Here is a 144,179-nt window from a genome sequence, read left to right on the forward strand (position 1 = left end):
ATGTTCTGCTCTCCACGGGTACCAAAAGTCTATTTCCACCGTCATAAGTCCGAAGACACACCGCTGTACCACTGGGTGTGAAATTAAAAAGTAATATTTATCATTGTTTTTTACTTTTAAAATCAGCTAAACGTAGCGTTTGTTTTTCTTTTGTAGCAACAGTGAATATATTATTTCACCATTTTTATAAAAAAACATCTATTTTTTATTTATGCTATACTGGTATTTCTTTTTATTATCCCCCAACGGCATAGTGGTGTGTCTGCGGACTCAAACCGTTAGCAACCGAGTTTCGATACCGGTGGTGGACAGAGCACAGATAGCTCAGCGTGAAGCTTTGTGTTTAATTCGAAACAAACAAATTTCTTTTATTGCTCTTTAAATTACGAACCTATTAATTCAATTTCACTATTTAAAATAATAAAACTATATTTAATTTTATAGAATTTACCTGCGGCTTTGTTGTTGTATTTTAAAATTATTTATCCATCTATTTTATATTATTTACTTGCAGGGATCCTCAGTCACCAGTTAATGCTCCAACTTAACTTGATTACTGTATTGAGAAACCTATAACGGATGATAAATTCGACAAATGAGGCAACATCTGATGGAGAAAATCGTTCGTCATGATAGTAATAACAATTGGGTGTGGACAGCAAACGGAAATAGGAATTTTGTTGGATACGTTTTTATTAAATTACAATATAATATTCTGTTAGTCAGATGAAATATTGAGTAAAGATAAAACAACAAGAAAGTGAATGAAACTGGAACTTTTTAAAACGTCTTTCATTAGATTACAGAGTATTACATTAATAGAGATGAAATATATCGAGTTTGGGTCATACCACTTGCTTTACATACCATTACAGCCTTATGACACTAAGCTTTATTGAATTCAAACTAGTGTGTATTTAATCATTACGAACAATATAAAATAACAATGACTTATGCACAATTTTCATTTATTAATGATACATTTTGAAAATCAATTAATATTATTGTTTTGTATATTTCAAAACTCAGAGTCATAGTTAAGAATGTTTCCTATAAAAAAAATGTTTCTCACTAAAATGCACATTTTTGCCTTAACAGTGTACATAAATAAAACTTCCAATTAGTATTTGTTTGTTTGTTTTGGTTTTTATTAAATATAAAGTGAGTAGTATTTTATTATTGTGCCTTGTAATACTTGTTAAATACTTTAGTCATAAAATCCCTTCAACCCAGTAATCTTTATCATCTTACTAGACGTTTTTACTTGCGACATTCAGATTAATCGAAATAATAAAAATGAATTATGTTAGGATACTCAATTTTCAATAAATTAAGGCAACAAACATTAGAAAATTCCTGAAAACTAATAAGGTTTTTATTATTTTACGAGCATAAGATATTGATTAGTATAATGGAACGGGCTTTAATACTCTTGCATTGGAATCATTTACCCGACAAACGTACTCAGGTGTTCGAAAACATGGTGTTGAAGATTTAGTCATTTAACTGGTTCAAGCATTAATTAAATGTTTGTTTTGCTTTTGAATTTCGTGCAAAGCTAGAGGGCGATCTGCGCTAACCGTCCCTAATTTAGCAGTTTAAGACAAGAAGGAAGGCAGCTAGTCATCACCACCCACCACCAACTCTTAAATTATTTTTTTCCCAAAGAATAGTAGGATTGACCGTCACATTATTACACCCCCATAGCTGAAAGGGTGATCATGTTTGGTGTGACAGGAATTCGAACCTGTAACTCCCGGATTACGAGTCGAGCGCCCTAACCACCTGGCCATGTCGGGCCCTTATTAAATAAATCCTTGGTTTCAAGTTCAGCTTGGTCTCTATTTTTTTACTTTATTTAACCAATTATTAGTTGTTGTTATGTGTGAAAATCCCGTACGGCTTGCGTAACATTTTTAAGAAATCAATATTAATACAATAAGAAGCTTGCATAATATTGATACTAATCTGTGATATCTTGTTTTTTTTTATTTTGGAGTGATAATGAAACAACTATTTTACCACAGTTACAAAATCAAAAGTGAGTCTAATAGCTACGTTTCTGACGAGTTACATTAATTTTCTGCGCAAATAGTATCTATATGATTAAAAGAATAATGTGTGTCAGTTAGTCAGCCCCTGCGTGAGTGTATGCGTGATTGCTAACATGGAAATTCAGTGTTCCTATTGGCTAATTATACAGTGGTACTTTTATATTTTTACAAGTGCAAAACTACAATTGTTATAATATTAATTTTAAAGCCAATAACTTCAGTAGCAAAAACAAACACGAAGAAACATATTAAGTTATTCCCTAACCTTTCCGTGGCTTGTAAATAACAATACCATTATTTCTCAATACCAATCCAACAGATACCTAAAAGTCGACAATCACTCCTAAAATTCAAATACGCCTTGTATGCCTAGCACGAGTTTACTCACTATATGATATACGTCAGTTAGCCTTAACAGTCACTACCGGAACTTCATTCATTTTCAATATTCTACAGCTAATACGTCGCGCGAAGGGAAATTATTACAGGTTTCAGATGATATACAAATATGATTAAGACACATATACATACAAAAACCTGACTACAGTTGATACTTACACTTCTTGATATCATTATTTTTAAAAAATTCACTATTTTATAACTATTATACGTTTACAATTATTTCAGTACATATGCCTCAAAATCGACAATTAGGCCTAACGAATTAGCGGCAGGAGACCTGAAACTTTGTTAATACTTTAGGGACGAATTTTTTAAAAAAAACGTTGATACCATTATAACAAGAAAAGGAAAAAGAAGTGAAACAGCAACGAACAAGACAATTTATTTTTATACTTTTTGATATTATAATTTAAAACATTCACTATCTTATAACATTGCTTTATCGAGAGAAAATAATAATAATGTTCCACGTCTGGAAAAAATCTTTGAGTTTTGGTTAATACTGTGCACCACACACTTCGTATGCAGGAGATAGATCTCACTTATGTTCGTTTTTGTAGGGTTTGTTTTTTTCTGAAATATTTCATTATTTGAACAGTTTTAGTACATACATCGTTGGCGAAATGTGAGTTTATTCCCTAGTCTTTATTAACATGTTATCAATGTTAATGCTATACAAAAGTTTTCACAAAAATTACCTTCCACTTCAACTTCCTAACGGAGGCCAAAATAATAACCTTTTCAGTTTAGCCAAACTTAGGACATTAACTCACTCAAACTGCAGATAAAAATATTACTAAGCTATCCATAACTGAAGTTCAGAAGCAAAAAGTCAATCACTTCTTACTTCAAGACAAGTGTTCAAAATTATAAAGCCAGTAATAAGACCTATTGATATTATTTAATATTGTTTCAAACTATCAAAATTTTGGAAAGACGAACCGTGTTTTCAGTAGTATATTTGAAGCTGATAAAGATAGTCTCCTGCATGTCATAGTAACAGAAGAAAATAAAATAATTACTTAATTACGTAAACGTTGGCCCGGCATGGCCAGGTGGGTTAAGGCATTCTACTCGCAATCCAAGGGTCGCGTGTTCGAATCCCCGTCACACCAAACATGCTCGCCCTTTCAGCCGTGGGAGCGTTATAATGTGACGATCAATCCCCCTATTCGTTAGTAAAGGAGTAGCCAAAGAGTTGGCGGTGGGTGGTGATGACTAGCTGGCTTCCCTCTAGTCTTACCCTGCTAAATTAGGGACGGCTAGCGCAAATAGCCCTCGTGTAGCTTTGTGTGAAATTCAAAACAAACGTAAACGTTATCTGAAGAATATCTGTTTTCAACAATTTTTGTGTGAGTTTCTAATATTCTATGTTACATCCATCTTCATTTGTTTTCTATTTCTACCAATTAACGCGGCTATCATCAATAACCTGGGTGTAAAAATTTTAATTTCGGTTGATTTTTAGTGATTGTTGATGTTTTAATCCATATAATTTTATTATTTTAAATAATTTTATAACCACTGTGTATATCTGACTGTTTTCTTTCAGTTTGAATTTGTGATACCATATCCTATTCGTACATATAGTTAATTTCCCTATGTTGTCCAGCCTAATACGCCCATATCCACATATCGTTGAATTTTTCGACATGATTCGCTACATAAAGGGCCTGGTATGGCCAAGTGGCTAATGTGCTCGACTGGTGATCTGAGGGTCGCGAGTTCGAATCCTCGTCATGCCAAACATTCTCGCCTTTTCAGTCGTGGGGGCATTATAATGTACGGTCAGTCCCGCTATTTGTTGGTAAAAGAATAGCCCAAGAGTTGGCGGTGGTTGGTGATGACTAATTGCCTTCTCTCGAGTTTTACACTACAAAATTAGGGACTGCGATCGCATATAGCCCTTATGTAGCTTTGTGCGAAATTCAAAAACAAACAAACAAACTACATAAAGTCGAAAGATTTTCGTGGTTCTTGATGTTGTAGTTTGATATTTTCGTAATCCGTTAAAGTTTATAAATATTTCAAGGCTTAATAAATGTGTGAAAACCAGACGTTATTAAAATTTTCGAGAGCCTTGTTACATATAGTTGATAAATCAGTCAATATGAATCAAACCTGTACATCTATTATTTCCCATTCAATTGGAACAAAAGCTTTTCGCCATAAATATTAAGGTTTTGTTTTCATGTTGTACAATGAAAGTTATGTTTCACCGCTATTTAATTGCTTCTTACATAAAGATGTGGAAACTTTAGATATCGCGATGAATTATGGATGGATTTGGCCAGAAAAAACAAAGGGGAGCTACGTTCACGTTCGATTTTTTTTTTTTTTCACAGTAAGCTAAATACAGCATGTAATGAGCTTAGAGAAATTTTTATTTTACCATACCCAGTATACAGCGCAACAAAAGTATTCTGTCTGTTCACAACTGAATGAATTATATTTCATTTTCAATAGATTTTATTTCTTCAACAATATATTCCGCTATTTTGTAAATAAACATCCGAAAAAAAAGTCTGAGCAAATTCGACCATGCCTACAGTTCTGGGTGGTGTAAATCGAACTACTCGACGAAAACATTGATGATGGCGAAATATAACGAGTGGACTATTTGGGTTATGAACTATCCATTTCATTTCAAAAATACATGCATTCGTATGGTTTAACTCGAGAACTTGATGAATAAAGAAACTAAAAAATGATTGCTTGTATCAAGGTTCTCAGGAAGAAGGTTGCTAACAGTTGTTAAAGTCATTTTAAAATGTCTAACAAGTTGATTAGCTTATGGTTCGTTATTTCATCCACTAAATCTGGAATTGATTTCAAATTCAGCCTGATACGTTTTTCACATTATCATTTAACCATAACTCATTATTTGGTTGTTTTCTTACTCAAATAATGGTGTTATATTAGCCAGCTAAATCCTAAAATTGGATTTGGTGGTAACATAGCTAGAGTACTCCAAGTAGGCCCTGCAATCGTAACTAGTGATAATAGATGTATTCCAAACATATTATTCTATTTCATATTTTTAGCAGTTGATGTTTCAAGTTGAAACTCTTGAGCTAACGTAGAAAGAGATGTAGCTAGTCTAATCGTTGCTTTTAATAATTCGTGTTTTAAAACATTTCATTATGTCATGGATATTTCTTCTGTCTTTATTTTCTTCATAAATTTTGTCAATTCATGATCTTTTAGGGCACTGTCTCTTTCTAGTTGTTCTTCTTTCCATTGTTTTATCATGTCTGGCAAGTTTTCTATCTTGTTTTGTGCGTTTATTGTCATCTTCAACAAACGCTAAAGTTTAATTAAAGTTCTATTTTATTTTCGCAAAAATAATCACACTTTTGATACTAATGGTATAGTTTTGTTCTTTCAGTGATGGGTTATTTATGATTACTTGGTAAAAATAATTCTAAGTCCAGTCCATGTTATGATGACAAATTAATTTATTTCTTCTTTAATGTTTCTAGAAGGTTTCCTTTGCAGTGATTTGTACCTGTTGGAGTCTTCTATAAAGTCAGACACTTGGCTGACCTCTAATCTCTCACTGGTATATTACAAAGATGATCATTGGTTTAGAACGTCTACTTCTCTGGATTCTGAGCCTTGCAATTAAGCTTAGTTGTCTTCAATGCCTTATGTTTACATCCTTGTTATCATTAAAAGTCCAGTCTCTAGTGGTATAATCGACGTTTAGTGTGCAGAGATTTTTTGTCACAAACTACGAAACTATTCAAAGTTAGCTTAAAGTCAGATCTATATTTTAATTAATGTATGTTTACAGTATATACTCTTCCTTAGTGCCAATAACCATATATCATCTCATACAGAGAAAATTCACTATGAGAGGGTGACTTATAATTTGATTTTTACTAGAACTTTATTATTACCTGTTGTATGCATCAATCAACCTTCTTGCTTCATCTCCATAAGAAAGTTTCTGGCTATCATAAGCAAATCAGATCAATGAATGGTAGTTATAGAATAAGAATCAATTAAAAATGTTCAGGGCTACCCATATACTGACTCATAAACTGATTTTCTTTAAGTAATGCACTTCTTACCTAACTCTGAAGTAGGTGGAGAGATTCGCCTACCACATATGATATCATTGGTTTATTTTCAAAGGTTAATTCATCACAGTATTTGACGTAATATTCATGTTTTCTACATTTATATCAGTTCACTTTTTCTGTCTTCCTTTGAAAGTAATTTGTAGTTTCTAATGTCTTTTATGTTCAACTTCTGGCAATATGCCGTTTTAAGTTCCAACTGAAACACCTCCTGTCCTGTGGTTTACTTCTTTCCTCCTGAATTCAGTAGTTGTCTATTCTATTCTTTCACAGAAAGCTGATGTTTTCACACAGTATTAGCTGTCAACTCCATAATTTTTGTGACACCCTAAATTTGTTTATTAAGATAACTTCTAATGTTTGGTAATTGCTAAATCTCTCTTTTGGAAGATTGTTTAGTATTGTTACAACTGAATTTTTGTATGCTACTCCATACATTAGGCTTAGAAAGTGTTTCAAAATATGTCTGATATAGCTGTAATGCAGTGGTTCCCAACCTTTTTTATGCCCCGCACCCCTAAAAAATTTAATATGTTTTCGCACCCCTCACAGTAATTATTTATTTAAGAATAAAGGTGAAGGTGGCCAAGACAAATGTTATCGCGCACCCACTGGAACGCTATCTCGCACCCCTAAGGGGTGCGAGCATCCCTGGTTGGGAACCACTGCTCTAATGGTACTTTATCATCATAACCTGCTCGTTTATCGATTGGGTAACGTTGTTAAATTGGCCTGTTAGATTTCATAACATAATGAAGCAGTTGTGGTTTGGAAAGGTATTTCAGTCATAAGGAGCAGAATAATAGTAACCGGTATAGACCAGATGAGTTCTTTTATTCGATATAGTTAATTTTATTTGGGATTCAAATGTAAATAGAGGTGTGGCTTGGTTATATCCTCGCATAGTTAGTACTTAATCCTAGTGTTGATGTTATTTTTATAATTTTTCTGGTCTTGTTATTTTATCGTACTCCAATGATGTAATTTTGTAATTATTTAGTTCTGTTGTAATTTTTCTTTATATTTACTATGACTTTGTCCATCATGTCTTGGAAGAGGCTGATCTTTTTCCGTAAATTTTATGTCTCGTTTTTGTAATTACTTTTATATATTTTCTTCTTTTTCTTTTTATAAATTTATTTCCTCCTTCTACTGTTTCCTCACTCACAGCGAGTTTTCAATCTCACTTTGAAAACTACCGTCTTCTTAAAAGCCAGTCTTGGTTTATTTACCAAAATAATCCCACTCATGAAACAAGTAGTGTCGGCAGATTTCTCTTGAAGGATTCAGTAAAAAAAGAAAAATAATGTGAAGTCCAGTTTACTTATATAATAAAAGCATTTTATTACTTCATTCGTCTACACTTTATACAACTTCTGCAGCTTTACTTTTTTATAACCGCATTGAATGTTCACAGAGCAATAAACCTGACTTCACGGTATAAGGTTAAACAGTCATTTACTTACTAATTTGTTCTCGTACACGTTTTGTATCATCAGTATTTCGTTGAAACTCAAAACTAACATTTATATAACTCAACTAATTAACTGTCTAACAATCATAAATAAAATCGATACTATAGACTCACAAATGATTCAGTATGAACTCTAGCATTACTCAGGTGTTACGTCACTTAAACTATTTTCTAAACTTTCAAGAAAATTCCAGACTTTAAACCACGAGTTCATTACATGATTTCAAAATTCCTTCTTTAGCCAAAAAGCGTGAACAATCTAAACATCTAAGTTAGAAAACAAATATAGCCTTTGACAATATGTGTATGAACATGCACATATGCTGCAAAAATTCTGTATTTGACTGAGAAATCAATATCACCACTGTGGTCCCTCAAGCCGAGTACAACACATTGTCGTGCAGCTTTTCCTCTTTTTGAGCACCAAACTCCGGTTCGTGTTAGTTCGAAACATCATACCACTATTGCCCCAGCATCGTTATTCAAAGTCACTCGAACACAAGTTTCTTTTTGGTTCTTAGCCTCTACACTTCTGTCATCATTATGAGAGACAGAAAAAGTCAGTTTGGCGAACACTGTTCACCCAATGCCGCTCATTTCTACTGTTTTCATTGGATCCATTCATGCTAAGAATTCAGTAGCACTGATTACTGGTGTTCGTGTCTCACTGTAAAAACTCTCCCAAAGCCACAGTTCCTGAACCATGATCAGGAATCTAATTTCGATTATTTTATTTTTTTTGGCCAGTGTCTTTGAACTTAGTTAATTTGTACGAGGGTAACTGACATTAACAAAGGTGATGAATACACCAGACTGCGATTGAATCTCCTCAATGGGAAGGATAAGTGTGAAACTGTGAAACGCATGTTGAAGAGAGGAAAAATAATTTAATAGAAGACTTCAACAAGTCATTTAGATGTCCATTAGTTGAATCTACAGGAAATCTCTCCTCCAATCAGAAACAGTGATAATCCAACCAATCATAACACGCTCTCCACAATCCACCAGGGCAATATAAAAGACCGACAGCACCTACACACACTCTGACATTTTGGGATTCTGGAAGGATATTATTTGTCTCACAAAAGAGTGGCCCAAGAGTTGGCGGTGGGTGGTGATGACTAGCTGCCTTCCCTCTAGTCTTACACTACTAAATTAGGGATGGCTCGGTGCAGTGGGCTAACTAACTCCTCACTTAAATGCCTGTTGAAGAATCCGCAAGCAATTGCAGCCCTATGTTCCTTGATGGAATCTAATGGTGATAACTGACTAATTGTCGATATTACACACTTCCATAATGTGATTTTTTTGTTATGAGTGTAATTACTAGTAATGAAGGCATTAATTAAAATTAATTGCCCATAACAAAGTTTTCATTTCAAGGTTCACAAAGAGCATTTATCAGTTTTCACATTTTATAATTATTAAGTAAAACTATGGTGTTAAAACAGTTTACGTAATGTATTTCTTTGTCGCTGTCAAATAATGATGCAAATAACATATGACTGAAAGTGTACTTTCAAAGATAGCGACATTATACTTTTGTTTTGTGCTATACTTGAAGTTTACTAGAAGTAATGAATAATGCTTCCTCAGAATATAAATTTACCCAATTTTAAGGGTTAGTGTTACCTTCCGAAAACATGGCTCACATGATTAGCAAAAGTAAAAGATAACAGATTAAAACATAGATAAAATGTCAAGAGCAAGTTTTGGTTGCTGTTAGGCCAAAATATAATCTGCTCTTTCTTCAAAGAAAGAAAAAAAAGATGCCAAAATTGTACTTACTATTCACTTTCTCCGTAGCCGATCAAACAGAAAAATGAAGCACAAGAATTCAGAAATAATTCTTGATGTTTGTTTCTTTGTTTTGAATCTCGCACAAAGCTACTCGAGGGCTATCTGTGCTAGCTATCCCTAATTTAGTAGTGTAAGACTAGAGGGAAGGCAGCTAGTCATCACCACCCACCGCCAACTCTTGGGCTACTCTTTTACCAACGAATTATGGGATTGACTGTAACATTATAACGCCCCCACGGCTGAAAGGGCGAGCATGTTTGGTGCGACTGGGATTCGAATCCGCAACCCTTGGATTACGAGTCGAACGCCTTAACACACTTGGCCATGCCAGGCCGTAATTCTTGATGACGAGAAACTCACTTGAAATAAAAATGTATCTCAGAACGGTTGGTATGAGTATTAACACTTTTATTGACTCTATTTTATTGATTTTTATTTCAAATTCTTTCTTTCTTAACCTGAAGATGACCTAGGAAGGTCGAAACGTTGTTCTCTCCTTGTCAATAAAAGTGTTAATACCCATAACAGCCGTTCTGAGATACAGAGTTCGGAAGTTTTTTTTGGTTTTTTTTATTTCGCGCAAAGCTACTCAAGGGCTATCTGCGCTAGCCGTCCCTAATTTAGCAGTGTAAGACTAGAGGGAGGGCAGCTAGTCATCACCACCCACCGCCAACTCTTGGGCCACTCTTTTACCAACGAATAGTGGGATTAACCGTCAGATTATAACGCCCCCACGGCTGGGAGGGCGAGCATGTGTGGCGCGACGCGCGCGCGAACCCGCGACCCTCGGATCATGAGTCGCACGCCTTACGCGCTTGGCCATGCCAGGTTCGGAAGTATTTTACGTGACAGCCATAAATCAATCGTTTGTGGCACATTCAGCTAAAACTAGGTTAACCGTTAAGTAATAAATTAGGCTTGTTTATTAACGCTAAGTATAACAAGATATTTAATACAAAGTAGTAATAAGTACTGAACAAATGAGTTTGTGAGAATGAAATAACGATTGTACACAGTGTAAAATAGAGATAAACTATTTTTATTAATTGACAAATACAAGCATGTTGCGTATACTTGTTGTAAGACACTAAATAATCACTTCTTCTGGATCAAGAAACTTCCTTTAAAAACTGATGAGGCCAATATCATCTACCACACTCTTTAATATCAAAGCTTCTTACTTCAAAAATAACGTCATATTTACTCAGAAATACATCACTAATAACGTCACAGGTAATTTTCATTCAAACGTGGGGAAGATCATAACCTCAAAATATTACCTGCATTACCACTGGAGGGCACTGTTGTCTAGATTCATGCATGATGTGCACTATTACATTCACTTCCACTTCCTTGGAAAAACCTCAGTGACCTCAGTAGAATGACAAGAAACAAAGACAATGAGAATTGTTTCAACTTAACGATTTTCTAGGTCAAATGGTATATAAAACTTGCACATACTCAGAAATGACTGATAAATTCTGAATAAATATTATATTAATACAAGGACATTGTAAGAAGTATATCAATATACCGCACTTTCACACACAATATAAAAACAGGATACACCACAGCTATTTCCTGAAACAGAAAATAAGTTTCTTCATCAGCTTTGCTTCAGAATAAATTTAGCAGCTGATTGAAATCATATTCAACATGTTCTGAAACAAAACTTACAATTGATACTTGAAACAGTTAGTACTTGATGAAACTCCATAATTATTTAATTGAGAATAAACATGATAATTGTGCGGTTCACAGATACCTGTGCCTGATATGCAATTCATTGGCGAAACCATAATCGCAATAAATGATGTATTTGTATAACGCAGAACTTACATTTTTCCATGGAAAATATATATTCTATAAGAGATTAGTGTATGTTTTAGTTGCACAATACAATCTTCTGTATTTTAGCTCAGTGACGTTGAAATGAAACAATCTAAAACAACTTGTAACTAGCACTACAGCAAGTTAGCCATATTTCACAACTATTTTCTTTCATGTTATGTTCCATATGAAAATGCTCATCTCTCTAAAAGTACAAATTGCGTTTGTTTGTAGTCAAACACAAAGCTGCACAATAAGCTACATGTGCTGTGGCCATCACGGTATTGAAACCCTATTTTTTTAGCGTTATGGATCCATAGACCTATTTCTGAGCCACTGGCGGCAACCTAAAAAGAAATAAAAAATTATAAGTTTCACACACTACTATTTCAAATAATATAACATTAAAAGACAGCAAGAGACCTTTTGGTCCATTTATATTGCCATATTCACTAAATTAAACTACCTTAAAGAAAAATAAAATAAATTAGAAGGCAGCCTTTATCATTCAAATATTTATAAAGCTTACCTTTACGCTCCCTTAATTTAATTGCATGTACCCCATCAAAGAGCAACCAATTTAAGAGATTGACCATCTTGTTAGAAAAATAAAGCTATCTTAGCTGAAGATGACTTTTTCACTGCCACAACATACATCTATGTCCCATAAAGTTACCATTCTCACCATTAAGTACGAAACAGAAGATGCGTCAATTCCCTTAACGATATAATTTCTTCTAATTCTTCTCTTCAAGAGCAAACAAGTTCAGAAATTTTAACCTGTCTTCATTTGGTAACCTTTCCATCCCAGTTACCATCTCAGTAGCCCTCCTATGAACTTTTTCTAGCATTTCAATATCATTTTTTGAGGTAAGGACCCCAAGCCTGAACACGATGCTCTGAGCGTGACCTAACCATTACAGCAGTCAAATCGAACAGAGTATCGTCAGAAAGTTTCTACCTCACAGGACACTTGCAATGACTTTAAAGCACGTTTGTGATAGGCTATTTTTTATTTTTTTGTTGCTTATTCTTTTAGCTCAAAATCATATGACCGTTTATCTGCGTTCCCAATTGATTTTAGTTTAGTAAGTCCGTCAACTTCTCTCTGATCTACCGAAAATCAAAAATGTATCTCAGAACGGCTGGTGTGGGTATTAACACTTTTATTGATAAGCAAAGAACAACGTTTTGACCTTCCTAGGTCATCTTCAGGTTAACAAAGAGGTTAAAAACTACCGAAGAACAGTTTGTTTGTTTGTTTTTTATTTCGTGGAAAGCTACACGAGGGCTATCTACGCTGACCGTCCCTAATTAAGCAGTGTAAGACTAGTGGGAAGCCAGCTAGTCATCACCATCCATCGCCAATTCTCTACTCTTTTACCAACTAATAGTGGGATTTATCGTACATTATAACACGAACATGTATGATATGATGGGGAATCGAACCCACAACCCACGGATTACGAGCATCCTAGCCACCTGGCCATGACGGAGAATTGTTGTGAAAGAAAGTATTCGATAATTTACTGTCTAAAAATTAGCTATCCCCTGTAAGTGTGATAATTTATAGCGAAATTTTATAATTTTAAATATGTATATGATTATTATTGATATTATTAAGATTGTTACTGAAATAGATTAAATGTAACACATATTTTTTATTTATGATTATAATATGTAAGAATTATAAATATAGCTTATTATTAGGAATTTTGCAACGAAATAAATAAAATTTAGTAAATTATATTTATTAATATTTAATAGATGAATATTTGTATTTAACAGATAATAAAATGAGACTAAAGAAGATCTAACAGTACTGGTGTTTGCATGAATTCTTCCATTTAGTTTGTTGGTAGGGGTAATATGTAGTGTGGGATGTTAGCGTTTTTTTTATTTTGTGCAATGGATATTTCTACAGCATATCAATTTTGGGAATGTCAAGTTAAATGTACAAATCCAACACTGAAGAAAACTTTAAAAGACCAACATTCTCATAAAATTGGGTTAGTCTGTGTTTACGGTACGACAGTTATTGTGAATAGGATTAACAGTTATTGATTTAACACTAATTTGTAAGTTGCAACAATTTGTTTATATGCTGTTGTACTATAACTATCATAGTAATAATTTATCACAGTAAAAAGTAACGATATACAGTTCTGAACATACTCTAATAAATTGGTAATGGTAGAGGATTTATCGATCATACTTTATTCTAGAATTTGCAGTTTATCGTGTCTTATTAACTGTGTAAGGGTGACCTTTTCCAATACAAACTTCCAACAGATGACACTGCAGAGCAGAATATATCGTACAAGTTCCAAAGACTAATTTAGTAATTGATGTAATTTTTAGGATTCCTTTTAAATGTAAATCTTTTCTTTAATAACAGCATAGTACAGAGTCTGATTTATTCAAGTAATTTTAAATTTAAATTTTTTGTTACGTAAAACAAAAGATTTTGGAGACTAAATGCAACACAGACACAAATAATATAATTAATTTAGGCCAAGTAGAAAAAAAAAGGTATAGGATCTTGAGTTTTCAAAAGAAAAACTAAGAAAACTCAATTTGGTTTTTATTGACCTCTTAGAAAGAAAGATTGCATCATTTTTTCACTGTTGCTGCTTGTTTTCAAAGAGTCCATGCCAAACAAAAGTCTTTCTTGTTTCATTTTTTTCATCAAAACAATACAGAACATACAACAAGTAAAGAAAAAAAGACAAAATCAACTGTTATCTCACTTTTTTCATTTGAAGTCTTCATTTCTTTGAATAATCAAAAGGTAACTCTTAAAAGAAAAAAATTGCCAAAAATGTAGCAGGGACAGCTATAAAAAATAAAGTGGATGGGGTTGCTGAACATGTAATTTTTACTTGGCCTTAAGTATGAATCTATACTTCATTAATAAATAATAAAAATAACTGTAGAAAATGTCATTGTGTTTTCTGATTTCTTTGATACCAAAAATACAATACTAGCATTTTTATCTTGTATGTGAAGGTATTTTGCATACTTGAAATGTTATAATTTTACCTAGAAACTTTCAAGTGTTAAGTAACTTTTTGTGATATTTATTTATCTGTGGGTGTATGAAGTTAAATTTTTATGTTTTTTTCAACAAGCAATCTTTGACACAATGGCAAAAAATGTAAATATTTTGATATGTAATGGGGTATTCCCTGAGAACTAGAAGCATAAGAGTGTAGGACAAGGATCATTTTACTGTACTGCCTTCCCTGATCCAGGTATTAATTACTGCATTTTTATCTTACCAAAATGGATCACCCACCCGCTATGATTATGCCATTTTGGTATTCCTTTCTCCTCTTATCATTGTAATACTCTTGCATTTTACTTGGAAGACGTCTATGTATTCTTCATTCTGTATCCACTCTCGAATCATTCTTCTGCCCTTATTGCCAGATGAGAGTAAGGTGTCGGATGCGTCCACGAATTTGCCATTACTCTGTACAGGGTTCTTGATAACACCACTACCACTACCAAATATTTTTTGGCTTCTCTTGCATCCAATGTTTTAAGCAGTTGGTATACCATCATGATCACATCCACACCTGCTATGCTTGTACTATTTCAAACACTTTGCTCCAGCAGGTTAGCTTTGAATCTGACCTTAGTTCAGTCTGAACATGAACAAACACTTGTAGATTCTGACCCATTGTCTCAGCAGTTCTTCACAGGTTCCATAAAATATTTTGGAGTGATGAGTATTTCCCATAGATAACATGCTACAACCATCACCTGAATTAGGATAAAAAAAAAAAGTGACCCAACTCCAGCAGCCTACTCTCACTGTCTTTGCTGTTTAGTTTTTTTCACCTTTTTTTTCCATATCACTCAATTGTTTTGTTAGAATGTTGTGTTTTGGCATGACAACACCATCAAAACAAAGCTAATATATCCAGTGAATTATTTTCACTTTCACGTTGTAAATGCAACAAGAACAACTAAAAGTCAGTCTATTTTTAGAACAGAAAATCTAGCAAACTCAGAGGTGTGTGCTGATGAAGTGATAATTTAGCACTGACCACCTTACTGGGCTGCCAAGTAATACTGGTAGTTGGTCAGGCCAGAAGACTGGCCTTTTGGGTATATACACCTCTCCATTAGGCTGGTTTTCCAGCTTGTAGGGTTTAAAGGATTAACTTTTAGAATGGTTTCTTCCATAACTAGATATATGTGCTGAAATTTAGAAAAAAATAAAAATTTAATATTTATATTGGATGCTTTTGTCTAAGTAATATAAATAACCTGAAGAATATCAGTGTGTTTTGTAATTTGTTTGCTTTGATACTAGTAGTATGATAGTGTTATCTTGTATATATGTGAAAATATTCAGCATATCTGAAACTTTTATTTTATCTACAGACAATCACATGGTAACTTCAGAAGTGTTTTAAAGAGTTAAGCCATGGAGAATCTTTATTTCTTTAATATAGCCAAGCTTTTAAATATATAACTAATATAACAAATAACAAGGGACCATTTGGTCATTCAAAGCTGTTGTTGCAAATCTACCCTAAAAAAAAAAGCTAGTTTAAACTTGCCCTTAATATATCAAGAAATGTTTAATTATTTGAGTTTCAGCATCTACTATTTTTAATAGTAACTCATTTCACAAGTTAATCACCCTGTTATAAAACTGCCTTAACTGAAGATTATGCTGAATATTCAACTTGATTTCTTTTGTCCTGTTGTATTTAAAATACATCACAAAGAAAATGAAGGTCTTTATTCTATCAGCCCCTCATATATTATTTTAATCTGTAGACAACAAAGGAGTATTTGGTCCATCAAAACTGTCCATACACATCCATCCTTAGGAGAAGTAAAAAATTAAATCCACACTTTTGATAATATAACTAGTTCCTCTTTAATTCTTGCAACATGCTAACTTCTACTACTGTAAGTGGCAACCCCTGTCATAAGTCAACTACCATTTTGAAAAAAATATAATTTAATTAATTGGAGCCTAATTTGTCTCTTCCAAATTTTTAAATCTGTGTCATTTCATCTTGTTATCTTCAGAATATTGTGCAAAGAAATAAGAGGCCTTTAGTTTTTTATCCCAAAATATCTTATGAACTTCAATAAGATTGATTTCCATAACATCTAGCCTATTCTTGTATGATAACCATTTAATTACTAGAATTATTTTTGTAGTGGTTCTGTGAAGCATATACAATAATATAGTGTCCTTTCTTAGATAAGGAGACCAAAACTATATTAATAATAACTTTAAAAGTTTCCTACTTATATTTTGTACAGTCGTCTTGTCTAAGATTAAATTATAGTGTCTAATGTAACTCAACAGTCACATGCTTCAAACAAGGTGTCTTCTGTTGATTGACTTGTAGCACTGTTCGTTAATCATTTCAGACTGACATCAACATATACTGTGTACATTATTTAAATACATCACAGTAAGTAGGTGAGGAGTTTGGAGTTGCATTAATATCACTTTTGCAGGCATTATAACAAAGATTTTAATCTTTCAGTGTTTGACTGGATTCACTACTCAACATGTTATCTGGTGTTTATGTATTGTCTTTTACAACATGTATTTGCATATTAATAATTTTAAACCAGTAAATGGTTGTACATTTTGCTATTGATTTGACATGTATTTCAAAACAAATGACGACACTTCCTGGAACTCCTGGTCTGTTTGTATAAGGTCAGTAAGAACAAGCTTTGGATTAGTTCTCAGCCAAAAAGACAAATATTATCATATTCTGTCCTTATCTGGTATGTAAAACAATATTTCAGCTAGATGCTTGAGTTAATAAAAAGTCCTCTATGTTATTGAATTGTATCATTATTGGACGAGTTCAGTGTGCTAGTCGTGTTTTATTGTTACAGAGAAAAACCATAACAAAGTGTAAACATGTGAAAGGTTTAGAATGCTATATTTAAACATTAAGCAGTTCCAAAAATATAAATTCTCTACAGCATTTCAGGATATTATTTATTTAAATTATATTTCTATAGATATGCATAAGTTTGGAGAGTGATCCATAAACTTCTCCAAATGCTTTTTGAATTCTAAATGCAAAATGCTGTAGAGTTCAGTGTGCTAGTCGTGTTTTATTGTTACAGCGAAAAACCATAACAAAGTGTAAACATGTGAAAGGTTTAGAATGCTATATTTAAACAGTAAGCAGTTCCAAAAATATAAATTCTCTACAGCATTTCAGGATATTATTTATTTAAATTATATTTTTATAGATATGCATAAGTTTGGAGAGTGATCCATAAACTTCTCCAAATGCTTTTTGAATTCTAAATGCAAAATGCTGTTATTGAATAATTGTAACTAGAAGGATATTTTCTTTAACATTGTTTATTACATATATTATTAGTATTGAAAAAGTTTATAAAATATAATTTGTGAGTATAAATGGATGATATTTTGAGTTGAAATGAGTCTACAAAGAATAATTAGACCTGTTTAGTAAGAAAGCTCAAACATATCTTCTTAGTGTAACAGATGTTAATACTGTTTGATACAGAACACGTAAAAAGGCTAATGCACATATGTTATGTGGTAAAAACTGCAGAACACAAAATTAGATGATGTTTTGAATGTAATTATGATACCTGATATAAAGACTTCAATGATAACAATGAGATCTTTATAGGAATTGATGAGTGTGAGTAACAAAGTTTTTTAATAATTTGTGTTTGTTAATTTTCTGAAAGGATTTGTATCATTTAGACTTAGAATGTTTTGTTGGATAGATTAATGTGTGACAAATTTTAAAATAAATCTTCTTAATGCGTTTTATCTGTGTGTATGTTTATTATTATTTGAAACATCATAAAAGGAAAAGAAACTGGAAAATATTTAACAATTAGCAATTCACTAAACAAATATTTTACTCTAAGTCAGAAAAAGTGTGTATATAAAGCTAATGTTTCACCTGATACAGAAAAGTGAGTCATTATAGTTAATAATTAGATTTATACAATTATGTAAGTGTATACTGATTAATGTTAGGTTGACAGTTTACTAAAGAGAATGGGAAAGTACCACAGAGGCCTTACCACACCAGTAGCTTTAAAGAGATTACATGATGATATGAAAAATGAATTAGAGAGATGGAAGGTAAGATTTTTTTTTTTAATATTTAAAATGTCAACCTCTAATAATTTTTCTATCATTGGACCCTACAGAAAAAGTAAATTCACATAATAATACTACGTAAGGAATAGTTTAAAAATCTATTGTGTGTGATATATCTTTGCCTGCATATCTACTTGGTTAGTTTTTATTTTCTATTGATATTTAATGAAGTTCTGAGTGTTATGTAACCTATATCCTAAATATAATGTTATGTGAGTCTTACATACTTTACTCAATTTTTGTTGTTATATAATGCTGTGATTTTGGATGTTATTTTGATATGCAGTTAAAAATACTGGTGAATTGGTGGTTTCTATTTTTTATTGGTATGGAATAAGCTTTAATATTCAGTCTTCTGTGTGGAAGCTTTATGGATTGAGATTGTTTTTATTCTTGTACAAGAATACAGTTACTGCCATACACTAATAAAACGTGTGTGTATACTAAAAAAGTTAACTTATCACTACTGTCTGGTACTGTCTGTAAAGCTGACCACATGTAGTCACAGATATAAAGTTTATGCACATTTAAAAAAAAATTATTTGTATGTATAAAGTTCTCAGAAAATAGAGAAAAATTATTTTTTGGTCAGTGGTGTTATGCAATTGATAAAATGTTTCATTGAAATTTGCTCATGAGTGTTACATTTTAAATTGGGTTTGACTTTTTTGGACAATAACTTAGATGGCTGATATAAGTACTGTTCAAACTACTGCTGTCTTTGTTGTGTTCCAAACAGCCTGATTAACTCTGGATTGAGAAAAATGTATTGTTGGCAATGGAAATGGCAAACCTAGCATGGCTCAAATAAACTAGATAAAGAATGTAATGTTGTAAAGTATGATAGGCCTAATACAAGTGTCGTATGACAAGTATAATTAATTATGTTACAGAAGTGATTGTCATTGATTACCCAGTACCCAGCCCAATATGCATTTTATACAAATATTGTTTTTCTCAAGTTTAATTTTATTTGAATATTTAGTATGGGTTGTTTTATTTAAGTTACATGTGCAAAATAATTTACTGTATGAAAATAACTTAATATAAATTGAGTATTAATATTTATAAGGTTAATGTTTTATTTAAATGTCAACAGTCTTCAAATTATCACAGTGAATAATCCATTTTATTCCTAAAAAGAAAAAGACTGTAAAAATTACTTTTAAATCACTATGTGTATCTTGACCTGGATTTTAAAATAGTATAAACTTGGAATTAAAAACAGACAAAACATAAGATGTTGTAATGTCTGTTTATCACATCAGGCTGATATTGATTACAACTGATTTCAGACTTTTTTGGCCCATATTTTCAAAAATGGAAATGTATATTTGATTCATTAAACATGAATATGTTTCTAAAGCTGTAATAGTTTGAAGGTTGCTTAAGTATATGTTTCAGGTAGTCACCTTTTTTAGTTTAAAATTTCATATTTTAATCAATATTTCTTACGTATTCTAATTTGGTTACAATTTTTTGAAAGTTTTTACTGAATTATTGTATGTTTTCTTTTTTTTTTGTAAACAAACACTAGTTATTAAATTCTGTACGTAAAAGTAATTCATTGCTATTTGATTAATTCTTTTGTTAAATTCTAACACACTCATTAAAATAAATATTTTGTAGTAATGGCTTAGTGTATGGATTTAAGACTAACCTAAATATCCTAAGCTGGCCAAACCTCACGAGACATATTTGGTTCATGGCCAAAAATATTTTTAACAGCAAGGGTATTCTGATTTTTATAATTAATAATGTAAGAAGAGTATATATAATTAACTATAACTGTTATGTTAATTTTCAGTTTTACAGTGAATGTGTAGCTTCTCTGTTGGAATTCCATATTGATTAACTTGTTCAATTGTGTTTATGACTTTTCTTCCCCATTTTAATAAAAACTGAGTCTATTGGCTAAGATTATCAATTGTAAGTTGTAAAACTTAGGTTGACTGGTTAAAGTGATTTACTTGCAAGGTTTAAAAATCTGATAAGAGCAATGTGCTGTGTTTCTTTGAATGATAATATAAGTATTTAAATTTAAGCCACTAATATGTAAGCTAAAAGCTAGCTAATTGTCAGATAGGTTAATATCCAGCAAGTGAATGTAACAATAAAATTGATACGGAAGAAACTAATTTTATTGTTTTTAACAGTAACATGTCTGCTTATTTGATTGTAAAATAGTTTCATGTTGTAACTGCTATAATTTAGGAATAAGATCTTTTTCTTTTCCAGCATCAATGTACAAGTAAACAAGGGCTAATAAAGTGGTTGATTGATGCTTATCATCATACATCTGCTTATTCAACGTTTCGTTGGCCTAGTGCTGTACTTCTTACTTTTGGGGCTATAGTATTTTTGGTGTGTTATGGACTAAGTGGCACAACAAGGTATGACACTTTAGACATTAACTGTACATTATATTTTAAATTTATTTTTTATAAGAAATATTAGGGCCTATTTGTCTGTTTAACTTTCTTAACTATTGATAAATATAAATTATTGATACTTATCAGTATGCCTCTTTTAGAGGAACAGTTAGGTTGCAAAGAGTGTTTACTGCCCAGCTGGGTGCATCCGACCAGGGCAGGTTGTACCGTTGAAGTAAAGTACTGACAGAAACTGAACCTATAATTGTTGTCTCACATATGTTTTTTAATACTTAACAGTTGAATTTGCTTAATAAAAAAATTGATTCTGACTTGATTTAAGCAAACTCTGAAAAAAAAAGTCTTTTTGAATTTCTAGGATTTTTCTTTAACAAAATATGGTATTCAAGATCTCGTACAGGGAAATCAAAATGGTTTTGAACAATATAGTGCTAATTTAGTACTTATAACTTCAATACAAGTGTAGTTTATCACCATTTCTTAACCTCAGTGTTCATAGTGTGATGTAATTGCCTATATTTCAGCTTTAAGAAGTCAGTCTAGTGATCTAAATTGTATTGTAAGCTCTTTTGTTGTTATTTTAATGTATATAAGCCAATGCAACTTGAACTTTAGCAGATGTAAGACTGGAATAAAGTGATAAAAGCTTATTCTGATGATGTGTTGATAGAATAAAAAGTACTTTTGAATAACTTCTACTACAGTTATAGTCCTCTTTTGTTTTTAAAGCTAGAAATAATTTTGCATTATTACTTTGTCCTTCAGTAAAATTATAAAGCTGCAATATCTTAAGAAAATAAATGTTTTTTTTTTGTGAAACAATATGATATAAGCAATAGCTACATCATTTAACACTACCCTTTCATTTCATTTGTTTGATAAGGCTTAATAAAGAGAGACCTTGTCAGTCTAACTGCTTCAATAAAAAAAGAAACTACTGCTAAAAAGAAGTTAAAAGTAAATTAATATAAAATTGGCTTCAGCCTTATCACACACATTGACTATAAGCTTCAAGTTAATAATTTATTAAAAATCTGGTTTGTTAAAATGTTGGTGTCAGAAGTTATTTTTATTTCAACTCAGTAGTTGTAAAGACAATGAAATTGTTTACAGGTTTTTTTTTTAATCAAATCAAAAATATTCACAGTTTTATAAAATAAAACTTTTATTAGTTTAATGGAAAGCTTTACTAGAATGGAAGAAGACAAAGAAATCAGTATAAATTTACAGTCAAGATAAGTATTTAATTATTTCTTTGAAAACTTGTCAGAGTGATTTTTTTTCTCTTTTCCAACTTCATACAAATAGCACATATAAAAATTCATTTTCCAGAATCTGCATAATCTCTTTAAAAATTATCTCAAGATTCAAACAATTTCACCCCCCGCTAGTACAACAGTAAGTCTATGGATTTACAATGCTAAAATCAGGGGTTCAATTCCCCTCGGTGGGCTCAGCAAATAGCCTGATGTGGCTTTGCTCAGCAATGCCAGGTGGGTTAAGACATTTGACTTGTAATCTGAAGGTTTGAATATAATGTTAATGGTCAATCCTACTATTTGTTGGTAAAAGAGTAGCCCAAGAGTTGATGGTGGGTGGTGATGATTAGCTGCCTTCCTTCTAGTCTTACAGTGCAAAATTAGGGAAGGCTAGTGCAGATAGCCCTCGTGTAGCTTTGCATGGAATTCAGAAACAACACAAATAAACAATTTCATCTAATACCTTTGGTTAAATGTACAACACTTGCATTAGATTTGCAAACTCGGATATTTGAGAGTTATTGGTTTTCAAGCATAAACTTATAAATTTTATATTTTTAATATTTCTTCAACCCTGTACTCAGTGAATGTTAAATCCTAAATCCTTGTGAATTTTTTTTAATTATTATTATACATTTTCTGCATTATTTTGTGAAAATTAGTTTATTATTTCTATTTATTCATGCTACAAAAATCTATAATGAGAACAAGTTATATTGTTAAATGATTACAAACTTAAATAATTTATTTACGTATTTAGTACCTGGCCAGCTATCTCTCTTTGTACATTGCTTGAAGTATAAAACATTTCTGAAACTACCAAAATAATCGATATATATTGATGAGACACTTACATAGATACTCATAGATACTATGTTTCTTTAAGATTATTCTACTGTATTAATGTTACTTAAGCAATGTATCTGTATATGAAAAATGCTTGTGCAGTGGATCATTTAGTTGGTAAGATTAGAGAAAGAGAGAAATTGTACTGTATATGTAATTTATGTAATTTCTTAATGAGGAATTGTGAAGACCAGTCTATAAAAGGAGTGTTTTTTAGATAAATAACAGTGTCAATGTAATGTCTTAATGAAATATTGTGAAGATCTATCTATGGAAGGAGTGTTTTTAGATTAATAACAGTGTTAATGTAATGTCTTAATGAAAAGTTGTGAAGACCAATCTATGAAAGGAGTGTTTTTAGAATAATAATAGTGTTAATGTAATGTCGTAATGAAAAGTTTTGAAGATCAATCTATGGAAGGAGTGTTTTTAGATTAATAACAGTGTTAATGTAATGTCTTAATGAAAAGTTGTGAAGACCAATCTATGGAAGGAGTGTTTTTAGATTAATAACAGTGTTAATGTAATGTCTTAATGAAGAGTTGTGAAGATCAGTCTAAGGAAGGAGTGTTTATAGATTAATAACAGTGTTAATGTAATGTCTTAATGAAAAGTTGTGAAGATCAATCTATGGAAGGAGTGTTTTTAGATTAATAACAGTGTTAATGTAATGTCTTAATGAAAAGTTCTGAAGACCAATCTATGGAAGGAGTGTTTTTAGATTAATAACAGTGTTAATGTAATGTCTTAATGAAAAGTTGTGAAGATCAATCTATGGAAGGAGTGTTTTTAGATTAATAACTGTTAATGTAATATCTTAATGAAAAGTTGTGAAGACCAATCTATAGAAGGAGTGTTTTTAGATTAATAACAGTGTTAATGTAATGTCTTAATGAAAAGTTGTGAAGACCAATCTATGGAAGGAGTGTTTTTAGATAAATAACAGTGTTAATGTAATGTCTTAATGAAAAGTTGTGAAGAGCAATCTATGGAAGGAGTGTTTTTAGATTAATAACAGTGTTAATGTAATGTCTTAATGAAAAGTTATGAAGATCAATCTATGGAAGGAGTGTTTTTAGATTAATAACAGTGTTAATGTAATGTCTTAATGAAAAGTTGTGAAGATCAATCTATGGAAGGAGTGTTTTTAGATTAATAACAGTGTTAATGTAATGTCTTAATGAAAAGTTGTGAAGACCAATCTATGGAAGGAGTGTTTTTAGATTAATAACAGTGTTAATGTAATGTCTTAATGAAAAGTTGTGAAGATCAATCTATGGAAGGAGTGTTTTTTTAGATTAATAACAGTATTAATGTAATGTCTTAATGAAAAGTTGTGAAGACCAATCTATGGAAGGAGTGTTTTTAGATTAATAACAGTGTTAATGTAATGTCTTAATGAAAAGTTGTGAAGACCAATCTATGGAAGGAGTGTTTTTAGATTAATAACAGTGTTAATGTAATGTCTTAATGAAAAGTTGTGAAGACCAATCTATGGAAGGAGTGTTTTTAGATTAATAACAGTGTTGATGTAATGTCTTAATGAAAAGTTGTGAAGATCTATCTATGGAAGGAGTGTTTTTAGATTAATAACAGTGTTAATGTAATGTCTTAATGAAAAGTTGTGAAGATCAATCTATGGAAGGAGTGTTTTTAGATTAATAACACTGTTAATGTAATGTCTTAATGAAAAGTTGTGAAGATCAATCTATGGAAGGAGTGTTTTTAGATTAATAACTGTTAATGTAATGTCTTAATGAAAAGTTGTGAAGACCAATCTATGGAAGGAGTGTTTTTAGATTAATAACAGTGTTAATGTAATGTCTTAATGAAAAGTTGTGAAGACCAATCTATGGAAGGAGTGTTTTTAGAATAATAACAGTGTTAATGTAATGTCGTAATGAAGAGTTGTGAAGATCAATCTATGGAAGGAGTGTTTTTAGATTAATAACAGTGTTAATGTAATGTCTCAATGAAAAGTTGTGAAGACCAGTCTATGGAAGGAGTGTTTATAGATTAATAACAGTGTTAATGTAATGTCTTAATGAAAAGTTGTGAAGATCAATCTATGGAAGGAGTGTTTTTTAGATTAATAACAGTATTAATGTAATGCCTTAATGAAAAGTTGTGAAGACCAATCTATGGAAGGAGTGTTTTTAGATTAATAACAGTGTTAATGTAATCTCTTAATAAAAAGTTGTGAAGACCAATCTATGGAAGGAGTGTTTTTAGATTAATAACAGTATTAATGTAATGTCGTAATGAAGAGTTGTGAAGATCAATCTATGGAAGGAGTGTTTTTAGATTAATAACAGTGTTAATGTAATGTCTTAATGAAAAGTTGTGAAGATCAATCTATGGAAGGAGTGTTTTTAGATTAATAACTGTTAATGTGATGTCTTAATGAAAAGTTGTGAAGACCAATCTATGGAAGGAGTGTTTTTAGATTAATAACAGTGTTAATGTAATGTGTTAATGAAAAGTTGTGAAGATCAATCTATGGAAGGAGTGTTTTTAGATTAATAACAGTGTTAATGTAATGTGTTAATGAAAAGTTGTGAAGATCTATCTATGGAAGGAATGTTTTTTTAGATTAATAACAGTGTCAAAATGTGTACTTTATGAGGGCTTTAATTTTCTTGAGTATACATTTCTTCTAAGTAACAATATGCTATTAAGGTGAGATGTATTATTAATTATAATATTGTTTAAAATGCAGTCAGCAATTAGTATTAAAACATGATAGTGATATCAGACAATACCCTTGCCATGTAAACATTTTGGAATAACTTAGCAAAGCCAATATTATCTCTTAACCCTCAAGTTACTGCCTTGTTTATATGTTTACCAACAGTGATGCTCTTTATTTCATATTGAGGAGTAACCTGATGTTTGTGCCTTTTACAGTATTAATTTCACTAAATAATTTAAAAGACTGTGTGAAATGTGTATGAGATAACAGTAGTATTTAGTGGCATTAAATACTAAAGTGATAACTTTTTTCTTTTTCTTTTTTGTGTGTATATGAGTGATCCATGTGTTATGAGAAACCAGCAGAATTATAGACCCACAAGCAATTTGTATGAGGAATAAATAGTTTGGAAAAAAATTCTTTTATAAAGCCACTGAAGCCCATACGGACCTGCATAAGCAATCCTCAAGTTAATTACAAAGAGTAGCTGATAAAATAATATACATGTTTTGAATACTTGAATGACTATTAAATACTATAGAACATAGTCATAGCAAATGCTCTTAAAATATACACATTTTAAAATTTTATCCTTAAGAAAAAAACTTTAAGACTGTTCAGAAACCTATGTTCCCTGGATCTCTGATACAAAATATCCCCCAATGAAATGATATTTCTGTTTTTGAGAGATTTAATCTAACAAAATACTAACTTATTGATATCTTGAAAGGATTAGAAACTGGTTTTGATATATTGTGACAGTGGTTAATTATGTATGTATGCTCAGCTTGCCATAATTTTGTTTCCCCAAAGTTAAGAATGATTCATTTGATCTGTGTTTATGAAAAATTTTTGCAAATACTAAACCTGTTGCAATTTCAGTCTTTTGACTTAGTGTGCTTTAAGATATCCTTGTGTTATATTATAGGAGGGTTTATTATGTTTCGTATCTTAATGGTAAACATTTTTTTCTAAGATTTACAACACTTTACAGGTCTTTTACACTAGTTATTGAGAGCTTCTTCCTTCTATTACTTCTTGTAATGAACATGTATCTTGTTGGATGGGATGCAATGCTGAGACAGCGAGAAATGCTGACCAAAGGAGAAACATTGCTAGCTGCTATAAGAGGTTGGTCTCCTAATTCTGTTTGACACATTCAACTTTGGACACACCTGTAATTCTGATGAAAATTGATTTATTTTGAAATTGATGTAAACACTTTTTGTTTGTATAAACAGAAATACTCACTACATATACATAGTTATAAACCTGTGCATTATGGTTACAAGTACCAAAGTCAGCAGTATATGGATTTGTAAGATATCTGACAATCTGTTATTGGTGAAACATGTCGAGGATGTGTAACTGATTTCTTCAGTGTTTTGATACTAAACAGTTTAAAACATTTGGGGCCTTTGTAAATACATAAAATAATAAAGAAAATTCCCCTTGGTTGAGTATATGGTAATGTTGTTGTTTGGATGCAATTGGAATATTAGCACATTTGTTAGGCCACATGTATGATAATGGATAGGAATACTATGTGTAGCACCCATAACTTTTCCTTATTATTAACACTTACGAAAGGTTTATCACACTTTATAGTAATGATGTTCCAGGTCCACTTCTTGATTTGGAACTATTTTCTTTGCTATTAATCTTGCTCAAACTGAGAGCTTTGATAATGCATTATTGCTCAACTATGCAGACTCCACATACTCTTCACTATACTTAAATGTCAGTTTCCTTGAACACTTTGGGAAAAGTCCATTGGAACTGCATGAAGGACTTGACAAGCTTGTTGGTAGACGTGGAGGATATGGATTCAGTTTCTTCCTTATGAAAAAACTGTTGGATTCTTTGGAAGCTGCGAATGTTTGGCTTGTAAGCCTTGACAATTTTATTTCCATGTGAGATGAACTGACATTCATCACAGTGGATTGTAGGGTTGCAGAATTATCCTTCTAAATTGTGGTGGTGATTTTGTGAATGAAGTCTTTGCTTCTTATTGACTTTTGGTGCATTTTCATCAGTAGCTACTGTTTTTATTTTTCTTAACTTCTATACAGAACACTGAAAGTTTCCTTTATCAAAATGTTATAACATTAAACAGTTTCTTATATGAATGTGTTTCCTCTAAATGGCACTGACATTTTCCCCTGGCTGTAAGTATACCTGTTAGAAACCATCTCAAATAATATATATATAGCCAATAAACATCTTACTCATGGCAGCAAAACTTGCCTCTGTTCTGCATAGAAACCAATTTTAAAGTGTGATTGATATACTCCAGTCCCCCACTGGGACAGTAGTACATCTTCATGTTTACAATGCTAAAATTAGGGGTTTGATTCCCTTCAGTGGACACAGCATTGTGTCTTTGCTATAAGAAAATACACAACTTTCTCAGTAGTACTCCTGTTTTACATGGTGCACTGCCCTACTGAAATTAAAAACTTTTACAATAAATAGTGTTTGATAATAGCATAGAGGAAAAACCTATAGAAGAATGATACGTTTGTGACTTACAAGACAGTTGAGGTTTACATATAATAACATTTTGACAATTTGTGTGTTTTGTCACGTGTTATAATTTATCTTGGACAAGTCTGATATGTCATGTACGTTGTGTATTATGATATGAAATAGCCAGAAATTTTAATTTTAATTTAGAAGTTAATTAAATGTTAATATGTACCAAATTTATGGTATTTGCCAACAAGATTGATACAAACAGTTTTCTTTTTTAACACATATATTTTTATGTACAAACAATACAATGTATGATTATGGTTGTTATAAACAGGTATTACAAATAATGATTTATATACAAAAAATTTTACAAAGTTACAAACAATACTGAGTCTTCTGTCTGATATGGCTTTAATATGGGCTTGTACTGTCTCAGGTTTGATACATGCTTGTTCAGCCTTGAGATGTTTATTGTCTCTTTCAGCTTTAGCTTGATTTGTAACATTATCCCTCAACTGTGATTGACTAGTAGAGACACTAGAGTATTCCTCTATGCTTCCTCAAGCAACAAATCATAGTTGACCGCTACTTCAATAATATTCTTTTTAGTTCATTTTTTTTCATTGATTTTTTTAACCTCTAATTCTAAGACTTTGGCAAAGTAAATGGAAAAGACCTATTTTTCTCTTCAAACTTTCCTTTATGACCTGAGAGCATATAAGGAAAAATTGATGGGAGACTATATTTTGGGGATGATACGTGAAAGTGATTTACATTACAGTCGCAAATCTCGAAAAACTACTCACTTCTTAACATTTTAGTTCATTTTTATATAGCTTTAGTATAAATACATGTAAATCTTGATTCATGTGTTGTTTTATTCAGACCTTATGTAAATGAAAATGTGCAAACTTGCCTGTTTTTACATAGAAAATAGGTTGATTTCTAAATTTTATTATCCAGGTCACAAAAGCAAAGTTTGAAGGGAATAATGGCCATTTTCTGTACTTTTACAACATAAGCAATTAAGAAATAACATACACTATCCAGGAACAAAATTTGTGTTCATTGTGTTGTGTACATTACATATCACAACTTAAAGTAGTCGAAAATTATAATTATAATTTATAAAATATTTGAATGTTGATATGTATCAGATTTATGATATTTATCAACAGTTTCCCAACATAAATATATTTTAATGTACAAACAACAATACAACTTATAATAACAGTTATTACAAACAATGATTTATACACAAAAGTTTTACAAACAACACAGAGTCTTCTGTCTACTCTGGAATTAAATGTTTTATTGATGATTCGTGATGAACAAATTAACTCTATGCTGATATCGGTACAATTCATTTAATGGGTGAGCTATCTCTTGCTCATATGTGAAAATACATAATTTCCTCATATAAATGTTAATGCCCAAAGTTAATTCACTGGAGTGAAATAGTTTAAAATGTATAATCATTTCTAGTCAAGTATTTACATTTTCCTGATTAATAAGTGTTATTCACGGTTATATTGGCACTTCTGAGGCTTATATTATACCAACTATAGCAAACCAACAGTATTATTGTTGTTATGGGTACCTCTTGTAATCATTTGGCAATATTCTTGAAAGTTCAGTTGCAAACAATACTGGAAATCACTGATATTTTACATGCATAGTACATTGTTTATTCTTACACTTGAGAATCTTCCATAAATTTGGAACTTTTGCAATGCACATTTAACAGTACAAGTTACATGCATTTCTAAGTAAATATTGAACTGAAACAAACATAGATATTAAAATGATATATATATATATAATAGTAAATCCATTACAGTTTCTTCTTAACATTGAGAGTGCTTCATACTTTGGTTGTTTCCAATTTACAAAATAATTTCTTCTGGCATAATTGTAATAGTTGGTTTTACATGTGTTATAATTATGGGTAGGCTTAGACCATGAGAAAGAACTGCATGGGCCTGGGATGTAATATGTTGATAAAGATTTATATGATAAATATGTTAATTGGGGTATGGTAACTTCAGTCATTTAAACAACATAATTTCTCATTTATATATGACTTGTTTTCAATAAATCAGTTTAATAGTAAGTTATCTCAGATGTTGGCAAAATATTGCTTCAGAGTCATAGCTTCTGTTTTTCTCTTTAGGATAAATTAATTTATTTATGATCTTGTGTGTAGGGAATGACAAATGTGAAGGACCTTGTAGTTTCTAAGGTGCAATTTACCAAGGAAAAATGTAGTGATTGGTAATTAGTATGTAATGTTCTCATGATTACAAAGTAACAGTATAGTGAACAGATTGAAGGAATGACAGACAATATGGGCAAATATTGGTAATTATGTTATTTATTCTTTATAAAATTATATCTGTATAGATTGTGTGTGACTAACAAGGTAGATTCATGTTTATATATATATTTTTTAGATTCGAGCACAGGACAGGTAAAACTTTTGGCACCTGTCCTGTGAAAGTGGGTTTTCTCGGGGCACTCCCGTTTCCCACCACATCCAAATCTCTGGCATTGGATCTTTAGATCCCAGCCAAGACTACTGCCCAGTCCTGAATCGGGTCATTTTGTGTTGATATTTACATTGACGTCTGGCTCTGGCCTGGCTAACTTCTTCGGTGCCACCTTTGTTTCGCTCTTTCTCTCTTGACAATTTTATAATGTCCCATTTCCACTTCATACCACAAACAATTAAAAACTAAAAATTAAATACAAGCAAAGTTTCAAGTACAGTTAAACAACATCTCACGTGAGGGAACAAAGAGGAACCACAACGTTCCTGACCACCCCAGTTGGAGAGAGAATTCTTCAGACCTCTCTCTCTCTAAACTAAACCCCTGCCACATTAGTTTGCATTTTCATTTGTATGTGACTTTACACACATTACCCGAAAAGTGAAAACATTTCTCTGATTCATATGAATATATGTTAAAAGACTTGCTATTTATTATGATTTTGGCTTTTTCTTTGTATCTTTCTACATAAACATACAAATATCCATGCATATGTATTTAAACTGTTAATCAGAATGTATGGAGAAACAGAAGTGGACAGCAAAGAACTATCCTCATCTTCATATGCCCCAGTCTCCATGTATTTCTCTTCAGTGGACACATCGTGATGATCAGCTAGTCAATATACCATGTTGTCTACTGGTGGCTGGAGACATCATTACCATGAGACCTGGTCACCATGCTCCTGCTCATTGTTGCTGTGTAGAAGAGGTTAGTGTTGTGTATGTAATTTACTGAAAAAAGCCCATGTGGGATTTGAACCCTCAGATGAGTTCAAGTCTTAGAAAAGTGTTGTTTCTTTTAAGTCATTATCAGGAATGTTCCCCTAACACCATTCTAGGATCACTCGCTATTACATAAGTAAGGATCAGGTGCTGAATAATGGATGACTATTGAGAAAAAGTTCTTATGTTTAACAATTGCAGAAGGCTTTTACTAGCAGCATTTAACAAATTGTACTTAATTAGAGTATCTTTAGATTTAGTTACATCATGATGATCAAGAGACTTATTTAACTGAAGGTACGTGGAATAAATCCATTGCACTAATCATGTACTGGAGAAGAAAAATTGAGTGTAATTTCATATTCACTCCATGTGTCTATAAAAAATGTGTCAAGCTGTTATTTAATAATATGTACAAGTTTGTTGTGAACACAAAAATCAGATGTGTTCTAGAACTATCTGTATGCAAGATATGTCACAGATGTCAGTGTGACTCGAACTCAGATGTTGGTGGTGTTCATGTGAAGAATAAAAATAATTTTGTCCATATACGTTTTGCATAGTTCATAGCTTCTAGAACCTCCAAAATGCATATCTGCAGTTTCTTTTAGTGCCTGTGTATACCTTATATGGTATTTTTCTCCTCCACCTTGAACTGTCACTAAATTGTTAACGTTGGGTAAAATTAATAGTCAATTGAATGGCACTCTGTAAAAGCATTTGGCATGTGCACTTTGAACTTTACCCATGCAAACAGGGCTAAGGACCATACTTATGATTGGCAAAATGAAGTCCATATATTACTTCTGTCAATGAATATTTAATTATGTTGAAGATATAATCTTCAATATCTGTTTGTGGTGTTTTAAAAGTAGATGAAATCTGTAATAACTTATTTTAAGAAACAAAATTAACATTGATGGAGGCAACAATAAACCTGTTTTAAATCTGTGAATTCTCTTTTTCCAAAGATCTTATTTCTTAAAATAAGTTTCCTATGTATATAAAGTCTTGGTTCTGATGAATTGAAACTTATAATTTATTTTGTTATATTACTATGAAAAATACTTTATAATGTATTATGTATGTTTGATTTTTATATCACTATAACATGAATATTTAGGAATTAGAGCCAATTGAGTTATCAGCAGGAGAAATTTATGCCCCAGCTACCCAGGACAATCCAGAAGTTTTGACCACTGCCCGTCTCCGAGCTCCATTACCCCCATCAAAGTTTCAGGTCCTAGAAACACCATATGCTGCAGTATTAAGGTCAGAGTTTTTTACATAAAACATTCACACTTTTATGTTTGGGTAACTTAATTGGTTTTCAGAATTATTCTGTGATAAATGTATAGACCAGTAAGAAAGAAATATCGTAAATAATTGATAAGAATAACATTTTGCCATAAAGGAAGGAATAGCTTAACCTGCTCAACACAGGCTCAGTCAGTTTGACTGACCACTTGACTTTCTTGTACTCATTTAAAGTATTTATAAATTTAATACTTGTAACTTTCAATATCTTTATATAATTTGGCAGTTTTGCATATACAAAAAATAATGTTTTTTTAGTGAAGTATTTTTAATATATTTAGATAAAAGATTTGTCCATTAATATATTAAGTATTTGTTTTGAACAAGTCTGTGGGAAAATTAATTTTCATATTAAGATTAAAAATACTTTTCTTCATCTCAAAAATTTCCAATTTTCTTTATGTAATCACTGAAACATCCTAAATACATTTAAAATGTATTGTTTTAGTAACACTTCGTATTTTCTCTGTTATTTTCTCTAACCTATCTCAAAACAGGATTAGTCAATTTGACTAACCTCGTAACCACCAAATCAAAATCAATTTAAAATACCTTTTTTTCCTTCTAGAATTACTTCAAATTGTAACATGAAACTATTCATTTATCTTTAGTAGCTTTAAGCTTGTAATAGTATTTATCTATTTGAATTTAAATTTTATTGATTTTCTTTGCCCTTTTGATTGTCCTATGAGCCATATCTAACTAATCTCCACACCATTATAAGTTGTAAATCACTCAGTGCACTTACAACTCAATTTACATTACCCGTGAGCTACTACAAGCTGCTCGTGTGTGTGCCTCATGAAATATTTTTATTACATTGTTATTATTTATTTTGCTTAATTAACCTTAACTAACTTTTAAAAAAATCTATATTCTTACATTTTAGTTACTTTTATAATTATAAATAATAAACGAGAAAAAACAAGAAGTTCTCACCCAAACTTCATTTTCTTGCTGTCAATTGTCAGTGAAACTGTTTTCTTATACTAATGGTAGTAATGCACTAGATAATGCACAAAAGAACATAGATTGATAACATGCAAAAAATCATACAGTTTCCTCTGACCATGAGTTTTTCTGGCTTTTTAACTGTGTGGCAAGAGCCATTACAAATTCACCCAAACTAGCTGTTGTTATTCCTATCAGAGCAAAGGTTGTATTATAAGTGAAATTGACTATTATCTTTTCAGAACACAACATAATACAATACAATATTTGATAGATGTAAACCTTTACTTTCTATTGGCTATAGGTAATGTATAATTAAACATAAGTGAGAACTATTAACACATCCTGAAAGATAGGACATGACAAGTGGATGTGGTAGGAAAGGGGTCTCATTTTCTATTTAATAGCTCTGTAAGTAAACAGAAATAAAGACCATAAAAATATGGTTTGTCTGAACAATAATGATTGTTTAGTGCATAATTTACATTTAATTTCTTAATTTTCCAAGTAGTGGTGGATCAAATAGAGAAGACAAGATGCTTAGAGAAAATGTGTCGTGTGTATCACACTAGGGGAAATTCAGGATTTTTTAAAACATTGCCTTGTATAATTAAGAACATAAAACATATATAGTATTAAAATCTGCATTAGTTAAGATTTTATTGATTTAACAAAATTTTCAATGTGAGACACTAAAACTTTGTTTCATGTGCAGAAAAGGATACCCAGAGTGAGAGAATTAAAGCATTAGGTTTTTCAAATAATTAGTAATGAGTTTCTCATACATCAGTGTTTACAACTGGTATCATCCAAGTGAAATATATAATGTAGAACAAAGGCTCAGGTGCTAACTTTCATATATTATTGACTGAAGCTTTTTTTTTGTGATCATGAAATGCTAAATGTTGAACTCATATCAGTTAAACAGAAAAAAATATTATCATACCAGAGTAGTGTTTGATTTCAAATTATAAAATATTATTAAAATACAACTGTGTTATTTGATTATACAAGAGCGGATGTTCCATTACGTTTCTTGTAAGACGTGAAAAGATATGAATATACCAGTATGACATTTAGTTTCAAATTATAAAATAAAGTATTATTAAACAGCACTATGTTATTTCATTGTAAAAAAAAGTTGTTTGTTTGATTTTTGTTAGAAGTAACAAAAATAAATGGTAAAGCTTCATGGTAAAAAAAAAAAGATAAAACAAATCAAGTTAACTCTGTCCATCAGGATATTGTTTACTGCACATGGCACAAAGATTTAGTATCTTACATTCAAAATGTTATTAAACTACTTTTTGTTTTTGTTATTCCAATTAGAACAGCATAAAACATTAGCTAATAATCCATAATTTAGTAGTATACAAGTTTTATGTTCTTAATTCTGCAAGGTGATATTTTTAAAAAATCCTGAATTTTTCCTAGTGTGACAAATTTTCTCTTAGCATGTCATTATCCATATTTTATCTGCCATACCTTTCTATCTATTTTTAATCCCAGTAATTCATTGTAGTATTTATGATAATTTTAAAAAAATTGTATGTGTGACTTTATTCTTACAAGACTCAAACTGACAAAGTCATGGACCTATAAAGAACATAATGAAAAATTTATACAAATATGTTTAAAATTCATATGGGATCCATATGAACTCTATTTGTTCTTCTGTGGTTACTTTGTTATTAATACTAAAATCAGGGGTTTGATTCCCCTTGGTGGACTCAACAGATAGCCTGATGTGGCTTTGCTGTAAGAAAACACACATTTTGTTATTACAACCAAGCTAACCATGACAGTGTGTTTTTTAAACTTTTATTCTCTAAAATGTGGAAACTTGTATAAATGAAATCTATTTCTAAAATTTATTGAAGTTGAGTTACCTTGGTGGAATTGATATTCTTTGTCATTAACAAAAAAGCATATTTTATGGTCCATTCCACATTAATTACAAACAAACAAATGGTAATAAGGGATAAAACATGAGTGACAAAATCCTATTTTAAAATTTTACACAAAATATTACATGGCTTGTGTAGACCTCATAATTGCATTGTACATATGTATATAGAGAATATATTTGTAAAAGATCCAAAAATAAAAGAATTGAATCGTGGAGATTTGATATAACTCTGATTAAATTAAGGTTCTGCTTTTTGTTTTTTGTATATCAAAGTGTTTGTTAATTATATTATTACATAACCTGTTTTACTTTCTCTCTCTCTCTCTCTCACACAGCAGACAGAGAGAGAGAGAAAGAGAATATATTAATATATGTGAATTAGGTCAACTTTAAGTCAGTATTCTGTATATCTTTATTTTAGTCTTTCTCTGAAAATACAAGTTTGTTTACACCAAAAAATAGTTTACTGTTGTTTAATTTTAATATATATGATGTGCCCCTGTTGTAGATATAATGTTTAATAGAATTTAGTTTTCTCTTCCCAGCATACTAGATTGTGACAATCTTAATGATTGAAATTATTTAGTCATTATAACAGGTTGAAATTTTGAGGTAATCAAAAGAAAATTTGTTATAAACTTGTAAGTAACATTAACTTGTAATTACACTTATAAGCTTACTTCTAATTATCATATAGTTAATATTTTAATATTTATAAACAATAAACTTGTTTTTATTTTTTCAATTCCTTTAACTCTAGTTTCTTCTTTTTTGCAGGGGGGCTTTAGAAGAGTCACTTGATCGACCAGTATCTTTCTTCAACAAGGAACGGCATGGTGTGGTAATATGGTACCTAGAAGTTGTGATAATTCCATGTGTTTTTGTAAGTATTATCACAAAGGCAATAATGATCTTGTGTAATTTTAGTGCTTTATTGTTTCTGACAAGGATTAACAAAACATAATAGTGTGGTTTCTTATTAAATCAATGAAACCTGGGAGATGTTGATGTCTGGTCAGAATAACATACAAGCAGAGAATGTTGGCACCAGTTGGACAGCTTTAAAAAAGACTCATTATGCTGGATTAAATTCATATACATTTTAACACAGAAAAAGATGGAGTACTGTTTCACAATAAGTTGTATACATAACACAATGTAACAAAATTTTTACTTTTTCTTGTTCCTTGGTAGAAAGTGTTATTTCCCAATTGCTTATACCTAAAGTAAATGGAAAGGACCTATTTTTCTCTTCAATCTTTGCTTTTGTGACCTGGGAGCATATAATGAAAACATGATGGGAGACTGTATTTGGGGACTGATACATGAAAGTGATTTACATTACAGTTGCAAATCTCAAAAAACTACTCACTTCTAAACATTTTTGTATAACTTTAGTATAAACACATGTAAATCTTGATTCATATGTTGTTTTATTCAGACCTTATGGATATGAAAATGTGCATATTTGTCTGTTTTTATATAGAAAATAGGTTAATTTCTAAATTTCAGTGTGAAAAACAGGTGGAGCCAAAAAAAAGAATTGAGCATGCAATTTAAGGCAGTGAAATAAAAATTGTTGACCAAACTAGTAGCTACACTGGTAGTAAATATTCATTCATTAGTTAGCTAGACCTAGTTACCTACCATTGTGCCTCAAGATGAACAAACATGTAGCCTAGGTAACTGGTGAATTAATATCTGCACTAAAACTATCATCAGTGTTGTAAGTGTAGCTACCAGTTTAGTTACCAGTTTTAATTTCATTACTGTAAGTTGACTGTTAATCCTTCTTTGGCTGCACCTTTTTATGTTATGGATTATATATTTTTTTTTATCTTTAGGATTTATGTCTCCCTGTATTGAAGAAAACATAGTTTAAAACAATCAAATACAGGATACACTCTTTCTAAGTATACCTTTAAGGTACAAAAAGTTTTGGAAAGTAAACGATATATTTGATAGTTTGGCTTTTCTTAGATTTCTTTTAGAAAAAGACAATATTTGTATTACTAAACTTGTATAAAATTTATGCCAACATTAAGGTGGATAAGAATAATCAAATCTTAGTATTAAAGACCTGGTTGTTGTGAGTTTTTACTTTGACTAGAAATAAGGAAAGTGTTCAGTAAAGTATAAATAATATGACATCAATATAGTGTAGACTAGCTTTAGTGAAATCTGTGTGTTGGGAAACATGGTGAAGAAGGGTAAATATCACTGTTAAAGATCTATCATCAAGATGGGAACTATTTACTTACACTGTTAGTAAAGTATACATAGTTTAAGATTAATAGCCTGTAATTGTTTAATTAGTTAATAGTAAAAAGATATAGTGTTAATATATCCAAACCTATTATTCTTATAAATACTGTTTAGAAGACAACTTGAAAATTATTGAATATAATCATATAATTTTCTCAGCTTTTGACAGTTGTGGTGAAAGTCTTGTCTTGTGTCTACTTGGAACATGACATGATTCGATGGCCAGAAATAATCTTGCTACACCCTGTTGTAGCAATTCTTCCTCTGCTACCAGTTACCCTACCTGTATGCTGGCTTCTTCTGAACTGTAGTGGAACATCCAGGTTGTTTACCATGGTTCAGTTGTCTAAATCTCTTCAGGTAAGTTCTTTTCATTTGTAAAACTTTACCTTGAATTATACTGTATACTAATTAAAGTGCAAGTTTAGAAACTGACATGTTTTTTTTTTAAGATTTAACTGATGGATGAATTCTGTTTGCAAAGTCCCATATTTTAAACTAATAGGCCCATTAAAACCTCATATTTCAAACATTAGGCTAATATATTACTTTTTGAGCTTTAAAGATTTAATGACATTTTTTTATTTATAAGTGTAGCATTTTGTTAAAATGAACTAAGAATACATTTGGATATTTCCCCAAATTTGGAACACCAACAATAACTTGGAAAAGGTATTCACACTCTATAATATTATTATTACAACTGATGGCTAATGTTGTGACCCAGCTGGCTTGAAGAGCTCTGGATTGAGTGAAATGTGTCCTAGGCAATGAACATGAGAAATATAGTGTGGTGAGGATACTATTATTGTACACTTTTCTACTTCTTGAAACTCTTTAAGGGACTAGATGAAGAAAGTAGTATTTTAACAGATATAGTTAATTATAATCGTGCTTTACCAGCTTGGAAAAGTTATTCACACCCTAATAGTTGTTGGTGTTTTGTTTGATTATCATTAAGTGTGGAGTGAATTGATTCATAAATGAAGGCAAAAGATTATGATGCTGAGTACAGCATTTAGCTTCATTCCAAAATTGTTCACCTTTGAGAAATTCAGTTATATTGGTCAAGGAAGATGGCCAAAAAACACTGCCATGCTCTTTTAACCAACGTAGGTAGTGTAAGGTTGGTGGATTGTTGCATATCATCATGGAAAAGTTTTTGTCATCATTCAGGTACAACTCTGAATGTTGTTTCCATTTTAAAATAGCCTAACCAGCTCCCACTATGAGAATGTACCTCATACAGTTACACCACCTTTAGCAGATTCATTCTTGGAACATTGAAAGCTGGGGCAAGTACCTTGTTGTATTCTCCATATGATATTTGAATCCTGACCACTGTAAGGAAATGGTCAATTAGGACACAGTTGTATAGAATAGAGGTAAGGAAATTGTCAGTGAGATACAGTTTTATATACTGGAGGTCAGCAGCCACTTTTGTAACATTTTTTGCTTGGTTTAGTTAAGATATTTGAATCTTGACCACTGTAAGGAAATAATCAGTTAGGATATAGTTTTACAGACTAGAGGTATGCAGCCATTTTTATAACATCCTCTGTTTGGTTTAGTTAAAACATTGGGATCCCAACAACTGTAAGGAAATGTTTGAGTGGGATACATTTTTTCTTTTTTTGTAATGAAAATACAAACAATAGGATGGCCTCTATGGTGAGATAGAATAACAAACATCAAAATGAATATGATTATTTATTGGTTGTTGTTTGAACTCCAAGTACTTATTTTCACTCCTTAGCTTAAACCTAAAGAACTGGATCCCTTTGAAGAGACAGAAGATGTCCCCTGCCTATGAGTAACCATTCTCCACACTGGCGTGAGTTGTTGAATAATGGAGTGGACCTCTTACTGGGCAGGAAAGGTCACTTATGGCGTTCAGCCAATCTGCTACAGGTGTTGGGAAGCATCACGGTCAGTTTTGGCAAGTTTTAACTGTAATATGTGTCTATATTTTATTGGAAAAAATATTGCAGGATAAAAACAAGTTCACATTTCACCAAAGTCAGGACTATTTGACACTTTTAGTTGGCATTACTTTATTACTTTTTCATTTTTGGTCATATTTACTTGAAGATACTAAGAAATTTAATTATGGATCTAGAATGTGCCACTCAGTCTTGCAGTGTAGTTTATAATCATGTACACAATATAGTTTATGATCAAGTACACATTGTAGTATATAATCATGTACATGGTGTAGTTTGTAATCACGTACACAGTGTAGATTACAATCATGTACACAGTGTAGTTTATAATCACATACACAGTGTATTTTATAATCATGTATACACCTTAACTTTTTAGCACAAGTAGTGTGAATAAGTCAGGAAGTCTTCTTTATTCTGTAGTTTAATATTTTAAAGTAGTACTAACCCTTAAATCTGGGTCAATTTACATGCTGAAGGAACACAGTTAATCACATCTTATAACCTTCAAATTGAACATGAAACAAAAGTATGACAATGTAATCTTTGAAAGTACACTTTCAGTCATCTGTGTGGCAGGATAAACATGTACATAAAGTAAACTGTTTTAACACTGTAACTTTATTTAGAATAATAAAAACCTGTGAAAACTTATATACATGCTCTTTGCAAATATTCTCACAGCTTGATTTAGAAACTTTTGCAAGTTTTTTGCAACGTTAACGATATATGGGCAATTTTAGTTAATGTCATAGTTAGTGGTAATTAGACTTGTAACAAGACAACTGGTAAAGATATTTGAATTTTAAAAGACATCAAGCTATGGAAGTATGTAAATATCATGTTGATACTGGCTTTAATTGTGAAGTTATTATGTTAATAAATTGGTGACCCCAGTGAAAACTGAGTTTTGAAAAAATATGTTGTTTTTTTATCATTTAAATGTTAGTAGGTTTTCACTAAATGCATTCATTTACCACATTTAAAGTGTTTCTTCAGCATTTGAATTTACTTCAAGCATTAGTGCTACCTTAAGATAATGTCCAAAAGTCTTAAATTTCTATGCACTTGAATTACAAACTCCATAGCCATAATTCATCTATAAATGAATTCAATTTTTGATATTTAGTTAATAGAGAAAAGTGAAATAATGGATCAGGAATTTCATAAATTAGTCACCTCCTAAAGAGTGCTTATAAATGATTGGTTAGTAATTTACTGCAATAAAAACTAACTTATACAAGTATTGCTTTCAAATTTCCTGAAATTTATAAATTATGCACTTACTTGGTCTCATCTTTGCATTTATAATATCTGGATAGATATTTCATGAAGTGACCACTTTATACATCCACTTTCGTGTAGTTATGATCATTGGAATGTGAGTTAAAATGGAAAAAGATGGCAAAAGTTTAATGTTTGCTGATCATCCTATCAGTAAATAATGTGTATATTTAGGGCCAGAATGATTAGAATTCACCAGAGAGTGCATAGAACCACCTGAGGGTCTTCCAGTTTGTTTTTTTTTATCCTGGTACCCAAATTCAGAATTTCATTTTCTGTTTGGGTCCAGATATGAAAATTTTTGATGAAATTCAATAGTAAGATTATTCATATACACTAACCTTATTCCTCGTGATCATTTTGTGCTGTTGATAGTTTTCACGCTATAAATTTTTAATTATTAAACATTTTCATGAAATTTTTCAGTTATCAGCAAACATTACAAGAATTTGACACACAAAGTATCAAATTTTTTTATTAAGTTTTAAGATATTTTAAGTAATGTTTTTCTAATGCGTTTTTTTTTTCTTTCTGAATATTGCGTCTTTCTCATGCAAAGTAATTTTGGTCTCAAGATTAAAAATACTTTTATGCATTAGAACATTTTCAAATTTCACATGCAAAATTTTTATAACCTCCAGATAATTATCAAACATTTTTATCTGTTATTGTCACTACTGTACCTCTGCATCAGTTTGATCAATATGACAGATGTCGTAATCACCATGAAAAATGAGGAAATAAATGTAAATTATGCTTTTTCCATTCTAGAATGACTATGGCTTGTAACACAAAAACACAAATGTTTAGTTTAAATAGCTTAAGTCTTGTAATATTATACATTTATATATATTTAGTATTTTTATTATAATGACATGTTACAGAAGTTAAAATGGTGAGGTGCAAATGCATTCATGTTACTGTATCCAATAATATAAAATTGGCCGTTACAAAGTGACCTGTCTCACCTGTTTTAGTGACTAGTATTTTGTAAAAATGAGTTCTTAAACTTATTTTCCTTAAAATAAAGAACATTAAATGAAGAAGTAAAGTAAACAATTATCTCTTCTCGTTACAAACTTTGTGCTCATTTGCTGCTTGCCATAGATTGCTAAGCCTTATCAAGTTTTGTATGTGGAGGATGTGAAATTGAATAATTTTTTTGTTTTGCATAACCAAAAACCAAAATCATAAATTACTCTATCAATATCACAGAATTCTATTACAATTTATCAAACCTAGTAACTGAGCTGTATTTGAACATAAAAAATATGAATTTTGAACTCATTAACATCCTACTATCTTACCATTTATAATCAAGTATGAAAAGTACAAGTTTGCCACAGAGAAAACCACTAGGAAGACATTCTGAGCTTTTGGTTGTCTATTCATACGTCATAGGCAGAAGTATGTGTGTTTCCAAAAATTGAAAGAGGTGGATGGGGCTACTGAGTTTGATTCAGTAAATTTAGCAATATCTCAGTAAAAAGAAGAGAGGGCATTCTATCTTGTCAATGTTGGTAATTTGAGTTCCTAATTTGTAAAAAATTATAGGTTTTTTTCTTGAACATCACAAACATTTAATTTGAATCAACATATACCACATGTCACACAAAAAGCATTATTAAAATGTGTTTTTAATGTTTACTTTTCAATGAACAAATTAACTAATCTATAATACTAAAACTTTGAATTGTAATCTACAATTTCATAACCAACATTTTTGACATAAATTCATAGGATAGTACTTCAGTAAAGTTTTCAATGTGAGTTAACAAATGCAATGACATGGCCTATGTCAATATGGTTAACCTCACTTTTTTGTACTTTTTGAAGTTCTTTAAAGTTAAATATCATAATCTGATAAGTAGTTGAAAATCCTCCAAATTACTAGTTTTCAATTTCATTTTCCAGGCACTTTGTTGTATAGACAAGAAAGGAATTCTGTCTTGGCCTAACCCCACAGCAGAGAAAGTTTTCTTCTTGAAATCATTCCACCCACAGAAAGATATGGAGGACAAGACCTATTTTTCTAGTACCTCTATTGATGGTGAAGTTCTTGGAGGTGGAGTAGAGCCTCCTGGTGATGAAAATGTAGCCTCAACCCCAGAGTACCGTCATTTGTCTGAATCAAGCATGGAGCAGGAAATAAAAGAACAACACAGTAAAATTAATCTTTCTTCTTTTTTATATTTTTACATCTTCTTCATAATATTTATAAATGTCATATATATATAAATTCATATTGTTAGCTTCAGAATGCAGTTTTTTATATACAAGTGTTAAATTTCAAATCCCTTATTCAAACTATAATGGTAATGAAAGAGCTTCCTGTAAAAATGATCATATTTTTAGTTTCAGAATGCAGTTTTTTATGTATATATATTGAAATTTCAATAATAAATTTTATTTTTAGTTTGATATAAGATATGAAGTTTAATTATTTAGTTTATTAAAAATTACTTTAAATCTGGCTAATATTTTTATTACATTATTATTTGAAACAACCGTGTTTCTAAAGTAGTCTTAAATTACATTTCAACATTTTTATGATTGGTAACCTTAAGAATTTTGAACATTATGTTTTACTGGGGAAGTTAATATGAATGAACTTAAAATATGCTAGATCTTGAGAATTAGGTTGAAAGGTACAATATAAGAATTAATTGTTTGCTTGATCATTTTGACTTTTATTTGGATAAGTAGATAGATATTTCTTAAACATGATATGTGTCATTGAAATTACAGAACAACATTTGACATTTTAATATTGTGTAAAAAGAAAAAAAAAAAGTTTAATGATCATATAGCCATCATTATGTAGTCAGATCACTGCCAGATATTATCACAAGTTAGGCTACCAAATTATTCATACAAATGTTAAATAATTGAATGAAATTTTTTCTGGTTATAATTTTTCAGTGTATCATCCTGGAAACACTGTTGAAGTTCTTGATCTAACCCATAATGCTAATAGTGCTTTTGGCCTTGAATTTGATGACCCAAAGTGGAAAATTTACATATCAAATCTGAAACCTTTGGTAAGTGTAATTTGTTTTTCAGGTTTTTCACAGCATATTTTAACAGTCTGGTGCTTTCAGTTATCTAAAGTGCTGTGATTTGATTTCTAATGGCTGTTTTATTTAATCTTATAAAATTGTGTTGGAAAAATCTTGTACTTAAGAATATTAAGTTCCATTTGATTAAAGGACAGAAGAGATGATCCAATATCAGTTTGATGGGTTATTGTTTAGAATCTGTGTGTACAAATTTCATTGTCTTCTGTTAACGCTCAGTAATAATCAAATTACTTTGGTGATTAGAGTGACTGAACCTTGAGCAAATGTTTTGTGCTCAAATATAATACAGTTGGGATTTTTTTATCCATTTGTTTTATATATAAATTATTGTATACAAAGCAAACCCCTTTTTATATTCTGATAAATATGAATCCAATGATATTTTGAACCAATTAATATTTGTTACCATTTCAAATACTTGATGTTTAAGATGCTCACTGGTTACAATGCTTAATTCTCTTGTAGAAGTTGTGTGTTCAAATCCCAGTTGAGTTGGGGTTTCAGTTTTAACCTTTTTAAATAAGTGATTATTTTTACAGTAAGATCTTTCATTACCCTTATTGGTTAACAATTGAATTAAAATATGGCAAGAGAATGAAAATTATAGAATCTTTATGTATCACTATATATAAAGAGAGATTCAGAAATAGAGGTGAGCAACCGTATAGCTAACAGTGGTTAAAGCCACGTGCAGCTAATACAACAATGAGAACCACAGGTAATCAACTAATCACAGTGCTTCCTCCACATTTCACCAGGACACTATAAAAGATTTGCAACAGCATGCATACACTGACCTGAAGAAAAAAAGATGGAAGACCATTGAGTTTTTTTCCACAGAAGGCAGTAGCCACCTGTTCTTTTTTTGTCCAGGGTATAAGAATCATGTTAAATACCTGTGATTTGTTAGTTTGTTCTTTATTTTGTTTTTCAGGGTTTAGGAATTATTCAGTTGTGTTTTTTTTCAAGGTTTAGAAATCCTCTTGAACACCTGGAATCCTTTACAGGTTTCTTTTCCAGGGCTTAGGAATCCTGTTGAATACCTGTAATCCTTTAGGGTTTGTTTGTTTTTTCCAGGGCTTAGGAATCCTGTTGAATACTTGTAATCCTGATGCTCAGGAACATTATTCCCATTTTTGTGATCATATTGCTTGTGAATCTCTCAACAATTCAGCAGCTGTGCCAGTTGTCAACAAAAGGTAGATTTGTTTTAGAAACATTCCTCAGATATGTATGTGCAAGTTACAACAAGTCTGTAAAGTTTATTTTTAAGAACCTAAGAAACTTTAGCCACCTCTAGTAGTTTGAAATGAGGATTAGAACCACAACAGAGTTTATCTACTACAAATATTTTAAAATCTGTATACTCCACTGTGATAAATTATGTTACACTATCCATGTTGAATCATTACCCAATACATCAAACTTAATAATAATGTAAAACACAAATGTGATAATATGAATCACTTTTTAAATGCTTCAGAATCTTCAAAGATCCATCATCAGTAATGTAGAGATACAAAACAAATGCAGTCATAATTACAACAGAAATGTAATATAATTTGTTATACATATAATATAATGATACAATGAAAAGTGCAAGTCATTTTTCGAGATGATGAGAAACCCACATGAGGTAAGAATATATCTCGGTACAGCTGGTGTGGGTATTAACACTTTTACTAATAAAGCAGAGAACAATGTTTCAACCTTCTTAGGTCATCTTCAGGTTAACCTTGTGTTAATACCCATACCAGCTGTACTGAGATACATGTCATGTTTGCCTATACCCTTTCCATTTTCTCTTATTATACTTTGTAAATTTACTTCTTATGTGTTAGAAGTGGTATATTTCTGTAGTTTTTACAGTTGTGGTTTGTTGTACCTCCAGATTAGTGATGACAGATCTTTAAAGGTTTTGAAACATTTAATAAATACTTCATGTTGTTTCATTTGTGTTTTACTTTATTATTAAGTTACACTTTTCAAAAAATTAATCAATCACTTGAAATATTTATGGTCCATAAACTGATAGTGAAACCATCTGAACACCACTTTATCTCAAGTGAACATTTAAGTACAAAAAATGAAATGTCTTCAGGTTTAGATTTATACAATACATTAGTTCAGGTTACTTAATAGGTATGTAAATACTTATGTTCAAATGGTTTTATGTCATTATATCTGTCCTGCTATACTTTCTGTTTCATGTATGTTGCAGTTTTCATCCAAGTTTTTATTTTTATTTGTTGATTTTTTTATTGCTGAATCTAAGATTTGGTATGAGACTTGCAAAATTGTTTGTGATATATGGTAAGATAAAAACTTAAAAAGCAGGGAATTTACAATATCTTGTGTATGTTTATATATCTCTGTCTGATCTAGCATGAATTGAACAGTATTGCATAACTGTTTGTGTATGTGCCTGTTAATAAGTTAAACTGTTGTTGTATGTTTTGCATGGCTCATAATAATTGCTCAACTTATTATATAGTACAGGGAATATATATTTCTTATGAGTATATAAAGTTAAAATAGGTGTTTTGGCCACAATAATTTATTGAACAGTCTCATAGGGTCATCAGTTTTATGCAGTGTTACATGCAAAGTAACATTTTGTCATTCATGGTAAATGACATTCTAGAGCAATAAAATGCAAAGGTATTGGATGTTTGAAAATTTCCTCAACCCACTGAATTAGAAAATGTAATTATTCTCACCAATACAGTGGTGTAGAATGTCCAAGTTTGGGAAGCATATAGACTTTTCTTACACCTAAAACAAACGATAAGATCAAGTTAGGCTTAAGACACTGTGTTCCTCTTATTTAAATGCTTACAATTTTCCAGTCATTAGTGTTTAAAATAGCATTTCACACTGAATGACATTTAAAATTATTTCTGCTCTTGAGTATTTTAAAGTGTGATTATTCACTTGATTGACACATACATTTGAAAAAAAAATAGAAGTTGATAAAACATTTTTGTGAGGACAAAGCAGGTAGCTAAAGCCAGACAAATTGAAAATATTTTGCTTTTAAAAACCAAATTAGAAATTTCAGTGCTTTGTCTTTGTTTTTGTGTAAAAGAAACATGCACAGGAGACTACAAACCTGGTTGAAAGTTGTTGTTGAAGCAGTTGTATATTTTGGTGCAACCAACAAAGTTTTCCCTGTTTTTATACCTAGAAGTTCAGTCGCTTTGGAATGTTTCTTCATATATAATGTCTATTCTAGCAGTTTAGGGTAGGACTGCATTATTAGTGATATGGCAAGATGTGTATTTATATGGATGTATATGAAAGTGGCTATTTATATTTTTTTGCTATTTATAACAGCTACTACTTAGCTATAGTTAATGCATTTTTAAAACAGATTTTTTTGTTGATAATGTTTTTTACACTTGTTTGTGCTTTGTGGCTTCTGAATGTACATCTTTTGATTGTAACTATAGCTTACATTTAAAGCAACAGGTTTATAGTTTTAGAAACAGATTTCTTCCTTAGGTGCTACTCTTGGAGCTCAGTTTTGTATATTTTTAAAGTTTTTTATAAATAATAATATTTTCTAACACAAACTATTTGGGTTCTTTTTTTTAAATGTTGTAAGCTGGAAAATAAAATAACAGAATGTGATGACTAATGTCTTTGTACTTCGAAGTTCCTAATATTGTTTCAATACAATTAAATTAAGACAAATGTAATTAACAACTGGTTATTATTTTTACTTGTATTCATTTGTCTGTAAAAGTTGTCAGTTTAAGGCAGGTTCTTGAAAAACTTAACCCTCATCATAAAGCTCCAGGAGAGAGCATGCTGAGAAAGGACCCTGGCTTTAAATTAGGATTAGCTCAATAATACCCATTTGAGGTTAAGGTAAAAAGAAGTAGGACACACTTCTTACCAACAGGCTACCATTTAGTGATTATTGTAGGTGCCTCTGTGAACTAGCCAGTCAGATAGGATTCACTGAAGGAGCAACTAATGTTTACCAACTCCAGCAGCAACTGGCAGTCTTCAGACATGTGGTGAGTGAGGAATTTTATCATTGAATTGAGGCTGTAATTATAGGACTTCTAGTGTTATTGAATTTAGTCCATTAGAGGAAAAAAGAAACTACAGTAAGTAGAACAAACAGTTGGGAATCTTGATTTTGAACAAACTGGGTCTGATGTACTTCAGTGTCTCCTTCAGTATTGCATTGTCTTCTGGTAGAAAAGTTGACCAGTTTTCCAGCTAGAAGACTGTGAGACTGGAGAGGCTACATGAAAGTATCAGAACTAGTTTCTCTAATATCAAGTTTTGAACAATATGTTTCATTTATTATGAGGTTTTGTTTGCTTAACTACTACACACAGTATTGTGTTATTTTATGATCCACATCTATTGTTATTGGATCAATCTTAAAAATTAGTGTAGAATTCTTAACTGGGTCATAAAGAACATTTCATTATAAGATTAAATTAGTCTACTAATGTTTTAGTAATTGTTGTTCGTGTATAGTTTTTAGTAAAAAATGTTTTAAGATTCTGTTATTCATTAAGCTACTTTTTTTCTGCATCACTTACAAAAAACAAACAAACCAGGAAATATGATATCTGCTGGTGGGACAAGATTAAGGTTATGCAATTACAATGCTAAGATCCATGGTTTTAATCCCCATTGTGAACAGGGTGCAGATATCCAACGAAGAAACAACAAAAGTGTACTTTTGGTTTTAGGAAATGTATAAGGAATTACTTCAACATCATTAAGAATGTATTGTTTAGCTAGTGATTTTGAAACCCATATTGTATGTTTTAGCTTAGCTCTTGAACAGAGGTCATACTGGTTTACAGTTTTTTTAAGATTTCTACTTTTCATGATATAATAACTTAGTTTTTAGTGTCAGTATATGTCTTACAATAATCATTGGGCAGTTCTTAATTATCTTAAATGTTTGCTGCTTGGTTACAAAGGGATTTTTGGTTTCATGTGCTTCAGGTATTATTGAAGCAGACTGATATGTAAAATAGCAAATGTAGCAGAAAGTTTTAAGCATGCATGATTCTGCATTTTGGGCCATCTCTGCTACTGCAGTGTTTTACTTTATTATTAGAGATTGAATTTAGGAATAGGGTCTCACCTTTGAGAGTACCTTGAGTCTAGTATTTCAGATCATTTATCAATCAGCATGATCTTAAAACTTCTGTTTATCCTTTGTGATGTTATCTTCAAAATTCAGTCATTATCAAATGTAGTTTAATTTTAAAATTAATATCTTTTATTCCTGTCTACTTTTCTTTACTTTATCTTCATTGTCTGTGTAAATTTTATTTCACCATCCATCTTCTTGCAAAGATCATTTGTCAGCAAGATACAGCATCAATTTTGCTGAAATTTTATCGGACAAAAGTGTTTTTACAAGGCCATGAGATGCTTGATATTACAAAGCCACCTGGTGTAGTACTAATGAGTAGAGTAACAACAATACATTTTAAAATTCTGAATGATTTCCCAGAGGAAGATCTCCTTCCAAATTTTGTCAATATTGATTTAATTTTAAGTTTTCAAATCAATTTCAGAAGACTACAAGAACTTTTTCAGCTCACTCCCATCAATTTATTTTTATTATTTGAGCCCAAAATGATGAATGTCACTTTGAAGTGAACCAAGCAAGCATAAAAACATCATTAGAAACAACAACTCTCTTTTATCTTTTCTTGAGAAACCTTGAAATTGGGATTATAACACCTAATTTTAGTTTGAAAAAATAAAACTACATATGAAAAAAAAAGACTTGCAGAACTATCAAAAGTACCCAGAAGAGGTCGAGAGGCTATGTTATAATTGATGAACATATAACTTAACTTAAAAGCTCCAAGGGTCTGTTTGGTAATGGGTTAGTCCATATGAATAAACATGTAACTACAACAATAGGAGACTACACATCAATATTTTATTTCATGCAGACAAACATATAACCTAATTTGAAAACTTGTGATAAATACAAATTTGAAGGTACTCTACTTTTGAGGACAGAACAGTTAGTGTTCTAGTGTTGAAATGGACAACATAGGACAATAAACTGAAGTTGTTTGGCTGCTAAAAACTACATTAAATATTTCTTTATTCAAGTTTATATCCTTCTTGTAAGTGGTTTTCTGGAGAATAGATTTTGAAACTCTTCTCATTCTGTGGCTCAGAGAAAAACATTGGCAGTGATATGAGTGCAAAAAACAACACATTTATGTAATGGAAAAACCAAGTAAAAGAAGGTTTTATTTGTGTGTAACTGTAAAGTAATAGTTCTGTATTACTTAATTATTGAAAAGATACAATATTTTTACAACACTCTTTACTGGATTAATAAAGTAGAAAAAAAATTCAAGAAAATCTAACATAAATCATGTATAATGAGAATTTTAGACAGAAAGGAAAGTTATGGCTGAAACACAAGATAGCATTTTTCTTTCTTTTTTTTTCAGAGGCCAGAAGTTATACAGAAAGGAAGGTTAGCAAGATCTTTGAATTTTCCTCGGCTCAAAATGCCATTTCCGAACATGGCTTGTGCTGTTGTGAAGGACCTTCATTCAGGTATTTATTTTTAGCTCATTCTGTGTTTAACCACTTAACTGGGTATATACCCCCCTAATGGTTGAACTCTCACTCAATGTTGAACTATTTGAACCGAATACTGTCAAATTTAGTATAGTTAATCAGCTTCCATGCGTTGCATTTCTCCTGGGGAAGATGAGGTCACTTGTCCCGTTGTCCTTCGACAGTTGCTGAAATGGAGAGACCATTTAATCTCATCTGAGCAATTATTTCTTTAATAGCTATTCTACCTTATTTACTGGATCTTTTGATTGTATTATTGTGTACTGTATATTTCCATAATTAGAACAAACTGCTAAATTACACCACCAGTACATAGCAATATAACCAAAATACCTGGAACATAACATATAATAACTATAAAAGAAGAAATAATAAGACAATATAAAACAGCCTCCCCATTTCAGAAACAGTGAAATAACATCAGGACGAGTTAATTCGTCTTTCCAAGGATAAATACAACATGTGGAAGCTCAGTTAACTCATCTCCCAGTTAAGGGGTTAAATAGATAATACTTTACCATAAACATTGTGAATAAGTTATTCATTACAGTTATATTTGGCATAAGTTACAAGAAGTTTTTTTTTCTTGCATACGTTGTGATGAAACACACCATACCACTGTTGTAAGTTGTAAAACATATGCACAACATTCTTTTGTATGTTATGAAAAAGACAATTCAGAAGACCATTATGTTTGTATGATGTATTTCAATAGAAATGTTATTGTGTGTGTTGTGAATCCCAGCCAGACTCATGAGCACTTGACTTGTGACTGAATGTGGCAAGTGTAAGGTATATTTGTGTGATTTCATTCATGGGTTCTAAGAATTATAAGAAATACATACACACATACAAACATGATGTTTCTAAGTTTTCTTTAACTCACCACAGTGGACTTGTAAATGATTTAAAAAACATGTAATATTGATCCTTCTAACTAATTAACTTGTATATGATCTAAAGAACATGTAACATTGATTCTTCCATCTAATTCACTTGTATATGATTTACAGAACATGCTTCTCTGTGTGGATTCCTGTACATGATAAGGGGACCTCCCAGGGAAGGTTCTGTTCTTTCAGTTTACCTCCTCTGGGATCTAAACATCCACCCACGTGTTTACAGTGCGTGATGACCTGTGAAGGGGAAGAGAGGATCCTGGTGGTTGAGGGGTCCAACCCTAACACACCACTTTGGCCATGAATTCTTGTAGACTGGCAGCCTTGGGTGGCCCCCCTTGGGTCATTCAACTGGTCCACTTGGGCTAGGGTCAACCAAATACCAGTGTTGGATGTTCTCAGCAGTTGTTGTGGACATTGTATCTGATACTGGTGTTTGGGTATAATGCTCACGAAACCATGGCATTGCTGCAGTGTCCTTGTTTGGCATTATAGTGCATCCCCTCGTAGGGCTCCATGGTGGGTGGGGTCAGTTGGCACCAAAATATTCCTTTTTTTATTATGGATCCTTCAAATAAAAACTTGTATAAAATAGTGAAAAACAGTCTATAGGTAAACAACCATGTCTTGAAGATTCTGAGCAGCAATCTTCAACATCTAGAACACTTGTAATACCTCATTTTCTTATACTACATTCTCTTTCAGAGAAACCTTTAGGGCAAATGTCTCCCTTTTTCATTCAGAAGGGACTTGTTGGCTCTTCAAAGTCAGTAAAGAAACTTCGATCTGGTGACATATTGGTGGAAACATCCACATCTCAACACAGTGAACTTCTCTTGCATTCAAAGGTAGTTGGGGATATATACCTATTGAGGTTACACCTCATGCTACTTTGAATTCATCATGAGGAGTTATTGTTGAGAGGGATTTGAAGAACATCCCCGAGTCAGAGATTCTCACTGGTTTCTCCATTCAAGGAGTTTCTGCAGTGAGGCATATCTCCACTCACAAAGATAGAATTACAGTGCTGACCACTGTCCTCATTGTGACATAATTGTTACATTGACATTGTTACATAACCAAGTACACCTGCCACTATCAAGGCAGGTTATCTTAATTGCATGGTATGGCCACATATTCAAAACCCTCTCCAATGTTTCCAGTGTCAGTGGTTTGGTCACTCAAAGATGTCATGTGTGGTTCCTTTACATGTGCTTGTTGAGGTGGCAAGGACCATGATGCTTATGAGTGTGAAATGGACCCTCATTGCATCAATTGTAATGGCTCTCACCTTCCTACTTTCTTTCTTGCCCTAAATGGTTGGAAGAAAAAGAGGTGCAACATTTGAAAATGATTCATAACATTACTTATCCTGAGGCTCGAAAGTTGCTGTCCATCACTTCATCTCGGATGTATGCTGCTGCACTTCATTCCACTACTACAGTGGGAGTGGAGACTGATCTCCATGTGCCTCCAAAAGAATCGTTCTCAAACCAAATGAAAAGTCTTTTGATCTCCAAGTATTCCTAAAACCTTGAAACGTTTTCAGCTATATCCTCATCCTAATGGGAATCCTGCCTGCCATATGGCATGGAAGGCTCAAAAACGGGCTTGGGATACTTTCCATAGATATCCCACACTCTTGAACCTCATCGCTTTCCAGCAGGCCCAGGCAGATGCTCAGTGGGTAAGACATCAAAGCAGGAGGGAATCTTGGATTAAGTTCAGAATCAGCATATCTTCTACCACCAATTCCAAAGTCATATGGAACAAGAATTGTAAGGTCAGTGGGCAATATAATTCTGTCCATCTCTTGATCTTGCTCTCTCATGGCCAGGAAGTAGCTGATACCTGGAGCATCGCCGATACTCAGGGTGAAAGCTTTTGCTGGGTATCTAGCACTTCTGCTTCTTCCTCCACCTTCTTAGCCATGAAGACTCGGGCAGAGCAATCACCTCTTTCCTTTTGAGCTGATTGTCTCTATGACTATAATTGTCCCTTTACACTGGTGGAACTCGAAATGGCCCTTCATTGGTCTGACAGTACATCAGTTGGACCAGATGATGTACACTATAAAATGCTGCACCATCTATCTCCTGCTTCTTTTACTATTCTTATTATTATTTTTAACTGGATGTAGCAGAAGAATGTTCTTCCTGATGCCTGGCACCACACTATTGTCCTACATTTCTCTAAGCCTAGGAAGGATCCCAAGATTCCTTCAAACTACAGTTCTATTGTTCCATGCAAAAGATATATCATACTTTTATTCGATCAAAATTCAGCTATGGATCACTGGTCTGTAGCTCTGCCAGACCATTGTCCTTAAAGATACTGGACCCCATTCATCATCAAGAACTTTGACTCTGCACTGGGGCTTTCTGCACATCCCCAGTTCAGAACTTATACATAGTCTCATGAACCTTCTTTGCACCTCTGCCATTTGCAACTGTCTTTACTATATGCTTTAAAACTTCATTCCTTACCAAAGCATCCTACCTGGAGTTGTGTTTTCCTTCCTTGGTGGGCCATACTTTTTTCAGAACAAATGATCTGCCATTTCTCTTTTTTGGCCTTCATACCCAGGCATAGTTGGATGAATTGGGACTGTCCTTGGATAACATTGCTGTGTCCACTGGTTAACACATCCCATCATGGCTTCTTACAGTCCCCAAATGTGGCCTATCTTTAAGTCATCTGAGAAGAGCAGACACTCCCAATTGGAAATACTGTCTGCTATTTGCTAAACATCTTTCAAACCATCCTTCCATTACTATTTATACAGGTGGTTTGAAATCAGGTGACTGTGTGGGCTCTGTCATGGTTTGTTGTGGTTCAGTGGTTGCATGCAGAATCCCCTCTACAGTTTCTTTGTTCAGAGCTGAGTTATATGCCATTTTTCTTGCCCTGGATCACATAGAAGCTAAGCAGTACTCAAACTGCACTATTTATACTGACACACTTAGTTCTCTACTGGCCCTTGAATTGCTTTATGTTAGTTCACACCCTGTTCTCACAGATGTTCAAATCCAACTGGCCCATTTCTCTTTAACATCTACTTCTATCCAGTTTTTCTGGATACTGGTCCATGTTGGTATTTGCGGGGAACGAGCTCACTGACACCACAGCTATTTCTATCTGCTCTGGCACTATGTCCACTGTGCTTTTTCCATACATGGACTGTAGTCCTGTATTCAAGGCTTGGCTCCATGCCAGCTAGCAGTCAAGTTGGGGTGAGCAATGCAAAAACAAGCTCTTCCAAATAAAACCCTATATTGCACTTTAGCTGTCTTGCTTCCAAAATATCGGAAAGAGGAAGTTGTTCTAACTAGACTATGCATTGGTCACAGTTTTTCAACTCATCATTTTCTTTTATCTGGAACTGATGCACCAGTGTGTAGTGTGTGTAACACTCAGGTCACAATAAGCTACATTTTACTTTCTTGCTGTCGTTACGACGCCACTATTTTAAACATGTTCTGTCCCAAGATTTGTCCATAACATTAGACAGTGTTATTGGTGATGGTGACACTGTCCACCTTGGTGATGTTTTTAGTTTTTTAAAAGCCATTAATCTTTTTAATGCCACTTAATTTTTTTTAATTTATACATTAGACTTTTTTTAATGTGATTCCCTTTTAAGAATCAAAGTCCATTTAGTTCGATTTGAAACTAGAAAATGGCCATAATGTTAAATAACTCGAAACCAGGACTGGAAAGGTCAACTTCAGGTGAGTGATGATGGTTTTTGTGCTTACCTATTAGTCTTCTTGGCAAGTTATGATAATTACAATTATGCTACAGAAAGTCCTTTACAACTTGTATTACTGTAGTTTTTCTCTTACTGCTGTAGATTAGGTGTAAACATTTGTTTAATGCTATTTATGTTGTTGTTTTTTTAAACACTGTTTTGTTTTATCTTAATTTCCTTTTATGAATTTTACTAAATTTACTTTAATTTTAAATTTTTACCAGATGTTTTGTGTAGGTAGCCTAGCTGCTTTGTGCCATAAAACACTTAATTAACCAACCAAATATTAAAGAACATTTAACATTGGTACTACTAACTAATTAACATGTATATGATTTAAAGAACATGTAATATTGTTACTAATAACTGATGAACTTGTATATGATTTAAAGAACCTGTAACATTGATCCTTCTAACTAATTATCTTGTACATGATTTACAGAACATGTAACATTGATCCTTCAGACTAATTAACTTGTATATGATTTAAAGAACATGTAACATTGATCCTTCTAACTAATTATCTTGTACATGATTTAAAGAACATGTAACATTGATCCTTCAGACTAATTAACTTGTATATGATTTAAAGAACATGTAACATTGATCCTTCTAACTAATTATCTTGTACATGATTTAAAGAACATGTGACATTGATCCTTCAGACTAATTAACTTGTATATGATTCAAAGAACATGTAACATTGATCCTTCTAACTAATTAAGTTGTATGTGATTTAAAAAATGTAATATTGATACTACTAACTAATGAACCTGTATATGATCTAAAGAACATGTTACATTGATCCTTTTAACTAATTAACTTGTATATGATTTAAAGAACATGTAACATTGATTGTACTGACTAATTACTTATATATGATTAAAAGAACATATAACATTGATCCTTCAGACTAATTAACTTGTATATGACTTAAAGGTAAATTTTACAGAAAAAAGAAAACTTTGCAGTCCAAAGAACTACTCATACTGATTAATTTTGCAGGTTCACATTTTTTATAAAAAATATGTGCTAATAAATGAAACATAGAACTTGGTGCAGAAAGAGCCCTTTCTGAGCGGCAATCTGAACGTTTTAGTTTTTATGTTTGCCGCAAGGAAAAGTACTGTGACATAATAGTTGTCAAACAAACTGCCAACGCTAGCACATTGAATGTAAATAAACATGGCCAGTGCATACGGAGAAACAGAGGTGGAGTCTGTTTTGACTTTGTGTTCTGAACAGTGTCGAGTAGTGCCATATCAATTCGAACCTACTCTGAACAAACCTAGAACAGTTACTTTTGACACAGATCTGACATGTTCTAGTCAGGATCAGCACCTTCATCATCACTCATATGAACATCATCAGCATCTGTCACTTGTGATACAGAGAACTTCTTAGCAGCAGGTGACGATTCTGCAAAAATCAATGAAAGAATTACATGTATGTGAACAATGTACTGTTTACCAGCAACAGTTTATAATAAATAAAAAATAATATTAACAAAACTAATCTGACTATTGAATATTGTTAAATAATGAATGAAAATTTCATATTCAAACTAACTTACCAGTACCACAAGCAAAATCTGTTGTAGATTTTCTGTCTGGGTAGCTACAGTCTTCAAGCTAGATGGGAATACCTGTACATCTCTGGAAATGGAATACCAGCCAGTCTGTGTCCCTCTTGGAATACTTTGGATAGGCTAAAACAATAGGTTTTTATTTATGTATTAGAATAATAACATTCTTTCACAGTTAGATTCAAATTAATGTAAATGAAATTATACATCAATTATTGCAACTTATGAATATTTAATCTAACAATCATGATCTACTTACAAGAGTCTGAACAGACACACTCTGAATAAAGTCATCTCTAGAGTCTTGGCAGTCATCATCAGAAATGGGCTGAATCACAACTTCCTCTACAGAAGAAGGCACTGTGTCATCAGCAGCACTTTCCTCTAAAAGCTGAAGATATAAGATTATATATTAAAACAACATGCTTTATGAGGTTTATGAGATTTACATTTAATATGGCAATGTTAAAGTACTGTGTTAAGATTAATTTTATTATGATGAGTTATGGAAATATGTTATGGAGTTTATATTTGATTTTTTACAAGTCTACATTTTTTTTTAAAATACATAACATGTACTTGATTACTTCAACATGTCTTATTTCAATTTATCATGACATGTTAAATTTGAAAAATGGAATTCTTCAAACTTTTCCATATTTAAAAATGATACAAAAACATCTATAGAATGATCTACCAGCTTTTAAACTTGGAATATACTCTATTTCGGATAGATTTATCCACTGTCTAGACTAGGAAATCAAGGTTTCACTGACTTTCAGGTGCCACAACTGTAAAACACACTCATGAATGTGAAATGTGTATGTCTAGTTACATTCTTCAAAAACTTGTACTTTTTAAGTTATTATATTATACTAGTATATTGTTTATTGCTTTATACTGCACACATACCTTTAAGTTTGTTCTTTTTGTGATGGCAAGATATAACTTCAGAGGGGTGGAACATATACGCAGCAGGCTGAGATCAGTCCTCAGCTCCACACGAGGAAAGATGGTGGGGATGATCCTGTCTACTGTCGATGGGTTTTTCAGTCTCAACCTGCCTGGCTTGAAACCCACGGAATCCAAAACAGTGGGATCCGACATAAAACGTGAGCATTCAAAGTGATCTTGACAAAGCTTTGCATGGTGTGAAGGTGTCCAGTTCTTCCTATTGACCATTCACACCCACTGTCACCACCTTGCCGGTTCCTTCTCCTTGCACGGAAACGAAAAGAAGCTTTTGCCTGATGCCGAATCGTTTTTACAAACATAAGCAATGCAGACAATGTTATCATAAAACAAACACAAAGTAGCAATATCAAGACAAAATATAGTCTCACAAAGTATGTAATCGGAAAAAAGCACCGAGAGATTTACATAAAACACCAGCACTGAAAGGAACAAAATGGTCGGCGTGCAATGAAGCGTGTTTGGCAACTATTACATCATAGTGGTAAAACGTCACGGAAACAGCCGAACGACCGAGAGGAACTTGAGTTCGAGGATCCGCATATTTTGTTTCATTTTTTGTTCAAAAACTAAAGTGTTTAAAAATATGGCAACTACACAGGAATTATACCTCACCAAAGTACAGTTTCTAAGGCAATTATTAAATTTGTTGAAAATTCACCTTTAAAGAGCATGTAATATTGATCCTATATAAAGAACATGTAACATTTATCCTACTGACTAATTAACTTATATGTGATTTAAAGAACATGTGACATTGATGCTACTAACTAATTCTTAAATATTATTCATCAGACAAGCTATTTAAGTCCCTGAAACTAAATATGAGCAAACTCTATTGCTCAGTTCACCTTTTGTGACCCAGTAATACTGGTTTGGGGGAATCCCATCTTTCTTCAATAACCCTAGATGTGAACTGATAGGAAAAAAGTGTTAGTGTGAAAACGTTAAACATTGATATTCTATCCTCATAGTCTTCCATTATGAGAAGTATAGTTTGTTTATTTTAGTTGCTTATATTGATGGTTATTTAAAAGGGGTGGAGTTCCCTAAAACTGGTATACTCAGTGACAGATGGTTAATCATATGATAGCTTTGACTTCATATTTATGTTAAGAAATGTGATGGGCCTTGGGGGATATATTCTTTGAGCAAGCCGTGTTAGGAAAATCTGTGTTAGAGGAACTCAATACATCATAGGATTAATAGGGATGTAGGAACACAGTGTATTGAGTCTCTGATAAGTGTTTATATGTGCATTTTTGTAACATGTAAATGGAGAGTCTTACCTATAAGGTATTGGTGTTGTATATGAACTAAAAATATAAAGTCATAAACATAACATTCACAAGTGATATCGTGTTCCTGTAAATGAAAATATGTTAAATGAAGTAATACAGCACTATGTTTTATTGTAACACTCATCTAAGAATGACAAAGACCTTTTGTCTGAAAAAGGAAGACTTGCAGTGATGATGATAACAGATTTGGAGACTGAGAGGTTAGTTTAAGGCTTATGGAACATCTGAAGATTAAGCCTCAAACTCCAGTGAAGCAGGTGCAAAAGTTGATGGTATGGACTCAGAAGTTAAGTTAGCTCGCTTGGATTTCATGGAATCAGTAATGATTGGCTTTCTTTCACAGATCTTTCTGTTTGGTACTAGAACATCTAAAACCATTTCTTAGATTTACTACTTCTCTACATCAGTTCATTTGCCTTGTGTTAGGATTTGGACACAGTTTTCACTGTGAGGATGGGTCTACTTGGTTCTGTCAAATGTAGTTTGATGTTACAATTGGAAGTCATTCTAGAAAAAAAAAGGATAATTTAATTTTTTTTATAATTATCAGGTTAGTCAAATTGACCTGTCCCATATAGAGAAGAAAAAATAACATAAAAATTTTACTGAAATAAAACATTTGAAATGTAGTAAGGAGGTTTTAGAGATTACAGAAAGGAAATTTGAGATTTTGAAATGAGGAAAAGTATTTTTAATTAAAACATGAAAATTGCTTTGTGCATGGGCTTTTCAAAATAAATACTCAGTATATTCATGCACAAATTTTTATTTTAGTTCATTAAAATACTTTGCTAAAAATATAATTTTTTTGTACATGAAAGACTTGTAATGTTAACTGAAAGACTACCAAATTTTATGAAAATATACACACTGTATTGAAAATTAGAAGTATTAAATCTATAAAGACTTAAGTAAATACAAAAAGGAGACATTGCTGGTCATACTGACTGAGCCCATGTTAAGATAGTTATAACAATCTATGTTTGCATGTTGTGTGAACTTAACATAATTGAATTTTCCATATTCAGATAATTGCATTTATTTTTGTATGTGGAAGCATATCTGTATTGAATGAACCCATATTGTAGGAGGGTTTACCATAGCTCATACCACTGTTTTCTTACGTGTGTAAACTATGCATTGTGTTTATGGTAAATATTGATAAGAAACAGTTAAAGCCTATTATATTTACTCTGTTAATAAACATGTGATTTTAGACTTCATCTCAGACATAGTCTTTTTACATTACACTGATTTTGTAAGAAAACAAACATTGTATGCAGGAATTAGTAATAAAATTAACTGTATAAAATTGTTTTTAACAATATAAAATCCAACAGTACCATCAAACTTATGTTACTCTTATTTAAACTAATATAATTTTCCAGGGTAAAAAACATTCAGTTTTTGTCCTGATATTTCAATATCATGAAACATTAACCATACCTGCACCCGTAAGGTGGGGTGGGTAATGTTGTTATCTTTCTTTGGTTTCTTCTCACCCTTAAAAGTCTCTGTAAAATTTGAAGCATACTTTATATACACTAACTAGGTTTTGCTTGAAAAAATTCTCTAACTTGGTTTAGTAATTGTGTAATACTTTAGATTGTAAAGTTTTGGAAATTTTGTCATGGCCACTGTTTTTAAGACCTGCAGTATGAGGTAGCTCATCATGTTTTAGTATTGAGCCTAGAATGTTTAATAGGGGCATCACTATAGAAACTGGTGAATTAAGGTTAATTCAATAGATCTTGAAGAATGAATCTTGGTAGAACTTTTAAGACCAACTTTTAAAAAAAATTAGTCATCTGTTTGGATTATATTATGGTGACACCATACTGGGTGTTATACCATCCTTCTCATATTAATTCTTCATTGCAGAGATGGCATTTGATACTTTGAACACGCATAGCATTTAAACTCTGCCTATAAAAATATGCACGTCTTAAAGAACACCATCAGTCTCAAAGAACAGGTTTAAAATTCCTTAATGTAGGTAGTTATAATCTCCCATTATTAACTATATATTTCAAATAATTCTGGAAATATGTTGCTTTCATATAGTGAAGTTTTTTATGAACTCCTTGTAATGTATCTGAGGATTTTGGTATATGTGTAATGCAGTTGGAAAACAGTACAATTGGCTAAGTTTCTAATAGTAGAGGTATTACCTAAGTTAAGTATTACTTATTTTTAAAAATGTTGAATTTCACACTGGAATATTAAACAGTTTTAAATCATCTTGTGCATGAAAAATATGGAACAACAAAAAAAAATGATTAGTGGTTATGTTTGTCCAGTCAGAATTCACACATTTGGCTTTTTCTTTTGAAAATAAAATAGTGTAGTACTTTTTTGTTGTTGATTTTGAGAGTTTTTATAAAGTTTTATGTGATACGTAAGTTGCTTTTGATTACTTACAAATGTTTTGGTTTTTTAATGTTCTCAAACATGGGTGCTAGAACTATATGAAAAATGAGGCAGGTTAAAACTATATAGAATGAAATTATAAAGAGAAATGTTCAAATAAATATTAATAATGCCATGCTATATTTTATCTAATTTCTATAAAAAATGCCTTTATGTTTTAGTGTAACATTAATTCAATATTTAAGTACATATATTTTGTCTTTTTTTTCAGCTACCATTTTAACAAATGTATTTTTAAAGTTTATAATATTGAGCTATTTAACAGTTACTATTAATACATAAACACAATACTAGACAAAACATGATGGTGTCTCAAAATGAGATTTTGCTGTAATAAAAGTTAGAGTTACCAAGCACAATTCTTGAAAGGTTACAAAGAATGAATGAATATTTGAGCTATATTTTGTTTTTTGTGTGTATAGGTTCGTACCAGCTGTTTTCACAGGGAACGGCTGATCTTCTACTAGATGCCTGTTCTGAATACTGGGACGGTAGAGATCTTTGCATTCTTATGGAATCAGACAGGTATTTCTGTCTGTACTATAAGATAATTTGTGTCTGAATGTTTGTCTGTAATGAAAATTTTACAAATTCCATACCTCTTGCTATTCGAAAACTTTCATTGGTTTTTGACATAACCAAGGTAGATTGTCCATTTTCTTAGATTTTTTATGAATTTGGTGGACATCTCAGTCTTCCTTTTGCCACTCCATTTTGAAAATTGTCAGTTATTTTTTGGAAACTAGGAAAACATACCAAAGAAATTGTAAAACATACAATATACATCTTCAGGAATTCAAGTCACTCAAACGTTAAACTAGTTTTTGTACACCTTTGTTACTAATAAAATTTAGTGTCACTTAGTTTGACTTTAAGAAATTATTAAATTTCCTTAACGAAAAACCGTGTTTTTAAATATTAAAAATTGTAAATGAAATATAAGTCACATTACATGTCATCTGAAGCAATTGTCTATCTATTATTAAAGTTAATTCCCAGTCTGTTTGGGGTTACTTAGGCATTAAGGAAGTATATTTAATATTAATCTTCAGTATTTACAGTGAATTTTTTGATTTAAAGCCTTTTTAAGAAAACACTGTCTGGTTTGTTGTTGTTTTTTCTTAAACTTATTTTCTTATGATTTTCAGAAAGGATATTTGTATATTGCAAATTATCTTTCTATGTTTCTTATGACATAATGTTAAGGTTTGGTCACTTGTGTAATGAATTCATTCTACTTTTTTTTTTTAAAGTGAAAATAATTGGTTAGAATAAATACATTTCATAAGTAGAGATATTGGATTATGGCAGTGATAAATTTCACTTTTTTGTGTAGACACATAGTATAGACATGAAGTGATTAATTCATTTTTAAATGTCAACCAGTTCATTTAATCATACTTTTTATTGCAAGTTAGTGTGGTATTGTATGATAATTTGACTTGTATCTGAGTTTTGTGATATATATGTGGTAAGTCTTTTGATATCCAGCCACTAATTGTTTTTTTCAGAATAATAAAACTTTAAAAAATAATCTTAAAGTAAATGCAGGCTTTATGCAGAAAAGTTACTGTGTGTTGGACTTCTGTATACATTTTCTATAGTTACCCTTCATGGATCCAAGTTGACCCTCTCATAAAATGTTAATTTCAAAATATTAAAAAAAAACTGTTAACTTGGAAACAAAAAAAATGCTAAGACTCAAAATATTTTTCTCTATTAATCAATAAATGAAGATTGTATATTATAACTTGTAATCAATAAATGAAGACTGTATATTACAACTTGTGATCGATAAATGAAGACTGTATATTACAACTTGTAATCGATAAATGAAGACTGTATATTACAACTTGTGATCGATAAATGAAGACTGTATATTACATTTTATTTCTTTCAACCATCTAAAGTAAGTGTTACAATTCAACACAATCTAGCTGAATACTGAAGTTGCTAAGAACAACAAACACGTATGTGATTTTGTCAGGTGGTGCCAAGGTTTATAAAATATTCAGGGGCCATGAAGACCCTGGAAGACTAATGCAGGGTTGATCTTTTCACTGGAGCTGGAATGTATATTTCCCAGCTGCAGTGAATGGGTTAATGATGTTAACCTGGAATTTAATATTAGACATAAGATACCAAATGTGTAAACTTTAATATTCTTATGATTTTTTTATCCCTCTCTCTTTTTTTCTTTATCTTAGGAAACGTATTCTAGATTTTTACCAGCGGTCAAGCTTGACTGCTTACTGTATGGCCTTTGCCTACAGTCCACTCAGTCAGTTAACAAGCAGCAAATTTGATGAAGTGTACATTGAACTTCCACCAGATAGTAGTCATCTATTCCCGTCTGTGAAAAATCGTAACACGATCAGGTCAGACTAAACAATATTAGGGTTTTCATTCACCCAAATCCATTCTCATTTCTCATAAATAGTGTTCTGACACATCTCAAAAATGTTTTGTGCATATAACATTTATTTTCAGTGGAATACTTTTTGTTTGTACTTAATTGCTCTAAAGTATAAAAAATAATAAATGTTTCCAATTTAAACAAAAACTTAATTTATGCACATATCATAACATTATATTTTTCATTCTGGTTTTGCATTTTTGTTTTACTTTGTTTAACATGAAACTTTTTTTTTGCAGTTGAACATTAAATTTTTTAAATTCTGATTTTGCTGGTTGTATCAACCACTTTTGTCATTTATCTCAAATAGTTTTATTTTGTTCAATTTTATGTTAACTTTTGTGGAAGTTTGAGATGTTAAAAGTGCCTTACTGTTCTGTTAACACTTAGCACAATTAGTAAAGCACTCGCTTTGTACATATATGAGAGATTTTGGACTTGTTCCTTGTCATGAAACCAAAATTTCAACTATTCTTATGTGAGATGTAAGATGATTAGGTTGCTATTTTTATTGAAGAATCTCTTACATGCTAAGCAAGAGTTCTACTAACTCAGTTAAAAGGTTAACTGACTGATAATTGATCGTAAGTCGCTTTTTAACAACTCAGACTACTACACCTGGAGAGAGGCTTAAGCCCTTTGCTTAGCATGTCTGTTAAAATTACAGTATTGTATCAGAATGCAATGTTTCAGAGTTGTACTTAATTCTAGTAAAATCAAATACAATGTTTGTCAAAGAGATTATATTGATATTATGTTGTAATAGAATGCATAAGTATGTATTTTGTAAGCCTAACTTACACGGTTTATGGGTGTAAATATATATTTATCTTTAAGTAAATTACAACTAAGAGAAGATGCTGATGTTCAAAACCATGGTGTTCTGCACCAAAATCCATTGCACATAGACTATATCCAGTTATAGGAAATTGTATTTGCTGCTAATATTAAAAGAAGAGAAACAGGAATAAATTATTGAGCTTTTCTTATGTTACATTTTTTTCACTCTAAATATGACAAATGATTTGTTTGAGTCCTACTTCCATAGGTACTTTTGCTACCAGTTCTTATTATAGAATTATAGACAGTAAATTGTGCAACTTTATATAGAATGTGAGTTACACATGGAAATTTAGTGTATCGTTTCAAAAGTAAAATGCTGTTGAAACTATGGAAGTTCTGTTTATTACTAAATGCTTTCTGTACTTCATGTTTTAATATTAGTAAGTTGTGATGTTATGAATTACCCCACCATCAGGCCCAGTCTCAAAGACTGGAAGAAGGGTTTGTTGAAAATATGCCACTGATGTGTTTGAATGTGGATGCTAAGTAATGTGTTGAAAAAAATACTCATTTGGGGTTTAAAGTTTTATTGCATTTAATCTCTTGTGTTGATCAGGATCTGGGACATACAGTCTGTGGAAGGAGTTGGTAAACCACTCCTCAATCACTTCCTCAGCACAGACTCTCTGTTCCTCAAGAGTCATCAGGAAGAACAAACTTCAAGTGATGCAACAACTTGTCTTCAGCAGCTGAGCAATGAAGTTTTTATTGGCATGGTAACCATGCAATACCAAGCATGTCCTGTAAGTATTGACATGAAAACCATCCAGTACCGAGCTTGTCCTATAAGTATTGACATGAAAATCATCCAGTACCGAGCTTGTCCTATAAGTATTGACATGGCAACTATGCATGACCAAACTTGTCCTGCAGGTATTGGCTTGGTAACCATGCAGGACCAAGCTTGTCCAGAAGGTATTGGCATGATAACCATGCAGGACCAAGCTTGTCCTGTAGGTATTGGCATGATAACCATGCAGGACCAAGCTTGTCCTGTAGGTATTGGCATGATAACCATGCAGGACCAAGCTTGTCCTATAGGTATTGGCATGATAACCATGCGAGAACCAAACTTGTTCTATAAGTATTGGCATGGTAACCATTCTAAACAAAGCTGGTGCTGTAAGTATTAACTTGAAAACTGTATAATAACAAGCATATCCTGTCAATATTGGCATTAAAACCATGTATATCCACAGTAAGATATCCTTTGTAATGACATTATAACCATCATGATTTTTGTTATTCATGTAACTCTCTTGTCATGATAACTACAGATGTTGTGTGAATTGTATCTGGTAAACTGTTTTTTAATGTGCAAAAAGGTTGTAGCTGTTAAATGTAAGTGGCAGGAAGAGCACTAATTTCACTCTTTAGGTGTTTACCAAGTTTCTTTAATATAGAAGGGTTTCATTAAAGATTAACATTTCTTAAACATACTGAAGTATGTTTCTGTTATGTTACTTTGATACAAAGCTAACCTGTAAACATTAAATTTGTTTACCTACACTATCATCACACACTAGTCATTATAGTTAACTAAAATGTTGTTGTTCTATACACAGCATGCTGTGTACACTATTGAAGTCCACCAGTGTCGTATATAGAAATGAGAGTTTGTTAATTTGAATGTGGTAATATGTTCTGTGAAAGTATAACCAAACTACACTTCATTCTGCTGAGTTAATTATACTTGTACTTTATTTATGAATGTATTGGCCTTATTACTTGTGAGATTATATTTTATTGAGAAATTAGTGTTCTTTTTAAGTTGATTTGTAGATAGAAACATACATTATTTCAGTGGGCAGCAGGTATTTCATAGTTAATTCACAGATCAATTACGTGATTGGTTCAACCTCTACATGAGATACAAGCAAAGCAACATATTAAAAAATATTAAAGAATATCCTTGTAGGCCTTGCAACTATAAAACATTATTTTGCTAAGGTATATGAGTTACAGTAAGAACTCTCATCAAATCGAAGTTGAAACTACAAAGAGCCTGCTCTTGGTTGTGTACAAGTTTGTTCAGGTTAGCATTTTATAATATTGGCCATATTTAGATTAACAGATTAGCCATAATTTTCTTCCAGTAAAAATTGTTTGATTTTATTTTTGATTACAAGTAAAATTAATATCACTTTACACAAACAGGTGTCACTGTTATTAACTGTAATGTTTCAAAATGTCAGTAATTTCTTTATTTAGCATGTTGTTCAGAATATAAAAATAACAAAACTAATTTGCATTAACTTTATAACTCATGAGTACAAAATACAGACATATTGTTTGTAAAGTATACAAACATTTCTCTTAAGAAACAAAAAATTGTGTATTTTGTCCTTAGGACTGATTGACAATTTTAATTTAGCATTAGATGAGGGACTAAACAACTAAATAACGTTTCTTTGTGTCTTATACAGCATGGGATGTGTTGTAGTTTAAGACATTTCTGCTTAGAACTTGGAATGTTTTAAGCTAGAATTTGTTCCTTGATGGATTAGTTTGAAGCTTAGGACTCGTTATGCTGTGATTCCTGCAGTATACATACATCACAGGTAACCCATTGTGCAAGTTTGCACTACAAAAACAAATCAATTAATTTAGGATTTATATCATTTTTCATAAATGATACACATTTTTAACATAAATTTTAATGAATTAAAAGAACCGATAGCTTTAAAACACAGTCTGGGCCCTGTTGATTAATAGAATTTTACTCTATGGAAAGAAGTATTGTAATTAGTATAAATCATTATCTGTTTTTAGGATTTTGTACAACTTATTGAACAGTTAGACAAAGCTTGCATAAGGTTTGTCCATTTTTCTAAAGAAAATGAGCTTCGAAGTCGGGTAAGAAACCATTTGATTTGTTATCTAAATAATTTCTGTTATGTAATGAAATTAAAGAGACAATAATTTATAACAAAAACAAAAAGATAGGATTTAAAAGATGAACAGTTATTACTATATAAATAAAAAGTAACATGTTTACAAAAAAAGCAAGTACTTGACTTCATGAACACTTTTTATTAAATGACCCAAACCTCATGAGATACTAGGATTTTGACTGATAATACTGTTAATAGTAAGGCTTTCAAATGATCATTCAATGTATTATAGTCATTTTATGTTTGAATTTTTGTGTATTAGTTTAGACATAACTGTTTCTGACCAGCTTGTTACAAAAATTATTGTCAATTGTTAAATTAGGTTTTGTTTCTCATCTAGTTATTTTATTTTGATTTGTAGTTATACTGTTAGTGGCTACACAGTTTTATTAAGATTTTCAATCAAATTATAAATACATTATTATGCATAAAAGTTTAATACAATCAGTATTTGAAGATTAAGTGCTTTTATATTTAGATCTTTTGTAACAGATGGGAATGAGTGTAATTAAATTAGTGATAAACTCTTGCTGATTGGTGCAGTTTGTTTAGTTTATAATATTAATACTTTCTCAAAGATTATTCTACGTTTGTATACTAACCCTGTTCTTTAATAAGCAGCAGTTGTTAATAATTACAAGTATGTTTTGTGTCTTTAGGTTTAAATGGTAGTTTTTCTCACTTTACAGTTCCATCCACTAAGTGTTTAATTTTGATCTTGAAAAGTAACTGCACTAATAAAACGTATTCAAGAATAAAACTTAGATTGTGTGCCAGTTTCTAGACACAATATGGGGTCATGAGTCATTTGTTCAACTGCTGTATTGTTGAATAGTTTAAGTGTGAAAGGAACTTTCTTAATATAAAGAAATAAAAAAAATAACCAAGAAGGAAAGAAAATGTGTGGATCAGTTGAGTATATAACAAGCCATCTGGTGATCATAGTTTATAATTATGACAAGAAATGTAGGAAGACACTGGCTTAAAGTTTCAATATGTGAGTTGATAAAGGTTGATATTTGTATTTTTATTTCCTGTCCCTAGTTTCTGTTAAAATTGAGATAGAAATGCACAATAATTTTTTATAAACATTTACTTGTTTTTGTCAGTACCTTTCTCACCTAAGATTTTTAATCTCAATCTAATACATAGAAATAAAATCTCATTTTTTTTCAACAAACATCTTGAAATTGTATTGTTACAAGTTCTGAAATTATTATAAAAGTAAATTAATAACATGGGGTAGGAGAATATAAAAACATAGTGTAAACTCACATTGAAGTCATACATAGTTGTATGACTATAACAAACCAATCAGGTTTAAGTAAAATGAGGAACTTTCTTTAAAATTTACAGCCAAACAAAAATAGATAAAATTTAAATTTATATAAATAAATTCAAAAGTTTTATATTTGTAAGATCAGAACAGCTGCAGTTAGAAACCATTGAACAGTGAAGAAAATACCAACTGACTAAATATAACACCATGGATTACATAAGTTATGCCTTTTTATTCTTGCTCAGGATTAAGTCAGTGCAGTTTAATAATGATTTTTGAATACTTTTGTTATGTTTTCTTAATTTAAGCTATAAAACCATAATCTGAAATTAGGGGCTGTTTTGACCATCATGCTATCTGATAAATGACAAAAAGCACTAGAAATTGTCTCTTAGTAGTAAGTTAGCTTTAGAGATTTTGAACAATGTTACTTTTGTACTTATTACTTCACATCAAACAGAGATATCATCATTCAAAAATGAGTCCATCTTCCTGTTTGGATCAAATCTTTGGTAAAAGTACATTGCCTTATACAAAGTAATTTACCTAAACTAATCAGTATACATTGGGAGAATGTTTGGAAGTTATGATTTACTGTTTTTTTTATTCACATGTTAATCTAACATTTGTTGTTACTTGTTCTAAGTGATCAGAGTTTCCAAGATTTAATGAACATGTTGAAAAACATTCTTATAATGCAAACTAAGGTCAAAATGGAATGGACTTGAGCAGAAATAGTCAGTTCTTTTGTAAGGAAGAATCTTCATCAACACCAATACAACATTTTAAACATTTTCACTGTATTTCTTAGAGTAAAATACTGAACCCAAAAATTGTGCAAAATTTTATATAAGATATCAATCAAGCTTAATATTTGCTTGTGCAAAATTTTCATCAAGATATTAATATCTTTGTGATCGATTCATTGTGAAACTATCAAGTCTAATGCATGTATATTGTACTTGACCATTGATTTTAGGATTCTTATTGTTATTCTTAATGTAACATCATGTTTAAGAACCATAGTTGACCTGTTTGTCTATCTAGACTGTCCCATCCTCTAAACTAAATAAAACTATTAAATAAAAAACAACTCAAAGCGGCTGTTATCATTTATATGGTCAATCAAGCTTTCTCCTAAACTTGCTTAAATGTACTACTTTCCCAACATCTGATGACAACCCATTTCAAAGGCCAACCACCCTGTTAGAAAAATAAAACTGTCTTAACTAAAAATAACTGTGGTTACTACCTTTCGAAAATTAATATTTGTGTCCCCTGGTCCTACTGTTCTCACTGTTAAATATTAAAATGGATAATGCATCCACATTATCAGCCTCCTTATACACCTCAGTTAGATCACCTCCAACTCTTCTTTTTTTCAAGAGAAAATTTCAGAAATCTTAAATTCCAATGACAGCCTTTCCATCCTAGGTACCATTCTGGTAGCTCTTACCTGAACCATTTCCAATAATTCAATGTCCTTCCTAAGGCAAGGAGACCAAGGCTGAACACAGTACTCTAGATTTGGCCTCATCAGTAACCTTTACAATAAAATTATGACCTCTTTAGACTTGTATTCAATAATTATGTACATATAACATAAAATCCTATTTACCCTACCACTAGCAACAGCATACTACTTGGATGACTTTAAATACTGATCAACTATTACACTAAGATCCCTTTCTTCCATACCACTGTTAAGGTTATTCCCATCCAAATCATAATAACCCATGTGCATTATCCTGCATTTATGGTTAAAATTCATCTGCAATTTATTTGCCCAATCCATTAAGTGGTCTAAATCCTTTTTTGTAAATCAGCAGCATCCTCTTCACAGCCAGCAACATCCAAGATGTTAACATAATCTGCAAGTTTAAGTAATTTATTGACCATTCATTCATCTATGTCATTGATGTAGATCAAAAAAGGTAAGTGTCCTTAATCTGAGTCCTGGGGTACATCACTTGTGACAATATTCTGGTTTGATTGAGCTCTGTTTATTACAACTCTCTGATTTCTTCCATCCAGCCACTCTTCTATCCAATTAGCTAACTTATCCCCCCCACACCTGTAAAGATAGTTTTCTAAAGGTCTTTTATGTGGCACCTTTTCAAATACTTTCTGAAAATCCATATACATGAAATCTACACACTTTCTCTCATCTATGTAAGAAGTAACCTTTTTCAAAGAATGTCAAAAGACTTGTAAGGCAAGATATTCCCTCTGTAAAAGCATGTTGACTATCCAGTAAAACTGTAAGCTTTGTTAAATAATTTCACAAACCATTTTTTATTAGATTTTCCAAAACTTCCAAGACTTGTAGGTCTATAATTACTAGAATAATTTTGATTGCCTTCCTTGAAAACATGAGTTACATTGTCTGACTTCCATTCCTCTGGTGTATGGACTTACAAAAAAAAAAAAAAAAAAGAGTAACAACTCACATTTCCAATTCTTAATTTCAATCAAAACCATTGAGGAAATATTATCTGTCCTAGGAGTCTTATCATTTTTTAAACTTTCCAATTGAATATTGCTTAAATCTTTATTACTAAAAGTCAAAGAAAAAGCAAAATTTCATAACCCAGTCATCTTATAATCATGAGATCCTAACATTCGTTTGTCATCCCTCAAAGGTCCTACCCCATCCTAACATTCTGTGTACCCTTAATGTATTTAAAGAAATCCTTATTGTAAATTTTTAATTTTCAACCAACCTTTTCTCATGAATCCTTTTTGATGCCCTAATTTGCTGTTTCACAAACCTTTTTGATATTGTATAATCTTCTAAATCTCCTGTCATATTTATGTTTCTTCAGTTTTAGATGCTTTTCTTCGATTTTATCCCTTATACTGTTTGTGATCCAACCTGGTTTTCTACTTGCAGCTAATCTTTTTTTTCTATCAAATATGTTTATCTTGAATATTTAAAAATTTATCTTTAAAACTCTCCACATTTGATGAATGTCTTCAAATAATTTGGCTGCCCATTTTGCAACAGACATTTCTCATCACATCCCAACAAAATTTTTTTTGAAATTTGTAAATAAAATATTATTATTCAGCAAAATGTTCCTAATTTTCATTTTTTAAACCATTTCTGTATTAAAAATTAACAATAAATCTAAAACAGCATTGTTCCTTGCAGATTCCATGACTAGTTAGTGAAGAAAACCTTTTGGAACATTTTTCAGAAAACCTTTATCCCTCATAGTTTGACTCTAGCATTTCCCAATCAATGTGCATAAAATTAAATTCACCCATAATTGTGAACTCATTAGCAGCTTAAATCTTAATTGCACTGTAAAGCTTATCACTAATTTCATCAGTTTCATCTGGTGATCTGTAAGAAAGCCCCACTAAAAGCCTTTCCTCTTTATATTCACAAATTGAAACCCAAATTGATTCAATCTCAGTGCTACTATTTTTGATACCTGCAACTTCAACAGAATGCAACTCACATTTTACAAATAAAATCACCCTCTCTTTACTTCTGTATCCTCATTAAATAATCTGTAAACCTGTTAAATTATGTCATCAAAATTGTCTGTGTTTAACCATGTTTAAGTTATTTGCTGTGCTAAACTTTTGTCTACTTATATTTTTTGCATTTATTTTATTCCAACCCTACCACTGTCTAGTCCTAGCTTGAAACGTTCCTTATAGCTGAGTTAATAGCCCTTACAAACAAGCCAGACCATACCCTACTTAAATGTAATCAAGCTATTCCAAAACAAGCTCCTTTCTTACATTAAACTGATCCAACAAGTCAAACCAGCTAATCTGTTAATCCTTACATATTAACCTAAACCTTACATGTAGCCCTAGTGACCTACTTTTCATATTCTTCCTACTATTAATTCTTGACAGCATCCAAGAGAAAATTAAGTTATGGCTCATTTTTTATAAAAACCTTTACCAAATACTTATTACTTACCTCTTCTGATCTACCTTTTCCTACATTATTAGCCCTATGTGCACAATAAAAACAACATCATTGCTATTTCCCTTTATTATATCAGTTATATTCTCTACCCATGCTGCTGGGTAGCATATTCTAATTCTTTTCCCTGTACTTACCATATGTGTTGGTACAAGATGCCTTACATTTTCTACTTTTTTGTTTGCTGAAGCAGCTATACTGTTTAATTTTGGTCGGTGTGATGGATCAAACACCTTACTGGATAATTTGTGTTGAGCATATACCTTATTGGGTAATATGTGTTGATCATTAGTGTGTGTTTTCTTATTGCAAAGCCACATCGGGCTATCTGCTGAGCCCACCAAGGGGAATCGAACCCCTGATTTTAGCATTGTAAATCCGGACACATACCGCTGTACTAGCGGCAGGCATGTGTTGATCAAACACCTTACTGGATAATTGTGATGAATGTGATGGTGAAGTAGCCTTACTATTTAATTGTAACCAAGCTATAGGATCAAGTAACTATATTGTTTAATTATAACCTTATTGGCTGACTACATTAATTCACAAACAATTCATTAGTAAAAATAATTTTTATCTACAAAAAACTTGTATTGTTTACTAGAAGCTTGTCAAGTTTTATAAATGTACACTTAAGTTCTAGTATGTATAAGTTGATGGTTGCAAGTTATTCAAAAAGATCAAGTGTGAGTATAATAGAGAGTTAATACAGCCTAGAATAAATCACTTTAGCATTTCTTTCCATGGTTAACAAGTGGAAGATAACGTTGCACTTGAGGAAGCCAAGTGAAATAGTCTATCATTGTTGGTAACATAGATTGATGTTTACTATTAATCTTTTTGTTGTTGTTGTTTGTAACATCTTTTCTTAATTTTGCTTATTTAGGTGTTTTCGGAGAAAATGGGACTTGAGTCTGGCTGGAATTGCCACATTTCTCTCTTGAGTGAGCGATGTAGGTAGGCACACATTTTTATTCAATAGAAAATCTATAATGGATGTATAATGATAGGAATCTCTCTATATTGATAATATTTTGATTACTAAACATAGTTCTGTTTTTGAAAATGTGAAAGTTTTTTAACCCCTTTTATACACAGTTGTTGAACTCCAAGTAGAATCATAGTGTTAGGTGTCTTTCATTTTGTTTGCTACATTGACCTTAGTGGCAAATATTTAGATGGTTCTGGGGGCAGTTAACTCCCCAAACACACACTCATTTTGTCAGAAAAACATCATGCAGTCAGAAGTTTCCTGATATACATCCTATCATGAGACTATGGACTGATAATGTAATGTATGAATTAGTTTTAAAACTTATTGTTTGCTGAAACTCTCTCATAAATCTGATATTCCATGTTTTATATTCCCATTGATTGTTGCCTGTTTATGCAACATTCTCTTAATTCTCGTATATTATAAAGCATTAAATATATGGCTTTTATATCATGTGTATATGTATGTGTGTTTTTATTAAAACTTTGTTACAATAAAACATTCCTTTTGGGTCTGGTATTGTGGCTGATTGACAAAAACCTTGTACTGATGTCATTGTTATTAAATGATTAAAATGTAATAATCCAACAAGTTTCACCATGCCTGCTCTTACAACACAGTCAAAACTAGTCTGGACTTAACTGTATCTAAAGTAATAATTGAAATTAACAAATTGTTTTCTATGCACATTCAGTGTTAGGAGTTTTGATGTCATCATCATTTTGGATTATTGAATGGTTAATTCATGTACAACATCGGAAAAGTAACAAATTTTCATGATTAAGCATTCTGACATCAGTATAGTAGCCTGTATAAATAGAATAAGCCTAGAACTTTCTGACATCAGTGCATTAACCTGTATAAATAGAATAAGCCAAGAACTTTCTGACATCGGTATAGTAATATGTATAAATACATTTGGCCTAGAGGTGGCAAAATAACTGTATTAAGAACTATTTCAGCACCACTGAGTGTGATAAACTGATCTGTTCTCAAAACCAGACCCACTATTTAGACCTACAAAAGATGTTTACTGTATACTAGTTCTAATCTATAGGTAGTTTTAGTTACCATATATTTGTATGCTTAATAGTCATGGCATTCAAATTGTCACAGAGATTTAAGATTGTATGCCTAGAATGTCCACAAATGTTTGAGGGAAGGATTTCAGATAGTTATTATAGAACTCGACGTAACATGAAATACCACATAAACTTGTGGATGCCGGGAGGGCAGTTAGGTATCAATCATTCAATAAATCAAAATATTCAAATTCATTTGAACTGGCAGCTGCCACCAGAGTGCACAAAACGAGTGAAACTTGAAAGTTTGACGATGGAAGTGGAACATGCTGATCCCAACATTGCAAAAAGTGAAACTTCTGAACATTCAGAATCAGAAACCACAGGTGCATTTTTGCAAGTGGTACACCAGCTAAAGAAAATTACATCCATAATCCCAAAATTATATAATTAAACTATTTAAATTTATGTTGTTTTGTAAGATTACAGACTTCCAGTTTCAAATATACAGATATCTCCAAATGTGAAACTTGTTACTTTAACATTGTTTGAAACATATTTTTGCCACTCTTATTATGACATCAACAGAACCAGAAGTTAACAATATAGTGCAGAAAGGGTTTTTTTTTGTCTGTGAATCCTCTTTGTTAAGTTACTCTTAGTATCTTTCTGCACCATATAAATTGTACACTAGTTCAGAGTAATTAATTGATTGATTACATAAATAAATAAAGTTGTGTTGGATGTCAGCATATTCCAGTACTATAGTCTTTAACACTGTAATTTTTATCTAGATACATGTAATTTCTATTCATGAGTTGTGTGTTTCAAAGTTAAACATATATTCTGAGGTAAGATACAAACACAGGTTTGTCAAAGTTCTGTAGACAGTTACAATAACTCCAATATTTGAATTGCATTTTAAATATCCAGCTTTCAAAGGTACTGCTACTTAGATAGCAGATTTAATTCAAAAATGTGAAATATCAACATGGTCATCAGATAATAACTACAAAATATTAAAATTAAAGTTTTTCTCTTTGAAATGAACAATATGTAATTACTACAGATGTAGTTTACAGTCACCAAAACACAGCTGTTAGAGAAAGCAGTGAAGACTAATACAGATCAAGCAGATCCATGAAGCACTACAGAGGCAGACACAGAAGTCTCTGTAATTCAGTCTGTTTCCACAAGGACCATAGATGCAAAGTTCTCACATTATAGTAAAGTGTACAAGGCTAAGCCTTGTAGTATGTGTTATCATGGAGGTTACCAGCCATCTGCCAGTGATGTAAACATAAGGACTAAACCCTGTAGGGACTGGTTAGAATACTCACCTTCTGCAGATGCAATGCTCTGTTTTACTTGCAGACTTGTTGCAAATCCAAACCAGAAATATTATGAGAGTAACTGGACAGAATGTAATGTCAGTAACTATAAGAAAGCCTTGGAGAAAATAGAACACAAAACACAAGAATACACATCAGTTTGGTACTCACTGTAGTGAGAATTCAATGAAAGAATGTTGTACCTCATTTTGATTAAATGACACATGAGAATTTTTCTACTTGCATGCAGAAAAACATGGAAGCACTGAAGCACCTCTTGGTTAATACATTTTTTCTCACCAAACAAAATTTGTCATTTAGAAGACACCAAGAAGGTTCTGATTTGTTCAACAAAATCAGTTTCCTTAAACTGGTATAGCTCATGACTAAATACGATCCAGTATTAGCAAGGAGGGATGGTACTTCTCACCTGGAATTCAAAATGAGTTTGTTACTGTTCTAGCACAAGCAGTTGAAAAATCGACTATAGCTGACTTCAAAGAATCGTGATTATTCATTCTTAATTATTGATGAGAAAACTGTTGGAGCACACCTGGAACAGTTTATATTTGTTCTGAGGTAAGCATTACATAGACAGATACATGAATCCTTTCTGATATTCCATATGGTCACTTTCACCATAAGTGAATCATCAACTGATATCATTCTGAAATTTCTCAAAGAAAAAAGACTGAATATTGTGCAAGTTATAAAGGTCTACAGCCAGGAATAATGGAGTTGAACAAGAAGGGATATTATGTTCACTGTTTTAACCATCTCCTCAGTTTGCTACTGACTAATGCAGTTATGTGATCTGTAGGAACAAAATGTTTCTTTGTAAACCTACAAGAAGTTTAGAACCTCTTCAAGAGTTCTTATTGCAGTGCCATATTGAATGAAACACACTCTCAGCACAAGGATGTTGAGGCACTGCTGAATCCGAAATATCTTCACAAAATATGATGGACTGACTACCATGAAGCAGTTATGACTCTTCATCATACTTGTGCATCAATTGTAGATGTGCTGGGAGATGAGGCTGAAAAATAAACAAACTCAGTGGTTGTTACAAATACTCTAGGCTTCAGAGACAGTGTTGTAAAGTATGGGTTTGTTGTTTGTGATGGACTATTAGAACAAATCAGAAATTTATCAGATACTTTACAAAGTGAGGAAGGAGATATACTTTAGGCATAGTTCTTGATACAAGACCTAGATGAGATGCTTACTGAGAAGAAGAAAGATGGATTTCACGATAACATTTCATCCAAAGCAAAAATCCTTGCTTCATCAGGTGGAGCCAAGAAGGAGTTTGAAGAAGAAAAAATATCAAAAGCAAAATAAATTAATGCCATGTGAATTAGCAAGACATGAAGGAAGACATATATATGTAAAAAGGGCTGGTTTGGGTTGAGAAAAGAAAGAAGGAAAGAGGTTACCTCTTTCTTTCTTTGTGAACCTGACAATGACCAAAAAAGGTTGAAACATTGTTTGCTCCTCTACATAAAAATTTTTCAACCCAAACCAGCCATTTTTACATATACATTTCTCTACAAGTAGGTTTTCTCATCATCACTGATGAAGGAAGACATTTATAATATCCATACTAGCTGTCTTTAGAATACATTTGTACTTCAGGTAAATCAACATGAATTACTTCATTGTTATATAAATTATAAAGATAAGTTTTCTCATTTGAAATGTTTTTTTTAATTATTTATCATTATTTTCTAAAAAAACCTAGCTCTCACCATAAAAAATATTCACCTATGTATATATGATGGATCAGAATTTTATTTTGTCAGATTTTCAGAGGGTCTTACCCATCCACCAAACTGTCAAAATTCATCCACTCCTGAACCCTTTACTGATAGCAACTCTCACTGCTGTAGTCCACCTACACAAACTTGAATGTTTAAACCATATTATTAAGGAAAACAGTTAAATTATGCAGATATTTCTACCATTATGCACTTCCTTTCAGTTCATTAGAATTCTTTCTTGTCTGAAAAATACAAGTTCTTGTGTTTCTATTAGGTCAGAGAGTGGTGGCTCTTCCTGTCAACAGATGGCATCAGCTTCAACACTTCGCTGCAAAATTGCATCGAGAGAAACAGTTGAAGAAAATGGAAGGGAGTCAAAGATATCAAAAGTATGTATTGTGAAATCACTCAAAGAATTCATGCAAAAAAAACAACTTTTATATCACCTTATAAGTAACTTGTCTTTTTACAAAACTTTCAATAATAGATTTAACTGAACCAGAAATAAATATAAGGTAAAAACCTTACACTTTTTTTAATATTTATTCTACTAAGATTTTTGGTAAATGGGATTTCTTTTATTCTGCTTTTATAAAAATATAAACTTGTATGATGTAGCTAATAGATATTTTAAAGTAAATTTTGCTGCCTCTGAGGCAGAATATTTATAGGTTAAGAACTTTCCATAGGGCTTGATACAACCATTGCAGCTTTTTATGACCTGGAATAAATTCATAAGACCTTTCCTCACTAGCCAGCTCATCGTTGTGCAAGTGCTCCAAGCCTCGTAAATCTGGAACTGTCAACAGTCAAGTTTCAGGAAGAAAACAGCATGTACTCTAATTCGGTGTCAGGATCACTTGATTACAGGTACTGGTCTGTTAAAACTCTACATTACTAATAAAAGATGTCATGGTTACGAGAAATGTACTAACCTACACTAGTTGAAAGTGTATTCACATGGATGTCTTATGGTGTCTTATTAGTGTAATTAGCAAAACTAATGAATTAATAGGAATAGCATTTTTAGATAAGTATGAATAATCAAGAAACAAGTGTTGGCACTTCATTATTTATTGTTCAGTAACTAAGCTTACATAAGAAATTGTGTAAAGCCATTCTCTTAGCATACAGTTATTATTATAGCTCTGTTTTCAACATCAGCAGAAATATATTAGATAAACTCAGTGCTCAGATGTACTCTGAATGATTTTTATCGGAACACTCAACTGATGTTAAACAATGTATGAAAACTACTACAAAAAAATAAGACTTCAGTTAGAAAAAATATTTTATAGGTGAATTTACATAACTCACTAAATCATTTTACTAATAACCTTTTACCTTGGAGACATACCATAAGCTGCTTGTCCACCAGTTGTAACTATGTTGTACATTTTCCTGAACATCAGTTAGGTTGTAGTAGAAGGTATGTGGAAAGTTTACAGATTATTAGTTAGGTTGTAGTAGAAGGTATGTGGAAAGTTTACAGATTATTAGTTAGGTTGTTGTGATAAGTATATTGTAAAGTTTACAGAACATTAGGTTGTTGTGATACATATATTTTAAAGTATACAGAACATTAGGTTGTTGTGATAAGTATATTGTAAAGTTTACAGAACATTAGTTAGATTGTAGTGATAAGTATGTTGTAAGGTTTACAGAACATTAGTTAGGCTGTAGTGATAAATATGTTGTAAAGTTTACAGAACATTAGTTTGGTTGTAGTGATAAGTATGTTATAAAGTTTACAGAACATTAGTTAGGCTGTAGTGGCAGATAGGTTATGTACTTTTCATTGCAACAGTTAGGATCGTAGGGCAGGTTGGTTGTACGTAGCAGCAGTCTGGATGTAGAGGGAGCACATACTAAGACGTGTCAGACATGACCTGCGTGAAACTTTGCCATCAACGTTGTTAAACCAACATAATGTTGCCAGTAACTTTTTGATTTGCTAATACATTGTTTTATTCTAGCTTTCTGTCCTGATATTCATTATCTGTGTATAATATTATATCTTCTCTTTAGTTCAAGTAAAATAAATTGGGAATTACAAATTTGTTTTTCCAAATCTCCAATTCTTGAATTCCACTGTGAGGAAAACAAATAAACGTGGTTCCCGTGGGTCAGGGAAATTGAACAAAGTCAATGAGTTTTATATATTTTGTTCCAGGTCCGAAAGAAGTGTCTGTATTTGACATGGTTTTACGGTGCTTATAGGACATGGATGGTGAAAAAATATCGTTAACCCCACAAAAGCTCATACAAGTTAATATTAACACCTTTAGCATATCAGTGTGCATACTCACTGATTTATTTACATTATGTGGTTTACTTACTGTTAATTGTCATAGAGAAGGTACCTGTAATGGATTACACAAGCAGTAACTATGTTCCTACCTAAACAGAGAATCACGGGTATGGAAAAGGCTTTGTTTTATCTTTCTAAAACTATATCACAGAGGATCATTCTACTTACAGTGTAAATGCTTTTAATAAATTACTTTTTTATAGTTATTTCTGTTATTTAATTTGATCTTATAGATCCCAGAACAGTAATAAAACAGTCCCCACTTCACTAAAATATTATGTCATTGACATATTGATATAGGAAAGATTTGAAATATGTCAAAATGAATACAAACAGTTTGATTACTGTGGTAAATCTTGGCAGTTTGGAGATAGAGTAAATTAAACAGTTTGGGGGAATATTTATTTCATATCTGTACATATTTTTAATACATTTTTCATCAGAAATAACTAATTTATAAGGAATTTTGTTTTAATTTGTAATAAAACAATATACAACTGTAAGCAATGTTTATATCATACAACTTTATGGTGCATAGTACAACTTAAGCATGGCTTTGTTGTTTCAACTGACCAATGATTTGTCTCCATTAGTGTCAGTGATGAACATGCATAAAGTAACATTGTTGTCTGTGCTAGTTACCACAGTCTCTACTAGTATGACTTTACATTATGATAGCATAGGAATAATGAAACTATATATTTTGTGGATGATTCATCAGCAGGGCTGATTTGATGCATGAAGTGTCTTGTCTTGTGTTTATAATTCAAATTGTCAGATTAGTTATGTGTACTTTTAATGTAGCTATCATGTGAATGAACAGAGATTTCAATGCATTCAATTTAGATGAACTTGCTGTGCAAAGAACATACAAAAATAATACAATATACTCATGATGGTCTCATTAAGATGTGAAGTTGTTTTATAAATATCAGAAATATGAGGTTAGTACCTTTGTTTACATTCTGATAAAACATCAACAACTTAAGAACAGCACAACTGATTATAATGACATTTTATGGGATAATTGTTAAACAAACTGTGACACTTAACATGCAGTCTTTTCCTGTCTGTAGTAAACAATATGTGAATGATGTTTTAAAACATTACATTTTATTATCATATGTAATAGTTCAACAATACATTATGAGCATTGACCAAATGGTCAGGGAAAGGTTGAGGAATTCCACCTCCAAAAAAACATTACTCTTATCTTTTTGTGACTGGAGAGGTGCCATTTTTAACTTGGAGTGGGTAAGGATGGTAAACTGCCAATTTATTTTAATCTGTCTTAAGCTCATGGCTGATAAAGAATTACATAATTCAATGTACATACTTTTTTTGGATTCCCTCTGCTTCCTTAGGCGAAAACTACAATCACTTGCTATGTAAAAGAGGATATTTAAAAGTAAAGTTGTAACAGAAATGATTTTAAAATTTTACAGATTTGTTGTAAACTATTAACATAGTAATAAATGTACTTTCAGTCAGCTGTTATTGCAATAAAAATTCAAAGGCATTAATGGTATGAAGCATGAATAACATTGTCTTGTGTTGTTTAGATTTTTCAGAGACTGATTTCTTCCATTGTTCTACTACTATTGGTTTACAGGGTGTAAGAAAAATGAACTTGTACATATTTTTCATTTCCTGTATTTAAAGATGCTTTAAGAGCCAGTGACCTACTTGTTACTAATGAAGTTTATGTATGTCTTCTCAGATATTTTGCTTAACTGCTATGTTTAAGTGTCTTGTGTTAAACATATCTGGTATTTGTTTATTTATTAAAGGTGTTATAGGCTATTAATTATCTTTTATTAATCATTCCAAAACCCTTGTTTAGTTTCAGGTGATGGAAATACCTTTCTCTCTCTCACTATCTATGTGTATATATATATGTATGCAAGTTATAGAGAAAATTAATACTGATAAAGTTAAGTAAATAAAATCAGTAGGAAGGACTGCATTAAAAACAGCAAATCCAAACCTCTGACTAATTATTTTAGTTTGTTATAACCTAAAAACAAGCCAAAATAAAAATGAATTAAAAATAATAAACAAAAAATTCTGCAATAATTAAAAAATTCTCAGGGTACAAGCTATAATATGGGATATAAAATGTACCCTAGTTTTTAGAGGTGACTGAAGTAGGACCCACATTGTGGTGAGGACACACTGTCTATCAGTCTTAACCTCCATTCGCCAGTCTCACATAAAGAAATGAAATAAAGGAGTAGCAAATAGATACAGAAATTAGGAGAGTGAGATGTGGGTGCTCAAGCCCACAACATCCTACATCAATATCACCCTTCATTGCCTGCAGACAGTCATGGGAAGGTGACTGCTCTTCAAAGTAAAGAAGAAAAACTTAATTGAAGAATAAGGTATTAGTGTAGCATTTTTTATTATTTTTTAATTTATTTTATTTTGGCTTGTTTTTATGTTATAACAAACTAATATATGTATACACACCTAGGATACATTTTATAATTCCGTGTTGTAAAGTGTACCCTAGGATCTTTTTTAAAATATGCAGCATATTTTGTTTTATTTTAATCTGTTTTGTTTATGGCTTAAAAATTTATGGTTATAATATATATATATACACATATATGTTAAATAAAATAGATTGATTTAATAAAGTAAAAAATTTAACATTTCCATGAACACAAGTATTCAGTAAAGGTAAAAAAGCTTTACACAAGTGATAGTCATTTTACTTTGCTCTCTCTCTCTGAATTTATGATTAAAGATTACATCGGCTAAGTAACCATCTACAGAATGAAGATGAGGAGGAAGATGAGTGTACTGAAACAGATCCTCTAAACAGGCCTAAAACTGAAGATGACATATTTCTACCTGAAACTGAAGATGAAGACTTGGGAATTAGTGGAGTTGACTTGTCACCACAACATAGTCACATGACCGAAAGCACTGAGCAAAGTGCTCCATTAACCTTTGACATGTCAAATAGAGTAATATATATCTGTAAATTTGTAAGACTCCTATAGTAACATACAAAGTGCTTCATTAACCTGTGACATATAAAATAGAATAATGTATATCTGTAAATTTGTTAGACTCCTATAGTAACATACAAAGTGCTTCATTAACCTGTGACATATCAAATAGAATAATGTATATCTGTAAATTTGTTAGACTTCTATAGTAATATATTCATATAGAATAATAAATATTAAGTAAAGAGAAGAAAATAAACCTACATTTGTTGTGTCAGATTGCTATGAAACATTTCTCTCTTCCTTATTCATTCAGCACTGTGTCTGCCGTTTAAAGGTCATTCCCAAGTGACTTTCTATTTTTTGTTAAAGTATATACAGTACAATCCAAGTAAAGAATGAGGATAAAAATTCTGTTTTCTGCTTATTGAAATCTTCTGTCATGAAATATTTGATGTCAAACATGAAGCAGGTTATACAGAAGGTTTTCTCTGATTGGTGATTCTTGGCTAATCCATCAACTTTTTTCAGAACAATTTGATTTAAAGTTTGTTAGTTGTTAAGCATCTTTGTAGCTGTCGTTTTTTTTTTTTAATTTCTGTTTGATGAGGAAATTTATTTAATGTTTTTTCAACTTATCACCTTGGGAATGCTTAAGTACTTGAGCTTATATTTAATTTTTGTTTCTATAAAAAGGGTGATAGGTGTTACACAAACAGGGGTGAAGTGGGAATGCATGGGCACAGATAGCATACTTGTACTTATTTATTAACTGGAGTGTCATATCACCACTATTTCAAATGAATCTCACCTTACATGGTTAAATGTATTCCAGCACTTCCTAACTTGTCACTACACCACTACGTACAAACATAATTGATGCTTATTACTTAATTACATGCTAATTATCGAACAAAAAATGACAGGTGTTAAATTCAGTTGTTAATATCTTGAAGTGTAAGGCATTTTTTTAAATTTCCAAGATTAACTTCTGGTATATATATATATATATATTTCTAAATCCATAACCACTTTATTGGATAAACAAAGTAATATTTATACAAAATTACATACTTGAGACTTTTAAAATTATAATGGGATAGAGGCACCTTACATGGACATTTTACTTGCCAGTTCGAGACAGCTAGCGTCATACAAAATTGATACAACTGCTAACTACACATGACGTTTCTCTAGTCCTTATTGTTAAATGAAACCAAATATAAGGCACTACTGAAGGATTTTCTAAGAACTTAAATAATACATGAACAAAAAAATACAGTTTTTCATCCAGATATTGAACATTGTAATGATAGTTTATTATTAATTTATTTTTCATTTTCATTATGGTTTTCAGGGTGTCACTATCACAGTGAATATTTTGTAGATATATTCCAAAGTATTAAAGTAGAAACTTTCTTATATTTCAGAAAAATATGGCATTTTACCATATTGGCCTGAATATAGGATGATCTCGAATATAAGGTGACCCACATTTTCAGAAATTGTGAGAAACAAAGAAAAAACATTGAGTGTCATGGTGTCCGTTTTTTTTAGGTCCACAAAACTCCATTCTTACAGAATGTGCATTAAAGAGTACATTCTTTCATTTTTTCTATCAACACCTCATTATTTTAGTTCCACCACATTTTCTAACAGTAGTATAATTTATTTTTTTCTGACTTGCACATCATCATAATTTTAAGATTTGCATCATAACTCAGTTATAATTCTTTATTAATTTGACATTTTCTTGTTTCCTATTTCTCAGTGTGGTCACTCATTCATGCACAAGGGTCAATCACTAAAATGAGACTTACAAACAACAATTAATTTAAAACTTAAAATGACCACAGTCAGAGCAATAATTCACCACCAAAATCAGTAGCATAACAGAACAGCCCTGTAACTAGATTAGTTGCAAGGAATAACAATGGCCTTGAGTGAACATTTAGCACACATGTAGATGGATGCTATCTGGAGATTCAGGATTGTGACAGCTAGAGTAAGGGAAAGGGGCCCATGGTCAGCTACAATTATAGAGCAACTATGAATTTTACGGCCTAATTATTAATCCAAAAATATTACCTTACAATTGGGCCAATACAATATTTAAAAATAATATATTCTTTAAGTCTGTTAAAGTAATTAACTTTGTTTCTTCTACTGTAACAGTCATATTAAAAATGGCAGTACTGTAATTGGTAAGCAAGTAGAAAAGCAACAATCCACCACCCTGATTGATTACCTTGTTTGTATCCAGGCTAAACTTCCAAAAGGAATTGAAAACATTCGACCACACATAGAGCGTGTGGACAATGTTCCACTGTTAGTATCTCTTTTCACTGATTGCACTGCAGAAGCAACACGAGAGATGATAAAGATAATGCAGGAGTATGGTGAGGTAGTTTGCTGTGTTGGAAGTTCTGCTAGTGTTCACAATATGCCTGTCTTCCTACAGGCTGATGTCAGGTAAGCAGTTAATTACTAATTTTTTATAATATCCTTCATCTGTTACTGATGTTAATAGAAAATATTTCATAGCACTCAGCCTCACAAATAAAAATGATGAATTTCAAAATCATCTGTTACAGTGTTTTAATTTACTGCCTTAAACACAAGGATACTTATTTTACCTGAAATAGTTAACACTAGATAAATCATTAAATAAACCTGAAAAAAACTTAGGGGCTTTCAGAATTAAAGAGAAAGGTTGAACTTCCAAAAGTTCACTGGTTGTTATGCCATGACAAAGTTATCCAGGGTCTCAAATTACTTCTCTTTGGCAGTTGCTCTGTTCTACCATTCTCATTCTTGCTGTAGTCAAGAGCTTGGAATCACTTGTACCTCATAGACACTTTCTGTTATTTATTAATGTCCACTTTACAAATGTTTTTAATTTTTTAAGGGCCATTACCTTTTTAATTCTATTTAAGTTTTTTTAAGTGCCATTGGGCCACTGTTTTTGTTTAAATTAGTTTCCATTTACACTTTGTAATACATTACTGTTATTTTATTTTTTTTATCAGTTGTTTGGCACAGATAACCTAGTTGCTTTTTGCCATAAAATGCCAAACAACAACTGTTATTTATTTTGGCTGAACCAAGTAATCACTTGATAACTAGTTTACAGTAAATAGTGTATTCATGGAACATCAACAACTTTATCAGTTTAAATCAATTTAAATTTTTACATCAAGTTCCTTAACAGATAAAAGAAAGTATCTCTGGAAGTGCATATGTTTGGTTAATATGTCGAACCTGTTCAATATGTAGTTGCAAGTCACATGTGAATGTTTCATATGGTTTCAGTATTGGAATCGAGCCTCTTTATCCCCAGTTATGCATGAGACAAACTCGCTTTGAAAAGCAACAGAATACAAGCTGGACAAGTCCTACTGGCCTTAGTCACCACCTGAACACCCTCCCTTGCACCATCACCTACTCTCGAGAGGATCCTATTAGTTTATTCCATGTTATAATGGAGGTAAGGCTCTAGAAGAAAGGAGATATGATGTGTTAGTGGTTGTTTAATTATACTGTCCTGATGTGTCATATGTTTAAAATTATGTTGTGTTATTGGTGTGTCATAAAGCTATGATGTGTCACTAGTTGTTTAATTATATCCTGGTATGTTCTATGTTGTAAAGCTATGATGTTTTACTAATTGTTTAATGATATCCTGGCATGTTCTATGTTGTAAAGCTATGATGTGTTTACTAGTTAAATGATACTATCCTAGTATGTTCTATGTTGTAAAGCTATGATGTGTTACTAGTTGTTTAATGATACTGTCCTAGTATGTTCTATGTTGTAAAGCTATGATGTGTTACTAGTCGTTTAATGATACTGTCCTAGTATGTTCTATGCTGTAAAGCTATGATGTGTTACTAGTTTAATGATACTGTCCTAGTATGTTCTTTGTTGTAAAGCTATAATTTGTTACTAGTTGTTTAATGCTATCCCAGTATGTTCCATGTAATAAAGCTATGATGTGTTACTGGTTGTTTAAGGATACTGTCCTAGTATGTTCCCTAGTGAAAAGCTATTATGTGTTATTGGCTGTTTAAAGTATCAACAATTTGATCACACAGAAAGCTTTAAGCACAGCATCTAGTAATATGACTGTTATATCTTTCTGGGGAATAGCATGGTTACCCAATTCATTCCTAAGCAGCTTTAGGTGTGTGACAGTTGAAAGCATATGTCATGGATGGAATTTATATACATATAACTTGTCTTTTTTTCAGGTGAAGATTTTTCTAAATTATATTGTGTTCTGTTGCCTCGAGCACATGGATGGTTTTTGCCAAAGGCCTTTGCATTTGTGGATTTTTCCTGTTACAATACACCACACTTTGGTTTCTAATACCATTGAGTGCAGTGCAAGGGATATCCCCAAATTAAATTTTTCAATCCCCAGTCTGAACACATCTTAATAACTTAAGAGTATAAATATATTGTATGGGTAAAACCCATGACAACTCCTTAGAGGAGGCAGTAAATATTCAGTGTTATCACACTACCTATCAAACATATACAATATGTCAATTCAAAATAATTTTAATGTAGCATACACAACCTTTTGTTATAAGATTATTTGAAACATTTAAATGTATTGATCTTTCTAAGTAACTCCTTTTTTGGACTGAAATATAATTTTATATACAGTGGAGCTGTTAAGCCACGATATTTGGGGGGGTCAACCTGCTTAACCGCAGCTTAAACCTTTGTGACTTGATCTCGCCGTTGATTTTTACTTGCAATATGCCGTGTCGCTGCTTCCACCTTCTTAACCAACCATTTGAAACAGCAAACTCTGGATCTGCATTAGGGCCATGAAGTTCCTTGTGTAGTTTTTTTGCTTGTGCTTGAATAACTGGTCCAGATATGGGAATTCCATTGTTTCTGGCTTCACAAAATGCATTAAACGTTGTCTTGTCTAACTCAGGATCTTGTGCTGTTCTAGCTCTCTTGTGTTTCAAACCACCCTCATAAAGTTCATCAAGAAATGCTCTTAATTTATTCTCATCTTTAATCCACCCACGCAATGTAGACTCAGGTATGCCTAACTCTCTACTAACTTTAGTGCGAGTTTCGCCATTTTGTATTCTTTCTATGACATTCAGCTTTGCTGAACGTCATACGATGCATGTTTACGTTTGGTATTCATGGGGTAGGAATTTGTCAACATGATATTTACACTATTAATTCAGAAACTGAAGTGATTTCTATTGGGTTTGTGGCCAATATTTATACAATTCCATAAAAAATATCGGATTATCGAATTAAAAATAATACTTTAATTATTGATCACTTTTTTCACGGATTTACTGCGGATTAACTTTAATGTATGGAGAGGTGTGATTTGGTAACAATGGCAGCCTCCATAAAGCTGACTTAGAGAGCAGATAAGGTAGATTAATGGTCAATTTCTATTGTAATATATTTTATTTATTTCCCCAAATTAAAGCAAATCCTTTTTAAATATCCCCTTGAAGTTATAAAGCCAGGATTAAATTCGTAAGCCGTGTTTTTACACGTTCTTAAATTAGCGGTGAGCCGCAATAATCCTCGCTCACATCGCTCACAAGACTTGCTACATCGGCTAAAGTGATTTCGTGGTTTACTGGTCCGCAGCTTAATGGCGCTCCACTGTATATGCATGACTTTGCACTTATATTTCTCTTATGAAATCATATATGTATTAATGTACTTTAAATGTGGTTAATGCTTTTGCATTCCTTGTCTTGATAGACTTGAGTGTCAGCTTAAGCCATATTGATATCATAAAACCAGTATTGCCAAATGAAACCTGACATAAAGACATCATTTAATGTTCATGGCGATAATGAATCTGTAATGCTTTATTAATTAAATGTTGAATACCTGAATCAACTAAAAATGATACCTAAAAGTGACAGAAGCATAGAGTAGGAAAGGAAATAAAAATTATTGTCTTTCTTGAAATTTGAAAAGTAGAACAAGTTTGTTTGTTTTTATACAATACAAAATAAAAATGTGTGATGAAAAGTTTAAAGGTGAAAATTAAGTAAAGAAATTTTCATGGACTGAGGAAATAATAGAGCAAACAATCGACAGATGTTAACCACAAGTATTTTGAAACAGGCCCATCCCACCAAACATGCTCACCCTTTCAGCCATAGGGGTGTTATAATGTGACAGTCAATCCCACTATTCGTTGGTAAAAGAGTAACCTAAGAATTGGCAGTGGATGGTGATGACTAGCTGTCTTCCCTCTAGTCTTACATTGCTAAATTAAGGACAACTGGTGCAGATAGCCCTCATGTAGATTTGTGCAAAATTGAAAACAAACCTTTAAAACAGGTATTATGTATTAAAAATTATTTAACTGCAGACAGTTCAAAATAATATTTTTGGATTATTACAAAATTTTGTTTTCTTAATATAAAAGGAGTTCTATATACTTATTGTGATGTCACTAAGCTTATTATAATACTCTAATGTTAGGTGTTTGAATTAAATATTAATCTTGAAATTGTCAGTATTAAACAAAGAGCCTTAGAGCATAAAATTGAGGATAAAAATGTTCAGGTTTTCATAACCTCCAAAGTGAAGGCAATAAAAATCTTTAAGTAGAATTATGCACTTAATAACAACAGTTTTAAGAAGTCTGTGATAAAAAAACAGTTTAAAAGTGGTTAATAGTTACTTTTGGTTTTGAGTAAATTATCTCTAACTAACAGTAAAAAAAACAAAAACTGTTCAGGGTTTGTTTCATTCATCCTCTTCAGAACTATTGAGAGATTTAATGCAGGGTGGAACATCAGTTGTAAAGGACTTAGAAAAATTAATCATTTAATAGTTTCATAGATTTGTCATTTAGACCATGTAAGAAATATTTAATGTATTTTCACTTATTACTTTCCTATAATACTACTATTAAACTGATACATTCACCAAACTGGGCAGATATAATTTAAACAGATACTGAATCTTCTCCATTGTACAAAATCATTAATAACTGAAAATCTTATAATTGCAGTAAGTTTTTGTTGCTCAACAGTATTTAGAAACAGATTCTAGTTGTTTGGCATGTTTGTTTAAGTATTATAGAAGTTGTAGTTGTCCATATTAAAATTATTCTTACATTATTCTTCTCAAGGCTCGACATTTTATGGCAGAGATGAGGAACAGTTTTCAGTTTATGCTGTGCTGCTGTCTCAGTCTTGCACTGACAGAGCTATTAGGAGCTCTTTTCTTTCTGCCCCTTCCACTTCCACCTGGACACATCCTCTGGTTACAGTGTCTGATCATTCCTTTGTTAAGTTTCTCATTGTTGGGTTTACCTGTAGATCCACATGTTATGACCATAGCCACTGGGAAAAACCTCAAAGTTGTTAGCAAACAGGTAAGTTGTATATTGTCAAGTAAGCTGTGCAGTATTGAAAGTATCTGCAGGTCCACAGGTTATGGAAAAACAATATGGAACTTATTACAACCTGATTAGCTGTTTATTATTGAATCTACTTGTGTTACAGCAGTAGTCACTGGAGTTTAAAAGATGAGGACAACAAAATGATATGAAGCAGCATTTCCCAAACTTTTCCAACTATAAACCAGTTTATTTTTGTAATTTTTTCATGAGGCACTGCCTCCTTGAATTAAATAACATAGTAAAACATGGCTACGTTTCACCTATAGTATGTGGATAACTTGTCTTGAGTATTAGTTTTGAAGTTTCATATGAGGCCATAACCAAGTCTTCATTGGAAGATCTGATAGAAAAAGTGTGTGAAATTGTTTGGAAAAAAATATTTCATTTTTCTTATCCATGAAAAAAACTTGTTGACTTCGAGTATTCTGGTATCCAAGTGGCATTTCAGTTTTGTTGGTTTTGTGCTCTTATTTGATAATGTTGAACAACAAAGAACACTTAGTGGCAAGTGATTATTGCAACAACCATTTTAAAACAATACTTCAAATATTCATCACAATACTATCGAGTCCAAGAGATCTCTGTTTTCTTTTCTTTGCTACCGAGCTGCATATCACTTAAACATTTACAATTAGGCATATTATTTTCACTAACATCAGTTTCACTAGAACTCAACTGCATTTGTGCATCACTTGAGGTTTTCTTGTGTGATGCATGTTTCTTCAGCCATTTATCCATGTTGGAGAGATATTTTCTTTAAAATAAACAATTTAAAAATTTTTAGTTAGTGGGAACTAAACCACAAACAATTCTCTCTCTCTTCCCAGAGCAACCTATTCTTCTAGCACTGGCCACTAGCAACTTGTCTGCTGCTACCTCTTGCTACCAGACAGAAGCAAATTTAACACATTTGAAATAAAATTTGTATAACTTTGGTGCTGAAGAACTGGTTGACTTGAATGAACAAATGGTCCTTTTATATGAGACAAAATCCCTTCTTTGAACTAACCTGTAGACAGGGGAAGATCCGCTTGGACTCGGCAGAGGACGTGTCTAGTTAACATGTGGTTTACATTTACATTATTTCACCAGAATCTCAAGGTTATCAACATAGTAAAACTTAATCTTAGACACTCTAAACTGCACTAAGTGAGAACACTTTAATTCATGAGGGACTGAAAGTATAAAGGCAACTGTTAACTTCTGAATTCTATAATTTTGTAGCCTTAAGTACAAATTCTCACTTTTCCTTCCTGTTATATTAGCTTAGTTAAGATACTAAGAAATCCAAGTTAGATGAAATAAAAATTTAAATTATAATGTATTTAAAAATATTAATTTTATTAGAATATATTAACTGATTGAAATACAATATTTTTAAATATACTACAAGGTCTTGGATGAAATATAAAATGGACAGTTGGTTGTGAAAGGGTTAAAATTAATTAATTTTTTTTGGTTTTCTGCAGACTGGCATTTTGTTTTTCTCATAGACAGGTATCAGGTCACAGACCAAACTTTGGGAAATGCTGATTTAAATCTTACTGTGTAGAAATACTACTCTGTGAGCATTGTTCTTCCTTAAGTGTTTTTATGACTTCCATCAGAGTTGTGGTAACCCAATCTTACCAAATTATCTAATCAAATTTGATTAAGTAGGGCTTCAAAGATTTAATTTTTCTGCATGCTTTATGTTCTGAACACAGTTCTTCCAGGCAACATTCTTACTTTCTCATGGCTATAGTTGACACTACAAAACCTTCCTGCCAATAATAATTTTATGTGACTGTCTGTTAAAGATTACCCAAAGATCTTAAATACTGTTTTAACCAAGTTCTCTTCAGTGATTTTCTATGGACCATTGTTTGAATCTTCCATTTATGATTTTCTGCAGTTGATATTTCATTCTTAATATGTTATCTTTAATGAGAGTACCTATTACTGAAAAGAAACATTTTTACATCGAAGATAAACAATTTATATACAATTTTATATAAAAGTAGTATGCTTACATTGAATATTGGTGTATTTTTTAAAGTCAAATTAAAAAAGTTTTTTTTTGGCTCTTACAAAAGAGCTCACACTCATAATGTTGACCTCAGTAAATCCATCATTTTTAAAATTTATTTTTGCATCTAATGAACCAATTTATTTATAAATTTTGCTACTTATTCTTTACACACAGAGCCAATGGTATTAGCATGTCTTTCTTGTAGCATTTTCTGTAACGTATAATTAATAAAACCTGTATTAATAAACTTGTTTCAATCTCAGATTTACCCTAAAGATTTATTTTGTAGGTTCTACTTATGGATTTGTGTATTTTTGGTGTAAAAATGTTTCTTCTTTTTGGGTAATCAGGCAGACTTGTCATTAACAGCTTTTCAAACACTTATTACGTAGATACACACACACACACACACACTACTTGACTGTTTAGAATGGTTGACTCTTATCACTTGTAGCATCCTCGATGCTTCTTTTAGCCATCTCCAAACTTACTGAAATGCTTACAGAATTCCCTTTAGTAGGAGTTATCCAAAGATAAAGAAAGTGTAGATTTGTGGAAAAATATTGGATGTTATTAAGCAAGGTTATTTTACTGAAATATATTGTTTATAGTTAAATAAAACATTTTATAAATGTGTTCTTGTTATTGTTAAATTGTTTTGTTCAGAAATCATCTTGGTTGAAAAATTAGAAGTTTTAAATAAATTATTAAATATGTTATGAACATCAGCACACCACCAACAAACACATTTTTGTTAGTTGTTGATTTGGTATCTTAAAATCAATATTAAGTAGTTTAAAAACTTCAAGGATATGAAAAATAATTTTTGGTTAACGTACAAAGTTCTCATAGTTATAGTAAACAATTAAATTTAGATCAGTGACCCAGAAATGACTTTTGTAGAATATTTGATACTTTTGAAGTATAAACTAGTGGATAAATAGTGCATTAGTTATTAAGTCAGATTCTAACAAGTTAAAAAGGAAAAAAGGTATATTTAAGTATACAGTTCTTGTTTTTGTTTTTTTCCATAAGATTTAGTATTCCACACTTGTAGTTTTCAGTAGAATGGTTTCTAACACTATCACCAAAACATCCACACTTGTGAATAAAGAAACATTTTTATGATTGCAAATTAAATTACTGTTAAATAACTAAGTTTGAATCTTAGACTGTAGTTTTGATAACTACTTCACTGAGTTTATTTATTCTTTGTACTAGTAACCTGTTTAAATCTAATAATCTGAAACTAATTATTTTTAACATTTTTTATCCTTGTTATTATTCCATATAAAAAGGTAATCTTAAATTAGGGGTAATTGTGTATAAGAAGATATATTTCATTTTTTTGTTATGAGACTTTGAGTAATTTTCTTTAACTCATCATACAGTAATGTAACTTGTGTGGATAATATTGTGACATTGCACCAAACTTATTTTTAGATATTATACAGTAGACCAGTTGTTTAATTATGATATTGAAGGTTTTGTTTGAGCAAGGGTAAAATTAACAATGTAATCTGTGATATAAAGGTCTAATGCAGACTTTGATTCACTGCACTGTTTTAAATTACATATTCACCTATTAAAGCCTCATTATCACAGCTTGGGTCAGCAAATCAGAGAAATACATAAGGCCTCTTATATTTGTGATATGTATTTGAGGTTTTGAGTTCTTTCTAAACTCATTCTATAGTAATATATTATAAACACTAACTGCAGTACACTTTCAATGGACAGATGTAAACCCATGATTAATGGAAGGTTATCTTAGGACATAAAAAGTTGCTTCCCTTAAATGTAATTGTAAAAAAATGCCCATAAAACTGCAAAACACAAAATGTGAAACCACAAGTTTACATGTATCTCTAAAGAAACCCAACAAACTGTCATATCTTATTTAGTAAATATCTACCCATGGGAGGTGGGGTAATGATAACACATGCCAATAAAAGTCACAAATTGCAAAACTGAAAACTTTTTATATTTTAAGATCCACCTACAGGGTGTGAAGTAGAGGGAAAAATGCCCATAAAAACTTTAAAATGAAAATTTGTATTTACCTCTATGTGGGCCTAATGAATCTCTGTACCAGTTTGATGACGATCCATCCAAACCCTGCAAAGTAGTTAGATAGACAGACAACAGAGAAACTACAGTCCTCAGCAGAAGTGTGGGGAATTAAACAGTCTATTTGGCCTGTATGTTACAGATTGCAATTGCAATTTACCTTTGCCAAAAAGAAAATAAATCTGTAATATAGTACATTTTTATTACATATTAAAATCTTTCTACTTCCCCTAGACTGCACTGTTTTTCCTGGGCTGTTACTGTGCCAAGTTCTGTCTTTCTATAGTTGTGGCAGTGGCATGTTTCGGTTCCATTATTGCTCATTTCTGTCATGCCACAGAAGGGGAGCTTCCTAGTTCATGTTGGATATTTCTAAACACCAAGTATGTATACATCTGTTGTCATTAGATGTTTGATGACCTGAATGGAGTTTCTTTTTTTATTAAACTTGTAAGATAATTCAGAAAGAGTGCAACTGAAGAGGGAGGGCATTGAAAAGCTAAGCTCTTATACTGTTATAGATTTCAGAAAGTTAATTTAATATTAATATTATACTTTGTAGTAATTTGGGTTAAATAATACAAAGATAACTAGATACAGTACTTTTGGTAACTAAAATTAAGAGAGTCAAAGGTTTAACTTAATGTTTAGTGTAAATTTCACTACAATCTCAAAATAGGCATAGTACACGTAACAGTACTTTAAGCTTAGGTATATTCAACTCAATGGTAACTTGTAAAAAAGGATAATTACATTGTTTTATTAAATAAATGCAATATAAAAACTAATGTATTGTCTCTTGATATTTTAAGAATTAACTTATTAAGTTTTTTTCTAAGTTCTATATCATTAAAGATAAACTTTATTTCTTTAGTGTAAAGACAAAGTAGTGATAAAAAATATGTGTTTCTTAAATGCTAGTTTTAATAGTAACAGTTTTAACAATATACTACCGGTATGTGGCTGTAAATATTTATTTTCAGTCTATAAGTATAAATACTGTGGTTAAGACTAGTGTGGGTTAAGCATTCACTGTTTATTAGGTGTAATAGGTGCAATGAGTGGGTTTTTATTTGGAAACTCAGGACCTGTATTAACTTTTAAGGAAACTGATGAAGATGTGCAGTATATATGCAGAGTTTGCAGGTTGAAAGATTTTATTTTTATTATTCTTGCCTAAAGTAAAAATATTTAAGAGGATAAGTTCCATGTTGTTCACCACCTAATTGGTCATTTTTGTGAACCCATGATATAGCTGAATGACTTGGTCAGTAGAATGGCTCATGCAGTAAAGTTACATATCATTCAACACCTATTTGGTCCATATTGTAAACCTATTAGAATGGTTGGATGGTGTGATCAGAAAAGTGATACATGATAACAAGCAGTTAAAATTAACTCTGATTAATTTGTAAAAAATATATGCATGTCACCTTCTTCAGAGGTATTTAAGTGTTCACCAAAAGTAAGACAGTCATATTTGTTGTGTTATTTTTTAAGACCAGGTTTCACGTTTGGTTCAGGACTCAAAATAAATTGAAATATAAGGCTTAGTTTACTTAATAAATCTGAGGTCAGAAGCTAACAAGAAATTTAATTGTAATAAGTCTTATTGAATAGGTAGTTGGTAAAAGACACCATTAAAATTAGGTTAGTGAGAGCACATCTGGTGGCACACTAAAAGAATAATAATAATGTGAAAAAACAAAGAGAACTTGTGTGCAAATGAACTCTACGTGACCTATTAACCTTTCTCCAAGTAATGCATCGAAATGAAAGCCTGTCTGGAAGACTTAGCCTTAAGACTAGTGATTCATTCTACACAAACCGAAAACACCAATGAAACAATGGAAAACAGTCACCAGAAACAAAGACAACTTAGATATTCGATGCCATCATCCTATCTTTCCAGGTAGAACTGAAAGCATCCCTTTCCCTGAAACACCTTAAAACAGTATCTTAAACAATTTTTTCAAAGAATTCTCACACTAAACCATCAACATAATTTTACAGAAAATAAAACTAAAAACTTCTTCACACAAAAAGATATTAATTCTATAAACAACCTAAAACAAGACAACAACATCGACCTCACAAACCTGATTGACCACCACAACCCATAATGTTGACCTTTGAATCATTTAACTAAAGCCTTGGTAAATATATAGTGTGGGCATTTTCTAAATAAATAACATCAACCAGCTCCTTTTTCAAAGACTTTTAACTTTTATTCTTGACCAACTAAATCATTAAACCTTAATAGCTAGTTTTAATGTCATCTCTCTCTTCACAGAAGTCCCAACCACTAAGGCCTGCAAGATAACTTTAGAACTTTATATCCAATACCACAACCCATTAATACACATCATCCACAACAACCAATTAGCAACCATTGTAGAATTCACTACCACCAAAACTAACTTTATGTTTAATGACCAAAACTACCTACAAATAAATGGTCCAAGTACAAGCATTCCAGTGTCACCAGTTCTAGTCAACATTTTCACGACACAGATTGAATCTCGAGCAATCAGTTTAGCCTTACATCCATTGCTATAGTGGTACAGATGTGTTGATGATACAATTGCTGGATTCACATCTACAGAACACACACTTATTTTTTTTCAAACACGTTAACTCCATACACCTCAACATTAAGTTCACCTGTGAACACAAGAAAACTAACCGAATAACATTTCTTAACTTCAGCATCACGAAAACCAAAACACAACTGAAAACAGAAATCTACAGCAAAATCACTTGTACTGGATTATACACTCCCTGGGACTCAGCACATGAAACAAAATAAAAACTTAACATATTAAGAAACCAAATTAAAAAAAAACTTATCAACATTAACAGATTTCCTTCAAAAACCATTGAAAAAATTATACACACACACTCACCTAGCCTAGCAACTGTCAGTTGCTAACTCTCTTTGTTAACCAGGAGATGACCTGAGAAGGTGGAAGCACTGTTCCATACTTTATTTTAATTAAAGTTTTAATACCATACCAGCCATCTTAAGAATATATACATCTTTACTTCAAGTTTTAGTTTTAAAATAAATGTATAAAGTTGTTCCAAAGTTACTTTTTAGATTATTTTCTGTTTTTCTATTTCAGAAAGAATTTGGGATCTGACAGCATTTTATGGCAGTCTTATCTAACTCTTAGTCAGAATATTCTGACATTTTTGTTGGTATTTTATTTTGGTAAGAGCTCTTTTCTCATTCTTAATACCACAAAACCCCATGTTTCTTATATCACAAGAAAATTACTGTCATTTACAAAGATATTTTCAGTTTCTTTATTTTCAGTAAGCATGCTGTAGCTGTTCCCAAATGTGAATTGTGTGCTTAAAGTTGTATTTGATTTCTTTATCCCCAGTGATGGATGCAGGGTTTCATGGATCCTGGTTTATCCCTACATTCTTCTAACAAACAAAAATGTTCACATATTACTGTGAAAGAAATTACTTGCACTGTTGTGAAACATTACAGAAGTTAATTATTACAGCATGAAAATATAAATTTGAGCTTTATATTTGTTTCTACCCTAAGTAACAAGTTTATCAAAGTGCCTTTTTTTGTAAAATTAAAAATACATTTGAAGTACCACCTTTTAATATATTAACAGTAACTTCATTTAAGTAACCCTGTTAACACGAAAAAAACAACAACATTGCATTGTGAACTTTGTGTGTATGGTTGCATTATAAGAGTAATGCTCATTTCCACTATCTGATTAAAATAGACTAGGAATTGACAGTGAGTGTTTTAGATTAATTGCTTTCCCTCTCGTCAATCACTCAAAAATTAGAAATGGCAATCTCGGATAGCCCTCGAGTAGCTTTGTGCAAAAATCCAGCAACTGAACAGTCACTTAGTTGACGTAATCATAATTTTTTTCTGTTTTTTTTTAGTTGTGATCTCCATTGGCTTTGTCCACCGTTCCCACCTTCTTCATGAACGAAGCCCTTTTTTAAACAGATGTTGGATATCAGTATCAATCCTAGTGTAAGTTCACGTTTGTTTATGTGAAACATCATTGTTTTAGGGTGACAGATTTTAGTGAAACATCTCAATAACTCTTAAAATCTCTAAATATAAAGTCTTCAATTAACACTTCAAATGTTTTTAAACAATAGTGAAGCATCTAACTGACCTTTTTGCTACAGGTCATGGGTCAAAGGCCATACCATTACATTTGTTGACTTGCATTCAAAATTTTATTCAGTTACTATTTTATGAATTTATTTCAACAAGTTTGGAATTTCAACAAATTGTAGATTATAATTCAAACTTTAATATTATATATGAGTTATTTTTAATTTGAAAGTAAATATAAAAGAACACATTTAAATATAGATTTTAGTGAGTCACATGGTATGTTGAATGCAGTACTGTTTAAAATTAGATGTTTGTGCTGTCAAAATACTAAGTTTTTAGTTTTGTATAAATTAGGAACTGAAATTACTTATATGACAAGCTAGAATATAAAATAAGAACATATCTTTTTACTTTGCTGAGATATGGATTATGTACTGAATCAAACAAGGTGGTCTCATTCAACTCTTTCCATTTTTTGAAACAGTCCCTTATATACTTTTATTACTTCATATGATATGTGAATAACCAATCAACAGCTTAGAATGTTTCCAGCTGAGTGGTTTTCTCAACCATTTTAATCTGTGAAAAGGATACCACGTTCTTTCATTCTAAGATTTCAATGAATTCGGGTGTATCTTTAGTCCATTTGAAATTTCATATTTTTTAAAATCTAAATACATCTTAGTTATTAAACTTAATAAATTATAGTGGAATTCTATGGTTATTTATGATTTTGGTTATTTAACTTTATGTAAAAAAAAATAACCAAAATAAATTTGTTTGATATCCTCCACAATGAAATTTTAAAAGGCTTAGCTACCTGTCTTCAGTAGCAACAGAGTACAAAGGTCGTAGTGAGAAGAGATAATTGTTTCCTTCTTGATTTATTGTTCTATATTTTAAGAAAAATAAACTTATTTTATTTCTAGATAGTAATAATCTATATACATGTATATATATAATGTATAATAATTGAAATGTGGCTGTACATTACAAAATACTAGTCCACTAAAACACAGCCAAGACAGGGAAGACTAAAGGTCAGTTTTATATTACTGGATAAATGACTTGAGTGCATGTGCACTGCATCAATGCAAATTATGTAATGTTAACTAGGCATGACTGAAAAGTTAATATAATAAAAATATATGTTCATATAAAGCGTTGTGAGGCTTAAGCTACTTAGACGAAAAATTTGTATTTTTTGTTATAATATGTGATCATTCTAGCAAGAGAAAAACAATTTATATTCAATTCCATATTTTTTATGATGTTTATGAGAAATGACAGACCCACATAGTTAGAGTATAGAAAATAACATAAAACATAAAGTTGTACAAGAAACAAACATTTGAAATGTATTTATGAGGTTCTAGAGATTACACAAATAATATTTGAGATTTTGTGAAGAAGAATAGTTTTTTAATCATAACATGAAAGCACTTTGTACTCAGACTCTTAAGCAACAAAAGACACACTGTTTTCACAAACAGATCTTCAATAAAAAAATTTCATTAAAAAATCTGATTTTTTATACACAAAATACTTGTAATTTTTTTTACACATGCTGTATCAAACGTTATGATCAAATACTTCATGTGAACAAGTGTGTAGACGAACTCGTAAATTATACTGAACCCATAGTTAAAGGGTTAACACATCAGATGTTTGTAAACACAGTGGAGAAATATTCCATTAACACTTAAAATGTTAATAAACACAGAGCTAGAATAATCCAGAAACACTTCAAATATTTTTAAACACCTGAATTCTCTGTAAAATATTTATAAACATATTACACTTCACATCTGGAAAAATATACCCAAAATAAACATATATCATAGGGTTTCAACTACAACTGCTACTAAAATTTTTTTTTTTTCCCAGTTGTATCTGAATATTCAGTGATGTAGTAAGACAATGAATAACGTTAAAAATATTTATCATATCCAAACATCATGTTAATGTTTAAGGCTTAACAATTTAACAGAGTTCTTATATATCTGTATTTTCTTTCAGCCTTTTACTGCAATTTATATTTTGTATCCTTAACGTTGCACTGAATACTCATGACGATGTAAAGTCCCGACAGGTGGCACTACTTGTTCCATCATATGGCTGGATTGTTGGGGTGGTTTGGCCATTAGTCTTATTACCAGTGAATGAAATTGTTAAAAGACATGAAATCAAGTAAGTTGTTATTCATCAGAGGGTGTACTAGGGCTCACTGTGTAGGAAAAGCACAAATACCTGTATTAAAGCAGTAGAAAAGTTACCTGGATTTTCTTTTCTACAAGTTATCAGAAGCTAGATATAAAGAGCTATTTGGCATAGCTGTCTATCTTTGATGTATATCCAACTTTTCAGCCATCCAGAGCATTCCAAAATCAAAATTTCTTATTTTTTTTATCCTCATATTTCTTCAATAGGCTTAGTGCCTGTCTAGTTCTAACAGTAACTATAATTTTATCATCATTTGATAGAACAAAATAGTGTTAACAATCTTTGAATACCTATTTTATTATTATCCTGTGAAAAATGTCAGAAAATTATTTTTAAAAAAATCGTAATTCTAATGTGCTTGATGCTATTGCTCTTGAAACTAGCTTTCTTACAGAAATATGATATTCCTTCTAAAAAGTTAAGTACGGTGTGTGACTGGAATTACCAGCCAATAATAGATAAATATTAGATAAGAGTAATGTATAGGGTAATCAGTGCTTTGTATACGAGGGCTGTTCAAAAAATACACGGACTGTTTGAATTGCGCAGCTCCAGTTGGTTCCAGGGGAATCCACTTGGTGTCGCTAGGTTCGCACAGATCAGCTGATTATGATGCCATTTCCCGATTGCAGATATCTTCATTTTTGTATTAGCTACGCGGTTTTAAGTGAAGTGCAATTTTTTTCGTTTGGCAGATTTCAGAATGAATGACCTGAAGGAGCAACGACTTGCTGTGAAATTTTGTGTTAAACTTGGAAAATCTGCGACTGAAACTTTTGCTATGCTTAACATGGCTTACGGTGACGTTGCTATGAAGCGTACGGGCATGTTTCAAATGGCATGAACATTTTAAGGATGGTCGACAGTCCATTGAAGATGATGAGCGTCCTGGTCGTCCTTCCACGTCAACTGACGACCCACACGTCGACAAAATCAACACCCTGGTGCAGGCAAATCGACGTCTGACTGTCAGGGAGCTTGCTGAAGAGTGTGGGATATCAGCTGGATCTTGTTACGAGATTTTGACCGAAAAATTGAAGATGCACCGCATTGCTGCGAAATTCAGCCCTCAGAACTCGTGAGTTTTTGACCAAACACTCGATTACTGTTCTTTCCCACCCCCCTACTCACCTGACCTTGCTCCTTGCAATTTTTTCTTGTTCCCCAAAGTCAAAAGACCCTTGAAAGGAAGAAGATTTGAGACAATTCCTGAGATTAAGGCAAATGCGACGAAGGAGCTGGAGGACATTACAAAAGAAGCATACCAGGACTGTTTCAACAAGTGGAAACACCTTTGGGATAAGTGTGTGCGTTGGGGAGGAGAGTACTTTGTAGGGGTCCCAAACCTGTAACTTCTAAATAAAGTATATTTTGTTTTATGACGTCAGTCCACGTATTTTTTGAACAGACCTCGTACAATACAGTGGATGTCTTTAGGGAGCTGATTCCTATATTATATGTGAAACAAAGAGTGAAAAGGTAATCAGTACACATATCGGTAATCAGAAGTTAGATATGAAGAGCTACCTGTCGTAGTTGCTCTATTTCTGATGTATATCTATGTCAGTGTTTTTTCAACCTTTTCCTGTGTAATTCATCCCTATATGTTTTTCACAACAGCTCACTAACCCAATAAAAAAAAACAAACAGAAAGTACTAAATTAAAATTATTTATTATGACTTAAAAATACATCAAACTATAAATAGAATGAGTGCAACGTGAAATAAACAACCCCTGGGTGAATCGTTTACCCAGTTGAGAAACACTGGTCTAGAGCTTCTCAAAGTAAAAAACCAACAGACAGCCAAAACTGATATTTCATATATTCATCATCATCTTTCTTCAACAGGCCGAGCACCTACAAAGTGCTAGCAGTAACTATAATTTTAGAGAAATTAGAGAAAAACAGTGTTTACAATCTATGACTACCTACTTTATTGTTATTTTATGTAAAATTTATAAAGCTTTAGAATATAATTTATAACCTTGTAGTCCATATACTCCATCTTGTAAGAAAAACAAGTATTAGAATAAAAATTTAATAGTAAAGAAAAAAGGTATGTAGGGCTGGCTACTGAATGGAGAAAAGGAACCAGGCATGATGGGTGGGTAGGGCATGTCACTTGATCTGGCTAATGATCACATGGCAGGTTCAGTCGTCTCAGCTTTACTTGGACAATAAAATCCCTACACTACTGGCTTCTTCACTGGCACAATGAAGAGAACCAGAACTTCCAGTCTTAAAATATTACTTTATGTTAAAATAATTGTAAAAATAATATTCTAAAGTTGAATAAAAGGAAGGCAAAATGATGAAAGCTGAGATTCTGTTCAAACACCAAGCTTTCAGTATACAGAGTGGGGGATGTTAATAATGTGGGGATTTTGTTCTCATTGTAAAGTTAAGAAGGCTTAGCCTGCTATGTGATCATAAACCAGTCAAGTGATGCATCCATTTCCATTCCTGTCTTGTTTTTTATTCAGTGATACATTTTTATACTAATACTTGTAATTTTTATAAGTTGACTGTTCAAAATAATCATGAATAAACGTTTTGTTGTTGTTTTTTTTGGGGATAACTTGTCTTAAATGTTGCAGCTTGTCAAGTAGTATATTCCTAATTTTTTGTCATTTGTTATTCTAAACTTTGTAGTGTACATTAAAACAATCAACTGAGTTTACCACAAAGGAAGTTTTTGATAAAAATAAACACTTTAGAAAAGTTTGATTTTAGGAAGTACTTTTCTGTTAGTGATTCCTCTGTTAAAGAAAAACATCTGCTATTAGTATGTTGTTATTTTTTGCAAACAGAAATTTAAAGCAACAGTTTATTAGTATTGTTACCACTTTGATTTTAACCCTTAACTATTAATTTTACTTGTGCTTGTCATCATTTGAGAAATATATTTTACAACTGAACTAATATTTTTAGGGTGAGTGTTAGACAGCAGAAACGAGCTAGGTTGGAATTTGGGACCAAATTAGGCATGAACTCTCCCTTCTGAAGAAAAAAACATCAACCAAAGGTGGTCAAAAATATGTAAACAATTTTTACGCATGTCATGAAATAGTAATAGTTGTATTTGTTTGTTGTTTTTTATTGCAATTCTTGCAGTAAAATAGTTGAAATAAATGCTGATAAACATTACATTAATTAATCTGTGTTGTTTATATTTACTTTTGAAATGTTCTGAGCTTGACTTAATTAATTGGTGGTGTTAATTTATGAATTACAACCATGAGGGTACATTGACTTGCTTATAACAAATGTGTGCAGTTCTGCTCATGACTGACAGATTTCAAGGCCCACCAACTTTTTTATTATAGGAATATAGTTTTACTGGTCTTGACTCATCTGTTCTTGTTTACCTGTTTTAAAGAAACGTATCTGGAACTTTTCAAACATGATCAATTTTGTACAGTCAGTGTTGTTTTCCAGTTTTAAAGGGACATTTCTGGAGGTTGTCTTGTCTGTTTTTAGGATAGGTATAGTTCATTTATTTTAAAGATTTATTTCTGGATGTTGGCCTGTTCTAATTTCCTTTTCTTCTTTTTATTCTTCCTAGCAGTTTAATTAATAACATTAATAAAGATTGACTGGCTTTTTTTTAATTAAGGTTTGTAGAAGTTGATTATCTTTATGTTAACAAATATCTCAACTGATTAACTTCTGTCTTCACAACTGAAATCTTTGAAAATTGACTGATCTGTTAAAAGGTCACTGTTTCGGGGATCTGAAGTGATTGGAATCTGTTTCTGAAAGAAGCAATTGTGTTATTGTATCATCCTGTTAGTGACCACCATCTTAGGAGGTTATCCAGTTCGTGAAAGAGGTCGACTCTTTTATTTAATAAACAAAATAAATAAAGTTTACCAAATGCATTGATTATATTGTCCAGAAATAATCTCTTCTTAATTAATGTCTGTCAAATAAAGAAAAGATCACTAAGTTCTTGAAGTGGTCTGAAGTGATTGGAATCTGTTTCTGAAAAAAGCAACTGTGTTATTGTATCATCCTGTTAGTGACCACCATCTTAGGAGGTTATCCAGTTCGTGAAAGAGGTGTCGACTCTTTTATTTAATAAACAAAATAAATAAAGTTTACCAAATGCATTGATCATATTGTCCAGAAATAATCTCTTCTTAATTAATGTCTGTCAAATAAAGAAAAGATCACTAAGTTCTTGAAGTGTTGAATGAGGATATTTCATGAAGATTAGGAGAATGATTTCAAAAGAATATATATATATAGTTTTGTTTTTCATTTAAAACATTGGACGTTTTCTTCTGAGATATTAGTCTGCACTGTAAATAAGTTACTTTTCATGAAAGTTTAGCATCATTTAATTCTACTCACATAAGTATTACTTTGTTGAAAGGTTGTTTTTTTTAATTTAGGTTTATTTGCACAGTGAATTTGAAACAAAGTAATTATTCTTTAGTGATTGTCACATAAAACTCATGCTTGATTTTGAATGTAAGAAACACTGTGAAAATTTTTGTATTACATGCATCTCAAGTAACTAGACATAAAATAGTCAAAACTTTGGCCGTGGGAGATGTAAGATGCATGTTAGAGTTAACTTACTGCACTGTGTACATATTAAGTAAAACTACTAAAAATAATTGATCATTTGGCTGTGAGGTTGGGCAGTTACCTCAGTTAACCAATACAGTCTGTTATGTATGTATTGATTATATCGAGTAGTGTCTCATATAATAATTAATTAATTTAAATTACATCTAAGTCAATTAATATTACAAAATTTAATCAGCTAATCATAGTAGTATTTCTGATTGTAATTGTTTTTGATTATTCTAGCCATTTAAGTCATCAAAATATTGTCATTATATCTTCTCATTATTATTTTCAGTTTAATCAAGCATAGTATATCTAATTATTACAATATTTTATTATGTGAAGTATTCAAACCTTGTTAAACCAATCTATTAGTAGAATGTGATTAATTGGTTAATGGAATTCCACTAATTGCTCTTTTATTTCCATAACACTTTGGGTTTTATGTAGTCATTGAACATAAACTTACCTTAGTTTATTTATTGGTACGAAATACATTGAAATTGTGTTTTTATGTCACACCCATGACATCAGAAATATTTAGGAAGTAGCTATTGTTTGCTTTTTTCAATAAGTTGTAATTGTTGTGTTCGGTATAAGTGTATGTGATTAGAAAATTGAAATGATAAAAGGTTTATTGAATTGAACTTTTAGAAATGGTAGAATGTTTTTGTATGTCTTAAAGACGTTTTGTTTTAAATAATTATATATATTAATAATTCTAGAATGTGTACATAATGTTGTACAGTCAGCTTTTGTTTAACTAAAGGATTGGTTACATGAAATCAAACGCTTTTATCTTTTCTGAAGAATTAAAAGCTTTCACTACAACATTGGTAATGTGCATAATGTGTAACCACCTGTTTGTTATGCTAAATATCTACAGATATCGGTATTTCCACTTAAACTTGATATTTCACATTTTGTATATCTAATCATTTCAGTATTTTCAAAATATCTTTGACACTGTTGCTATTTCATTCAGTTTAGACTTGTTGCATATGTTTTCGAAATTTCCACTGCTATCATAATCGATAACAAGTGCGTCTACACGTGAAACATATATCTGTAATCTTCTTTCAGTGAAAGTGAAGTTATTTATTAATCATAATTTTGGAATTATTTGTTGATGTAAGGTTTGTGAATAACTAAATGAAATGTTTACGTATTTATTCTTATGTTTTAATATTTCTCACCCAGTTTGTTTATTACAATTTCTATGACATTTATACACGGCCCGGCATGGCTAGGTGGGTTACGGCGTTCGACAGGTAATCCGAGGGTCGCGTGTTCGAATCCCCGTCGCACCAAACATGCTCGCCCTTTCAGCCGTGGGTGCGTTATAATTTTCGGTCAATCCCACTATTCGTTGTTAAAAGAGTAGCCCAAGAGTGAGCAGTAGGTGGTAATGACTAGCTGCCTTGCCTCTAATCGTACGCTGCTAAATTAGGGACGGCTAGCGCATATAGCTCTCGAATAGCTTTACGCGAAATTAGAAAAAAAAACATTTATACAAACTAATTTAAATTATTTGAGAAAGATCTGGGAATACAGTGTGTAAAATTAACCACGTCACAAAAGGTCCTTTCAGCCATTTACTGCATCACTTGTGTTTGCACTGTATCATGGTACCACAGTTTTGTTGCTTTAATGTCCTAATCTGTACTAATCAAGGAAGACTGAAATTATAATTGAACGTAAAGTGAGAAGTGACATGTGGTAATATTTCTAGGAACTATTGTGTTTCGTGCCCGTTTAGCATTTACGTTTTGGAAATATTTTCGTTTCACCTCCAACGGTTTTTAAAAACAAATCAACTGAAAACCAGTTGTGAAGAATGCTGTAGCGAGGTAACAAAAATTTAACCAGTTTTTAATGAACATAGTAAGATATATACAGTTTGTTTCCCATCCAAATGTACAAAACTTGAGTGAAAATAGAAAACTTTCAGCCACAGAAACATGTCATGAGCAGACGAACTTTACGCAGTACCACTTTAATCAGGCAATGTTTTGAGTGACTCGATATCAGTGACGTCATTGTAATTTTTACGTTAACATGCTACGTTACAAGGAAGAAATATCGTTTTGGATTTTGTTCTGTCAGTCTATACACGAAATGTATACATCAAATAATAAAAACAAAAACATTTTAACAGCTCCTATAACACTGCTAATTACACGAGGTGTATTTATTGATGAATTTACTAAACTTTTCATTTGGCTCTGAAAGTCTTAGAATTTATATGTTAGTTTAAATATATAAGAGGAATAAGAACCGAGTTGGGCTGATGTAATTTCTGCCGGCCACTAAAGTTATGTAGCATATTACCAATAGGAAACAAACACGTCATCAGGCACCAAAGATAGCCTTAGAGTAAGTGTTGCTTTATGAAGCCTGTAAAGTACGAACATTTCATGCACGTTTGTGTGATTACGAATAACGGATCCAACAGTAACCGGGTCATGGGTCCAGTTTCTTATTAACCTTACATTTTAATCTAAAATTTACATAAAATTGCTCCAGTTGTTGTCATTATGTCTGTGAAAAGCGAAGGAAGAACATAAACGTGAATATATCATGAAATACGTTTTAATAACCAGGGTTAACCAATATAAACCTCCTGTTTTTGATACGGTAAATAACTAATTCTAAGAAACTAATATATTTATTAAGAAACATAATATTTTAAATGGCCTTCATTAAATGGTTAATGTGGGTTAAGTTAAAAACTGGTCGAATTGTCATTGTATGAAAATCTTTAACATGTATATGTGTACGTATGTAATGCTGCGTGGTTTGCCATGAAGAACGTGCTTCGTGGCGCGGAAACACTGGTCTCTAGGTTTACCTACCTTTATTATTATACAGAACATGATTTTATGTTTATATATTTTTATTTGTGTGCATGTTTTGATCGTCATGTTATTCTTCTGTTTCATTATATTTAATTTCATAAACGCGTTAAATTCGTGGTGGAATGAAATTATATCAAAACATTAGTGGTGTATTCAGGTAGGAGCTAGAGGGTGGTCGGCCCCATGATGTTAATGGGGTCCCATTGATAATTTTATTCTATGTAAATTACGTGAGGTGTAGGGCCCTCAAATATAGTTCCTGGGTCCACACACCCTTAAATCCGCCACTGCAAATGTTTATATAACCTTTCGTATTTGAAATGTTTAAAATGCAAGTAGACCCGGCATGGCCAGGTAGGTTAAGGCGTTCGACTCGTAACCTGAGGGTCGCGGGTTCTAATCCCCATCACACCAAACATGCTTGCCCATTCAACCGTGAGGATGTTATAATGTGACAGTCAATCCCAATATTCGTTGGTAAAAGAGTTGGCGGTGGATGGTGATAACTAGCTGCCTTCCCTCTAGTCTTACACTGCTAAGTTATGGACGGCTAGTTAACGCGCTTGGCCATGCCGGGCCCAAGGGTAAATGAAGTCATTTCCTTCGTATCATAAGTAAACGTCAAAGTCTAGAAGGATACTTTTCCAAGATCAGACTATTCTCTTAAACAGCCATTTACCTTTAGTGATTAGGCCTGGCATGGCCAAACGCGTAAGGCGTGCGACTCGTAATCCGAGGGTCGCGGGTTCGCGCCCGCGTCGCGCTAAACATGCTCGCCCTCCCAGCCGTGGGGGTGTATAATGTTACGGTCAATCCCACTATTCGTTGGTAAAATAGTAGCCTAACAGTTGGCGGTGGGTGGTGATGACTAGCTGCCTTCCCTCTAGTCTTACACTGCTAAATTAGGGACGGCTAGCACAGATAGCCCTCGAGTAGCTTTGTGCGAAATTCCAAAACAAACAAACAAACCTTTAGTGACGAACTCTTTCTCCTTGTGGCCTGGCATGGCCAAACGTGTTAAGGCGTTTGACTCGTAATCCAAGGGTCGCGAGTTCGAATTCCGGTCGCGCCAAACATATTCGCCCTTTCAGCCGTTTGGGCATTATAATGTTACGGTCAATACCACTATTCGTTGGTAAAAGAGTAACCCAAGAGTTGGCGGTGGGTGGTGATGACTAGCTGCCTTCCCTCTAGTCTTAAACTGCTAAATTGCATTTATTATTCAGCGCTCATCTTTTACCAGCTTTAAAAGACAACAGAGGAAGAGTTCTAGTTATAATACAGTTGAGAAATCAAGAAGTAGATAATTAACGAGAACGTTGGCATTGAAGACATATCAAAGAAAAAAGTTAAATGGTAATCGGAAGTACTTAGTTTTAAGCAGTGGTTTAAACGTCTTGTATTTTTTTTAAATAAAGTATTGTAATATTTCTGTCATTTAAGCAGCACACACAAATAGTCATTAAAACAAGTTTTTGTTTATTGAATTTCGCGCAAAGCTACACGAGGGCTATCTGCGCTAGCCGTCCATAATTTAGCAGTATAAGACTAGAGGGAAGGCAGCTAGTCATCATCACCGCCCACTCTTGGGCTACTCTTTTACCAACGAGTAGTAGGATTGGCCGTCACATTGTAACGCCTCCACGGCTGAAAGAGCAAACATGTTTGATGCGACGGAGATTCGAACCTGCGACCCTCAGATTACGAGTCGAGTGCCTTAACCACTTAGCCATGCTGGCCTCCTTTAAACTTTAAATCACCAACCACAAGTTAATTCACTACGATGTTCTAAATATAATTGTAAGACTTCAGTTTTTTAAATATTTTTAACGATTTAACCTCTGGTTAAAGATGTTCTGGAAAAAGATTGTTATAAATTGTATGGAGGGGTGGTGGCAAAAGAGGGGCCACCAGTTAGAAATAAAGTCAGTATGTTTCAAAAGTAACCTAGAATGGAAATACGTGATAGATTTGTGTTTCATATATTCATAAATAGTTATGTATTATTTTTTTATTGTTTGTTTTACATTTAGTTGTGTTTGTATGGAGGTTGTTAACTTTCTTTCGAACTTCTGAAATTTCGTTTTTGTGTTATCTGACATCATGCTATTGTTAGCGAATAGGCTTGAAAAGCCTATCGAAACAATTAACTGTACTTCTTTGTGTGGCCTGTTTCACGTAATATCTTTTTACTGTTGTTTCCTATTATTAAGCTCTGGCATATTAAGATATATTATGATGGATTAAACTTATAAAAGTAATTAATGCCTTTCTAAGGTTAACACCAACTTTGACATGACTGCGACAGATATTTCCTATTTCCAGGGCCCGGCATGGCCAAGCGTGTTAAGGCGTGCAACTCGTAATCAAAGGGTTGCGGGTTCGCATCCATTCGCGCCAAACATGCTCGCCCTTTCAAAGGGCGTTATAATGTGACGGTCAATCCCACTAGTCGTTATTAAAAGAATAGCCCAAGAGTTGACAATGGGTGGTGATGACTAGCTGCCTTCCCTCTAGTCTTACACTGCTAAATTAGGGACGGCTAGCACAGATAGCCCTCGTGTAGCTTAGTGCGAAATTCAAAAAACAAACAAAAAACCTATTTCCAGGTTTATTCCATGCTTCTGGCATTTAATGGAGTTCTCGTATACCGAATAGGAATAAACCTACAATTAATTGCGTAATTATAAAAAGATATGCTGCGGGAGCCTATACTTAGGCCTACAGTTTACAGTACCAGCACAAACTAAACTGTACTGCTGTGGCTTTTAAAGTGCGGTCAGCGCACCATTGATGGTCCCAAAGATCTTCCAAGTGATCCACAGTCTGGTCCAAAATACAAATCGGTGAGGCTATTCTTTCCATTGATTATCGTGTTTTTGTTTGTTTTGGTGGCAATTGAAAGCGGATGAGATAGGAGCGGTACATGATCCACGGGGTCGTTTTTCCCGCTGAAATTATTCGTCAGGAAATAGTCTGGAAACAACTTTTCTACTATATGTTCAGGTGGTTAGGACACTCAACTCGCAGTCTAAGAATCGCGAGTTAGAATCTCTGTCACGCCAAATATGCTCGTATTTTTAGTCGAGGGAGCGTTATAATATGATGGTAAACGAGTACTCCATGAGTTGGCGGTGTGTGGTTATGGCTAGCTGTCTTCCCTCTAGTCTTATACTTCTAAATTAGGGACGGCTAGCGCAGATAGCTCTCGTGTAAGTTTGCGCAAAATTCAAAAACAATTTTCTTTTTTTCGATTTTTTAAAAATTCCAACGTGATTTTTGTTTAGCTCTTCCCAGACTTAGAAAGAAAAATAGATAGCGAAAAAAATTAAAAAAGATTTCACCCCAATGGCACAGCGGTTCTCTACGTACTCAAAACACTAGAATTCAGGTGACACTTGTGGTCGGAAGACCAGAGACAATGCACTGTGTTGCCTTGTGCTTAACAAAAAACAAGCTGACGTCTAAACTAAAAGAAGATAAAAATCCATGTCATAATTAATGATTTTAGGTCTACCACAAAAACAGTTCGCCTAAAATCGTAACACGGTGTCCTTATGGACTGTCTGTTCGAGAAATCGGGAATTTTTCCGAGCGCCTCTGTGTAGGAAGATTCAAAAAGAGAGTAATGCCAAAGGAAAAATAGGGAAAGAAAAATAAGTTCGTTTGCCCTGAAAAACATTATTTTAGCTTCTCTGAATAGAACAGTCTCTCGTCAAAGAATCTGAGGCCGGTGTGTACTAACGGTCAAGAAAATAAAATATCCATACAAGGAATCTTGTAAAACATAAGATCTCGCTGATGTCATATAAACATGACTAATAGCAATGTCAGAGAGAATTATAGACATGTCGTGAAAGCAATGAGAGATGAGAGAATTCGGAAAAATTTTTATATCTCCGTGAAGCAAGAAAATAGGATGTTCTAAGTTTATATTTTGGCTTGACATCATTTGTGGTATGCATTTCTAATAAGTTGGATACTAACGCTCATGTAAGGGCAGAAGTAAAATATTAAAGGAGTAATTCAGGGCGCAGGTGTGTCACGTGATACAAACAAGAGAATAATGGAAATTTAGTCAAATATTTCCCATTGAAAATTAAGTAATATCAATATTTGGCTCATAAACTACATTTTGATGGCAAGTTTATTTTACAGGCGTTAGTAATAAAGCTACCATCTATGACGTTCATGTCTAAAGTGTAACATAATAATTACACCCCTTGCGATATTATTTGACCAAACTGGAAAATGTTCTCCACACACACAGCTTATTGGAGATTTGACATTCAATGTACAACACGTTATAGCTGTTTGTTTGTTTTTGAACTACGCGCAAAACTACACGAGGGGTATCTGCGCTAGCCGTTCCTAATTTGGCAATGTAAAACTAGAAGAAAGGCAGCTAGTCATCACCACCCACTACCAACTCTTGGGCTACTCTTTTACTAACAAACAGTGGGATTGATCATCACATTGTAACTCCTCCACGGGTGGGACGATCATGTTTGGTGCGATGGAGATTCGAACCCGCGACCCTCAGATTACGAGTCGAACACCTTAATCACCTGGCTATACCGGCCCCGTTATAACTGAATTAATTCAAAATTAAAAGTGATCTTTTATTAAGTGTTTTTGACGAAAAAATAGAGGTAAGTGAAATTAATATTCACTCTAGAGGTTTGGCAATCGAAATGGGTCCTGCGACGTCTTTTGAACTACCCATTTTAAAATTCTACCAAACTAGTCGAGTGTAATATTGGAAAGAACTAGGCTTCAATCAAACAATTTGGCCATGCAAATTAACTGGGTACAACGGAATCTTAAGCTTTGTCTTTGGGTCAAAATGCTAATAGTTATCATGGTGACAGTGTACACATGAATGATGCTGTTTGTATAGTCAGTGGTATTAGCCGGGTGTGGGACGACACGATCAAAGTTTGGAAAATATTTTTGAAACTGTGAGTGTTATTGCTTGTGGTACATGATGGTGCTTCAGCGATGCAAGTGGTGATGTGATCTTGATGGGAGCACCTTAAGACACCCGTAACGGCTGACAGATACACCAGAAACATTTTTCAAAGGTAAAAAAATAATAAAATTCTAACATAACTTTTTCTTTATGTTTTATATTGTGTTGTCTATTCTGACAGAACTAGACACCAGGCTTTATGTCGGATTAGTTCTATTACTGACTGCTGAGAAGAAGAGATAAAAACAGGGAAACGTAAGACGACAGGAGACCATCGAAGATCGTTTTAAGGTTGCCAAAACTATTGCAAAGCAAGAAATACTTTATCATCGAAGAACAGGCTAAAATGAAAAAGCACATACGCTATAAAATCGTAGTATCAATCATGGAAATGTTCTGGCATTCATTCGTACTGCTACTGATAAAACTAAGAAAGGATACATTAACAAAGTAACACAGAAGATCAAAGAAAGGAAAAAGTATTTTCTAAAGAAGAGGATCCTTGGAAACTTTTCTTCTAACACTTTCGCAAATTTTTGTAACTTTGAAATCATGAAGAGCATGGTTAAAGATTAAATTACCAAGGAAGTGGGCGAAACAGAAATCTGTTGTCTGCAAACAGGACTACGTCTAGGTTATAATTTTATATGATGGAGTTGTATAGGAATGACTACTGGTTTTTGGTAGATTCACAATACGATAGAGGTAATCGATACGCTCACTTGTTGTAAAGAACACTTCAGAGACAAAACACTGATTTGAAGAAGTGCGTATCACACGACACTAGCTGTTTAGTAAATACGAGCAGAATGTACAACGAATCTAGTGTTTGGCTTGAAACGACCTCACCAGGCCTTATTAATTATGGTGCTATTTGCTTTTTTTAAACCTAGTATTAGTTGACACCGCGACCATTAATATTGAATTGGTAAATTTATTTCATAACATATATGGTTGTGCAAACAATTCTACTCTGGATTCAACAGATAGGCTCTAAGCTAGGAAATAATAAACAAAATACTTTGGTGACAAACCTGGAGATATCTCAAGCTCATTCTATGTTGACCTAATTATGACATTTCAATAGATGAACGAGTACCTTATAAGGTACGTTCTGCCGCAGGTGGATATATGACCGTGCTCGTAATTACTACTTTACCCAAATACCTTCAAACAACTGGTCTTGATTGTGTTGTTGCATACAAAACGGTGGAAACAATTGGAAACACACGCTTACCAGAAGCTCGTACCTGAAGAGATTGTTTTTGACGTGGTCCTATAAATGGCTGTCTACAGATACAGGATTGAGGCGTTCAACTTTGTGATTTTTATAGCCAATAGAAGTTTTAACTAATCCATTCTCAAAGTAGGAAGAATCATTTGGTGACATATCTGTATTGGATCTCAAAAAGTTTCCGAGCTAGTAAGTGCAGAATATTCACTGCCATTCAATTTTCTCGTTAATCTTAAGGACATTTAGGAAGCCAGTTCCTAAACTTCCATCAGTCAGGCAAGGTTTTATTTGACTTGCAAAAGCAAATAGAAGATCTGACTCTTTCTTGGTAAAACTGACGAGCAATCTGAACAACACAAGTTGGTTCAAACTTCTGATGACGATGAGGAAGAGGAGGCATCCCCAGAAGCAGAAGATAAAAATAAAGGTATTGAAGAGAAGAAAGAAGTAATTTGTTGCTCATACGAGGATTGTATTTGATGCAGATTTGCCTTCTTGGTCATAAACAAACTTCTGAATTTGCTTTTATAACATACAAGGTAGTAGGTAGTGTTCACTCGTTTTCGTCTCTCAGGTAGCTTTTGAGAGAAGCTTTTTAAAGAATAAAAATAATTGCCATAAGGTCGCTAATGCAAAGACATCTTGATACCATGATGGTCATAAGAATGTAAATAGGTTTTTTAAACAAGTTGGACAGGAATAGAATTATTTATACTGTCGACAACAGTACTAAACTGCTGTGACATTACTATGTCAACATTCAGACTGTTTTGTTGACTCATTTCATGTTGTGTTTATACTTTTTCAATGTATACGCTTTTGAAATTAATGAAATCGCAAAGGTTTAGTTTTTCGTATGTATATAAACTTGGGACATTAAATTACAATATTCATTTCGCTACTCTAAAATACATCTGGCCAGATGGTTAGGGTACTCGACCCACAATCTTAGAATCGCGAGTTCGAATATCCGTCTCACCAAATATGCTCGCCCTTTCAACCGTGGTTTTGTTATAATGTGACGATCAATTTCACTATTCATGTGGCTTTGCTATAAGAAAACACACACACGTAGATACCCTCGAAGAAGTGCAAGCGCCGCGGCTACTGAGAATTTCCTCTTGTTTATTTCAAGGTTCGTCACTCGTTGCCTCGATGGCGGTTTATTGATTCTCCCAATGGATCATCGGTATCTAAGTGGGTTTATTGCACTGATAACTGGGTTTTGGTACCCGTGGTGGGCACAGCACATATAGCCCATTGTGTAGTTTTGCGCTTAACAACCAATAAATATGGCTTATTGCAAAAAACACTGTATCTCGGCTGACGGAAGGCCTTTTTTGTAATTATAAGAAACTTGATTGTAAAATTCGTAACATGCTTGAATTGTTAGGGGCAAAAATATAGAAAAAATGGCACAAATTTAAAAAAAATCATTTTTATATCGGTAGTGAACACCAAGGCAATAATGCCATATGAACTTTGACATTCACTTGAAGATTTGTGACCAGTCAAATTATAATTAATAACATCTCTGTAGCCCTGATATGATGTCTATTTGTAACTCTAATCCAACAACTGACGCAAGCGAGTAAACATTAAAAGTACGTGTGTGACAAATATAACGGTATCTAATAGTTTCTTAGCTTTGTCTGCATTTTAATGTTATTTAATCTAATCTTTAAACTATGTAAACTGTTTTATTTTTTATCTGTTCATCATTTCTGTATCACTTTTTGTTTTATCTTATTTTTAACATAACTTCATACTTTAATTAATTATCTATCCATAAAAGCTTATTTTCAAACATATTCAATCTGTATTAAAAGCTTATCTTTCTGTTTACAATTAATTAATTCAAACAAAACTGTGATAAGAAACAAATCAGGTTGAAACCTGTAACAATACAAGCTGAACCAGCAATTTCGAGCAATTATTAGCTTTAAGCAGCACAGAAATCTAAAACGAATGTAACTGAGGAACTTCTTGCACGAGAGTATGCAAAAATTTATAAAACAGAGGGCGCTACCTTTGAAGAAGAAAATAAATTTATGGTTAAGCCTTACTGTGTAGTTCACAGGTATGACCATTCAGGAATACTTTGTAACTTTCACAGAAAATTACTCCTTTAGAAGGTGTTTGCGGCTCTTTTGACACCTTTTAAATGTTTTACACATATGTGGGTGCGATTAAGGGATACTATTAAAATATATCTTTTTTTTTATCCTTATCAAAACATAAATTTATATTTTAACCTGTAATTTCAAAGCTAATAAGTAGTCAATTAGTTAATGGCTATTGGTAATTTTTAACATAGATGAGGAGTGAATATTTTCTTTGAGTGGGTTATTGTGTCACGTTAGGTGGATTGGACAATGGGGAAAAATCATTTCGCGCCTCTAAGTGAGCAAACCCTCCTCTATAGCTCACATATGCACCCATTCGATCTCCCACACTGTCTCTCTCTCACTCGTCCGCACACGCTTTAAAATAGTTTTAAGTATGTGAAAATAACGTCTCTTAAATGCTGTCCCTTGTTTGTAGCAGTTTTTGAAACGTATAACTATTTATATTGTTGGCATTCGTGCTATAAGAGCATAAACTTTACTGAAAGGATTCCTTTATTCTTAACTTTGACTCAAACTGGAGTTTAATACAGGACATTATAATTTTTATTACAGCAAATAAAATAACGACTTATATATTCAAAACGTATCTTTATTAGGTTAATATTTCGCTGTTATAGAAAATGTCATAACAATGAAACTTAAAGAGGAGGTCGCAACACGCTGAATAAAAATGAAATGAATGCACTTTATGTATAAAAATTAAATTGTTTGATTAAATATCGTTTAAACAATTGAAATAATACAGAACAGCTAAAAATTAAAGTTGTTTAAACACATCTATAATAATAAAAGGGCGTAAACTTGTTTTTATTTTAAATTATAATAACCAAACTTATCGCCGTTATGTATGAATGAAGTGAATCTCAACAAAACTTGCAAATAAAGCATATAACTTGAAACATCATGATAACATATGTATTGAACTTCCCAAGTCAGTATGTGGTGGAAGCACATTTGGCAGCAATTATTGCTGTCAGTTATTTTTGGATATGTCTTCACCAGCTTTGAACTATAGGGTGGTGTAATTTGTGTCCATTCTTCCTGAGAAGTTCGTTGAAATTTATTGATGGACTGCAATCTTCAAGTCTCACCAGAAATTTACTATTGGAATTCAAGTGAGGACTTTGAGTGGGCCACTCCAGGACATTCACTTTTCAAACCACTCCAGTTTGCCTTCGGCCATGCGCTTTGGGTCATTATCCTGCTGAAATGTACATTTTTGACTCATATTTAGAGTCTTCGCTGAGTCGAGCAGGTTTAAGGTTCGTTTGTACTCTGTACTACCCACTGTCCCCTTAATCATGACAGGCATTCCAGTCACTGCTAATAAGAAACATCCCCATAACATGGTGCTTCCACCATCATACTTGACAGTTAGGATGGTGTTGAATGAATGATGTGTCGTATTGGGCTTGCGTCAGACGTAACGCTATGAATTTAGACCAAAATATTCAATTTCTGTCTCTTCTGACCACAAAACCTTCTGCCACATGTCTACAGTATCATTCATATGTTTTGTTACAAACTACAGAAGAGATTTAAAATGATTCTTTTTCAATAATGGCTTCTTTCCTACCACTCGTGCATACAGGCCAGCTCTGTGTAAGGACTAGCGTATTGTCGACGTATGAACTTTAATTCCCATTTTAGACATCGGAATTTGCGAGTCTTTCAAAACCACTGTTGCTTCAAAGAATTAATTTCCTAAATTTGATTATGCACGCTATGCTTCCTATTTGTTTTTAATAATGAATATTACCTTTATTTATTCACATTTTTTCTCATCTCATTATTTTATATTTAAAGAAACTCAGTCAAGACACTAATACAGATCATAATATATATTTCTCGATCGAGTTTACTGTTACTGGAGGGATTATCTGTTTGATACTTGTTAAGAAATTTATTTTACCTTGAAATACCGCACTCAATACAACAATACTCAAATTGACTCAGTATAAAAAATCTGACAAAAATTACAGTCACTTGAGTGTTATCCATTTATTTGCTTTTCTCAAAAAAAAAGTACCTCGCTAGTGTAGCGGTAAGTCTATAGACTTACAATGCTAAAATCAGGGGTTCGATTCCCCTCGGTGGACACAGCAGATAGCCCGATGTAGCTTTGCTATAAGAAAACACCCACATACACCTCTTTATAAAAATAAAAAAGGGTGGAGGATAGGCATGTCATCAAGAAGTCTAACTTTAACCTTAAGGAATTATTTAGAAACGTCTGCTTATTTGCTTGTAGTTAAGCACAAAGCAACATTTGGAGATCGTGAGTATCGAAACCCATTATATAGCATAATAAGTCCTTAGACATACTACTGTGCCACTGGGAGGCATTTAGAAATGAAAAATAAATCAATATAGGATATTTAGTTAGCGAACGTTATTGTTATCAAGAAAAATATTTAACGATTACTTGTTCTTGTTTGAAGCAAAAATAAAGTTCTGAAAATTCAGAAGGTCTTACAGTTACAATGGTTTGCCTTCAAAGTATATTTTTACAGTGTTTACGATACAAAAATTTCAAAGTACTTAGGTTAAAATTCTTGACACGCTTATTTGATGAGATAAATATTTGACCCTAAAGAACAGGCCAGGCATGACCAGGCGGTTAAGGAACTCGAAGGCGTTATAATATGACGGTCAATCCCGCTATTCGTTGGTAAATAGTTGGCGGTGGGTGGTGATAACTAGCTCCAGTCTTACGCTGCTAAATTAGGGACGACTAGCTTAGATAGTTCTCGTGTAGCTTTGCGAGAAATTCAGAAACAAACAAACCTTGAAGAACATTTTTATAGCATAACTTTGATAATAAATAACTAAGACGCATTTTCTAATTTTGTGTAATTTTCCATATATGAAATTAAAAAAAACTGTGTGTATATATATATATATATACACATACATAATGTTTTGAAATGCCTTTACGTTAATGGAGTAATGTGTATTTATAAATAACTGCCTCAAACACCTCTCCCCTGGACGGAAGCTTTATAAATTCATAAATGTTTGAAAATTATCTTAGGACATGAAAAGTTAGTTCCCTTATACGTAATTATAAAAATACAAAACAACACGCAAAACAAAACGAGAAACCGGAAATGAGCATGTATCTCTTCATGGATCCCAAAAACACCTTCATGGTAAATATGGTGAACATCCAGCAAGAGATGCCGTATTAGTGGTAAAAAACGTAAAATGCAAAACTGATCATTTGTATTTACTCTCGCCTGAACCTGATGAACCTCCACACCAATTTTAGTGAAAATACATCCATATCCTGCGAAGTATCAGGTCATCCCTTAAGTAATACTAGATTTTAGGCTCAGAAGAAGAGAAAGGATTTCAAACATTTTTAATGTTATTTAATAATAATGTATGTTCCATTATTATTAATTACTTTCTGCCAATGATTCACAAGCTTCTGAATGACACTTATATAAAATTCTTGGGGTTCGAAGGAAAAGAATGTAGAGAGGGTAGTTTTGACATCGTCATGTGTACCAAGCTCTTTTTCCATCAAGGTAGTTATTACAACTTCTAAATAGATGATAATCAGATGAGGTAAGGTCTGGAGAATAAGAAGGATGTGGAAGTTTTCCTAGCCTAGCTCTTTAATCTTTGCAGATGTGATTCTTGCTGTATGGGGCCGTGCATTATCCTGGTGTAACACAACACCTTTGCGATTGATCAAAGTAGGCCTCTTTTCTTTCAGTGCAACATTTGAGTGTTCTAACTGTTGACAATAGAAGTCTGATGTAATCATTACACTGAGTGGCAGCAACTCAAAGTAAATAACACTAACAATATCCAACCAAACGCTTAACAAGACATTCCTAGGGTGGAGATCCATTTTGGGATGTGCTTAAGCCAGTTTACATTAACCTTTTTAAAACATATCCATTTTTCATCTCTAGTCACTAATCTGTCCAAAAAAAAGGTGAGTTACGTTCACGAAAGTGCAGAGAAGTGAAAATGTCTACTCTTGCTCTTAGGTTGGCTTCTGTCAAATCATGGGGGACCCATTTTCAAGTTTTGACAGCTTTCCAAGCTGTTGCAGATGATGGTGAACTGTTGAATAGGTTGAATTAAGCTTCTGTGCTAGTTTTTCAACTATTACGTGACAATCTTCATCAAGTGCAGCTTGCGTCACTTAAGCTGTAGTTACCTGATCTGAACTTCTGAAACCACCTTCAACATTTTCTTTCATAGAGAGACTCTGCACCATAAACACCTTGAATGTTTAGTGTAGATTCTGCTGCACTATTGCCTTTTTTAAATTCGTAAAGCATTATATGCCTAATGTGCTCCTCAGACACATCCATTTTCATAAGAGTTTATTTGATTAATAATCTGAAAAAAAATGGAGTTGGATTAGTTTCTTTTATTTGTCTGAACATTTTTATACACATCCTACTACATATTTTAGTTATTAAAGCCTTCTACAAAGACAGAAATGATGATGCACTTTCTGTATTAAATTTTCGGACATTATTATGGGATGACCTGATAGTTACATAGATATACGACAGACAGCAGACAGTATTATTATATTTATATAGATAAGTATTAAAACCACAACAGGCAATAAGTTATTTGTTGTTAAGCTCAAGCTACACATGGGTTCTCTGCACTATAAGTATCGGAACCAGTTTCGGGAGGTGATAAGATTTCATACTTACTGTTGAGTTACTGGGGGCTCAAAAGGCTTTTGTTTGTTTTAGAGTCAATAAGGAGAGTCAAATTAAACTGTCTGTTGTGCTCATCGCAGGAAATCGAGCCCTGGAGTTTAGAGATGTAAGTCCGTAGACTTACGACTGTCCAATCGGGGAAAATACCGAGGAAGCAGTAACAGATTATAATGGGGAAAAGTTGAATTAAAACCCAACATGACAAAAGCATTATCGTGATAAATAATTCTACCTGATGGAGAACTCTTCAAAAATCTGGAAATATTTCTTTTTACGTTAATAACTTACCTATAGCATTTTGCCTTCGGTTATTTCTGTTGTACAACAAATAAAACATTTCAGCTTATGACTGCCAAAAATTAATGAAACAAAAATGTAAAAGCAAATAACTTAGTAATTGTGACTATTGTTAAGCATATATACATATATTTGTTTAATTTATTATTATAGCAATGAAGCTTTAATCTGTTTATAAAACTGGGAATAGTGTCGACAACGCGCTAAATTAAAATAACTTTATTAATAAAATGACGTTTCTGTCAACAGCCCTTCATCAGGTTACCAATGGCAATGAAACTTTTGATATTTAGTTCCATTAGAATTTCGCGCAAAGCGACACGAAAGCTGTCTGCGCTAGCCGTCCCTAATTTAGATGTGTAAGACTAGAAGGAAAGCAGCTAGTTATCACCACCCACCACCAACTCTGGGGCTACAATTGTACTCACGAATAGTGGAATTAACCATAACATTATAACGTCCCCACGGCTGAAAGGGCGAGCATGTTTGGTGGGAGGAGGATTCGAACCCGCGCCCCTTAGATTACGAGTCGAGTATCTTAACCACTTGGCCATGTCGGGCTAACTTTTAATATAAGGGTTAGGTTAAAAGAACAAATAATACAGGGCTTAAAGGCTCGAGAACATTTCTTGAAACTACAAATGAGCTAAGAAAAGTGACATACAAATAATATCAATAATATAAAAATGTATAAATGCATTTAATCTTAGTAAATAAACTAAAAAGAAAATTTAAATACGTCACTTGCCAATGTGTTGATCCCGCGACATCCATATTTGGTCCCAGTAGAAACAATTTAAATACAACAATTATATATTTGCATTTCAACAAGCCTAACGATATTGTATAAGCTGTACAAAGTGCAAAATGCGATATATTAGTCAAACGGGTTGTCGCTTGGGGGATCGTTCACATGAAAATCTTTCTTACACAAGAAATATTGACGCTACAAAACCTACAGATAGACACTTTAACCTTTCGCATTACATGTTCCACTTCGCCATACTTTAACTTACATTTGCTGTACCTACTGTAATGTAAAAAGAACGTTAGATTTTTAGATTAGGTTCTGTTAATCCATTTGAAATAAATGAAAAGTTATCCTTCCTTTAACTTTATCATTTTCATTTCTACTCTTTGTCTCACTGACATTTTGCGTCTATAATCTTTTTGTTCGAAGACAGCACTATTTTTCTTCTCTATCCCGTTCACTTTAGTCACTTTTATATTCTTTTATTTTCACTGTCGTTCTTCGTTTTGTTTAGTTCACACACTTTTTATTGTTACAATATTGAACAATTTTACCTGATTACGTGTTCATTCAACTTCTTCGCTGTTGCTTGTTTTTTGTTCTACATTTCCATTGTTTTATTTAGTTTATTTACTAAGATTAACTGTATTTATACATTTTTGTAATATTAGTATTATTTATATGTTACTTTTCTTAGCTTTAGGAACAAGTTATCGACTCTTCAATCCATATTTGTTTTTTCAACCTAACCCTTATATTAACGGTTTCATTGCCATTGGTAACCTGAAGGGCTGTTGACAAAAACGTCGTTTTCTTGTTTTATTAATAATGTTATTTTAATTTGGCGTGTTTTCACGTATTTAAATTTTTTATATTTTATTTTGTTACTTTCTCGCCCACCCAATTATTTTCTTACTTAAACTTATCCGTTTGATCTATTTATCTTAGTTACGTATATAAGTTTGCTGCTAGCATCATATGATGAGGCAATAATTATGAGTCATGTGAAGTCAGCTGTTGACTTGATACCTGCGGCTAGCGGTCTTTGTTCTAACATGCATGCGCACTAATACATTTAAGCTTGATAATAATTGAAATCAACAATACTTAGCAGTGTTTTGCACATACATAATTATTTGCAAGAATATATTGTACACGCAAACCTTTTAACATTGACATGTACCAGATATTACATAAATTAATTTTTGTATGTATGTATGAGTTTAACTTAAATGTTTACTCAAGAGAAAAATGAAGATTGTCAAAGTAACGCCATCTGCCGCAGAGGGTGGAGTCAATTTCGCGATCCGGGTATCTCTTTCTGAGGACTTATGGTAGAGCGCAGGCGCATGTATGATGTATTATGTTTACTAGGTATTCGCAGTTATGAGGGGACTAAAAAATCAAATTAATCAGGGTATTATATCTTTTAAAAAGGAATAGTTTTTTACTTCGATCAAATTAGAAGATCTCTTCATTATTCCAAACAAATTTCTTACCAGAAAGCGCCTCTATGAAAGGAGGTATTAATATTTAAATATATTAACTCTCTCTGTATCTATTTTCAAGATGGCGGTATAAGAACAATTGAATTGTTTAATTAAAAATATATTTTAAATAAAAATTAATACGGGTTTGTAATATTTATTTCAGCTATGGAATTAAGAGTTGGGAATAAGTATCGGCTTGGGAGAAAAATTGGTAGTGGATCCTTTGGTGATATTTATCTTGGTAAGTTCGAAATTTTTTACTGTCTTAACACTGATGACTGATTTTGTGATTATGAGTCAGCGAAACTTAAAGAGTAAAATATAATGCCACACAATTATCGTTAAAGATGATACTGGTGTTTATGATAGTTTCAGAACATATGAATTAATTTGTTTTGTTTAAGAAGGTTCTCGGAAGATTTAGTGTTTGGTTGAGTTAGCAACTTAGTTCAAAATTAGCAACTCCATCTCAGTCGTCACTAACACTTTCTTTGTAAGAGTGGAAACCTGTCTTTTTTAAAAAAAAATTATTTAAAATTACGTATGATTTCACCTAAGTATTCAATACTGTGCAAAACTGTTTGGACAAAGTCAAAAATTAGATTTCTGGCTAATTTAAAAGAACAATGAAAGTTAAATTCCAGGTGAAACATTAAACTTTTGTAAATCTTATTTCGTTTAGTACAACAGAAACTCTGTGGAAATGCTTGAGTTCAGCAAACAGTTAATATTTTGTGTCCCCCATTTTGTTTTAATAATTGCAGATAAGTCTTTCAGGCATTGTTAAAACATATTTAATCCAAATTTTTTTTGATATTTTATTCCAAATGTTTCCAGTAAAGTCCTAAAGTTTCTTTGGAAGTAGCTTTTGATTTGTTAAATTTTTGATTTATGAAATTCCAGGTCTGCTTAATTGGGTTGAGAGCAGGGTTCTGTTGGGGCCATTGTATTATTAGAATGACTCTGGTAGTTTCTTTCTTAGCTAAGTAATTTCTGTACAAGTTGGATGAATGTTTGGAGGTCATTATCTTTATAGTAAAATCCCTTACCAATAATACATAAATTGCTTGGTATACCATAACAGGTCAGTATCTGATGGTGCTTGCACTGGTCCATAGTTTTATCTAGTTTTTAAATGTCTTGTCACTTCAACAGAAAAATGCCCCAAATCATCGAGTAAAGCTTCTGTCCAAACTCTGCCCTACTGACAATTCTGTATGGTTTTCAGGCTGTGGTATGACAACAAAACTTAATAAATAGTGTTAAATAAACAGTGTTTTATTCAAGATTTACTTGTTCAGTGCTGTTAAATGTATTTCTCTAAATATATACTGGTACCATATGCTAGCTTTTTTTACATAATTAAGATACTGTATGAGATACCATGTCAGTTATCTCAGACCCTAAATTTGATCAGTATGTTCATTCAAACAGAACCCTTATGACACGCCCTTGGTAGAAGTGTATGTAAAGTCTAAAGTATAAGTATTTTTACCCTGACTCATTTAATTGTCAGCAGGGATCAGTGAAGCACTACCACAGTGATGAAATTTACATTCTGTAATGGTATGGAAGAATTAGACCCATGAAATGGAAATAACGACAAAATGTTCTCTTGTCCTAATGCTTTTACACAGAACTGTATAATAAGTATGTAATTCCTTTAATGAAAATTTGTTCATAAAATATTTACAAATACTGTCAGCAGTACTCACCTTACTTCATTCAGAAAGTATTACTACAGTAAGTTTTTTCTTTTAAGGTTTATACCCATTGTGAATACTAAATGTAAAATATGTGATTTTTTAGTCTTGAGTAATCGGGTAATTAGAAAATGTTTTTAAATACTTGTACACACAATACACAAACTTGCATTGATCACTTGAGGTTCAGTCTATGCCATAAAAATGCTGATTAGAACTGGTGATATGGGATTCCCCATACTTAGGTCACTTATTTGTAGGTAGTTTTGGTCATTGAACATTTTTACTTTATGTGGAGTTTCTCATCATTGAGAATCTAAATGACTGTATTTGTATGGATAAGTTATATTTTGGTGTAATAGAAGTTTAGTCTGACAGTACAGTGTGAAAATGTATGTTTTAGTTTACAAGTATATTTTTTAATGAAGAAATTAAGGTATATATTTAATAATTACATCATTGTTATAATGAGAATATGTATCACAGCAAGTACAGAATATTTTACATACAAATTAAACTACACTGTTACAAAGACATCCATTGAGGAAGAAACTAGGTGTTAGTAGAATGTGGATAAACCTCAGCTTGAGAACTGAGCAATTAATTCAATATAATAATTTTGTTTAAAATTAATTAACCAGAACTATAATTAATGTTGTGAAAATAATTCATTAATTAAAATTAGTGTTTGTGATTAACTATTCGTGTCTTATGTGTGAACAATTAATTAGTTGATTATAACCAATTAATAAACCCAAAAGTTAATATTTTAGTCAGTTCCACTAATTTTCCAGCTCCTTTCATTATGTTATAAATTGTTTGCTCTGACCAACTTTAATGATAACATTGTATTAGACGTGTTATTGGTGAAGATCAATGAGGCACTTGTTTAGTGTTGTAAGTATACGTGTGTATATTTGCATGAAATTGAAGGTCCTCTAATTAGATACCTGGTGGTAGTTAGTTTATATTCCCAGGTGTTTAACATTAAACAGTTATGCAAGAAAAATTGACTGTTTGATTTTGTTAAATATAAGGGTATTGCATTCTTACAGAATAACTTGTAACATTAAAATTATACAAGGAAGATATATATGTACTTGTAAATAAATTGTCTTTTTTGTTTCTTTCTCTTTGTCTGTCTGGGCTATACAAAAGTTGTGCCTAACAACAAGAATGATACTGTATGTTAATTATGTTTATTTTACTCATTCTAGTTATTTTATGTTCATCATACATAATATGAAATAAATTTCTTTCTGGTACTCCAGACCTATAAAATAAACATAGTGGGAAAACACTGCAAGTGAAAACATGGTGTTTTAATAGGAGGTACTTTTTCTTTGTATGTAAGGTTATTAATCTTTGAGCATTTTCTCTCCTTTTTCTGATGATACTTTCACCTACTGTATCCACCATTAAAACACCATGTTTTAACTTGTAGTGTTGTCCAGTAGATTATCTGATTCTTTGTATGTTTGGATTAAGAATGACCTGTTGCTCAGCAATGATTGTATATTTTGTGGTGACCAGTAAAATTATTTGTAATTAATTGGTCAATATAACAATCAGTTATTGTTTTTTGTAGCAGAAAGTCTGAGTTTCATTTAATTCATAAGTAAAATGTATTTCTCACCAAAGTGTTTGGTTTTGTATTACTGATAGGTTTGGCACAAGTGTTTACCCATTACTATACCAGGAGAGTTAGGAGTAACTAATACACACCTTACCTATAATTATTGTGAGAGTACATTCAGTTACATTTTGATGCTTCGAGTTTTGCCTTTTTTGTTTTGGTCAGTGAAAGGTCAGGAACCACCTGTTTTTGGTATTGTTACATTGTGTTTTGGTTCATATAACACAAAACAATTTTAAAACCATTTGCCATGGACTGTCTATAATTAGAATTTAGACATTGTCTTTATTGCACTTACATTGTCATTCAGATTGATTTTGTATTTCAAAAAAAAAATATAGATATTATGTCTCTTTACTTATTTTTATCTCCATTATTTGGATTGAAAAATTTTTCCATTTGGATCAACCTTTGAATATAAAATTTCTATCACCAGAAAGTATACATTTCAATTTCAACACTGCTGTTAACTGTTTGGTTCACAACATTGTAGTATATGAGGTTTTACTACCTTTATGTGGCATTATTTTCTACCTTTTCAACGTGATACTGTCTCAGTCCTAACATTGAGGCTACTCAATTTCTGTAGTATTTGAGTGACTTCAGATAAAAATGTTGTGCTCAATGAACTTATCTCAGATGTTTTGTATTTAAAAGCAAGATGTTGCTAGAAGCACTTTATAATGGTAAATAATCATTATTGTTTAGTTATAATCATGGATTGTGATGTTTTTGAGTTTGAGTAGCCTTGATGTTCTCTTTTGTAGAAGCTAAGTACTCTATAGGAAGTTCATCTCTAATTTCACAAAATTTTATCCAGTAGTTTTTACATGCAATGCAATAAAAACAAACAGTTTTAAGGTTTTTTTCAATAATCTATTCTAGATATTTCTAATTTAAGGCCTGTTTTGTTCTAGATGGTTGGTTATTGTATGCTAAATCAGTGTATGTATTTTGTTAATGGATGATCAATGTAAGCTAAGTCAGTGTATGTATTTTATTAGTGAGTGATCATTGTAAGCTAAGTCAGTGTATGTATTTTATTATTGATATTTTCTTAATCATCCACTGTGAATTAACATCATAATTATGTGCTGTACTGAAAACTTCTCTACTAAAAACATATGAATGTTGAATAATTTAACCTGTAGTCTCTACTTTTGAATTAGACAAAAGTTAAAATTAACTCTTATTACAAATATGAGTTTTTATATTTTCGATGTTCTAATTAAACTGCAAATAGATAAATACTCCATACATTACGTGCGGTAGCGTGTTTTGTTACAGATAAAATCTGTAATTAGTAACTGCTTGTTGCTACAAATCATTATTTGTGTTTTACGGTCAAAGTAATTTTATTTTTTGTTCTAAATGAGAGCTCAAAATATTTTTGATATAAAAGTAGGTTTGTAACTTTAAACGTTTGGTTTGTGAACTTCTAATTTTGTAATGTATGTGTCTTATTTGTTACTGCATCTCACAGTCGATACAGAATAAAAACTTGCATACCACTACAGGGCATTAAAGGTGGTATCTGTATCGGTTACCGGACTATACATCAAGGTGGTATCTGTATCGGTTACCGGACTATACATCTTTTGTAACAGATCATCGACAATTTCCAGAAGTTGCTTGGTATAGAAAAGAAACTTATTAAAAAATATTACATATTTCACAGTCCTGTTTTCGAGTTGTATCTTTCTGATGTTTGTAAAACACATAGGCTTAAAAAATCAATTTAACTCAAAAATATGATAACCTGTAACTCAAAAATTTTTGAAAGGTGGATCTAAAGAAAAAAGATCTATCTTTTGAAAGCATTCGGATCATAGGGTTTTGCATATTTGATATAGAGCTATATTTATTACTTTAAATTGCAAAAAAAAACCAACAAAAAAACAACTAGTATTACAGGTAAGAGAATTATATGGTAGCAGGTTTGATTTAATAGGAAACATAGTGTGTAACACCAGCAAACAAACCACATACACCCTTCTTGAAGCAGCTACTATGCATGTGGTCTTTATTGTATTAATTTGTAGGTTTGCAAGAAGTCCTTGGTACTGTAAAGAACAAGGTTACTTGGGTCTTTTCAACCAGCTGGATATCATTTCACTTTTTTACGAAGAGTAGTAGTCAACTGTAGTTTCAATGCAACATCCTAGGGACTGTTACTGACCAGATTCATCTATTAAACACCTATTATTGCTTGTTTTATCACATTAAAAATACTGAGTGAAATTCTTTGAAAATTGAAATGAACTTTCTCTACTGTATGTAACTTCTATGAAACAAAGTATTTTTCAGTGTTATTTATAAGAATTCTTAATTTTGAAAACTTTAAAAAGATTTTGTTGCACTTGTTTTTAAACATTCAATGTTTAACATTGTTGTAGACTTCAATTACTGATTATCTTCCCCAGCTGTGTAAAACTTTACAATAAAGGTACTGCTTTATGAAACTGTAGTTTATCTATATTTTGATTCAGAACTATTTTACTGTGTTTATGATTACTGACTTACATGAACAATAATTTAAAAATACAAGTGAGCTGATTTATTTTTAAACTGTTAATCAAAAATTTTCCTTGAATATATCTTTTTTCTTTTTTTGATGACAGGAACCAACATAACTACAGGTGAAGAAGTTGCTATCAAACTAGAATGTATCAAAACTAAACATCCACAGTTGCATATCGAGAGCAAGTTTTATAAAATGATGCAGGGTGGAGGTGAGTATTGTTTTTTTTTAATTTAATTGTTATATTATGTGAATTTATAACTAAAAAATCTGTTGCTGTGTTTCATCTGTCGTTTATGACTGAGTGCATGTTTTGTTTTATGCAGCCCTTAAATCAGTGTGATAAGAGTTTAGGTGTTTGTGCAAAAGTTACGACTAAGTGGTCAAAGAGGTTTAGTAACAGAGTTTTTGCCATTCCTGTAAATGTTTTAACAAACTTCAAAATAGAAGTTGAAGTAACTGCTTTAGCAGTTTCTGTTTACTCTATGAAAACTTGTAATTTGAAAGTAGTGATGTCCTACTCTGCTCACTGTATGTTTAGAGGTTAATAGAATTATTTTTGAAACATCTGAATGTAATGACTAAGTGGTAATTTGTTATAGATATAGTGAGATGTTATCTATTTTAATGTTTATACATGTTTTGGTAATTATGTTCCATCTGATAAGTAACTAATTTTTCTTGTTCAACACTTTATTAGATATCTGTGTGAATAATGTCATGTTGGAGTTGATATTGATGGACTGTGTACGACATTCTGCTCGTTAACTTTACTGTTGGACTTATTGTTCAGTTATTAACTTCAGTATGATGCAGTTTCTTAGGCTTGAATGATATAACACGGTTTCATAAATCTATGTTGAAGTTTTGTATTACCTAGTCAGACAGTAAGTATAGTTAATTAGATACTCGACTGATTATATGGGAAAGTAATTCACTTTTATCAAAGTAGTATTTTGTGGGTTACAGACTTTGTTAAAGTAAATCAGCTTATGACATTGAGCCTAAAGAAAAGTGACATTCAAGCTGCTAAGCTACAGAGGTGACTTCTCAATTTTGGGCATGTCTATCATTTATGGATAACAAAGTAATATTGGACAATAAAAAAAAAAAAATTAATGAAAATGTCTCACAATTTGGCTAATAGGAGTATAATATAATATAAATGTTATACTAACACATATCTACATACATTTTTATGTAAATTAAATAAATAAATAAATTGTTTATAAACAAATAACTAAAAATAGGAGGAGCAGAAAGTATTCATACATTTCAGAACGTGTGAAAAAACTGATATTCCCGTAAAAAAAAATTTTAGTTTGGCAAATAAACTACATTATACCATTCCAGAACTAGACATTGGGTTCATAATTATTGGAATTTAGCCAACAAAAAATGTACTTCCGGCAATTTAGCGCCGTCTCTGTCATTATCTGTTTGGTCATCATGGCGAACAGGAAACAATTGTCCAGTGATTTAAAAAAATGAATTATTGTAAAATACAAGTCTCGTGTGTCTCTTTCCGATATTGCTACACAACTTAATGTGCCAAACTCTACTGTTCAAAGCATAATTGCCAAGTTTAAGCTTACATAATCAACTGCTAACTTCCCTCGTTGCGGACGCCCCACCAAAATTCCAGAGAGAACCAAGAGGAAGGTTCTCAGTGAAGTTAGTAGAAACCCTCGTTTAACACGTAATGACATACAGAAACTGGTAAGGGAAACTGGGGTTGAAGGAAGCACTTCTACAGTTACGCTCTTCTGGGTTCAAAGCATGTCGTCCTCGTAGAACTCCATATTTAAAGCCTTTTCATTCAGAAGCACAATTGAGGTATGCAAGAAAGCATGTAGATAAATCCTTTACCTATTGGAAGAGTATTCTTTGGTCAGACGAGACTAAAATCGAGCTTTTTGGCCACAATGATGTTCGCAATATTTTCCGTAAGAAGGGAAAACGAAATCTTCCAAAGAACACCATCCATACAGTTAAACATGGAGGTGGCTTGATCTTGCTATGGGGTTCCTTCAGCACTTCTGGTGTAGGCAACTTTCACCACGTCAACGGAATCGTGAAAAAAGAAGAGTATGTTGATATATTAGGCACTTATATCAAGAATGATGCTCGAAACTTGCAGCTTGGGTGTCGTTGGATCTTCCAGCACGACAATGACCCTAAGCACACATCGAAATATGTGCAATCCTGGTTGCAGAGGAACCATATAAGCGTTCTGGAGTGGCCATCGCAGGCACCCGATCTCAACCCAATTGAAAACGTTTGGCATGAGTTGAAGACCAGGGTTCATCAGCGTCATCCGTAAAACTTGCAAGAGTTGGAGGCTTTTTGTAAAGAAGAATGGAAGAAAATACCAATCGAGTACTGTCAAATAATCATGGAAGGCTATGAGGAGAGATTGCACCAAGTAATTCATCTGAAAAGCTACACAACTGACCATTAAAGTAACGCACGAACACTTTCTGCTCCTCCTATGTTTGGTTATTTGTTTATAAAGTTTATTTATCGTTCAATTTACATAAAAATTTATGTAGGTGTGTGTTAGTATAATATTTATAATATACTATACTTTCATTATCCTAATAATGATACTTTTTAAGTTATGAGGTAAAAACTACTCACGACACGGGGGTACGAACACTTTTTGTCGTAACTGTATGTATTTAAGATTGAGAAAAACAATATGCCCAGCCAGTACATTAAAAGAACAAAGAAAATATTTTAACCTTTGTAAAACCGACTGTAGAATATATCTGTGGGTAAAAGATATGTCATAGAATCATATTGATTTAGCATTGTGGGGTTACATTTTAAGGTGTCTTTGAATGTTATACCCAGTTATACCCATTACTCATGATTGTATAAGATTTGGCATTTCTTGTCTGTGGGTTTTTTATTACATTTTAAGAGTCTTTCTTTTCATAATTTTATAATTCCTGTTAACTTTTGCCTACTTGCATCTGTTGATGTTAAGATTTCATTTTGTAATTACATGTTTGTTATTGCTACTTTGTACATACATTAATGAAGTGTGTGTGTGTATCTGCACCCTAAACACTTGAGTTATGCACAGATTACCCCCTCTATATGTAACATGTTCTGTATGTGTTATCTAGCTTAACAGTTTGTAATTTCCATTTCAGCTGTATGAACTTGTAAGATTGCTCTTTTTCAGTTGAAAGGATGAAAGATGGAGAAACATTTTGTCCTCTACAATTCCAAGTGCAGTAAATTGTACTTAAATTATGTGGGTGTGGGAATGTTCAGTTTCAACTCCCATCCACATATGCTGGTTACCATTTGTTTTATCTATTGACATTGTAAGGAAATTTAAGAGTTTTATGGCCTGATGCTTTTCATAATCATCAGTGCTTATTTATTCTAATAGTCTGAATGAGAACTTAGAATAATTGCACCTGATTGTAATACTACTGTTTGATAATTATGAAACTAACTTGATTGGCATGGATGAATACTTTGTGTAAATTGGGTGTAAAGGTCAAAATGTTCAGTTGTCTTGGAAAATAGATTATTTCTTTCTGGAAAAGTCAGTACAAGCTACAGGAATTCTGTTCTAGGTTTAATGTATAAGCATTGATAATAATAATAGTAAAAAAAAACAAATTGTTGTTTTTCTGTATTTAACAACCTTATTGAGAATATTGGTATATTATTATTGTTAGAACTTGGTATTCCATTGTTTATAGTAAATTTCCATAGGCTTGTGTGTGACACTGTTCCAGTCATATTTTACACTTGTTCTTTTGACAAATGCCGAGGTAACATGTGACAGACTTACCAGTTGTTTAGGGTGTCTTTGTAAAATTTGGTGTTGCAGCATTGGTTATATCGTCAGCATGGAAGCTTACACCTGTACGGTATCTTTTCTCATTAACTGTTGAAGAATATAGGGACCAGGTATTTATAATTATGTTGATTAAGGAAAGTGAAACACCTGACTACATTTTCTATGTTAATCGATTCATGACTGGCTCAAATGTACATAATATGCAGCTACTGAACTATTTCAATATGTAAAAAGACATATTTGAGAAATAAGTGTTTTTTCCAACTAATAATGTATATTACATATAAGTAGAGAAAGAACATGTAATTCTGGGCTAACTTAAATTTCTTTGTTTCAGTTGGCATACCAATAATTAAGTGGTGTGGTTCAGAAGGTGACTACAATGTTATGGTCATGGAGTTACTTGGACCAAGCTTAGAAGACCTTTTCAACTTTTGTAATCGTAAATTTAGCCTTAAAACTGTACTCCTCCTAGCTGACCAACTGGTGAGTTATTAAAACAGTTTTGCATGAATAATATTTTTAGGTGAACTTGACTGTAAAATTTATTTTCATTTTGTAGTAGATGCAGTAGTTTCAAAACTGTTTGTGAAGGAATACAAAGAAACATTTAAAGCAAGTGACTGAGTGTGTCACATACTAAAAATAGGAGATCTATAGCTTTGATAACATCACAACTGTAGTTTTTAAATTGTCCTGGTCAAAAAAATAAAATTGAAAAGTAACCCCCTTCCTCTGAAAGAGAAACATTCATGTACAAAATTTAGTATGAAAACAGAAATGTCTGCAGTTCAACACTTAGTCCATGGTACAGATACATTCCACACACACATATATATATATAAATTATAAACATACTTGCATACCAACTTAATACTTAAAAATATGTATTCACAAATACTAACTGTTGAGTCACACTTACCCACAGTAGGTTCCTGTTATTCAGCATAGCTGTATTGGATATTGGTATACCCTATTTTTCTTTCTTTTTAAATGTAAAATAAAAAATAACCTTCTTTTTTCCCATTTTATGAATGTATAGTACTGCACAGAATACAAATATCGTTACAAGTATTTCTATTGCATCAAACAATTTTACTTATCTCACAGCCTATTTTCAGTTGTCAGTTACACATGAGAACCTCCAAAAGAGATTTAAATGTTTGATAAATATTTTGCGCGCATAATTAATTTAAAGAGATTTCCTATACTATAAGTTGATGACATGTCAAAATTGCTACACTTTTTTGTTTACATATTTTTTATTAGAGCTTTTGAGAGATACCTTATGATTTCAACCAATCAAGTGACTATTTGATTTGTAATATACACTGCCATCTGTGAATTTGAAGATGTTCCACAGCCAGTGGCAAGTGATATTATCAACTAACATAATAATTTCAAGCAATACACAAGCAAATTCAGTGTTGAATGAATAGTGAAATGCAATTTTTCTCTTTCACGATCTCGTTTTTAGAAAGGAACAAATGTTATCATAGTAATTTGTGTTTCGAGTGAAGTGTTCATCCTTGTTGAAATTGCTTACTGGTCATATTTGGAACTTCTTTTGAGCTACTTTGCTTAATCTTGACTAAGATTCCACTTTAAACTCTTTCATTGTGTAGTTAATGTAATTCATGTGAGTGGTTCACTCAGTTATTCCAAATGTGTAATGTGTATTAGAAGTATCATAGTGTTAGCAACATAATGTAAGTTGTGCTCAATTTTAAACAAATAATTTTTCTTTTAGGATAACTGTCTCAATGTAATGTTTATTATAATTTCAGACATTTTACCTTTTGTTTACAGAATTTGTAATTATATTTATATGCATTTCATTTTGAGTTTTTTGTTAATGTTTGAACTTGTGCTATAACAATTCCAACAGTGCCTTCAGTATATGACATAATTACATTTTTGTCTTTTCTTGTTGAATGCACACAATCTATCTTAATATTTTGTTCCCAGTCTTTTCATAACCTTAACTTAAATGAATTTACCATTATGGCAGCATTTACTTACTTATTGAGACTTAAAATAATAAGTAGTGACATAAATCCACTAGATTTTAATATAAGGTAACTTAATACTTTGATTCTGAAATTGCTTGGACCATGTTATAGCAGTTTGTTTTTCTAGATGCAAGGAAAATGTATCAAGATTTTTAAACATATTTCCTTATAAACTGAACAACTTAAAACTTTTGTATTATTAATTATTAGCTGTAGTTTTATAGTAATTAGTATAAAACAACCAAAACATAGTTGAATACAATTTTGAATGTAAGGTACTAACATTTTGCGACATGTCCAGTAAATGATGCTTGGGCAGATAGGGTTAATGCTGTGATAACCTGTTTGAACATTGATATAATTCAGTGTACTAATTGAGATAGAAATTGTTAGTTTGCAGACTTTAAATATAAGGGTTCACAATTTATATATGTCTGTGAGAAGACTATGTTAACACCAAGAAATCCAATGTTTTAGATAGAACAGAACTAAATGAGTTTAATAGGCTACAAATAATTTTCCTTGGTTCTGGCTAAAAGGTTGGTGCCTTGTGCTTTTGCTGCTGTCTGAACATTCTTGTTTGCACCAAAAGTGTACTTGTGAATGATTGTACTAAGATTGAAACATTATACCTTTTTTTAAAAATATTCTTCCTTACTGTAAAAGCTGTAACTTATAATAATTACACTTTGTCAGTCCACAGATTGTACAAAACTGTGTATTTATGATTCATTTGCAAAAAGGAATATTCTCTACTTTTAAGATGTGAAGCCATTGACAGCTGTGTCTGTGTGTGTGATGGGTTTGTTTAAAATTTAATAGTTTACTCTTCATGAATTGGAGTACAGGAACAGTACAGCAAAATTGATGGTGTGAAAGAGAGAAGTTGGTTGTGTTTTACATGTTTTTGAAGTCATTATTGAAACTTCACAAAAATAAGTTGTTTCACATGCAGTTTATAAAGCCTAGTTTTACCAAGACTGCTCTGTATTAAAGTATAGTAAAGTGTATCATAAACCTTTAAATAAACTTATGCAATGGGACAAATCAACAAAAGCTCTAGTCGGTACATTTCTAAAAGTTAAGAAAGATCAAGGTTTCCGTGTAATGGATGTCTACAAACCTTTTGATATTTGTTTAGACCAGTTTCTTATGATTTGGAAAAATCAATTAAAATGAGGTGTTGTTACTCAAATTTAAAGGTAAAGACACAATTTATTGTTAAGCCATTAGGACTCCTAGGCAGTAGATGAACGTGGGGAAGGTGAGATAATCAAAGTTTATGGATAAAAAAAGCATATTCTTCAATAGGCTTAGAATATAAGATGATGATGCTTAAGAAACATTTATTATTAGGGTATTGGACTCTTAAAAGAAGTTAAACATTTGATGAGTGTATTAAATTGTGATAAAGAAATAGCCTATATTTTAATAAAATTTAATTGTTGATCCAAACATTTTTGGAAGAGCTTAATATATGAGAAACAATTAATTTACTATATTGGACTTGTAGGAAGTAGGTATAAATTAATACTTGAATGAAAGAAATTACCTTGTATATAAATAGTTCATGATTTTAACAATACTAAAGAAAGCCTAATATAGTAGAAGATCCATTCCAGAAAATATTTAAGTTTGAAGTGTATGGAGTATCTTAAACTTGAGAAACAGAATCTTTGGTCAGGCAGTTACTGATTTATAAACCTTCAGAGTGATAGAATCTGTCAGATTAATATACCGAAGAATAATAAGACTAAGCCTAGGCATGTCATAATCCACTGTAGTGGTTCAGTATGGATTGTTCTGTCATTAGTGGAAGAGATTATTAGAACCTTCTTTTGTGTAAGAAATCTTGGAAAGTATGTTATGGTAAGTAGAATAATTATGAACTTTTTAGCACTTAAAGTCTGATAACCATTATAATTCATAATTTTTCAAACCTTAAGAGTTGTGTATTAATTATAATTAAAGAGTTCATAAGGTTTTTACTGTAAGGGCAGGTGTCTTTTAGTAGTTAGCACGTCAGATAGTCAGTCCAAAAGTCTGTGGTTAACTTCCCATTGCCTCAGAATTGTGCTATTCACATTATAACAGTGACAGTTAAAACACACATTTTGTTTTAAGTAGCACAAGAGTTAATGCTGTTGACTAGTTGCTTTCCTTTAAGATCATCACTTCATTGTTAGTGTTGGCTTTTCCAGATAACACTTGTGTTGCTTTATGTGAAATCATTCATTAAATTTGACGACTGAATTTAACGATTATAACAAAGAAATCAACATCTTAAGTGACAAGGATTACAAGATGAATATTGTTGAGTATTCAGTATTTCAAATTCTTCAATGAACTTGTGAAGAAGCATATGGATGTTGAACATTGTTTTTAACCCTAACCCTAAAAGAAATTGTTTTTAACTAAAATGTAGAGTTCTAATTGCAATATTCCACTACATTCCATGCTGTTTGGCCTGTTTTACTATTTTAGAGTTAGTATGTAATGTTTAGAAGCTCAGCTCCATTGTTAAATATTTGCAACTACTACTGTCAAAACAAAACAACAAGGAACTCAAAACATTTTTTCAATGATTGATTCTGATCAAAGTGTAAAAGTGAAGTATTAGGCAATGGAAAATGCTTACATGTGGAAATTACATTCAGATTTTAAAAATTTAATTTGTAGTATGTTTTGTAGCCTTAATGAATAATTGCATTTGGCATAAAGTCATTTGTGTAATATATCAAGCTTTACAGTTGCTACACTTTAAAAATCTTACTACACATGCATATTATAATAAAAAAATGTAATTAATTTGATATGTTACTCTTTAGAAGTATTTGAATACCCCTCTCCTCAACAACTTAAACCTTAATACTCTGTTATGCATCATTACTTTCTGTAGTTCAAATACTAAATTATTGTGTTTCTATCTCAGATTAAAATACTGATAGCAGCTGTAATTTTAGGAGGTGAAATACCAGCATTGTGTGATGAGATATCCCAACCAACACTAAAATAAAATGAAAATAATAATTGACATTACTTTGTTAGGAAATGATTTAATATTGCATTTTATGAATGATACAACTTAGTATATTTAATTTGTATAATATTTTAAGGCTGATGCTTAGAAGTAACTTGAATTAGAATACTCCTTTTTATAAAAATTACAAAATTTGTGTAAGTTCAAAAAATCTGTTTTTCCCTCTTTGAATGCAGTTAAACTGTCAAAAATTTTATGATCATAAAATAGCAGCTTTTGAGTGTAATATTTGAACTTTCACATCTAAACTGCAGGGTGGTTTCGAAATATCTATTTGTAACCATATTATAAATTATATAGTTTTTTTTTTTTTACCAAACTCCCTCTGTTGGCAAATGATTGCACTGTGTAACAAGAGTAAGGTTATCATAATGTTAATGTAATCTTGTTGTTCACAAATTTTTTTTCTCTACTAGATTAGCCGAATTGAATACATCCACAGTAAAAACTTCATCCATAGAGACATTAAACCAGACAACTTTCTGATGGGCTTGGGAAAGAAAGGAAACCTGGTGTATATTATTGACTTTGGCCTAGCTAAGAAGTACAGAGACTCTCGTACTCACCAGCACATACCATACAGGGAAAACAAAAATCTGACTGGAACTGCTCGATATGCCAGCATAAATACACATTTAGGCATAGGTGAGGAACGTAAAGGTGTTCAGAGAATAAATGTAAAGTGCACTTAAAATTCCTTGAACCTAAGGCTTCCACTGTTAATATTAGTTATAGAGGTCCCCTGTTTGTTTTTTGGTGACTCGTAGAAGTTACAGATAAGTAACCAGTTATATTTTAACAGGCAAAGATATATTGACCCTAAGGTAACTCAATAGAAGTTCTTTTAAGAATTCCTTTTCTGAAGTTAAAAGATTTTATAGGTCATTAATGTTCAAGCTAGTTGTTTTTATACTGTTTGTTACTGGAAGGGTTATATATTCCATCATACTGAGTAATTTCATGTTTTTTTGCTTTATGTAAAATACTTAATGTAATGAAAAGGTTTGGAATATTTACTAATTTTCTATATTAAATGCTTAAGAAGCTCCATCAGCAATTAATAGGACTGGTTGTAGTAAATTTAATTTGTTATTGTGACTTGTTATTAGTTCTGTGACGAATAAACCTGTAGACCTTTGAGCAGTTGTATATATAAGTAGTTTAGAAAAATATTTTAAAAGCTAACATCATTGATACATGCTTAATTGAACAGTTTTGTTGGGGCAAAGCACAAGTTTTTATGTCTTCTCATCCCATTGTAGTTCTTAGGTTTCTTTCATTTCCAAACACCTGGTTGCTTTTTTGGATATACTGTTTGCAGGTTTGCATTCTTTTTTTATAATAAAATCTACTTTGATTTGTAGGTCCTATAGACTCTACATTGTTTCTTGAATACTGTTAAGTACAGGTTCCATTGGCTTCACGCTGTCAGTTATTGTTGGATTCCCCTTCCCATCTGTTTTCAGAAAAACTACTAATACTGTATATCCCTGAGCATTAAAATAAACTATGTAACCACAATTATTAGAATTATTGAAAACACTTTCTTTTCATTGTTGGTACCCTTATGCATTTGTATTACACTTTTAACATTTGTTAACTTATAAAATAGAATTAAAATTTTCTACCCATTTTTACAAACAAGTTTTTATTTTACCTGTCCATTGGATGGGTACTCCAATTAGTAACATGACAAGATAAAATTAGTTACACTCAAGTAATTATTTGTTTACATTCATTAGGTTTGTTCTAGATTAACAGAATTAACAGTAAAACTCGTATATTACCATAAAAAATAAACTGTGTTTGTGTAATTAACTTCAAATGGTGTTACTAAATCTTGATTAATTGGTTTCAGAGCAAAGCCGGCGAGATGACTTAGAATCATTAGGTTATGTTTTGATGTATTTTAATCGTGGCAGTCTACCATGGCAAGGCTTACGAGCCGCCACCAAGCGACAAAAGTATGAAAGAATTAGCGAAAAAAAGATGTCTACCCCAATAGATGAACTTTGTCGGAGTTTTCCATGTAAGTTTTCATATATTGTCTTTAACAACAAGTTTTAGGTGTGTGGAATGTTACTACTGTGAATGTTGTTGAGAATCTTTTTTTTTTTAATTTAGTTTTTAAAACTAGCAAAAACTGTAGGTTTTATTAACCTTACCTATCAATTTCTGCTTTAGATTTGTTGTTGAATTTACTTAGACTGATTGTTGCAAGGTGAATTTGATGTACAAAATAAAAAGTTTGCCTGATCTTGCTGTTTTCTCATTTCATTTATATAAACCTCAGAATCTATGTAAGGATCAAAAGTTTTCATATTTTTCTACCTTTACATTAACTGTAGGGTGAAAGTTGAAAAATATAGAATGAAATCAGAGATTATTTTTTATTTTCTACAATAACTGTAGATTTAACATGTTAACAACTGCTTTCACTTAATTTTGTTTTACAGCTTTTTGAACTGTGTATAACTATCATAACAAAGCAGTAACTCGTAACAAAAGCGTAGTACAAGTAATTGCAAAAAAACATTAAATTACATCATTCTTTACTGAGAAATAATTTTTTTCTGGTTTTCATATCTAATCTAATAAATGTGTAATTATTACATTTTAACCAATTTTATTGCAATAAAGAGAAAATATATACAAAAACAAAACGTTTTGTACTTACGTGTTGGTTCTTTCACTCAGACGTTAACCAATTTTGGGCAGGGATATTAGTCATGTATAATATTATTTTAAAAACTTAAGTGTGAAACTTAAAATACAAAATATTGAAAAGCACAATACATGGAATGTTTTAACTCCTCCTAAGCTGTAAATGGATAAATAAAATTTATTAATAGGCAAAACTGGACTTTGGAAATGAAACCGAAGTGAAAATTTTCAGAATCTGTTAGCTGAATGATTCTAATTTGTCTAGAAATTTAGAAAATTAAATTTTCTCTTTCTTCTAGTCATACATAATTTAATGTCAAATGGTTACACATTTTTTGAAAGACAGAATGTGATGGGTTTTAATTTATTCATTTGACTGCAGGTGAGTGGATTCTACCCTATCCATATCCTCCTAAGTAACCATAAAACAGTTGTATTATTTTTAAAAATGTACATGTATATTTCCTGAGCTTTTGTAGATTACCAGTAAACCTTACAAAACATTCATTCACAAAATTTCATATATTTTTTTAATTAATTGTTTGCTCATGCATTTTTTCTTTTTGGATGTTGACTTTCTGAAATCTCTATAAGACCAAAAATTATCAAGCATTTTCTTAGAGGAATACTTTATCTGTTATTTTCAATTTTCAATCTCTGTATGGGTTTGGTTGATATTGGCCAACATCATAACCATCATAAAAATTAAAAGATAAATATAAATTACACTTTTTGTGGTTTACAATGATCACAAATTATAATGGCCCAGTGCATGGTCAGGTGATTATGGCACTTGACTCTTAATCTGAGGATTGTGGGTTCGAATCCCTGTCGTGCCAAACTTCCTCACCCTATCAGCCATAAGGGCATTATAATGTTACAGTCAGTCCCACTATTCATTGGTAAATGAGTAGCTTAAGTGTTGGTGGTGGGTGATGATGACTAGTTGCCTTTCCTTTAGTCTTACACTACAAAATTAGGGATGGCTATTGCAGATAGCCCTCATGTAGCTTTGTGCAAAATTCAAAACAAACCAGACAGATTATTACGCAAAACCACAGATGTTTAGTCTCAGTAACTTAAATATGATAGCCATATATATTGTTTCACTGACCTTTCAGCCTTTCCTGGCTAATATTACAGAAGTTACAATGGCCCAGCTCACATACACATTACCATATCTAATTTGAAGCAATGCTACATTCAACATACCACATGATACACAAAAATTTATATTTAGGATTTTTTTTAATTACTTAGTTTTATATTACAATATTAAATAATGTATACTACTAAAGTTTGAATTGTAATCTACCATTTTATATCAAACTTTTGATGTACATTCACAAAACTTTTTTATACAAGTCTGCCAACATTATAACATGCCCTTTGACCAATGAACATAGGAAGATTGATCTCAATAGATTATTTTATGACTTGGTAAAGCAATAAACCTAGAGGCAATGAAGTTTGGTTTTACTTGGAAATATCTGTTTGTAAGTGTATAATTTATGGGAGACATAAAAGATTATAGATGGAAAGAAAACTTAGAGGTCAGTCTGGAGTTACAAAGTATCACGATACAGTGAAATTAAAATTGCGAGTTTATTTAAATATTTCTTTTTGAAAATAAGAAATTAAAACTTAGGTAATATCATAATTTGAATTATAAATTATGCTTTTATAACAAGTTTATCGACATCAATAATAAATTTGTTCAATGAAATCTTGAATGTAATTTTGTGAAGAGTCAAAACGTGCACTCATGTCACCTGTACACTCAGGTTTAAAAACTATTTTCCTTTACATCTTTGGAACATTATGGAGAGTTGGGAATACTTTGTTTTCTGATTGAAATCCTTTTAAGTTTGTAACTTGCAGTCTTCATGTGATTCCTGGAAACTGGGAAAAGTTTGACATATGTATCAATTTTTCTCTCCATTTTTGTAGCATTGTTCATTTTTTCTACTACTATCTTGTGAAAGACAACTGCTAATTTTCTTTCAGCCATTCTTACTGTTAGTGTTGTTGTTGTTTTTTTGTTTTTATCTTTCAGCGGAGTTTTCCACTTATCTTAACTACTGCCGGTCTCTTCGTTTTGATGAAAAACCAGACTATTCATACCTGCGACAACTGTTGAGAAAT

At 31.9% G+C, this 144,179-nt stretch overlaps 3 protein-coding genes across 4 annotated transcripts in view; all 3 read left to right on the plus strand.

Annotated features, from left to right (window-relative positions):
- The window catches only part of LOC143240113 (uncharacterized), a 72,593-nt gene extending 71,506 nt beyond the window's left edge, over positions 1–1,087 (plus strand). Inside the window, exon 14 of the mRNA XM_076482011.1 lies at positions 515–1,087. Coding sequence (XP_076338126.1) covers positions 515–548 — 34 coding nt within the window. The 3' untranslated portion in view covers positions 549–1,087. The remainder of the gene's footprint in view (positions 1–514) is intronic.
- Positions 1,088–13,449: 12,362 nt separating this feature from the next.
- l(2)k05819 (transmembrane protein 94-like protein l(2)k05819) lies at positions 13,450–104,776 on the plus strand. Its single transcript, XM_076482013.1, is given in 31 exon segments — positions 13,450–13,671; positions 18,673–18,780; positions 21,037–21,191; positions 26,983–27,119; positions 31,527–31,723; positions 32,861–33,009; positions 36,692–36,797; positions 38,339–38,539; positions 39,936–39,982; positions 39,985–40,108; positions 43,321–43,570; positions 44,329–44,447; positions 45,564–45,685; positions 48,418–48,511; positions 50,951–51,059; positions 62,444–62,546; positions 64,229–64,399; positions 65,837–66,023; positions 68,053–68,136; positions 74,292–74,362; positions 78,790–78,904; positions 79,270–79,385; positions 83,579–83,801; positions 86,050–86,258; positions 87,099–87,273; positions 90,934–91,179; positions 95,522–95,670; positions 98,413–98,501; positions 99,212–99,305; positions 101,418–101,588; positions 104,555–104,776. Coding segments are annotated over 30 exon segments (4,173 nt in total). The 5' UTR covers positions 13,450–13,671; positions 18,673–18,693; the 3' UTR covers positions 104,628–104,776.
- Positions 104,777–124,463: 19,687 nt separating this feature from the next.
- LOC143240457 (casein kinase I) overlaps positions 124,464–144,179 on the plus strand; it is a 24,320-nt gene continuing 4,604 nt past the window's right edge. Inside the window, exons 1-7 of one of the 2 annotated variants that reach the window (XM_076482898.1) lie at positions 124,464–124,665; positions 124,796–124,873; positions 130,593–130,703; positions 134,656–134,804; positions 139,787–140,015; positions 141,229–141,399; positions 144,091–144,179. The exon at positions 144,091–144,179 is cut by the window's right edge and continues 60 nt beyond it. In XM_076482898.1, coding sequence (XP_076339013.1) covers positions 124,656–124,665; positions 124,796–124,873; positions 130,593–130,703; positions 134,656–134,804; positions 139,787–140,015; positions 141,229–141,399; positions 144,091–144,179 — 837 coding nt within the window. In that variant the 5' untranslated portion in view covers positions 124,464–124,655. The remainder of the gene's footprint in view (positions 124,666–124,795; positions 124,874–130,592; positions 130,704–134,655; positions 134,805–139,786; positions 140,016–141,228; positions 141,400–144,090) is intronic. The other variant, XM_076482899.1, reaches the window with a different exon arrangement.

The sequence above is a fragment of the Tachypleus tridentatus genome, chromosome 13 (assembly GCF_004210375.1).
Source record: "Tachypleus tridentatus isolate NWPU-2018 chromosome 13, ASM421037v1, whole genome shotgun sequence".
Lineage (NCBI taxonomy): Eukaryota > Metazoa > Arthropoda > Merostomata > Xiphosura > Limulidae > Tachypleus > Tachypleus tridentatus.